Here is a 144,179-nt window from a genome sequence, read left to right as displayed (position 1 = left end):
GTAACTGACTTGGCTTCCTGCCCTTCCAGAGAGAAGAGAAAACCAATGACACTTTGGAAACTCAGTGGAGGAGGGTTTTTCTTCAAACTTCTCTCAGCTGCTAGTGCCTCAATTCTAGCTGGCTTCTTTCCTGACAAAAATATGCATATGCAAAACATTCTTCATTTTCCAAGTAGCAACAGGGGTATATGCCACATGTTTCGATCATCATGTTTTGAGATTGTGAGCCGCTCTGAGTCTCTGAGATTTGGAGTGGGTGGGATATAAATCCAATACTGTTCTTGTTGTCATCGTCGTCGTCATCTTCTCCTCATCCTAAGTGCTCAGATGCACTCTCTTGAGAGTTAAGAAAACCACATGGTTCTCTCTTGATCCAGGCCACCCACTTCGTATGTCCAAAGTCCCAAGGTCAGTCCCCACTCTCTCTACTGCTAAAAGCCTTTCTTTGCCTGATATCCCAGACCACCCTGGGGTAGGTGGAGCGGTGACCTCAATAGCTGGAAACTTCAGATTCTCTAAAGCATCCTGATGTCTAATCTGCAGGAAGAATAATGGCACATGTATATTTCCTATATGGTAGGGAAATGGTCTCAAAGCCCACCTAAAGTGAGGTGGAGAACATATCTGAGACTCAGGAAGAAGCTGCACTCTCCCCACACTTGTGGAAATGACATGAAGAGAGTTTGAGCCAGGCTGGCTTCTTTGTGTTCCTATACACACTAGTCTCACTTTGCTTATTGTTGTCATGTGTTATCATGTGCATTAGTATAGTTAGCAGTGCTTTTTTTGTAGCAGGAACTCCTTTGCATATTAGGCCACACACCCCTGATGTAGCCAGTCCTCCAAGAGCTTACAGGGTTCTTAGTACAATAGATGTGTGCTAGTGTGAATGTGGTCCGCTTTTCATTTTGGCCTGCAACCACTCTTAAATGTCCAGGATAGAAGGAAGAAAACTCTTCTCCAGCTACCCTGTCATCATTACAGTGGAGGAGGTGTGGGCTGAGGTTCCACCACTACCTTAAATGAATACCCCCTCCCTCTCAGCAGCAACCTAATGCAACATCTTAAGACGCCTCTCCAGACACTGAAGAACTACTGCCAAGTTGGGTAGAGTGAAATCAGAAGCAAAGTTTATTGTGGAGCCCAATACAAATTGCTGGAGGAACTGGCAGACTCAAGCTGCCAAAGGGATACCAAATGTACCTCTCGCAGTAGAAGGCCCCCTCCACAGAGTCAGATATTTCAAAGCACTCACACGTTGTGCAATATATTCTGCTCAAGAAGGGGAAGTGAGAAGCCAAAGAGGGCAGAGCAGGCTATATCTACACAGGTTCAGAGCTTTCCAGGTATCAGTGAATCCAAAGGGGAAGGAATGGAGAGACACGTTTTGTGGGTCCAGAAAACAAAGCACCTGTCACAGCCCAGTAAAGGAGATAGGACTGGGTATGGCAAAGCATCACACCGCAGGTTACGTGGCAAGATATGCCATGAGCAGGACTGAAGACAAGTGCTGGCTGAATTATAGGAAACATGGCTTGATTCTTGCCAGGCTTAGAAAGGAGGAGATAAGCAGGTTGGTCTGTCAGTTGAATGAGACCGGGTTTGGTTGGTAGAGTGGAACACTACGATAGAGGTCAGGTTGGGAGAACATGATGGGCTCACAGTTACAAGCAAGTTTTCAGACAGAATAGCATTTGAACCTGGGTTTCCCAGATCGTAGCCCTACACCCTAAGGACTTGACTACACCAACTTTCGCTACAACTTTTGCTACAAATCATTTGTTTTTTGCCACATCCCTGCATGTATTTTTGGTTGGGACACTTGTAGAGAGCTCCCAGCTTCTTTCTAAGACATTTCTGGGTAAATATCAATATGGGACACTAACAACTTCTGGGAAGGCAGTCCTCCATGTTCTCTTCCTTTGAGAGCTTCACACTCACCCCTTTCACTCAATTAGTTTGCTAATCTCCCAATGTTGAACAGCACAGAAGCCACAATGATGAAAACTGGGTTGCACTTAATGGGTGTTCACCGAGTGGTCTTCTGTGCAGACACACATTCCTCCCTTCTGCCTTCTGTACAGTCTGTGGAACCCACATTTCTTGGGGTCTCCAGTAGCGGCATAGAGAGAACTGAGGGAGTGGACAATTGCCTTGTCACTGTCTTGCCAAGTGAACAATTGCCTTGCCAAGAGATTTATAAGTTAATATTTCCTTTTCTGTTGTATACCTTCAGGGAGAATATTAAGGATGGCTATCCTAGGATCACAAGTATCTTACAACCTAATATTTTATTCATCACCCCAATGTTACCTCTCCAGAATCTACACTTTCAAGCCCTATCGCTTTGTAGGCAATTTCTCCTTGTCACCTTTGTGTATGTCCACACTGCTTTTTTTTCTACCAGGGAATGGCCCTGAATCTCCTCAAGTTCTGACTGCTGCTTTTGGGAGACAGCTCTTACTTCAGTTCTGGGTTCAGACTGTATATGGAGTCCCTCTGATCTGACACTATTGGTAGCAAAAACCACTGTGGTTGACTGGTTAGGGTGTGGGGCTAGGATATGGGAGATCCAGGTTCAAATGCCATTCTGTCTGACAACGTGCTTGGGACCTTGGGCCCATCCCATTCTCTGAACCCAATCTATCTTGCAGGGTTCTGGCAAGAATGCGAATGGAAAAGTATCAAATGTTATAAGCCACAAGATGGGGTACAGATAAAAGATGTCCTCTTTTTAAAGGACATCTTATGCTTCTGCTCAAAAGCTGCCCTGTGGGTCAAGGACTTCAATGTGCAACTCTGATTATTGGCTGATGGTTCGGCTTCCACTACAGTCCTTGAGCAAACACATGCTTGATTCCACTGGTCATCTCTATTGTGTCAATCATCCTTAAAGGTCCCCACCTCTCCTCCAGGGCGCTGAAGCAATGTGATGTAGGCTTCATGCAAAGCCAAGTGCTTGTGAGCCCATCAGAGCCCAGGAAACTCCACTGAGTGAGAGGGAGGTGAACCAACCACTTCTTAAGAAGGGTGAAGAAAACTCCCCCCCACCCTTGAGACAGAGTGTATAGCTCCAGAAAAGAGCATCACTTTAGCAAGACCTTTTATTTGGCTTTGTTTTAGGGTTTGGTGGTCAGTATAGGGAAGAAAACTTCATTTGATGTGACAAACAGGCACCCTGTTAAGGGCTTGTTGCTCCTAACTTGTATACAGGTTCTGTGGAAAGGTGCTCAGTGTGGAAAAAGAGCAGCCTTGAATCTCCTGAGGTAACCCGTCCAGAGAAAGGGAAATCAAAACTTCCTTAAGTATTTATTTACATCAATGGAGAGTGAATTTTACTTTATGGCTTTTCTACATTTTCATTTTCCTCACTTGTGTGTTCCTGTTGCTTCAGAGTGAAGGTTGGGGTTTTGCTCCCTTTAGTGGTTGATTCAATATCACATCACTTTCTGTCCAGCATTAAAACCTGCAATTTAAATCTAAAGGGAGATATGCCAGACATAACATGATGTAACATTGATTGAATCAACCACTAGAGGACTGAAGACATGCAGAAGGGGGGGATGAAAAGCAACAGGAACACATAAGCCAAGAAAAGCCCTTTTATATTGAAGTCATCCACACATAATATTTAACCTTACTTAATACTTTATTTTCTGTTAAATAAATCTTTGTTGTTTATCTCTATCTGTGTCTGTCTGTCAAGTCCAATGTCTTTAGAAATTATCTCTACCTGTCATTCTTACATTAACTGAGATCTTACTCCTACATTGAAAAAGGTAAAGGTAGTCCCCTGTGCAAGCACCAGTCGTTTCTGATTCCGGGGTGACGTCGCATCACAATGTTTTCTTGGCAGACTTTTTATGGAGTGGTTTACAATTGCCTTTCCCAGTCATCTACACTTTATCCCCAGCAAGCTGGGTACTCATTTTACCGACCACAGAAAGATGGAAGGCTGAGTCAACCTTGAGCCGGCTACCTGAACCCAGCATCTGCCAGGATCGAACTCAGGTCATTAGCAGAGCTTGGACTGCCATACTGCAGTTTACCACTCTTCGCCACAGGGCTCCTATTCCTACATTAACTGAGAGCTTTTTCTCAATTCTCTTATTTCTTCATTAACTGAGAATTTTGTAATAATTTTATGTTGCTTGAACCAGCAGTCTTCCAGGATACATTGATAGATTCCTCTCCCGTTTTCTTTTATCAGTTGTAACTCTGTTTTCTGTAGCTATTATCAATCCAACAATTGCAGCTAATCGTCTTTTTTGTCTTGCCGACTGATATAAATGTGCTGAAACCCACTGAGTAGCTGAAAAACATCCCACAGACTGTTTGGCACTCTACATCCAAGGGAGAGAGAGATAGAATAAAGTGAGGGAGGAGGCCGGATTTTGGGGAGGTAAAAGCAGCTCAGCAGCTATATGATGCCATGGGCTTTTTTTGTAGCAGGAACTCCTTTGCATATTAGTCCACATACCCCTGATGTAGCCAATCCTCCTGGAGCTTACAGTAGACCCTGTAAGAAGAGTCCTGTAAACTCTTGTAGGATTGGCTACATCAGAGGTGTGTGGCCTAATATTCAAATGAGTTCCTGCTACAAAAAAAGCCATGGATGCCACACAGTCCACCTTCAATGCTGCTGCTTTCTCTGGGGGAGCTGATCTCTGTAGTCTGGACATCAATTGTAATTCCAGGAGAACACCATGCCCCACCTGGAAACTGACACTCTAGGCCAGGGTTTCCCAAACTTTTCTTTCCCATGGCCCGGTTATTTTTACACTTCTCCTTCGTGGCCCACTAAAATTTGGGGGTGGAGCCAGGAGACTTTGGGGGTGGAGCTTGGAGACAGGAATTATGTCATTTCCTGTGGTGTCAAGGACCAAGTGGTGTCACTTCCGGAGCACACTGAACCAAAACTCCACCTTTTCCTGTAATGTCACTTCCAGGGCATTCCCCCAAGCCTGCCTCTTCTTCGGAAGTAAATTCATTTTCAGAAAAATCTCTCTGAAACGCATGCTGAGCCAAAATGGGGGTAGAAAGTGGGCGGTCCTCTCTTTTCATCCCCATATCTGCATGCACCTATCTATTTGTGTATTCTTCTCCAGCTTGCAAGCACTCCTAATGCCCATGTTCAATTGCCTGCATTACCTACACATCCCTTTCTCAACAGCACTGGCCAGTGTATGCAATTTGGAGTGCTGTTTTGCCATTGCCACCAGGAATGGCAGCACTGTGTACCACGCACACTGAGCCTTGGCAGCTGCTCTACCTCAAAATATGCTGACACATTTAGTAGGCCCTTCCTTCAGCTGCTGCTACTGGAACCCTGCCTCAAGCTACAACCAAGCTTGCTTTTTAGGGTTTGTAGAATCTTTCGGGATCAAGTGCCGTGTTCTACTGGAGAAAGTTTTCCTTCCAGACGTTTCGTTCTCAGCTGCGGAGAACATCCTCAGTGGCATTGCAGCCGGAGCAGGCGCTCAGACCTTCTTGGCTGCTGTGCATTGAGTGGGGCCAGGGCTGCTGGAGAGCTGCTATTTGTAGGCTGGAGGGGGTGTGATTTTATTTATTTATTTATTTATTTATTTATTTATTTATTTATATTTCAACTATATCCCGCCCTTCCCACCGAAGCGGCTCAGGGCTTCCAGGAAGCCCCACTAAACAATGGGCACATCCACAAAACAATTGCCCTTTCATCACACCCCCTCCAGCCTACAAATAGCAGCTCTCCAGCAGCCCTGGCCCCACTCAATGCACAGCAGCCAAGAAGGTCTGAGCGCCTGCTCCGGCTGCAATGCCACTGAGGATGTTCTCCGCAGCTGAGAATGAGACGTCTGGAAGGAAAACTTTCTCCAGTAGAACACGGCACTTGATCCCGAAAGATTCTACAAACCCTAATGATGTTACCAGCTGTGAAAACCTGAATTCTTTGATAACAAGCTTGCTTAGTTTCTAGAAAATCTTTCGGCAGCTATTTTTCATACTTTTCTTTGGTTGAAACATAGGGAAATTGCTGTGAAAGGTAGCAAAGAATTGTATTGCAATTAATGAATTAATTTCAAGTTATATGAAGGTCATACAAGTTTTTCTGCATTTATCCCCAAAAGGATATTTATGAGGGGCTTGCAGCTTTTTACAGGCTGTGTTTCTCATGCTTTTAAAAGCAACCTGTTGTGCAGATACTTAGCCAGTGAATTACTTTCATCCTTTTTAATATCTACAGGACCAATAAAATGGTGCCAAGTTCATAGTACCATCTCTTCCAGTGCTGTTGAGATATATCGCAGTAATCGCCAATAATCTCTTTCTGCCCCACATTCTCACTCACTCACCAGGAATCTCATAGCTACAACTGGAGTGCCAACTTTTCATTGGCAGAGCTCCTGTGTCTGCAACAACAGTGTGATGAACAGAACAGTTTCATCCAGTAAAAATGGAAGGAAAGAAAGAAAGAGAAAGAGAGAAGAAGAAGAAGAAAATATTGGATTTATATCCCGCCCTCCACTCCAAAGAGTCTCAGAGCGGTTCACAATCTCCTTTACCTTCCTCCCCCATAACAGACACCCTGTGAGGTGGGTGGGGCTGGAGAGGGCTCTCACAGCAGCTGTCCTTTCAAGGACAACTTCTGCCAGAGCTATGGCTGACCCAAGGCCATGCTAGCAGGTGCAAATGGAGGAGTGGGGAATCAAACCTGGCTCTCCCATATAAGAGTCCGCACACTTAACCACTACACCAAGAGAAAGAAAGAAAGAAAGAAAGAAAGAAAGAAAGAAAGAAAGAAAGAAAGAAAGAAAGAAAGAAAGAAAGAAAGAAAGAAAGAAAGAAAGAAAGAAAGAAAAAACAAACATAAGAGGAGCCATGTTGGATCAGGCCAGTGGACAATTCAGTCCAAAATTCTCTCATACAATGCCCAAAACACACCAGAATGTCCACCAGTGGGGCCAGGGCACTAGAAGCCCACTGTTGCTCCCCCCCCCCCCCCCAGCACCAAGAATACAGACAGAGCATCACTTGCAGAGAAAGAAAGAAAGAAAGAAAGAAAGAAAGAAAGAAAGAAAGAAAGAAAGAAAGAAAGAAAGAAAGAAAGAAAGAAAGAAAGAAAGAAAGAAAGAAAGAAAGGGGGGGACAAAGAAAAAAAACCCTTCCTCACCATCAGATGACCCCAGCCAGCAAAAATTCTGCCCATGGGTCATTTGGTAAAAAAAAAAAAATAGCTACTGGAATGCCCACTCCCCACCCCTCCCAGCTGAACAGGGATTTTGGGTTTTTTTTATCTCATTACAGATGCTAAACCCACTCTCACTGAGTAAAGTTATAAATCCACAGTATTCCAATGCATTTCTCTTTCAGAATAGTGTATCAGAATAATTTTTGGAACTGACATACTCAAAATAGGGATATTGACTGTTTATCTCATTACATATACTTAACCCATTTTCACTATATTTTATTTTATTTTATTCTTTTTTTTTTTTTCTAATGGCAAAGAATGACGTTTACATGTTAAATAGTAAATTAGGTGGACAAGAACATCACTAGCCAATGTATTTCTCTTTTAGCTGTACTGACATACTCAAATAGGGATATTGGCTGTTTATCTCATTACGTATATTAAACCCATCTTCCACTATATTTTAGTGCATTTTTCTTCTAATGGCAAACTATATGTATGTTACATGTTAAAAGGTAAATTAGTTGGATGGAAAAACTTCAGAGAAAGTAATGCCCTCTTTTTGACCCAGGCTTATATAATAGGTTTAGGTTTATTAAATTTATAATAGAGTGATTGACAGTCATTCTCACATTTTGACATATTACTGTTTTATTGCTTCCTCATACTCATGCTACCCAGATCAAAGGTTTGCTCAATTTGTTAATTTTACTATTCTGTCACTGGATCTTAAATTTGTACCATTTTGCATTCTAAACTGTGGGAAAAATTAATTAGAATGGGGCTTTGGGAAATAAAAGATGGCTGTAGTCAGTATTAAGATTCCAGAATTCCTTATACCTGTTTCTTGACCTTTTCATTGTTCACTGACAGTTATGAGTGGCACCTCAAGAAATTCTTGATCTTGTGCTTGTATGTCTGCTTATTTCAGGGTTTGTTTCTTTTCTGTGTTATTGGGGAACTTAGATAAAGTATTAAGTGAAGTTATTGTTTTACTTAGGACCAGCGCCAGCCCTGGCTGCTGGTCCAAATTGTATTAGCTGATATTATAGAAGGTTATAGTTAGGAATAAACTGTTACTTTGTTAAGATAGTCTTGAGTCTTTTCTTTAAGTTCAGCCAGCACCATCCTTGAAATAGCCTTTGGTGAGTAGGGCTAAAACAGACAGTATGAACCCCTTATATACTGCACCATCCCCTTTCCTGGTTGGAAAGCACCTACCAGAGCAATAAAAGATTCGTTCAACATAAACCACTGTCTACCAGCTGTATGTAGCTCTGCCCACTGTACCTGACTCTTCGTCTGATGTAGTGTGCTTGGAGCACACGAAAGCGTACATTCTGAATAAAACTTTATTGGTCTTAAAGATGCACTTGACTCCTGCTTTGTTCTACTGCTTCAGAGCAACACGGCTGCCAACTTGGATAAATCTGAAATAGTCATGTCTCATTCAGACATACCAGAATTTTAAAGCCAGTATGAAACTAGCTTACCTGCCCTTGTATCCTGCAATGGAGCATGGGGGCTGTAGTTTCAGGGAAGTGCTGAGAATTCTTTTTGTTATAACTAATCAGCACTCTTCACAGAACTATGTTTGTATGTTCTTTTGATGATATCCACCTCCATTTAGCACATTTGAAATTTAGTTTCCATTTAGGTATGCCCTAAAAATGAATAACAGAAAGACATTAAAAATAATCATCCTACAGACAACAGGACATCTTTTCCTACACACAAAAGTTTATGGAGAAATGCAGTAATTCTGCTTTTAGATCAGCACGGTCTCAGAGTCATTGGGGATTGCATTCCTCTAAAACCTTCTCAGAATCCACTTGAGACATGTCAAAATCCACAAGAATGAATTCACCAGAGCACTCTCTCTGTTTTCAATGCCACATTTATTTTTTATTGCTATTTTATCATAGATGCATTCCACCTATCCGCAAAGGACTATATATATGTAAAAAGGGGGGGTTGGGTCTGGGACTGACTGCAGAATTTAGGGTTGCCAGTCAACAGGTCCTGGCAGGGGTTCCCCTAGTTTTCTGGGGCTTTGGGAAACCCCACCCCCAAAACAGCAATGTCACTGTGTGTCACTGGAAGTGATGCAGTGATGTCACTGGAAGTGACGTTATCACATCTGAGATGTCGCGTGGTGACCTCTAGTTTGAAGGCAAAACTCTATGATTTGAAGCCGATTTCACCATAGAGTTTTGCCAAAAAGCCAGAGTGTTGCTGGATGTCATTGCATTGGGGATGTCCTGGAACACGCCCCCCCCCCCCAAACCTTCACACACACATTGGAATGACAAGGGGACCTGGTAACCCTGCTGCAAATACTTAGACCTTAGGCCAGACTGGACTAGCAGATAGTTGATGAATAGATAGGCTTATGCTAATCTGCATGTTTAGAAAAGGTCATGGAGCATGCTTTTGAATGCGCCACCATGACCCTAGAGGTGGTATAAAGCAGGACTGAGCCAGCTGAAAGGAGAAGAAGGGAGATTGATAGTGTTCTTTGAGGGGCAAAGCTTGATATCTTTAGGAATGGTTTTGACAGTTGCTTTCTGTTGTGTTTAAATAAACTGGATTTATATTTTGAGTTTATGAACATTACCCTAATCTTTAAACCTTGCCCTTGGGACTCAAGGGGTTACATAAGCTTATTCCCTCCTCTATTTTATCTTCATAGCAACTCTGTGAGGTAGATGAGAAAGAGAGATTATAACAGGTCCAAAATCACCTAGTGAGTTTAATGACTAAATAGAACCCAGGAATCTCTTAACCACATTCGGACTTAGTCCTGGACTACATGAATTTGTAATAAAAACAACAGCTCTTTGCAGCATGCACTAGAATTAACAACACAAACACAACATTCTTGGAAAATATGAAGCAAAAGAAAAAAGAAATCTCATTTGGAGCATGTGTTGAAATTACTTTCCCACTGGATAATTTATCCCCCCACAGCCCTGTGCTGATGCTTACCCTGAAAAACACATTTAACTCCAAAGCTCCAAAGGGCAATTTGCAGGTCTTTGTCACAAGTTATGGACTAGGAAACATGTTGTAGCAATCGGAAGGTGATGGTAATGGGTTCACCTACAGGCTTAGAGCTGTTTTTGTTAAAACCGTTGTCAGAGCAACTGGATAAAAAAGTAGTTTTCACTTAAACAAAAACAATCTAGGATTACAAAGGGATTATAGAGATGCTGGGTAAACTATGCTGGTACATAATCAAAATCCAAAGTGACACTGGCATAATACCTTTTTTTTAAATTTCATTGTCAAGTTGCAGCTGACTTGTGGAGGTTTTCAAGCCAAGAAACATTCAGAGGTGGTATGCCATTGCCTGCCTCCACACCTTGATCCTGGAATTCCTTGGTGGTCTCCCTTCCAAATATCACACAGGGTAGGGTTGTCAGCCTCCAGGTGGGACCTGGAGATCTCCAGCTTTTTAACCTAATCTCCAGCAGGCAGAGATCAGCTCTCCTGGAGAAAATGGCTGCTTTGAAGGGTGGACTCTATGGCATTGTATTATGCTGAGACCCCTCCCCTCCTCAAACCCCGCCCTCTCCTGGATCAACCCCTGAAGTCTCCAGGTATCTTCCAGCACAGATTTGGCAAACCTAGCTCAGGGCCAACCATGCTTAGCTTCTGAGAGCTGATGAAATCAGTCTAGCCTGTTTTATCCACATCAGGGCATACATTTTATTGAGATCATATAAAAGATCAGAACAGAATACTTTATCTGTCATCTTTTCTACAATGTGTAAGTAAATGGGCAAAAATCCTTCCAAAACATTTGTTTTCAGATGACTGGGATGAGATATGGTGGTTCCCCATATAACTGATCTTCGATCTTTGGTATCAAAACCCATTTTTTAAAAACTTATAGCAAATTGGTATATGACACCTAACCATCTTCATAGGATTGATACTAACTACTATACTCCATATTGTTGAGGGAAATGTAGCCAGTTGCGAACATACTTTCATTTATGGCGGGGCTGTCAGGAGGCGGCATCCTTTTAGTCAAAAGTCAGGAATCAGATTGTAGAGTGGTTGGGAATGAATATCCCTCTTAGTCCTGAATTTTTTACTTTTGGACTGCTGGCCAGATATTCAAGTACAAAAAAGCAAGAGAGTTTTTATTTCTCTACCGGTTGCTGTAGCCAGACATACGATGCAGCTAAACTCACATTAGAAGCATGGTAAGAATTTGTGAAACACTCACCATGTCTCAAATTACTCAAAAGGTTTTCTTTTTAGGAGATTCTCAATCAACTATAACTAATGATGTGCATAATTCCTGGGATAAAGTTATTGCTTATTTTAAGTCCAACGATGTTATACTGAATTGATTTGACTATAAGATATGGATGTTTACATAAATGTGTCTATTCTGTTTCTTATAGGTATTGACTCAGCATTTTAAATGCTGATACTAGAAGTTTATCCCACACTCTGTTTGTAATGTTTGAATTGAAATTTGTTATGTTTGTCAAAGTTTTAAAAAATTAATAAAAGTAAATTGGTAAAAAGAACAGTATTGACTAAATTTTCCCCTAATGAAAGAGGGGATGCAATTTCCATCAATTCCTTTCCCTACAGCTATTGAGTTCTCATTTGCCTCTAATGCTATTTTTGATGATCTCCAGTCTCCCAGAAGCAGCAGTCTCGGGAAACCAGTGGGTTGCTGCGCGGGGTGGGGGGGGGGCAAGAAGGCCCTGTTCTGATGGAAGTGTTTTCTGCTGGTGAAAAATTCATCTGGATCCAACCTGCAGGTTTCGATTTCTTCTATATCTGCCTGTCCCCTCTGTTAAATATTGGGTTCGATGCATGAGGAGTCTCGTTGCATAGTGATCAAAGCTCTTTATTAGTGATGCAGCACGTTACTGGTTAAACTAAGACTGGAGAACTGGGCCAACGGGGCCAACTATGTGCAGAACTTGTTCCCGCGCTAGAACATACTTGGCTCATTTGAACCAGCAGGAGGCTGACAGTTGGTCCAGGGAAGCAGGGATTTGGATCCTGCTTCCCATTGTTTCAGTGTCCCCAAGTTCCATTCTAAAGCTTCAATGAGTCAGGCAGGAACTAACAACCCTGAAGCCTAGCATGGCTTCACATACACAACACCCTCATAGATAATAAAAGTATATGAGGCCACCTGAAGATAAGGGGGGGGCAAGATGTGCAGGGGGGATGAGTTTTTAAATTAAGGAAATAAAAAAGGAGAACACTCTCCCCCCCCCCCAAGAAAAACCAGTCCAATGAACATATGAAGCTGCCTTATACGGAATCAGACCCTTGATCCATCAAAGTCAGTATTGTCTAGAGGTCTATAAATGCTCCAGAGAGGATGGAATGTGAAGAACAACTGAGTCTGTTAAGTCCCTTTGACTGTCATTCAGAAATAAATAGGGTTCCCTGGAATTCCTGAATGAACCTGTTTACTTTGGGTTGCCAACCTCCAGGTGCAGCCTGGAGTTCTTCCCAAATCACTATTGATTTCCAGATAACACAGATCAGTTCCCCTGCAGAAAATGGCTGCTTTGGGAGGTGGACTGTATACAGTATTATACCTCGCTGAAGACCCTCCCCTCTCCAAATCCTGGCCTTTCTAGGCTCCACCCCACCCCAAATCTCCCATGAGATGTAGCGACTGCATGAGACCAAATCCTCACTAGCAGTTGCTCTGCCCTCAGGCTTCTGCTTTTCCCGCTCAAGTGATCAATTCTCCACCAGTTGCTGTGCGGGTGCATATTGATTCATGGCTCCCTACAATTTCCCTCATGGTTTCTTGCTCTTGATTTTTGGAGATCAAGAAACTGTGAGGGAAATTGGAGGGAGCCATGGATTAGAATGCACCCACACAGCAACTGGAGGGAAATTGATCACTTGAGCCTGGGAAAGAAGCCCAAGGGCGGAGCAACTGCTAGTGAGGAATTGGTCACTGTTTCTTGTTCTGAAACTTGTTCACATATCTGTATCTTCCTACTAGTAAACGGTTGTTGTGTGGAGCCCACCCATTTCTGCTATATGAAAGTAACTTATACAGTTGCATATAGAAACCCAAGTGAGTACCCTAATCTTGACCTACAAATTAAAAGAAACATTATGGTTACTCAGTGGCTCCTGTCTCCTGGGAGCAGCATTTTGTGAACAGATGGCAGTGGGATGCAGGAGGCTGGAAAGATCTAACCCTCTGGTGGAAAATTTAGTTCAGAGAGCCAGTTTGGTGTAGTGGTTAAGTGTACAAACTCTTATCTGGGAGAACCGGGTTTGATTCCCCACTCCTCCACCTGCAGCCGCTGGAATGGCCTTAGGTCAGCCCCAGCTCTCACAGAGTTGTCCTTGAAAGGGCAACTTCTACCCTCTCAGCCCCACCCACCTCACAGGGTGTCTGTTGTGGGGGGAGAAGATATAGGGGATTGTAAGCCGCTCTGAGTCTCTGATTCAGAGAGAAGGGCGGGGTATAAATCTGCAGTCTTCTTCTTCTTCCAAACCCTTGATATATTTTCTACAGTCTTCTATTGTGGCTAAGCCACATTGAACATGGTGAAATTCTGACTAGTTATGTGCAGAACCAACTGTCACAATTGTCTCCATTGTTCCACCATTTCAAGAATCACAGAATTGGGAGGGAGGAGATGGGGCAGAAATAGCCTACCCTATATACCTTGTGTGGGTGCTCTTGGAAGGTGGGAGTATTGTGAGGGGGGCACAGCACATATGGCTTCCACAGGCAACATGCTGATTGAGAAAGCCTTCAGTGGAGAAGTACAATTGACAACAGGATTTTGAGGTAACAGGGCATGAGAGCAATTGTGCATTGTTCCTTACATTACTCCCTTGTCCCTAGTCCCTTGTCTCTCAGTCCACAAATATGAATGAAGGGACATTATCTATTCCTTTCTATAGAATTATGGGGGAAGAGCAGCAGTTGGAAAACTCCTGAGGATGGGAAAGACACAGTTCTTGCATCACAGTAAATACACTATCCCCCTGAGGAAATATTTCTCGAGTCCTAACTACCATGCTGGCCAGCTCTGTGCTGGTGGGTCGGGGGCCTCAAAACCAGGGGAACCCTCACCCTCAGTGGGAAGCTGGGAACTCTAATTCCAGATCTCTCTTGGAGGCTGGGAACCCTGGCTGGACCTGTACAGTATTCCTGTTCGGACATAGATGAGGGAGTTTCAGAAACGGTGAAAGAAAAAACGGCATTTATCTCTTTCCCAGCTCTTCAGGCAGCTTCTCCCCCAACTAGTACTCTATTCATTGGTAGCCTGGCTGTTCTTCCTCTACTAGATTATCTTTGGCATTGTTATTTGAAAAAACAGCCCGCAAGTCTCCAGGGTTCCTTTTCACACTTGGTGCCCCACATAGCTGAATGTATTCCTAATCAATTCCTTCCGAGGAGTGGGAGAAACAGGGACTGGAGGCTTTAATGAGCACATTTTCTTGGTTGGAAATTCTGCTCATTTGTTTTTAAAATGCTTCATGATACACATATAAAGTAAAGTTTAATGATCCGTCACATTGGATGGAAAGGGGGAAAGGAGCAATTACTACTGCCTTGCAGGGCTGTCAGCTCCAAGTAGTCTGGAGATCAGGTGTAAACCCAGGAGATCTTCAGGCTCCACCTTGATAGTTGGGATAGGGTTTCCAGATCTGTGTAGGAAAATACCTGGAGACTCTGGGGGTGGATCCAGGAAAGGGCAGGGTCTGGGGAGGGGCCTTAGCATGGTCCAATGCCATAGAGTCCACCCTTCAAAGCAGCCATTTTCTCCAGGGGAGCTGATCTCTGCCAGCTAGAGATCAGTTGTAAAAGCAGGAGATCTCCAGGGCCCATCTGGAGGCTGGCAACTCTAGTTGGGAACCCTACCTAAAAACAGAATTAAGCAGTGTCTCTATGCAGTGAGACCAAACAAGAAAATAAGCGAAGCAGACTTTCCCACTGTAATGTATACACAATAAATACACCACAGAAACAACATGAAACGAGAAGATGGAATCGGTAGAAATTGTCAAGGGGAAAAGCAGCACAGTTCCTTGAAACTTTCAGCTGTGTAAGAGAGCCAGTATCTGAAACAATAAGAAGAAAACAAGGAACAGTTATATGGCCCATGAATTCTCAATGTAATCTTAAAGAGGGCATAAAAGCAGCAATGCTATCGGCAAGAGCAAAGTTCTTTTCCATTTTCCCTAGACACTTCTTTTTACCCTGCCTCCATTGCAATTCTCCTCTTCTTCCCCAACAACTGATGAGTATCTAAGGAAAAGCATATAACTTTATACTACTACTTATTTTCAACATCACCCATGGGCACCATGGCTTCTGCTGATGTGCTTTCCTGGTAACCATTTCTCCCCCCCCCCCCCCGCAAAGTATCTCTTCTTTTCTCTCCTTTATTGGAGAAGAGTACTTCAGAAGAGGCAGAAAGCACCACTTTTGCATCTGCAGGAAGCACCTGTTTGAAAACAGCTGCCTCACTCCATTGTAAAATGATGACCGGCTTGAAACCTCCCAAGATTCTGTGGTTGGTTTTAGCCCTACGGCAGCCATTTTTTTACAGCAGCTACTACCTGATCTCAACATTAAAAAACTGTCCATAGACTTAAGAAGATCGGGGACTGCTACTTTAAACCCACTGGACAAAAATGCGCCATGATTGGAAACTTTTTCAACTCATTAAAAAAATTATTTAGGTACAGTTTTATCCCACCCTTCCACCAAGGCACACATTATTTTCCTCTCCTCCATTTTATCCTTACAACAGCCCTGTGAGGTGAGGCTGAGAAAGTGATTGGTCCAAGGTCAAAGCTTCATGACAGCACAGGAATTTGAACCTGGTCTCCCCAGTTCTGGTCCAACATTCTAACCACTGCTTCACACGGCTGTAAACATGCTCAATTTTAGTGAATAAGGTTGGAAAACACTAGGGTTTTTTATAGTTCTCATTTATGTATTATGTATTTTTCACAAACAGAGATACCAGTTGTATTTATTTAGTAGCTCCCCTATTAGCCTTTCTCTCACATCAAGGAAGACCACAGTCTGGCCTAGCCATTTACCAGAGAATAAGGGCCTCAGTTTGTTTCTCTCCTGAGGACCATAGCCAGCTTTCCACACTAGGTGGAGCTGCAACATTTCCAAGGTGTGAGCAGACTCCTGGACAATCTTTGCCAATGTGGATTTAGACCCAAGGTTAAAGAGATTGATCACATTGGTTCTTCAAGTTACTCCTTCCTCTTAAGCATTTTGCCTTGCTCATATTCATCATAGCTAAAAGGGAAGATTTTTAAAACTATTCTAAAAAGAAATTTCCATTTTTAATAGAAGCCACTATGTCACAAAGTGAAACCTTCAGTTTACGAAGTTCCAATGATCTAGTTTTCAAGAATTAAAACAAAAGCAGGAAAACTGCAACTATGATGAGCCCGAATTGTTCCTTTCTTGGCACTGTTGGAAGGCCAGGGACCAAAAAGATGACTAAACCCTTATCTAAGCCCTCCTGTTGTCAACACATTGATTGATGTGGTGTATGAACAGTGGTCACAATCTGAGACACTTCAGTGATTAACAGGGGACTATTTAGGTACAAAACCTATCTGGAAGTATCCAAGAAGAAACTGGCACATTCAGCAACAAAAAGACCTCTTTCCTGCTTGTTGTGGTGCTGACAAGAGCCCCTTGAGTTTATCTTAGAGGCTGGCAAAAGTGCTGTATAGCATAGCAGCCTTCAGCCTGCTTCGGCGGGGAGGGCGGGATATAAATCAAATCAAACAAAAATAAAATAAATAGCACGTAAATCAAAATTGCACTAAGACTCAGCAGCAGTTGTCATATTTCTCCCCTCTTGCCCTGTTCTCCCTTCCTTTGTTTCCAAACAGGTAGCAAAGAGATGAGGAAAAAAGAGGAGAAGCAACTCCAGTTTCCAGGTGGGGCCTGGAGATCTTCTGGAATTACAACTGATCTCCAAACAATAGAGATCAGTTCCCCTAAGTAAAATGGCTATGTTGGAGGGCGGACTCTATGGCATTATATTCTGCTGAGGTCCCTCCCCTCCCCAAACCTTTCTCTCTCCAGGCTCTATCCTCAAATCTCCAGGCATTTCTCAACATGAGTTAGCAACCCTACCTGTGGGTTTCCCTAGTGGGCCAAATAGCACATCCCCAGGATTGTTGCTGGTCAGAAAAACAACACACAAAGGAATGGTTAAGTCGCCTTCTCCACATGTCACAGTCATGATCCAAACTGGGCAATGTGTTGTGTATCGCAAGCTTCAAGCGAGCTCCCATCGTTTTGAGATGCTCCTTGCAGCTGCTTTCAGATTGGCCACCCTTACACTTCCAGGATCAGGGACATCACTAACAGGATTTTGCCAGAACTGATGCTGCTGCATCTGCAATGCCTGTTCCCTCAATCCCCACACCCTGTCAGGTTGAGCCTGACAACTACCAGGAGGGTTGGGGGCAGGAATATAAAGCGAACAAGCAACATTCCCTACATCACAACATCACTTCCAGGGAAAACCTGGAAGCGGCATAGGATGGCTCAATGAATGTCTGAAAAGTTCCCAGCAATTCATATGAACATATGATGCTGCCTTCTACTGAATCAGACCCTGGGTCTATCAAAGTCGGTATTGTCTACTCAGACTGGCAGCAGTTCTCCAGGGTCTCAAGCTGAGGTTTTTCACACCTATTTGCCTGGACCCTTTTTAGTTGGAGATGCCGGGGATTGAACCTGGGACCTTCTGCTTCCCAAGCAGATGCTCTACCACTGAGCCATCGTCCCTCCCATTCCTATGTCATGTCCAGGTTTCCTATGTCATGTCCAGGTTTCCCCTAGAAATGTTATCATGACTTAGACAACGTGAGCAAATGGGAATTCCGGGGGGCGGGAACCTCCCACAATAGCAGGAAGTGTGGCATCCCTCCCCACTCCCCAAAATTTCCTGAGTGTTTCAGTCATGTGCCTAGGATAGCCAGTTCCAGGTTGGGAAATACTTGGAGATGGGGATGAGGAGAGACTTCAGTGCGGTAGAATGCCATCACCCTCCAAAGCAGCCATTTTCTCCAGGGAAACTGATTTCTGCTGCCTGGAGGTTAGTTCTAATAGTGAGAGGTCTCTAGTCATTACCTGGAGGTTGGTAACCCTACGTGGGTCTGGCTTCTCTAAGAAGCAAGGACCATTGGAAGTTTGGTCTTTATGGCAATCTGTGTTAACAGATTAAGATTTTTTTTCCATGCAGATTCTCTACTAAACATTTCACATGCTTGCAGAAATTAAACTTCTATAAACAAGGGCTGGCTGCCATCCAAAAGAGGCTTGCCATGTTGATTTACTTTGCAGTGGTGAGCATTTACTGGATCAAAAGCCACTGTTATATTTTTTTGCTCAAAACATCAAGCTGTCCTCTGACAAAGAGAACTAATAAACCATCAGGATGCCTCCCTCTGCATTTCTGAATCACTGTGGGTATGTTTGAAGGGGTGAGAGGTTAACAAGACCCATGTCCAATACAATGCCTCATTATCTCTATGCTTGGATCAGATTTTTAAAAGCAAGGCTTTCATTTCTGAAGGGATTTGAATGGTGCATGAACTTGGGAAGTATTATGGGACCAGTAGGGTAGCAAGCCTCCTTCATCACACCAGGATCACCATGGAGACACATCTCGGAAGATGTCACAAGGGCAGGTTTCTCAGTCTGGGCAGAGTTCACTTTTTGCTTCTCTGCCCCATCAGGGCTGGTGAGGATCTGAGAGGGGGTTGGTTCTACTGAGAAAAATTCTGTGACAAACCAAGGAAGGTTTTCTGTGTTTTTCTTAGATAACGATTCTTCCCATTAGAGTGCTTCCTTCTCCCTCCTTGATCATCCCACTTAATTTTCATTCTACAATCTGTCATATGGTTTACCACCTTTCTTTAATAGTCAGCACATTAGAACATTGTTGGTTCTTAATTGTTAGCATCTTCCTGGCGATCAGCAAATCCAAAATAATTGGCAAACAAAAGAGCACAAGCACCCCTTTAGCAGGCAGAGAGCATTTTGTGAAGCCCAATCAACACTGTACTGTGTCCCCTACCACATTTCAGCTAACTCCAGCTAAGAATTCTTTAAAAGATCCCTTAGTGCTCCGCCCCTCTGTCTCTCAAACAGCTTTCATGCGCATGCACACACACATGTGCACATAAACACATACCAAGGTTGCCAGTCACCCAGACTGGGTCAGGACAACTTTCCAGTTTGGGGCCAGTTGCCACAAGAAACCTCCATTTCATAACCCAAGAACTGAAGGCAGTCCAAGGAAACTGTTCTGTGTTCCCTAAACCCAGGGTTGTGTTAGACCCGTGTCTGAATCCCCACTATGCTGCAGAAACTTATTGGGAGACCTTGGGCCAGTCACTAGCCTACCTCACAGTGTTGTTGTTTTTAGGATAAAATGGAGCAGAGGAGACCTGGTAAGTCTACCCTGGATGTTCTCAGTGGCCAAGTTGGAAGAAAGCTCCTTAGGCTTCAAAACAGTTTCAACGTTTACTCAATGGAGTAGTAGGACAGATAATAGTAATAATAACAATAACGATGATGATGCACACTGCACATTGCTAAAGGCTGTTCTGCTGCACGTTGCCTCCATTTACTCTTGAACAGTCTGTCCTTTTGGTTAAAATATATTCTCAACGAACATAATTGTCCTACACAATACGTAATCAGCCATTCAAAATACACTGTAGCAACTGCCTTTGTATTGCAGCCTTTGTACTCCCCATTGTGTGAGAGTGTTAGAAATCATCAAACTAAGAATTTACAGAGCACATTGCAAGGGTATAAAAAATCAGGATAGTTACCAACTCCAGCTTGGGAAGTTCCTGGAGATCTTGGGGTGATATTTGGGGAAGACAGAGTTTAAAGAGGAGGGATCTCAGTAGGGATGTGATGTCATTCTGGAGCTTCTGTTTCTCCAAACTATATCATCCTCCTTCAGATGCTGCCATTTCCTCTATGTGAACTAGGGTTGCCAGGTCTGACTCAAGAAATATCTGGGGACTTCGGGGATGGAGCCGGGAGACTTTGGGAGTGGAGTCAGGAGCAAGGATGTGATAAGCACGATTGAAATCCAAAGGGAGTTCTGGCCATCATCATATTTAAAGGGACCACATTTCTTTTAAATGCCTACCCTCCATTTGGAAATAATGGATAGGGGCACCTTTTGGGGGGGCTCATAGAAGTGGACCTCCTGGTCCAATCTTTTTGAAACTTGGGAGATGTTTTGAGGAGAGGCAACAGATGCTATGCTGAAAATTTGGTGCCTCTATCTCAAACAACAGGGGCTCCCAGAGCCCCAGATACCCCAGATCAATTCTCCATTATACACCCTGGTCGTTTTCGCACTCACCTTAATCAGCAGCGACGACCCTCTTCACTGTGCAGGATCCGCACGGATTTCGCACTAATTGCTGCGGAGCACCCAGAAGAGCCGGAAAGTCCCGGCGCTTTTGCGGCGCAAACGGAAACTGGTTTTTGGCAGTTTCCGTTTGAGCTGCAAAAGCGCCGGGACTTTCCGACTCTTCTGGGTGCTCCGCGGCAATTAGTGCGAAATCCGTGCGGATCCTGCGCGGTGAAGAGGGTCGTCGCTGCTGATTAAAGTGAGTGCGGAAACGACCCCTGTGGAAATCGGTCTCTCTGAGTACAATGAGTGTCCAGCAGACATTTCTCTTCCCTCCATTTCTGATGACCCTGAAACAGGGGAGGACCTCCAAACCAGAGGATCCCCTGCTCCCAACTGTAGACTGGTAACCCTAATTGTGAACTGATCTCTGTAGTTTGGAGAGCAGTTGTAACCCCAAGGGAATTCCAAGCTCTACCTTGAAACTGGTAGCTCTACATTTCACAAAGTACAATGATCCTTACAACAGCCCTGTAGGGCAGACTAGCGTCATTATCCATATTGCACATGAAGCTGGATTTCAGTGTGAGGCTGTCTGAGGAAACAACACCGACCTGAGGGATTTTGCACTCACTTATTATTTGGGCTACTTCTCATGCAAAGCAGCTAGACAACACAGCCAGCCAATATGGAACAGCAGCTACAGTGTCGGACTAGTATTTGAAAAATTCAGGTCTGAATCACTACTCTGCCACAGAGACTTGCTGGGTGACTTTGTGGCACAAATAATAAATGGGAGTGACGGTTTAAAACAGTTTCTGAGACACTTAGGCAAAAAAATATTCTAATATTAATTATATTATGAAATAATTGAGTCCAACACAGTGATCTTATAGCCCAGATCCAAATGAAGGTCATAGGTATTTTTTTTACTCTGTTTCAATTTTTTCTTCCACAGTGGTTAGGGCTCTTTAATCAATTTACATCCAGGACATCAATTTTATGACCTTGTGCCACTCACATACTTTCAACCTAACCTACCTCACAGGATTGTTGTGAGGATAAAACAGAGGACATGGGATAATGTAAGCAACTTTCAATCCCCACATAGGGTTTCCAGCCTCCAGGTGAGGCCTGGAGATCCCCAGAATAACAACAACGTGGGTTGCCAAATCTGAGTTTGGAGATAACTGGAGATTGGAGGGTGGAGGCTGGGAGAGTGGGATTGGGGGGTGGGGACCTTGACAGGGTACAATGCCGTTCAGTCTGTTTTTTCCATGCAATTCGTTCCAGAAGTGGATTAAATGTTTGAAATTAATAATAAACAAGCAATGTATATAGTCCGGAGATCAATTGTAATTCTGGGCGATCTCCAGTCCCCACCTGGAAGTTGGCAACTCTAATAACAACTGATCTCCAGACAACACAGATCAGTTCTCCTGACGAAAATGGCTGCTTTAGAGGCTGGACTGTATGACATCATCATACCTTTATTGAGCTTTCTTCCTTCCCCAAACCTTGCCCCCCTCCATAAGCCACCCCAAAGTCTCTAGGAATTTCCCAGTTGACACGTGTAGAAGAAAGGTGAGGGTGAACTTGAAATAAATAAAATAAATATGGCCAAGGGACAGGGAATGAGAAAACATTGTCTTCTTGCTTCAGGCTATTGATTGATTTTGGGGGGTGGTAGAACCATTATGTTCCTCCAGTGCAGAAGGTTTTAATGTAACACAGTGTTTATTTTAAGCAAACAATTCCGAGTGATTGCCTGTAGCACCAACAGAATTCCAGTAGTTTATGTTCTCTTCTGAAGAACAACCAGGCCAACTCAGGTTAAGCAACTGCAGTTAAGTCCTTTGTCAGACTAACAGCAGTTTAATGGCTGGGACAATATTTATGAAATGCAAAAGCTAAACTGGTCCCCTGCAGAAGTAATATCACAAATCCTTTGGCAAATAAAACATGGTACTAGGAAGTATCAATACAGTAAATAAGAAAAACCTTAAAAAGGCTTAGCTCCATGGCTACTTGTATAGATAGAGATGCCAGCCTCCAGGTGGGACCTGGGGATCCCCCGGAATTACAGCTCATCTCCAGACTACAGAGATCAGTTTCCCTAGAGAAGATGGATGTTCAGGAGCTGGGGTGGCCAAACTGTAGCTTGGAAGCCACATGTGACTCTTTCACACATATCGTGTGGCTCTCAAAGCCCCTGCCACCCCATTGGCCAGCATGGGGAAGACATTTCTCTCTTTAAATCACTTCTCTAAGCTAAGCCAATGCTGTTAAAGTTGCTTTCTTTCCACCTTTCTCCTCCCTCCCTATCTATTTTCGTTCCTTCCTTCCTGTCCTCAAACATCTGACATTTCTTCTGTGTGGCTCTTACATTAAGCAAATTTGGCCACCCCTGCTCTGGAGAATGGGCTCTATGGCATTGTACCCCATGGAGGTTCATGTCCTCTCTGACCTCCATGCCCACACCCCAGTCTCAAGGGGTTTCTCAACCTGGACCTGGCAATCCTAGCACCCCCCCCCCACACAAATCCATGCTGGTGGCCATGGGGGACCTGGTAATCCTGCAACTCATCAACATAACTGGACTTAAAAGAGTAGAAAAGAGCAAGAGTCCAGTAGCATCTTAAAGACCAACAAAATTTGTATGAGCATTCACAAGCAGGACTTTTTTTGAGCAGGAATGCAGTTCTGGCTGGCTTGGTGTCAGGGTTGTGGCCTAATATGCAAATAAGTTCCTGCTAGGCCTTTTCTATTAAAAAGCCCTGTGCAAAACAAATGGTGACACCAGGGTGTGTGGCCTAATATGCAAATGAGTTCCTGCTGGGCGTTTTGTGCCAAAAAAGCCCTATTCACAAGTCACTGCTCATGAAAGTTCACACCGTGCCACAAATTCCGTTAGTCTTTAAGGTGTTACCAGACTCTTGCTCTTTTTTTTACTACTACAGGCAAACATGGCTACCCATCGTGGACTTACACCAGTGTTAATGGCCACGTAATCCTGAGCTTTATGTGATCTCATTTCATAAACAGTTTATTTTTAGACATAATGTCACCCGTAAGTAAAGTCATGTGATATCTTTCTAATGCAACACAGCTGATTTGGAAATGCCCTCACTTGAGGTCAATCCAAATGTTCTTTAGGGTCTTAAGCACAGGTTGTTTACTCCACATTGTGCTTTACGCAATTGGATCTCCATCAAGCCTTGGCTGGAGGAAGCCCAGGAACAGGAAGAGGGTCTTCTGGAAATGACTTGAGCTAAGTAGAAAGCCTGGCTGATTCGACTAGTTTGCACGGCTAGTATGCTTCTCTACTGCTTTATGAGTCATCAGCAAACCAGACCTGGTCCCCATCTATAATGCTATCCTTGCTCTTGAGGAATCCAGTTCTTCAAGTCCATACTGTAGAAGCCTGAACAGCAATTAGTTTCTAGCCCATTTGTTGTGAAGTTATAAGGGAAAATGTGTAGCTGTGCCCTTTCCCTTATGATGGAAGGAATCCATAGCTCAGGGATAGAACCCACGCTCTGCATGTAGAAGGTCTGGGGTTGCATCTTCAAGAAGTAAGTGGTGCTGGCAAGGGCTTCTGTTTGAGACCTGGAGATGATGCCAATCAGAAGGGCCTGTATTGGGTTAGTTGAAATCAATAGACAGCAGCTTCATATGTTCCTTAGTGCAGGGTTTAAATCTCTCCACTTTTGTTTTGTTCCCCTTTATGCTTTGATACTTTTTCCTGGTATTTGGGATATCTTCCCTCCTGTTTTTCTAAGGTTTGAATCAGGCCAGAATCTCAAGATAGGTGATCAAATACTTTGGAAATTAATGAATGTATTAATTGTATAACATTTTAAATAAATGCTTGCTAATTTTTCAGTTATCCTGCTGCCCCTGCAGTCATGGGACAGAACACTCTGAACAGGGGAGGTTTTTACTGACTAAGGCCTATTGCACACAAATGTTTTCCCTTGCTTTCACTGTGCATGTCCATCGGGTTTTCTTTTTTGTTCTGCATTGATTTTCCTTCTTTCAGCACTCAATTTGCTGTCTGCTTGCTGTCTTCCTGGGTTTTTTGAGAGTGCTTTTGTGTATGTTTTCCTTATATCTCCACAAATAAAAAAGCTTGAGAATTATACTTTACTTAAAAAAATGACAGCTGATGATGCAGGAAAGGGCTGGAAATATTCCTGAACAGGCTGTCTTCTCCCTGGTACCCTTTTATCCAGCCATCACTCTGAACAGTTCAGAGTTTTCCATCCTCAGCTTTATCTTCACACTCACTCTGCACAGGTTTAGGTGTGGAAGTGATAAGCTAAAAATCACCCATTGAATTCAGGACTGAGTGGGAATTTGAACCTGGGTCTCCCTGTTCTGAATTTCAACACTTTAACAACTACACCCCAGTGGCAAAAGACCTATAAGTCATATTGGTATCACCCATTAGACTAATCAGATATATGTAGGCTTTATGCAGAAGAGGGTAGTAAAATTGCCAACAACCTGAAGAAGAAATGTCCTGTCCCTTTAACAGAGCCTTAAATGTGTAGAAATGGGCAGGTGTTAATTGCATAGAGATCAATAATAGCACCAGGTAAATAACATCCCATTAAGCCTCTTTGAAAGCGGCATTTTTTGAGGTTGTTGGTGACCCAATTATTCACCCATGTATAAACTCCACCTATATCTGGCGTGTCCAATAAATGATACCAATATGACTTCTAGATATTTTGCCAAAACAACAGTCCCCCTCCCCAAATTAAGGTTCCAAACAAAAGATCTATAGATGTCCAAAGGTTTGATCTATATTTCTTGTTACCTTTTCTTATCTTGATTCATCCTTAAAATGATCTGCAGGCATCACTTGAGCCTCCATATTATTTAACCTCCCTGGATGCTTTACAGCAAGCACTTACATCAAATGAAAGGAACAATGAACCAATATAAATATATATAAGAAAAGAAATATGAAAAATAATGGAGCTTTGGGGATGAGGAACAGAGAAACAACAACTCAGCTGCTTTTTCAGCCGGTGAAAGAGGTTCCACAGAAACCCCTGTTAATGGAAACTATTTATCTCATATTCTGTCCCAGGTTCTGCTATTATGGGTTCTGTCACCCTTGGAGAAGTCCACTTAACCATTGTCCCATCTCTGTAATAAGGGCACTTACTACATATTCCATTGAAGCACTATGGAGGGTCATATATGATTTCAAAGTGCTTTTGAAAAAGTCTGATGATGGAGTCTCAGCAGCATAGATAATCAAATCCACGTGGAGGGAAAAATAGAGGCTCTTCAGAAATCCAATTCTTCCTTGGTACTCAGATGAACAGCATCTAAAGCTCCCCACCCTCCCCCGGCCGCACTCTCTGCTATATAATCCTTTACCATTGCCACACACAGAAGGATTCGTTTTAGGCCTGGAAATGACTCCAGGCAATTTGGACGGCTCTCTTTCAAGGCCTGTCACGAGCCACTGTTCTCACCATGAAGAAAGAGTATATGCAGTGAAGGCTACTAGGTCAAGGCCCTCACTCCAATGGCTAGGCTATTTGGGATCTTGTTAAATCCTAAGCTTAAGCAGAATCAACCTTTGTGAATGTTTGGATGGGAGACCACCAAGGAAGTCAAAGGTTGCAACATGAAGGCAGTCAGCGCCAAACCACCATTGTTTGTTTCTTGCCTTGAAAACCCTATAGGGTTTCTGTAAGTCAGCTGCAATTTGGTGGCACTCTCTACCATTTTGCGGCAGGGCTAAAGCGCTACCATTTTGTTTCCAGCAGTATCCAGGTAGATGCCTTTGAGAGGGCAATAGTCTTCTGCTATTTTCTCCCTGCACTGGCAAACCATCTCTGAAGATGGAGATTCCATTTACTACTCATGATTAGTAACTATTGATACACATATGTCTAAGTTTATCCATCCAAAGTCATCTGAGGCTAGTAGCACCAAGACTTGTGGTAGTGACTTTCATGAATAATAAATTTGCCTCCCCTGAATTTCCTCATAACCCGCCTGACTGGCTGATTCCAGGGGCTCTTTCATAAAAATAGCCCGCTTTCAATCCACTTTCAATGCAATTTGCAACTGGATTTTACTGTGTGAAATGGCAAAGCTTGCAAATGGTCACTGAAGTGGATTGAAACTGTATTATTTAGCATGTGTGAAGGCACCCCAAGTGTCGGCATTGTGTATGTAAAGCCCTTCCCCAAACACCTTCTATATGTTTCTTACCATTCAGTTTTTAAAAGCCTCCTCCTAGATTAACTAAGGCCGTTTTCCCACTCACGTTTTACTGGCGCCACGACCATCCTGACGCCGGCGAATCTGCCTGGATTTCGCATCAGAAGCTCCGGCGCTCCCAGAAGCGCCGGCTACTTCCGTCGCTAAGCCAGCGCAAACGGAAATCGCAAAGATGCAGGAAAACGTTTGCGCTGGCTTAGCGACGGAAAGCGCCGGCGCTTCTGGGAGCGCCGGCGCTTCTGTTGCGAAATCCAGGCAGATTCGCCGGCGTCAGGATGGTCGTGGCGCCAGTAAAACGTGAGTGGGAAAACGGCCTAACACAAAACCCCCTAATAGCAAAGATGCTCTGATCCCTTGGTCATTTTGCCTTTTCCTAGCTCACTGACTTTTTTTTAAAAGAGGAGACAGAACTATGAAGTAATCGTTCTGAGCCCAGCAGTCTCTTTGGCAGAGGCTACCCATAGTTTACAGTGAAATTCTCAGAAGAGTTACACCCTTCTAAGTCTATTGAACTAAGTAAGGGTGTCATTCTGCTCAGAACTGCATGGTTACTCTCCATGCTACACAACATCCTTTTAATGAGATATATGCCAGAGATTAAACCTGGGATTTTATGAACCTCAAAACAGGATTCTTCTAATGAGCACTGTATCCTGTTTCTCTGCCTGTTCACTCAGAAGCTACTGGGCTCAGACTTATGCCCAGGTACAAACCCAGTCCCAGGTTTTGAGATGCCCCAGGCAGAGAGTTCCCAGAGCCCTCATTCCCATCACCAGGCCCTGCTCACACTCTGATTCCCTCCCACTCAACCTCATGCCTCCCACCTTCTTGCCTATGTGTCCTTCCCCTTCCTGCTTGCAAGACCTCTCACTGCCCCTGCTCACAGCTTCCTGCACCACCTGCAGCTCTTTCCCTGGTTGCACCAGGAAGTGCATGCAGCTGGAAGAATGGGTGGTGCAGCCATATTGGGGAGGAGGGTGGGAAGCAATGGGCCCCTAGGGTTGCCCGTCTCCAGGTGGGGCCTGGAGATCTGCTTTTGCCACTGATCTCCAGCTGGCACAGATCAGCTCCCTGGGAGAAAATGGCTGCTTTGAAGGGTGGACTTTATGGCTTTGGACCCTGCTGAAGCCCCTCCCCTTCCTAAACTCCACCCTCTCCCAGATCCACCCCCAAAGTCTCCAGGTATTTTCCAACACAGACCTGGCAACCCTAGCCCTCCTAGAAGCCTTGGCAGCTGCCCTGGGTGTCTGGATGCCAGCCCTGCCCAAGTAATATGCGCTCATTTTCAAGGATCGGGTCATCTGCCCTGGAAGGAAGAGCAACTCTCTGATGATTCTTGTTGGCTTCCCTTAAACTTTCTCAAGTCTCCTCAGCACGAGTGCCTAGTGCCAGTGCAGAAGACACCGTCTGCTGGCTTTTAAAAATCTGTAGCAACAAGCATGTGTGATTCAAGATCCAAATGATGTCAACATTTCAGAGCCAGAAACCATCAAAAAGCCAGTGTACAAAAGGCAATTTGCATAAATTAAACTGCACAGCATTGCTGATAATTGACATGTTGATTAATAATGCATAACGTTTCTGCTGTTGTTGCAAGCCCTTTATTAGGAAGTGGCACACAACCCAATTCTCTGTATAGATCAGACAAGGAAGGCCCTGCACAATTATTTATATGTGCTTGCAGAAATCGGTATGTGGTTCACTCTCAAATTCATCCCCCCCCCCCCCCCCCGACAATTCTGTAGGGTTTTCAGGGCAAGAGATGTTCAGAGGTGGTTTGTCATTGCCTGCCTTTGCATTGTGACCCTGGATTTCCTTGGTGGGCTCCCAGACAAGTACGAACCCGGGCTGACACTGCTGAGATTCTCAAGATCTAAGAAGAATGAGCTAGCCTGGTCTATCACCTCCATCTTTTTCTTTTCTGTGAAGCATATCTAAGAAACTGTAGTCCTCCAAAATCTTCACCTGCCATTCCTTTCATTTCCTGGATATACCAGTATCCCACATACACCTCCAATACATCTGAACTGAAGCATTTGATTAACTTTGGTAAAGAACCATACTCAAGCAGGTTTACCAACCTCCAGGGGGTGACTGGAGATCTCCCGAAATTACAACTGATCTCCAGACATCAGTTCCCTTGGAGACAATGAGTTTGCATTACGCAGGTAGAGTGTTGGGCTTGAAACTCGTTGTTGTTTCAGCCCAGTTAACAACTAACAAGCACCAGACCCCAACTTGTGATTCTTTTAATCTGCTAAAAAACCCAGCCATTTCCATGACTCTGCATACTAACTCACTGCTCACTTTCTCTATATTTAGGACTGTTGGCCATTCCATACTATTGCCTGATGAAGAGTGCTTAGAGCACACGAAAGCTTACATTCTGAATAAAACTTCCTTGGTCTTAAAGGTGCTACTTGACTCTTTTTTTGTTCTACTTCTTCAGACCAACACGGCTGGCCACCTGGATCTAGTCGGGGGACTGTTTTCATTTAACTCCGCCCGGTTCTACAAAGAAAATCCTGCCGTCTCCAAAGAGCTGCCGTTTGCGCAAGGCATAGTGCGATCATTAAGACGCTGGAGGGAGCAAAGATGTCAGACATCTTTTTTTAGGACGCAGACACGCGGAGCCTTCCCGCTGCCCCCTCCCGGTACAAACAGCGAGAAGCACGCTGTTTGCGCTGGGAGGAGCAGGCAGACACAGCGGGAAGCAGCAGCAGCAACTCCTGTTTCGTCATTGGGCGCAGAGTGTTAAAGCTGCAGTACTGCAGTCCTAAGCTCTGCTCAGGACGCGAGTTCGATCCCAGTGAAAGTTGGTTCAGGTAGCCGGCTCGAGGTTCACGTAGCCGGCTCAGTTTTCCATCCTTCTGAGGTCGGTAAACGAATACCCATCTTGCTGGGGGGAAAGTGTAGATGACTGGGGAAGACAATGGCAATCCACCCTGTAAAAAGTCTGCCGTGAAAACGTTGTGAAAGCAACGTCACCCCGGAGTCGGAAACAACTGGTGCTTGCACAGGGGATCTTTCCTTTCCTTTCCTTTCCCCCTCCTTCCAGCGCCAACATCACGAAATCTGCGAGCTTGCCCGGAAAGGAGGATCCAGCTCCAGAGAGCAAGGTAGTGGCGCTGGCGGTTGCATGTTTTGAGCTCCGGCTCGACATCACCTCCCCTCCTTCCAGAGCAAACAACTCCAGGCTTCCTGCCGCTTGGGGCTTGAACCGCCTTGGCTGTGCCCTCCTCCAACCTAAGCGGGATGCTCCGCCCTTTGGGCTTGGGTTGCCAGTTCACCGGACAGTAAAATATTTTTGTTGACTGTTTGGGAAAAGCACTGGGCATTTAATCCCCCAGACAATCAGGCTGTGATCACATGCAATAAATAATGCACTTTCAATCCACTGTGTTCACACTACACTAAATGAGTTTTGCAAGTGGATTTTTACCGTGTAAGAATAGCAAAAATCCAGTAGCAAAACGCATCGTTTAGTGTAGTGTGAATGTGCCCTTTCACTTTCAATCCACATTCAGTGTGCTTTTCAGCTGGATGTTGCCAGTTCACACAGTAATGTCCAGTTGGAAGTGCACAGAAAGTGGATTGAAAGTGGATTGTTGTATGGGTGCATTCTTTTTTGCTGGATTTTTGCTATTCTTACACAGTAAAAATCCAGATGTAAAATGCATTAGTGTAGTGTGAATACACCCTATGTGTGATCGCAACCACAGTGAAAATACCAAACTGGCCACGTCGATATTGGACATCTGCCAACGTCCAGGTGGTGGCTGGAGATCTCCTGCTATTACAACTGTTCTCCAGATGTGACAGAAGTCAATTCACCTGGAGAAAATGGTTGCTTTTGGAGAGGGCTTTTTTTTTTTTTTGCAGCTGCTGGAATGGCCTTGGGTCAGCCATAGCTCTTGCAGACAGGGCCAGCCCTGCCACTAGGCAAACCAGGCAATTGCCTAGGGTGCTAGCCTTCTGGGGGCATATTAGGCCACACCTCTGATGCCAGGTCAGCTGGAACTATGTTCCTGTGTGTTCCTGCTCAAAAAAGCCCTGCTTTTGGAAGTTGGATTCTATGGCATTAGGTCCAAATACTATGCTAGCATAGTGTTGCCAGCCTCCAAGTGAAGTCTACAGAGCTCCTAGAATCAGGGCTTTTTTTTTTGGTAGAAAAAGCCCAGCAGGGACTCATTTGCATATTAGGCCACACCCTCTGACACCACACCTGCTGGAACTGTGTTCCTGTATGTTCCTGCTAAAAAACCCCACCTTGCCCAGAATTATAACTGATCATCAGACAACAGAGATCAGTTGTCTTGGAAGAAATGGCTGCTTTGGAAGGCGAACTCCATGGCTGTATAATCCACTGAGGTCCCTCCCCTCTTCAGACTCTCCAGGCTCCACCCCTAAATCTCGAGGAATTTCCCAATCCAGTGTTGGCAAACCTATTAAGCACAATACCTTTTTATTAGCTTCATATAATATGAATAAATGAACTGGCTTTAGAATTCCCCACAACTCTTTATTGGCCTGGATGTTCCATACCAAAATAAGGGGGAAGAGGAGAGAGGAAAGCATCTCAGGGAATGAGGAAGAAGTCCTTGAATCTGCAGTTTTTAAAATCTTAAAATGGAGGGCAGGACTCAGTTGAATTAGATAGGGACAAAACAAGTTTAAAGATGCATCAAAGGCTACTGGAACACAGAAAAAAAAAGGATTGTCCGTGTCCTTTGAGACCATAAAACAGCAGTAGACAAGTGCATCTGGTGAATTCTAAATTAAAACATTTCAGATAAGCTGATCTTCACGTCTCCAAAATACTTTTTTGCCCCACAGCAATGGGGGTGGGGGGAATAACCAGATCTCATAGTTTAAATCAGTAACAAAATGGTTCTTAGCTGCAATGAAAATGGCAGAATGTTGTCCTATCCTGGATAGCCCAGGCAAACCCGATCTCATCAGTGCTCAGAAGCTAAGCAGAGCCAACCCTGTGGTAACCATGGATGGGAGACTTCCAGAGAATAGCAGGGTCAGGAGGCAGAGGCAGGCTATGAAGCTACTTCTCTGAACTTCCTCTATTCCCCAGTAGGAGTCGCCAGAGATTGGCATGTCTTCCAGGCATGGGTAAACACGTGCGCGTACACACACAGTGCAAAAAATAAATAAATAAAACTGCAGAATGTCATAGCATAATAAACTGCATTAACCACAATTGTAAAAAGCTACACTTCTAACAAGGTCATCTACTAACTCTGCCAGAAGAAGTGTTCCTACTTCCTACTTGTTTGCATCTCCCACTTTCAATTTTCAAGGGCAGTTTTCAACAATGAAGAGAGAGTACTGGAGATTTACAGTGCAATCCTAAAACAGTCCTAGCTTAGAATCCCACTCAAGTCTGTTAAATGGCGTTTACTCCCAGGAAAGTATTTTTAGGGTTATAATTTAAATCATTTAATGTCTTTGTTCTCAGAGCCAAAACATTATGGGGTATTGTAATGTTAGAGTACCCAAAGCAAAGTTATCTCAAAGCAAAGTTATCTCAAAATAAAAACTATCAGTCATTAACACCAACCAATAGCAATAAAACAACAAAAAAGCAGCAGCGGCTTTGTTTTGAAATGCAGTAAAGCAGATATCATAGCTGATGTGCAGATGTTGGCAGCAAATTTAAGATTAACCAGTCTAAACATATTGTAAAAAGATAGACAGGTGTGTTAGCCTTTAAAGCAGCATTCCAAAAGCGACAGGTTGTCCCAGCTCAAAAACTGGTTCCAGCATTTCAAACATTACTCCGCAGTCTAGGATTGCTATGCTCCTGCTGTGGGTGGGGAGATCTCCTGTCTCCAACAATCATTGCCCACCAACACTCCAGTAGCTGGCAGAAGAAAACAAAATTTAAAAATAGCTGTCAGCGATGCCACAATGTCACTTCTGGGTTCTCTACAGTCCTCTCTTAAGAATCTCTGAAAACACTGTGATAAATCCATAGCATTTCCAACACTGTCCCCACCCCACCCTGGACTTCAGCTGTTTTCCAGGCATGGTTTGGCAACCCTACTTCAGCCCATTCTGTGTTTTGCAGATGTATGCACTATCCATGATAGATGCCACTGATGGCAATCTCGCCCTCCTCCCTCCTTTCGTTTCTTCTTTCTTTCTTGCTGAGCAGCACCTATATCTATTTTCTTCTTATTTGTTGGTCTATGGCTGCCCCGATCTGGCACATTATTATATATTTTGATGCTGACTCAGCCCAAGGACTTGCAGGAAGAGACAAAATCACCTGCTAATATTTTGTACTGGAAGGAAAGGAAAGGTACCCTGTGCAAGCACCAGTTGTTTCCGGGGTGACGTTGCTTTCACAACGTTTTCATGGCAGACTTTTTACGGGGTGGTTTGCCATTGCCTTCCCCAGTCATCTACGCTTTCCCCCCAGCAAGCTGGGTACTCATTTTATCGACTTTGGAAGGATGGAAGGCTGAGTCAACCTTGAGCTGGCTACCTGAAAACCCAGCTTCCACTGGGGATTAAACTCAGGTTGTGAGCAGAGTTTAGGATGGCAGTATTGCAGCTTTAACACTCTGTGCCACGGGGCTCTTTAAAGCAGCATTCCAAAAGCAACAGGTTGTCCCAGCTCAAAAACTGGTTCCAGCATTTCAAACATTTCTCTGCAGTCCAGGATTGCTGGCACATGTTCAAAAATAAAATATTTTAAATAACTTGGAGGGCAAAAGGTCAGGTAGGGGTAGGGTGTATGAGGTAAACCAATAATAAAAACCTTATAACTACACTAAACCCAGCTAACATGTTGCCAACAAGTAAGTGTTTTTGATTTTCAACAAGGTCTTTGAAACTTTGAGATGAGAGGTGTTCCTTTCAGTTTCTGCTTTAACTCACAAACATAGGTTTCTGAGTTCCACTGATACTTCATGTTTAGAAGGCAGGAACATACAACCAAGTTCCCAAAATCCTTCTCTGTATATAGATAACTCCTCTTTTAAGAGTCATCTCCCTTTTTACTGGGCAGGGATTAGTTCTCTTGACTAGAAGCTCTGTCCCTCTTCAGTTTGAATGAGGATCTTCTGTGATCCTCTCACTCCTCTTGCCTCCTTCCACTGTCAGGCTAAACTATCACTTTTTCAACTGTCAGTTCACAACTGTCATTTCTTAATTGACTTTCTCCACAGAATTCCATTTGAACAGCCTGTCACTCAAAGGTTCTCAGACTCCGTGAGGCATTAACCCTTGACAGTTTGTCACACATCCATTAATATGTTTCCAGGCAACCACTTCCCTCTTCCCCAAAGCATCTTCCTCAAAACAAAGAATTTGTCTTAGCTCTTCTCCCTCTCATCAGAGCTGAAGGTGCTTCAGAAGAGCCGTGAGAACTCCGAGTCTGTAGAGAGTGGCCATTCAAAAACAGCTTTCTCCATTATAGGAAGGAAGAAAGTTTACTCCTAACTTCCCAACATTTTATCATTGGCCCCAGTACCATGCAGTTGCCATGCTGGTACCTTCTATTGAAATTAATATATGTATTCTGTTTTAATATATGTATTCTGTTTTAATGCTGTACATCACCCAGAGCCTGGCATTAGCTGGGATGGGGCGATTCATCAAGTTTAATAAATAATAATAGTAATACCGCATGGCAACCATTTTATGACTGCCCTTGATGGCAGGGACAACCATTTTGTGGTGGCACTCATTGCTTGTCCTCAAAAATCCCCAAAGGCTCAACAAGACTGAGGACCTTGGTTAGCTAGTAGCCGTAGCTATCAAAAGGAAAGGAAACGAAAGGTCCCCTGTGCAAGCACCAGTCGTTTCTGACTCTGGGGTGACGTTGCTTTCACGTTTTCACGGCAGACTTTTTACGGAGTGGTTTGCCATTGCCTTCCCCAGTAGCAACTAAGCAAATGCTTCCAGCTAGCAACCATTACAAAAGTCTTGGGAGAAAGTGTTTTCCCATATAACCCCAGGATACCAGCAAAACTTGATTAGTCTGTGTTATCTTGATTAGTCTTGATTAACTTCTGTTGATTAGTCTCTGTTGTCAAGACTTAAGTTCTAACCATGGGCATGCTTAAAATTCCATCTCTATCTTCTTGTTTAATCTAAATGCTTCCGTTCAGATTATTCTTTCCAAGAAATCAACTGCCTCGAAAAAGAAAGGTAACAAACCTTCAGTGTGCACAGATCTCTCTCCCCCCCGCCCCACCACCTGTGAAAGAAAGAGAAAAGTGATCACTTTTAAACTGCATCTCTTTCCTGCCCTTCCTTCCCAGAAAATTGTGGAAGCATTAGATTCTTGAGGATAGAGACTTGCCAAACCCACACAAAGAGTTTCACGATCACCTCAATGTTTCCCTCTTCCCCGTTCCAGGCTCGCATTTCTTTAAGTTCCCAGGCACAGCCTCCCCTCCTTGTGATCTACAGCACTGCTACACGTAGTGCTTAAAAGATTTATTTTTTAGCCTTTTGTGTCTTAAGCACAGGTATATGCTGTGAGAAAGCCCAGGAGAGTCATTTAAAAAATGCCAGTGAGAAAGCCAAGGCGAGCCATTTAACCCATGGTCATTATACAGTTGCAATGTAAGAGGGTTAAAATGAGGTGGGATGGGAGGAAGAGAACAGGCTGGTGTGTGAAAACACCCCTTCGTGTCTCATCTACACCAGGCGGAGAGTGCTTTCCCCGCCCTCTGGCTACAGAACGGGAGAAGGAGGGGCTGGAAACAGCTACGGCTGCTGCCTGCTTCAGTCAAGCTTGCAAGCTTTATCAGCGGCTCCTCTGAAGCAGACTTAAACCAACAGCCTCTCTAGCATCAGGGGTTGTTTAGACCACCGTCTTGCTGCCAGCCTTTGGATTCCAGGGACAGAGACTGGCAGAGAGCAACTCCAGACAACAGCACCAAGCTGCCTGGACATACATGCTTTGGAGGGAACACCTACATTGACCACCACACTGGAGAAGGTATTTGAAGAGACAGTTTCCGGAATCCAACAGGTCTCCAACCTGGAGGAAGAGCAGTCCTTGGCACCAGGACCCAGAACTCCAAAACCTCCGGACAAACTCTACAGGCTTGTCATTGACTGGGAGAGTCCAGGGAGAAATAAGACCGTCTCCACCCAGGAGGTCCCATGAAGTGACCCACCTCCATGGAAAAGGCATCGTTGTCCCTCATGACCAACACCACTAGTTCCAACATTGACCTCAAGGTTAAACAGACCAATGCTTCATCTTGTCAGCCTAACTCATCTGGAGGTGGTCCAGAGACAGTTATCGTACCAGTGCTGTTTGGGTTGATCTTTCTCCTGGGCATGGTGGGGAACACGTTAGTGTTGGTGGTCCTAGGGCGCCTTCGCCCAGGAGGGCGGCCCTCGCGCAGTGCCACCAACATCTTCATCCTCAACCTGAGCATTGCTGACTTCTCCTTCCTGATCTTCTGCGTCCCCTTCCAGGCGACCATCTACTCCCTGCCAGAGTGGGTCTTTGGTGCTTTCTTCTGCAAGTGGGTGCACTACCTGGCTATGGCCACCATGCTAGTCAGCATATTCACCCTGGTGGCCATGTCAGTGGACAGATACATTGCTGTGGTGCACGCCAAGCGCTCGCTGTGCATCCGCAGCAAACGCAATGCCACCATGGGCGTGGCTGTCATCTGGGTCCTCTCCTTGCTCTTTGCCATCCCTGTGGCTCAGCACCAGGTCCTTGTGAGCGGGCACTACCAGGCACCAAACAGCTCCTTCTGCTGGGAACAGTGGGCTGGCAACTCGGCGGCCAAGCAGATCTACAAGGTTACCATCCTGGTTGTGGGCTACCTACTGCCCTTGATGCTCATCACTTGTTGTTATGCCAAGGTGGGTGATGGAGCGAGAGAGGGTGGAGGCAGGTGGAGGATAGGACCTGAGGACTCTCGTCAGGACTAACTTTAAGCCAGTGGTTCTCACACTGCAGGTCAGGACCAAAAAGTGAGCCACAACTTTCACAGGGAGGAGCTGCATTCCATGCTTTAGTTCCCAGGTTCAGTCCTCATCATCTCTGGTTTAAAGGATCACATAGCAGGTGATGTGAAGGGCCTTGACTTGAGACCCTGGAGAGGTCCTGCCAGTCCTTGGCTGCTTTCACTCATGTTGGAAAATGCACTTTCAATGCACTTTAGCAACTGTTCGCAACTGGATTTTCCTGTGTAAAACACGAAAACCCACTTGCAAATGATTACTAAGGTGCATCGAAAGTATATTATCCAACATATGTAAAAGCAGCGCTTGATAGACAAAAGGTCTGACTTAGTATAAGCTTCGTGCATTTAAGACTTTTGGGTAAAGGGCTGTAGCTCAGTAACGGAGTACTGGCTTTGCATGCAGGAGACCTCTAGTTTAAGTCCCCGGCATCTTCAGTTAAAAGGCTCAGGTGGTAAGGTAGCTGATGTGAAAGACTTCTGCCTGAGACCCTGGAGAACAAGGATTGTCTGAGAAAACACTGCTGACCTTGATAGGTTGATGGTCTCACTGAGCAAAAGGCAGTTTCATGTGTTCACGAGGCCAAGAGGGAAGCTGGTGGAACAGGGAGAGAAGGCTTTGCAAGGCTGGGTGGAAATGTTGAGTCTGCTTCTGCATAATTTGCAAAACAGTCATGAAATTACCCTGTTGTTCAGTAACGCTACATGGTGAAACAAACATAGTGAAATAGTAAACTTGTTCAGTATGCGCTGGTACGAGATTCTTGCATTTTATTTTTTATTTTTTTGGGGGGGGGGACTTTATTTCAACTTATACAACACACACTACTGAGACAATACAAATAACAAAGTAATGTCAGGGCATTGAATTAAGATACAAAATGACGATAAAGAACCAAAGTTAATGATGGAACACAAAATGCATATCTGATACCAATTAGGAGTAACATATATTAGAAAAATAGCAAATCACTGTAGACTGCATTGTTGTTGGTATTGTAGCATGGAGCCACTTTGCAGGAGGGTTCTGAGAATTAACACAAGCATAGAAGCGGAGTCCCTTCGAAAGTTTGAGGATCGATGGTTTAGGCCAAAGAGATGGACCAGTTCAGGATGCCGAGGTTCAGCCTTAGAATACGTGATGATAACAAGCAAGAGAATGCTCCCAAACTTGCACAGAGCATCTCTCCCACACCATAAAGTCACCACTGCACCCTGAACTATGTATCCTTCATTGTGGAATGCTGAGAGTAATTAACTGAGACCCTGCCAATCATCCCACTTCAAAGAAGAAGATGCTGTAAGGTCACCTCCACATTTGAGAGGAGATGGATGGAGCATAACGGCAGGGTCTCAGTTATTCATGGCAAGGCACCTTGAACTATGGAGGGAGATCACTGCCTGAAGTGAGATGGGGCAGAGACATTCTTATACCAACAGAGATTGAACTTCCAAACCCCTTGTAATGCAACAATGCACCCTCTGTAGCCCTGCAGGCAACCCTGATGTTCTTCCCCTCCCTCTGCCCAGTAGCAAATGCCTGATCTACCCTTTGGGTTAAGACAGCACTGGTGTAACTACAGCCTGACAACAAATGAAGGGGTGTGTGGTTTCCGAGTTGAGCCCCTGACAAAAATTAACATGTTTCTTTGATTCCTAGTAGATGGTACCCATTCATTGCAGATGTTTCTCCTTATGTATACCAGTCACTAGGAAAAGTGACACTAGTCCACTCCCTAAGAGCGGAGTAAGAAACAGAATTAGATATAGCTGGAAATCTAGAAGATGCACAAATATTATGGGTAAATAATGGTTTTGATAGTGTGTGTGTGTGCGTTCATGGACACACCCCTCCAGGTATACAAAGCGGCCTTTCTGATTTAGGGGGATTTGAGACAAACATAGTAAATTTTCCTTGGCTGTCAAGTCACAATCAATTTATGGTGATCCCATAAGGCAAGCAATGTTGAGATGTGGTTTGCCATTGCCTGCCTCTGCATAGTGATCCTGCCATTCCTTGCTGGTCTCCCATCCAAATACTAACCAGGACTGATTCTCCTTAGCTTTCAAGTTCTGACAATATCAGACTATCCTGAGCTATCCAGGTTTAGGGCAGTAAAGTAATAAGCTTGATAAAATCTGAAATACTTTTTTAAAACAGTTCTACAGGAGTTTTTTTTTCCTTCACACCCTCCACCCTGTACAAATTTTATGAGTAAATCACTGTTTTGATATAGGGCGTGTGTGTGTTTACACACAGGCACACATCATTTTACACACAGGCACACTGTCATTTTGATATTTGAGACCATTTCTTGATATTTGAGACCATTCAACATGGTAAGGTAATACAGTTTTATAAAAATGGAAATACTTCCTCAGGCTGTTACTTTAAACAATTCTACATGAGTTTTCTTTCTTTCCACCCTCTGTTTGTCCAACTTCCTTTAACTAAATAATTTTGTTAATAATGCTCAAACTTTTAAGCAGAAGCCTGAGTTACTATCCATAGATACAACAAAGTTTGAGCCTGGGGCACCTTTAAGACCAACAATGTTTTATTCAAGGTCTAAGCTTTTGTGTGCAGGTACACTTCTCCAGATATCATGAAATGGAAACATATACATATAGGTAGAGGGTGAGCAGTAATCTAGCATACAGCGTAATGAAGATTCAAGGACCAAACAAGAATAACAGGCTTAGCTCATATAGTTATCATTTGTCCGGGTTTAATTCCTGAGACCCTGCCATGAATAACTGAGACCCTGCCATTACAGGGTCCATCTCCTCTCAAACATGGAGGTGACCTTACAGCATCTTCTTCTTTGAAGTGGGATGATTGGCAGGGTCTCAGTTAATTACTCTCAGCATTTCACAATGAAAAATACATCTGCCCATCAATTTCCAATTTTGACCTATTTATTTCCTTCACTATGACCGTTTTCGCACATAGCTTACCTCGCAGTCACAATCCTGTTCCCTCTGCAGCGTCTGTCGGATTTCCCACCATCTGCGCCGGAGTTACAGGAAGTGCCGCGGCTTTTGCGTAGCAAACGTAAACTGGGTTTTAGCAGTTTACGTTTGCTACGCAGAAGCCGCGGCACTTCCTGTAACTTCGGCGCAGATGGTGGGAAATCCGACCGGACGCTGCGGAGGGAACAGGATTGTGACTGCGAGGTAAGCTGTGTGCGAAAACGGTGTATGTTTTCCTCTGGAATTAAACCCAGACAAATGGTAACCATATAAACTCAACTGGTTATTCCTGCTTGGTCCTTGAATATGTTTAAACATCTTCATTATATTGTATGCTAATTTACTGCTCACCCTGTACCTATGTGTCTGTATTTCCATTTCACTGTATCTGAAGAAGTGTGCGTGCACACAGCAGCTTATACTGTGACTAAAACTTGGTTGGTCTTAAAGGTGCCACTGGACTCCAACTTTATTCTGATGCTTCAGACCAACGCTGTTACCCATCTGGATCTATATCCACAGATAGAAAAGCTGTTAAATTTCTCACAGTTGCAATTGTCCATGGATACAATTTTTTAAGAGACAGAGAAAGGGGCTTTATTGCTCTATCTCTTTCTTTTACAATGCTCGCTCCCTGCAAAAGAATATGCCAACTCAGGAACTTGCCTGCAGTCAAGGGGAGTCTTGAATCTTTTCATGTAATGGGTAGGACTGTGAGAGTATACAGAGCAACAGAAACATAGATAGCAAGACACTGGGTAGAAACTAGTATCCTAAACTGCTTGAAGGGCAGAAAGTGGTAGGCAGAGACAAAAAGTGAGATTTCTGAAAGTCTGGGGCATCCTATTCATTTGATCTTAAGACACAGAAATAATAATACTATGATTTGGCTTGTACCCAATTACCAGCAACTCTCCAGGACATCAAACTGCCGGGAATTTTCCCAGTAAGTGTACCCTTAATTGAGCCTACGCATTATTCAGATCTATTCTTTTGTCCCAATCTTATTTTGCTCCCCAATATGCTCCTAATACATTAAACCAACTGGGTCTCCACATATTGCCTTTTCACTCACCCCTTCCTCTCAGGAATTCTGTGACAGAGATGGTTCTCCCCTCTGTTTTATCTTCACAACAGCCCTGCTAGGTAGCACAAGGTGAAGAGAGAGAGCGATTGGTCCAAGGTCATGGCAGAGTGGGGATTTGAATGCAGGTCTCCTTGTTCCTAGCCCAACATTCTGTAAAATAACAGCATGCTGGATGGGAATTCTCGTCCCTGTCACTGCAGGGCCTCGAGGATTGTCTGCCACAGCTCCCCATTTGTAACTCTGGAATAAAACTGACTTAATTCGGCTAGCCGGGTCATCCAGGCCGGCCCAATCATGTCAGTGCTTGGGAGCTAAGCAGGGCCAACCTGGGTGTTTGGAAGGGTGGCCTCCTAGAAAGGCCAGGGTTGCTACACAGAGGCGGGCAACGGCAAACCACGTCTCAATGACTCTTGCCTTGATAGGGTTGCCTAGACCAATTCAAGAAATATCAGGGGACTTTGGGGGCGGAGCCAGGATCAAGGTTGTGACAAGCATAATTGAACTCCAAAGGGAGTCCTGGCAATCACATTTCCCTCCATTGGAAATAATGAAGGATAGGGGCACCTTCTTTTGGGGTCCAATCCTTTTTGAAACTTGAAGGGTGGTTTGAGGAGAAGCATCAAATGCTTTGCTGAAAATTTGGTTCTTCTATCTCAACCCCCGCCCCCCCCCCCGAGCCCCAGATAACTGCAGATCAATTCTCCATTATACCCTATGGGAATCAGTCTCCATAGGGAATAATGGAGTGCCCAGCAGACATTTCTTCCCTCCCCCCCCCCTTCGCTTTCTGATGACCCTGAAGTGGGGGAGGGCCTCCAAACTGGGGGATCCCTTGCCCCCACCTGGGCATTGGCAATCCTGCGCCTTGGAAACTCGAATAGGGCCGCTGTAAACGGCTGTTTATCTGACAGCACTTTCTGCCGCCATCAGCTTCCGGGACCTTTGTAAAGGGTAAAGTTTTCAGAGTACTTGGCACATTTGAAAAAGAATGCTGAGTCATCGTTAGGGATGTCAGCTTTCATGTATCAATCTATTGAAGCTCTAGGGTTCGACCCAGACTACCTTTTCTGCTGACAGACAGCACTTCCAGGACTTTCTTGCCTCCTTCCCCCCTCCCACCGCAGCCTATTCCTCTCCCCAAAGGACTGCTCCTGGAGGGCGGGGGAGTCTCAGGAATGGCAAGGGGGGAGAGGGTTGAATCAGGAAGGTAGAATTGACGGAAATGATACCTCTCCTTCTGTTGGTGGAAAAAGTATTCTGTATCCAACTGTTAATCTCTCCTCAGCCTCCTCTCTTCCTAGGGTTGCCAAGTCCAATTCAAAAAATATCTGGGGACCTTGGGGGTGGAGCCAGGAGCAAGGTTGTGGCAAGCATAATTGAACTCCAAAGGGAGTTCTGGCCATCACCTTTAAAGGGACTGCAAACCTTTTAAATGTCTTCCCTCCATTGGAAATAAAGAAGGATAGTGGCACCTTCTTCGGGAACTCACAGAATTGGACTGTCTGGTTCAATCCGTTTGAAACTTGGAGGGTTTTTTAAAGAGAGGCATTGGATGCTATGCTGAAAATTTGGTGCTTCTATCTCAAAAAACAGCCCCCTAGAGCCCCAGATAACCGCAGATCAATTATCCATTATATCCTAAGGGAGTGCCCAGCAGGCATCCCCCTCCCCACCACTTTCTGAAGATCCTGAAGCAGGGGTATGGCCTCCAAGCTGGGGATCCCCTGCCCCCACCTGGGGATTGGCAACCCTATCTCTTTTTTGTGAATGCTTTGGTATAATTCTTGAGATACCATCCATTTTTGAAGTTAAGCATAAATCCATGTATCTGAAATGAATGCCTCCATCACTCCTACTGTTGTATTTTAAATTATAAGCTCTTTGGGGCAGTGCCTTATCTTCTTATCCACTTTATTTCATTTGGCTTCGTGATGATAAGCGTACCATCATAAAGTGTATCATGATATACTTGCCAAGTGTATCATCCGTGACAGTACTCTATGTAAGCGATAATAACATACGAGTCTGACTTTGCTCCAGCTTCGTCCCTCATTTCTGCGAACAGCTATGATTATCCTTGATTGGGGGGGGGGGGGAGGGGAGGTAATATTGCAGGTACTTGGCAGTTAGGTTTATAACACAGAAAAATCAAAATTGTTTTCTGCCATTTGGAACAATCATTGCCCCAGACCACTATGGCGTCTCATACATTAGTCCGGGCTTTTGATGCAGAAGAATGAAGCAGCCCTGCTGACTTGAGAGTGTAGCCACTCTTCTTGGGAAGTCGATACTGCTCCCGGAGGGTATAATGGTGCCATCCTGAGCAGAATTACACCCTTTTAAGTGCAATGACTTCAATAGACCAAGGCAGGTATAACTGTTTAGGATGGCACTGTCAGTCTGGGAAGCTCAAAAATGTGAATTTTTACATTCTTAAAATGATTCCTTGGCATAATTTGGATACTAATATTTAGACAATAACTTGTCTTCCCTGACTGGTGCCATGGGAGTGGGTGCATCCTGGCACACCTACAGGGTGGATGGCCACAACAGGCTGGGCAGGGCTCACCCATGCATGCATGCATCCATCCATCTCCTTAACATCAAGCTCCAGCCCTCTCAGGTAGGTCTCAAACAGTTCTATTCACCAGCTCAATGACACAGTTCACTCATCCTGGCTGCAGGGTATCCAGCCCTTACTCCTCCGGCAGCCACCCCAAGGCATGCCTGATCATTGTCTTTAAAGCCCTCCTCACTGCAATGCTCCCTCTAAGCTGTGGAGTCCTGTGATCAAAAATTCTACTTCACGGGCTACTGCCATTAAAGTTGTGAGCTACTGCATACGTTCGTTTGTTCTGGGGCCATTTGTCCTGATACTGACAAAAATGTGTGAGGAGGAGGCTAAAAAATTCTGAGCTAGTTCACACTAACTCAGCTTAGAGGGGACACTGCTCCCCAGTAATTGGCCTCTCCTCTGGAGCCTTGGGCCTTCTTTTCCATGAGCCCACTCAAGCCCACATGTACCCGAGAGGCCATAATCCACCCCCACTGACTGTGCACCTGCCAGGCCATGCCTGACCTACTGGCTGATACCTGCCCACACCTCCCTTGTGCCTGCTGATTGCTGTCCAGGCTATCACCCCCTGGGTCTTTGCCTCTGCCCTGCTCTCTTTTCATGCCCCTCAGTGGCCTGCGCATCACAGACAGCTTGCCAATACGGAAATATTAAATAGGGGCAGATTGCCCTCTCAGAGCAGTTATTTGAACCAGGGGAGAAAATAAAAACCCCTTTCAGTTGTTATTTTTTTGGAGGGGGTACTGATGTCTTACCTATTGAGAAAGCATGCTCCGTGTGATTCTTTCCATACATGCAATCACCATTCTGTATGATGTGGAGTTTCCCAGTTTTAATATGCACCATGGGAAACCCAGATTTGTCGCAGAGCTGCATTTGCACAAGACAAAACTTGAAATTACACACCTTGGTAATTAAACCTATTGAGAGGTTTGTAAATAATAGCACGCTTTCCACCTACGTTAGATCGGAGCACCACAAACCTAATCACTGAAAAGGGCTGTAGTGGAATCTTTATATCAGGTATCCAGATAGCAGGTCTCTTCTAGACTGGCCCTAGCAGCGAAAGCTGAATATTACAAATCCAAACTAAAGAGGTTAGGAATTAAAAACAAAAAATACCAAGCAAGATGGTGGAGCATCAACCAACTAAAGGTGGTGATGGGAGAAATAAAGGTTCCAGGCACACTTGGAGCAAACTGAACACCATTGGCATTGTCAACATGCCTTGGACTTGACTGGAGATCATGCACATCCAGGAAAGAGAGGAAGGGCATAAACTATGCCCATCATCTTCTCCTGTGCCATCAGTACCAGTGGCTCTTCCTGTCAGTTTCAAGTGTTCTGGTGGAAAACCAGCCAGATGTGCCAAGTGAAATGGTTTGGTGTATTACTATGTAGTTTTGCATGCTAGGGGTTGCCTAACTCTGATCCAGATTATCTACAGTGCTTGGCAATAGGTAGAGAGATTATTCTTTTCTTCATTTATATATGCCACAATGGTTTATTACATTTTCCCCACTTCTGTTTTATCCTCAGAACAATGCTGTGAAATAAATTAGGCTAAGAGTGTGTGTGACTTGTCCACTGAGGTTATCCAGAAACCTTCAGAGGCAGAACAGGGATTCAAACCTGGATTTCCCAAATGCTGTACTGACACTTTAAACATGACTGTCACCCCATTACCTGAGATTCTTAGCTGGAAGTCCCAGACATAAAATTAGGGTTGCCAAGTCTAACTCAGAAAATACCTGGGGACTTTGGGGTTAAGGCTGAGAGACTATGAGGGTGGAGCCAGGGGACTTTACTGTTCCCTAAAATAAACCAATAAAAATACAGCAGTGTAGTTCCCCTGAATACAGTCTTCATTTCCTCATTCCCCCAGCAGCTGGCTGCACTTCCACTCCCCCCCTCACACACACACACACACACACACACACAAAGCAGCCAAAATAAACAGTTTGGAATCACACACTTGGTGGTCTCACTGGGGCAATTTACTCACCATGGGAGTTGTTGAATGCTGTATACTCGACAAAGTTCTTCAGACTAACACAGGGAAACCAGAGATTCTGCTTTACTATTTACTCTGAATTTTTCTGTTCTGGAGGGACTGTAAAACAAACAGAGTAACATGGCTGCTTCCCTTTCCTCACAACAGCCACATTGTTCTGCAGGCTCACCCTGCCCCCATTCAGCCTGGTTCGAAATTTAAAGGCACACACACCCTTCTAAAAGCAGATTGTTCCCAAGTGTCTTCTTACGTTTTCTGAGGTGGAAAGGTACCTGGTGGTTAAGGGGGTGGGGCTTCCCCCACCAGCCAACTGAGAGGGGGCAGAGAAGAGCTTGCAAAACCAGGAGATTCTCTGCTGGGACCTGGGAATTGGCAAGCCTACATAGAATCTAGAACCTTCCACCTGGAAAGCCAGAGCTCTGCCACCGAATAAGGGGCTCCTTTATTAGTCTTAACTGGTGATTAAAAAAAAAAAAGCAACCTTTCCAGTCAGAACAGAGATGAGGGGCTGAAAATCAGGCAACACGACAATTGCCCCAGGGCTGGTGCGTGGGAGTAGGCAAAGTAGGCAGTCACCTGGCCTAGGGGGCACCACCAGGGCGCCACCTGGCCTAGGGGGCACCACTGGGTGCCCCCTCCCAGACACATGACTCTGGTTCCTGACCACTGTCACCTTGTCTTCTCCCATCACCAAACTGCCCTCAGCAAAGCCAAGCCACCCCCCTCTCCCCGATGTGCGACTTGGTCTCCCACCTCATCCTATCCTGCTACCCCCCTTCCTGGCTTGGCCGGCAAGCACTTATTCTCACAATTTTTAAATAACATCACATTTTAAAAAAAAATTAAAATTAAAAATAAGTAAATTAAAAATATGAAAAGTTTCAAGTTTTGTGCTCTTCATTTTTCCTATATTTTTATTAATGGGGGGGCACTAGTGGGTGAATCGCCTAGGGCGCCAGAAAGGCTAGCTCTGGCCCTAGTTGCCCCTCCCCAGCCAGAATCACAGGCAGTGTGGGGGATTGTCAGTGGCTTCAGGGCAGCAGTTGGGGCAGCTAGATACAGGATAGTGGGGGCTCCCAGCTTGTCCCCCCCCAGCACGTGGCCTGAAGCAACTTTCTTAAATGCTCCATAACTTAAGAACTGCCCTCCCCCAGGAATATTTTTTTAAATCATCTGTTCTGAAATTTATCTGTATACTATAACAACAAATTGCTATTTAGTTTAGAAAAATATTCTGAAAGACCAGAGGAAGAAATTAGGCTGAAACGAATAAAATAAATTTTAACAGGAATAAATGTAAAGATCTGCGTTTAGGTAGGAAAAATCCAATGCATGATAGGATGGGGAAGACTTGTCTTAGCAGTAGTATGTGCGAGAAGGATCTAGGGGATCATATGCTGAACATGAGTCAACAGTATGATGCAGTGGCTAAAAAGGCAAACGCAATTTTGGGCTGTATCAACAGAAGTATAGTGTCCAGATCATGTGAAGTGATGGTATCACTTTGCTCTGCTCTGGTAAGACCTCACCTGGAGTATTATGTTCAGTTTTGGGCACCATATTTTAAGAAGGATATAGACAAGCTGGAGCGGGTTCAGAGGAGGGCAACGAAGATGGTGAGGGATCTGGAGACTGTCCTATGAAGAAAGGTTGAATGAGCTGGGCATGTTTAGCCTGGAGAGAAGTCAGCTGAGAGGTGATATGATCACCAAGTACTTGAAGGGCTGTCATATAGAGGATGGTGCAGAATTGTTTTCTGTGGCCCCATAAGGTAGGACCAGAACCAATGGGTTGAAATTAAATCAAAAGAGTTTCCGGTGCAACATTAGGAAGAATTTCCTGACCGTTAGAGCAGTTCCTCAGTGGAACAGGCTTCCTCGAAAGGCGGTGGGCTCTCCTTCCTTGGAGGTTTTTAAACAGAGGCTAGATGGCCATTTGACAGCAATAAGGATCCTGTTAATTTAGGGGGAGGTATTTGTGAATTTTCTGCATTATGCAGAGGGTTGGACTAGATGATCCTGGAGGTCCCAACTCTATGGTTCTATGATATAAAAGGGCTGGATCCAACCCGTTTCTATGCTAGTGAAAAAGGATGACTGCCCTAAACGACTATGTTGAGGATCATGGAACTTGCAAGGCCAAAAGCCATATGGGTTGCTTGGGGGTGGGGTGGTAAGAAGAGAAATTGAGTGAGATGGAGTGGAAAAGCAGGCGGGCTCCAACCCAACATTTTATTATCTATTTGAGGAATGAACTTGCGTGACCTACTCACATTTTAAAGTTTTCTCAGAGCCACGTGTCCTATCAGAGATCATTTGCTCAGTTTCGAGAGAGTACGTCAGTTCACAAACACACACGTCAGCTGGATACACTCAGACCTCGTAAATAAGCAAACTGTCAGTTGGTGCCTGACAGCAGTTATGGGCTTACACTGGACTAAAATTGAACTTACTTCCCTGTGGGTATGCTTAAAATTTGCTCCCGAAACTAAGAATGCCAGCCCCTTGGTGGTGGGACCAGCCCCTTGGTGGTGGGACCTCAGGATTTCTCAAAATTACAGCTCATCTGCAGTCTATATATATATCTGTTATCCTGGAGAAAATAGATGTTTTGAAGGGTGGACTCTATGGCATTGCGCCCCACTGAAGTCCTTATCATCCTCAGGCTCCCTCCTCACATCCCTAGGATTTTCCTAGTCTGGACCTGGCAACCCTACCCCACATCTCCATCTGGGGGGACCTGACAACCCTACAACTGTGAACCAGTGTCCTGAAGGTCAAACATGAAAGTGCCATTTTGTATGTCCACTTACCTCAGGCAATGTGAACCTGATAGGAATGCCAGTCTCCAAGTGGGGCAGGGGATCCCCCAATTTTGAGGTTTCCTGCTTGCCCCCAACCAGCTGGCTAGCAGGGAAAGCCCTGCCCCAAGCCCCACCCCCAAGGCTGACCACTGGTGGCCACCCATATCCCTCCCCTCCAGTGAGATTTAAAGGCCCCTCTAGCTCAGTGGTTCCTAACCTTTTTTGACACCAAGGACTGGTTTTGTGGAAGACAATTTTTCCACAGACTGGTGGTAGGGTGGGGGTGGCACTGGGGGTTTTGCCACTCCAAGCCACCCTGCAGCACCCCTGTCCCTGCTCCCTATGGAGGTCTTTAAACAGGGAGGGAAAGACTGGGGCTACTTCTGCCATGTCCCCACTAGGCAGCGAGGTGGCAGAAGCAGCCGATCTGCCTCCCCCTCCATTTAAAGACCCCCCCCCCACCAATCAGCTAAGGTGGCTGGGAAGCCATACTTGGAGGAGAGCACATACCAACGCACCATCCCACCCCTCTCAGCTTCCAGGATCTGTGACCTGGGAAGCTGAGAGAACCATGCCTGCGTGGCCCGGTTGCTAATAGCCCATGACTGGGACCGGTCTGCAGCCTGGGGGTTGGGGACCACTGTTCTAGCTTATTGGCAGCAGCATGTGGCCTACCAACCAACTGGAGCGCCCTTTAAATCTTGCAGGAGGGAGGGAGGGAGAGGGGCAGCCGCCAACCACACGCCTAAACTCATCACTGGAGTTCAGGCACATGCAGCCTCACCTTCTTCCAAACAGGGACCCTTTAAATATTTGTGAGAAAGGGTGGGGGAGGGCAGAGAGGTACAGTAGCCTCAGGAACAGGGTAGCCTTTACAGTCTGGCCCAGGGAAGCTCAAAGGGTGTGGCGACAATGAGCAAGCCTAGGCGGAAGAACAATGACTCTTTGGGTCCAGGTGTTTTGAGGCAAGGCAGAGAACAGAAGAAAAGAGAGCAGAGCTTATCTCAAAGGCCAGGTGTGAAGCCAGGGCTATAAAAAAGGAGGAAGGGAAAACAGGAGGAGGCTGGTAGGAGAAGGAGGTAGGCTGCAGCATCATGGCTCTTCTTCTGTAATGCAGCATAATCTTGAGGTGGGTAAAATGAACCACACCTTCAGGTGTCTCTGGGTTAATAAACAAAGGAACCTGCATAAGGAAATAGTGACTGGACTAATGATAAGACCCCATGGACTCCAAGTATGATGTCCCTACCCCGCCCCCTGGTAGGGAGAACATCATCTTGGAGGCAGGGCTTTTTTGTAGCAGGAACTCCTTTGCATATTAGGCCACTCCCCCTGATGGAGCCAATCCTCCAAGAGTTTACAGGGGTCTTAATACAGGGCCTACTGTAAGCTCCAGAAGAATTGGCTACATTAGGGGTGTGTGGCCTAATATACAAAGAAGTTCCTGCTATTAAAAAGGCCCAGCAGGAACTTGTTTGCATATTAGGCCACACCCCTGACACCAAGCCAGCCAGAACTATGTTCCTGTGCATTCCTGCTCAAAAAAAAGCCCTGCTTGGAGGAAAGCCAATCAGTTCTACTTGGGGAACAGCTAACAGATTAAGCCATGTTTGCCTGTTACCTTCCAACCAAATAATTCTGCACTATGGTAATTTGGAATTAGCTTGGTCTCCTTCTGACTCATTTGCTTTGGCTGAGCAGTCCAATAAGAGGCATGAGTGCTACATTTAATGGATGGATTTTCTTTTCATTAGTACGCCAAAGTACTTTGGTCTCCTAGCTCTAATGGTTAAACAACTTAATTGCTTGGTTACAATGTTGCTGCAGCTGTGTTTTGCAAAAGGTTAATCTGCATTTAATTAATTAATCTCCCACTCACCCTAAATTAGTTAATCTCCTCCTTGCCTCCCAACATTATATGGTTTCTAGTGCAATCCTAAACAGAATCACATCTTTGTTCATCCACTAACTTCAATGGATTTAGAAGGGCATTAACTCTGTTTGGGATCATGCTGTTAAAACCGTTTTTTGTTGGATATTGGAGTACAATGCTTCAAGAAATGAAGCGCCAGAGGTGTGGGGGAAAGAGAGAGAGTTTCTTCTACCCAGTATACACTCACAACTGACCCCCTTCCTTTAGCTTGAAGGGGGCACTTAGTACAAGCTCTTCTGTGTCATTGAACAACAGAGCTGTTTGGAGATCATTCCTTACAAATTTGCTTCCACTGAAGAAAGAGTTGTCAAATTCCACGTGGGGCCTGGACATCTAGAATAGATTTGATGGCATTATGTCCCTTGGAGGTCCCTCCTCTTCCACCCCAACCCTTAAATGTCCAGAGATGGAACTCTCAGAAAGGTTCAGGAGCTGCACTCCTGTGAGCTCCCACTGAATCCGAGAACTGCTAAGATCACTTGTAGCTATCATCCAGATTTTTCCCAGTTTACTTGGTGTGTTGTACTGAAAGCTGGCCATCAGCTTTCTCAAAATTCTCTTCCAAATCAGCTTAATGATCCAGAAAATGTTTGATTGTTACCTTAGCTGTTCAGAAAGTTAGAGAATGCTTGTGCCAGCAATAGTTCTATCCACTTCAGGTTCACCTTAAACTCCTTGAGACTGTCCACTTCCTTTGATCCCTCTTCTTTAAATGGAAGTGGGAAGAGACTGCTGATGGAGCGGTCATTCTTTCCTTTATTGTAATAGTGTTCTGATGCTTTTGTTCTGTTGTGACTATCTCCAGTGACTTCCACATGGGCTTTTTGCTCTGGTTTTGACTGCACTGGATTATTTAGAAAATGCAGGGCTTTTTGGCACCAGATTTTGGCTCTCCGATGGCTTCTTAACTTCATCGTGTTTCCCCTTCCCTTCCACACAAGATCATTTGCCAGTGTCGTTGCTCTCTCAGTTTTCTTTCAAGTTTTCCCTTTGTGTTTTTCACAGTGCTTTGCGATGGTCTGGAAAAAAAGGGGAAAGCTTTGAGAAAAATGAATCACAGAGACAACCTGTAAATAATACCCTGTATAAAAAGAGACAAGAGATTGGTGCCATAAAGAAGTCGTTGGAGCAAAAAGCCCAAAAAAACCCACAGAGAAAGGGTGGGAAAACTGCAACAGGCAAATGGATATGCAGCACAGCTGTGTGGAAACTTGGAAATAATCTGCAGCATAGGAGTCCAAACAGGAGCATTAATCCTGCATGCAAATCAAATCTGAGCCCTGTCTGTTCCCTCCTTGCGTGCCTGTGGCTTCTTCCTTGTCTCAGCTATGGCACCATCAGTAGGCTGGTTCCTAGAGGGCTGCACGTTTCACGACTGGCTGGCTGGAAGCAGGGCTGCCCTTGCATTAGGCCAACTGAACTCACCATCTGAGGGGCAAATTCAGTAAAACTTTGGAAGACCTATGCTAGATCTCCAGAGAGCTCCCCTCACCACCTCCACCTTTTGCCATTCTGTTTCTGGAATTCTGTACTGTTTGTATCTTTATACACGTACATTTTTATATATATAGTTTGGGAGGGTCAATTTGGGAGAACCATCCACAGATCTACTAGCATCTCATCAATGTGGCATCTCAGATGGCGGAATCAACCTCACAAGGGGCTGTTGTGAGGATAAAACTTAGCAGAGGGGAATGGTGGTGTAAGGAGAATAGTGTAAATATCTTAATAAATAATTCAGACTCTCTTGAAGGGCAACAGATTGCCTATAATTTAATTTCTGTCTGTAAGATTTACATGTTTACTATGGGGAATGGGGGTTTTCTGCCTCCATTATTGAGGGGGCCGGAGCTGGGTGTGCTTCACAGTTATTTGGCATGGTTAATAAGAGGCATTTGCCAAAAAAACAGACAGATGTGTCCAAGTTTACCTTGCCAAATTTTTCCACTTAGGGCTTAATTAAGAGTTGCATTTGCAACTTGACAAAAAGCTGGTGGGAAAATCAGTTATCTCGATTCCCTTGTGAGTCAAACACCTGCCTCTGCTGGAGTTTGTGGGAAACAGAAATCACTCAATAAAAGTGCGTCTTCTTCTTTCCTTGTCATAGGTTCTGTATCATCTTCATAAAAAGGTGAAGAATATCTCAAGGACATCGGTGAGATCAAAAAGAAAGGTAAACAAACCATGTCAGCGGATGCAGCTCTCTTATGCCGCCGTGTGCACTCATGCTCCTCAAAAGGGCTTTTTTTTCTTGTATAAAAAGCCCTGCAGGAACTCATTTGCATATTAGGCCAAACCCCCAATGCCAAGCCAGCCAGAGTTCCGTTCCTGTGCGTTCCTACTCAAAAAACCCCCTGCTCCTCTCTATTGCTGCAGCTTTTCCCAAGCCCCTGGAAAGATTGTTCCTGGGGTTGCTCACAGGATCCAGGCGGACAAACAGCCTTGAAGACTGATGGGCTGGAGTGAGGAGGAACAAGAAGATGAGTTCATCCCCGTGCCCCCTTTCCTCAGCAAGGTAGTGCTAGTGGAAGAGGAAAAAAGAATGATTTCAGCTCCTTGTCCATTCCCTTTCCTCTGTACAAATCCTGAGACCCCAGGAATGGTATTTTCTAGGGGCTGAAAAGAGCTGCATCAGCAGAGAGGTGCCCAGGAAAATTACACTTTCTGCTCATGGAGTGGGAGGATACTGAGTCAGAGTATTCATCCACTTCAGCCTCCCATTTATCCACCTTGAGTTGGGAATTACCAGCCTCCAGCCTCCCAGAGAAAACATGCCTTCCACATAGAGACACTCTAGGAACTTTCCCTAATCTCTGTTGTAAAGATCAGAGAGACTAGCAGAAGCAGCCTAAACAGTCATTTAGAAGTGGCAGCACATCCACCCAAAATTCTACCCTCCCCAACACTGCGTCCCTGAATCTCTCAGCATTTGCTGAGGTAGTGTTGAGAAACCTAATCTATCCTAGCTCAGCATTGTCTGTTCTTTGGCATCTTATGGCTTAAACAAAAATTCAGTTAATAGGCTGGGGGGGGGGGGCTCATTTTAGATGAGGACCTAAGCATGAGGGGAGGAATGTTTTAAACCTTTTGTTCCGTTCACCTGATCTGAGCCATATACCTGGAGAGCTACTACTTGCTCCATTGGGGAAAGCATACAGTGGGGTGGCCAAACTTGCTTAAAGTAAAAGTCATATAGAATAAGCATCAGATGTTTGAGAGCCACAAGACATGAATCTCAAAGGAAGGAAGGAAGGAAGGGGGAGGGAGAGGTGGTAAGAAAGCAACTTTAACTTAAAATGCATTCTCCAAGCTTTAGCTGGCTTGGCGAAGTGATTTAAAGAGAGAAATACCTTGACGAGGCGTTGGGGGCTTTAAGACCCACATAATATGTGTGAAAGAGCCACATGTGGCTCCTGAGCCACAGTTTGGCCACCCTTGCAGTACCCTTTGCACTAAGGCAGATGAAGGTTTTTCTGTATACTTGTTGTGGCTCAGTGGTAGAGCATCTGCTCTGGCCAGATTCAGTTCCTGGAATCTTCACTTAAAAGGATCAGGCAATAGGCGATGGGAGACCTCCAGTTGAGACCCTGGACAGCAGTAGATGAGGCTGGCCTTGATAGAGCAAAGGTCTGACTCAGTTCAAGGCAACTTTGTGCAGGCAGATGAGCTACCGGAGATCCTTTGAACTGGGAACGTGCACACACAAAGCATGAACATAACCGCAGCGCTGCTTTTACTGCTCCGAACCCTGAGGCTACTCAATCAGAAACAGGATGTGTAGCAGAGTCAAAGTGTAATTGGTACAATTGCACTTTGAAGTGATTCTATCATGCCTCACTGAAAGTCTGAGGAAATCAATACCTGGCTGGACCATCATCTTGACAGCTACCTATTTTCTTCTGGTGTTTCCTTTGAGATAGAGTTTAGACTTCTAGCCAATGTTTGCACATTTAACATTTTTTGTAAGTTTTAATTTTTGAATCATTTTTTTTAAAAAAAAATGCAATGTACAGATCAAATGGAGGGAAGGCAGCATGGGACTATAGTCTGATCTTAGAAGCTAAGCAGGGTCAGTACTTGGATGGGAAACCACCAAGGAGGACTCTGTAGAGGAAGGCCATGGCAAAAGAAATCTCTGCTTTTCATTTGCATTAAAAGCCCCATACTGGGGTGGCCATAAGTTGGTTGCGACTTGATGGCACTTGTGTACGTACATACAGATCTGATCATGTAACCATACTAAGCCAAGGGGGGAAATCTACATGCAGGTATACATTTTCTCTCAGTGCCATCCCATGTCTCAAGACCCATGAGTAGTTTACAGAGGGTTGCATGCCTCTATAGAGCTGCCAGTGTATGGGAGCTCTATGCAGTTAGTGGGTATGTGTGAAGAATAAGGGTTCCTCACCTCCTGCTTCTCTTTTTACACACGCAGGATGATGAGGCAAGGCAAGGAATTATTTCCTGGCTTTCTGACTTTTAGCTTGTTCCTTTCTGTAATACATCTTCCAGAATACTACTTGTGTTTCCTGTCCCCAACTCTTTTGGTCTCACCATCCTAGCCCTGACCCCAATGAAGTCAAAATTCTGTCTGTTCACTTCCTGTCACTGCAGTTGGCAACCCCTGGGAAAAAACTGGGTATGGAACTTAGCATGCAGGCAGCCAGCAGGCTTCTGTTACTTCTAGTAAAAATGCCTATGGGCATTCTAGCCCTTACAAAAACTTCCATAGCTTTACCATAGAGCTTTTATAAAATGCTAGTGTCCATTTGACACCTCCTGTTTCTACTGGAAGTGATGTAAATACTCTGGCAGTGACTTTTATGTGACTTTGATGGCACATGACGTCCTGCCATGATTGTGCAGTTCAGTGGGTTCTGTGCTCAGTGATGCCAAGTCTGGAAAGACTGGGGGCCATCTGTACCACTGAAAAAAGTTCCCTTGTGGTCCTGATGCAAGTAGAATGGTGGGGTATAAATTCTGTAAGTAAAGACATAAATAAGAAATAGACACATGCATTTTAGTACTGAACTGCTGTGATTTTTATCTATATACCAAAAGACTGTTTGGATAAGAGATAGTAGTTTCTTGAGGCAAGGATTTTAGCCCAACCTTCTGAATTCTTTAGGGTTGACAGGTTGGAAAGATTGCATGCCCTCTTTTTCTAGATAATCCCAGGGCAGTGTCTTCAGACAGCAATCACAGCTCTCAAAGCAGGTACAGACAGAGCTGTGCACAGTCTGTGATTACCTTCAACACTGGAAAAGCATGAAATTTTCTATTACTCAGACATCTTTCTTAAAAAAAAAACAAAAACCACCAACCGCCCCCCCCCCCCCAAGTCATTGCCCTATATATGCATTGGATTTCAACTCTCCCAAGAGGTAGGAGCAATTTCCATGAATTCCTTCTTCCACTGTCAAACTCCATGCCACACTTCACACCACTTCTGAGGTTTCCCTGACCCTGAAGAATTGCTGGAGGGAGGTGCTGTGGTTCTTTGGATCCTACCCTGTGCAATCCTAAAAACGCTTTCCCAAGAGTTGGCCAATTGGATTTGTAACTGGCTGCTGTTTGCTCCCCTCCCACCATGCCACCGCAGTAGAATCATGCACATTTAGAACATATGCAAACATACCCATTTTGCATAAGTAATCAAGCTTGCCAAATATAGCCAGTGTGTATTTATTTCTAATGCAGATCCACCTTAGATGATGGCATAAAACCTTTATTAGATTGCATCTGAAATGTCATTGCATCAGAAGAAATTTGCTGGAACACAGACAGTGGGGTGCAGCATTGGAACCCCTTATGGGATGCCCAGTTCTCTGGGTACTGAAGAGCTCAGAAGGGCTTTTATAGACCCTTGTGGGCACCAAGTCCATAAAATCCTCTCAGCGCTCCTGTACCAGCTGCGATTTCATTTTACTGATGGTTGCTCTGGAACATCAGCATCAAAGTCCGTGTAATTGAGTTTCTGAGTTACAGCTTAATTACGGCTGTTCGTATTGATGAGTCAAAGCGTTGCCATGCATTTGATGTCCCTTAAAGGTACAGACGTGCTTAGGAAGCCAAGGTGGATATAATACAAAGGCTCTTGAACTTTTTAATTTTCATATTTTATTGTGCATTGCTCCAAAAGGGTTTCTTGTTTTTTAAGCAATTAAACCCAGAATGCATTTGGCTGTAGGTGCTTTTTGAAAAAGCTGCTGTACTTCTATACTTACCCAAAGGCCTGTTATTTCCCAAATCCAACCATATATTTTATTTTATTTTAAAAGCCTCAGAGAAGGGGATAAGCAAGAATGCCATTTAGTGCTCCTGCCCTCTTGTTCTTGTAAATCGAGATAGTTTTGAGGTTTTAAGAGTTGAGTTACATGTTATCCTATTGAACAGGACAACATGGGTCTCAAAGCAGTTTGCAGCCTTTCCAAATGCAAGTTTCAACTTTGGTTAACCCCCCCCTTCCCATCTCATTCATTTGTTGGAGATCACGACTCTGCTGCGGCTCATTCATTCCCAGCATCTTATAGCTGACTCCCAGTCTCGCCATTTTTGTGAAAGATTGAAAAAGATCAACCCTGACCTAGATGGCTCAAGCTAGCTTGATCGTAACTGGTCTCTGAAGCTAATCAGGGTCAGCCCTGTTTGGATCATGGGAGACTACCAAGGAGTTCCAGGGTTGCTGTGCAAAGTCAAGCAATGGCAAACCATCTCTGTTTGTCTCTCACCTTAGAAATCCCAGGGAGTCACCATAAGTTTGCTAGGACTTGATGGTATTTTCCGACACCATGTAAATTCCCATTTACAAGTGGCTTTCTGAGATATTCAAGCCAAACATTAATAACATTACAACCGAACCATTTTTAGAAGACTCTTTGCTATCTGGACTTTTATTACAGGCTTTGAGCTGGAAGGCCCAGGCTAGCCCCTGATCTCATCAGATCTCAGAAGATGAGCATGGTCAGCCTTGGTTAGTACTTGGATGAGAGTACTTGGTTAATATTAAGCAAATCCAGGGTTGCTATGCAGAGGCAGGCAATGGCAAACCACCTCGGTTTGTCTCTTGCCTTGGAAATCTGATGAGGAGTCCCCATAAATCCGCTGTGACTCGATGATACTTTCCACCACCAAAGAACATCCACACAGTAATCTTCTCTTGTAACCCCAAACCATTGAGTTTGATCCCATTCCCCTAGTAAAGGCACTTTCCTTAAGTGGAAGGAGCCTTCTGATGATTCAACAGACTTGGAGTCTCTTGTACCAGTATCTTGCGCTAGAGCAGGGGCGGCCAACGGTAGCTCTCCAGAGGTTTTTTGCATACAACTCTCATCAGCCCCAGCCATTGGCCATGCTGGCTGGGGCTGATGGGAATTGTAGGGAAAAAACATCTGGAAAGCTACTGTTGGCCACCCCTGTGCTAGAGGAATGAATCTCCTCAAGTACAGGGGTCCGCCTGTTTTCCATGGCCCGGGCAACCTCGTTGCCCCCCCTCCCCCCGCGGGCCTCCTTCTCCCCCGGTTTCCTCCTTCGCCCCCCAGACAGCCTCCCCGCCTCTTCCCCCCTCCCACCGATCAGCTGATCGACGGGAAAGCCGCTGCAGCAGCTTCGAGCGAGGCTGCCCATGCCTCCTCCTCAAGTTGGAAGGAGGCAAGGGCAGTATCACCCGCCGCTGCTGCCCGCCGCCAGCAGCCCTTCCTTTCCTTTCCTTTCCCTTCCCGTCCCTTTGTCCCCCGCCCGCCTGGGCCCTGCAGCCGCGGCATGCCTGCCTCCTCCTCCGTCAACTCTTTCGCTTCGCTTCCCTTCCTGCTGTCTCCCCCACCCCCCGCCGGTCACGACGTGTCTGCTTCCTCCTCCGAGCCCACCACCGCCACCGCCCCCTCCTTCCCTTTCCTTCCTGTCCCGTTGCCTCCCCCCCCCCCCCGGCAGCAGTGGCATGCTGTGATTGCGGGCGGGGGAGGGAAGGCGACGGACGGGAAGGAGGGGTGAGTGCCGCGGGCCCGGGGGGGGGGGATTTGAAGCGCTTTGGGGGGTGCGACGTGCCCTCAGCTGCCACTGGCTGCAGCGGCTTCCCTCTCCCCCCCGCAGCTGTTTGGCCGGGCGGCCGGCCTGGGAGGACTTCACCACCCCTTCCCCAGAAAACGGTGGGGGGGGGGAGAGAAGAGGTGACGAGGCTGCACGGGAGGGGGCGAGGGAAGAAAATGTGGGCGGGAGGAGGAGGATAGATCCAGGTGGGCAGCCGTGTTGGTCTGAAGCAGTAGAACCAAGAAGGAGTCAAGTTGCACCTCTAAGAGATGGCGAGGCTGCACGGGGGAGGGAGGAGAGAGGAGGAAAATGGGGGGAGGAGGAAGCGGTGAGGCTGTGGGGGGCGTGGCGAGGAAGGGAGGAGGAAAATGGGGGAGGAGGCGTCGCAGGGGGAGGCCGAATTGGGTCCCCCCACCCTGCCTGCTCTGGGGCGGTCAGCGGGCTGACCCTGGAGTCAGTCCCTGGGACCAAAAAGGTTGGGGACCACTGCTCTAGTAGAATGGATCTACCCATTATGCCTGGAGTCAAAACCCCTGAGGAATCCAGTACTGATCTTTTTGATGGGTTTTGATTGGTAGTTGCTTAGACAGTGTGCTTTCTAGCTTTTTCGTCCTTGGATCAGAGATCTTTTACTCTTCCAGGAGTGAAGGATGTTAGAACCAGGTGTTCTGCCTCAGGTGTGGTTCATTGTTGTTAAAAGAAAATAAAGATACTCGTTGGTGTCAATTCTAACCACAAAGATCACTTCCTGCACTCAAACATTGCTAAAGGGTCATCCTCCTCTATCTGCTGTACATTAAACAGACTTTTATGTGACCCTCCCCCCAGCAAACCTCCCTCCAAAAAACTTCAAATATATTAAACACAATAGTTGTTCTTATAAAACCTCTTTGGACATTGTGCGCACGCAAACATGAGAGCCTGCCAGCCATGCCTATCAGGAGCGCACAATCCTCAGAACTGAGCCGATACACATGGTTGCCACTTGGTGTGATCTGGGCAACATGTAGATAAGTTGATTCAGTTACCAATTAAAACATATTTCAATCCCCCTTTCCCATTCAACAGCAGCCAAAGCAGCCCAGCTTTCCCTGAGATTGTCAGAGCTTGACAGCTAAGCAAAGCAATGTTGGCTATACTTAGTATTGGGATGGGAGACTACCAAGGAAGACTGGCAATGCCACATGGAGGAAGGCAACGGCAAACCACCTCTGCTTATCTCTTACCTGGAAAGCCCTGTGGATGGAGCTGCCATGAGATTTGAACCTGGGTCTTCCAGCTCCTAGCCTGACACTGGCAGAAATTTTTAAAAATGTAAATATAAAACGAAGATTAGGAATCAATGCTCTGTTGAACAGGCCCCATCTCAGGCATAACAGCAGAAATTGTTGTGCTATGGGGGGGACAAAGAAATCATTTATCATCCTTTTTGTTAGTCCCAGAACAATGAAGTCTGAGTTAATGAGCCTGAAAATAGAAATACATCATAGGCAATAAGGTTGGCATCCAGTTCTTTTAAAAAAAAAAAAAACAGTTAATCCTTTTATTTTTCCTCCCTGAAAGCTGTTTAAATGTTTCGCACAATTGATTGCATAGGCCAGCAAGTGAAAGAACCTGGCATTAAGGATGTGGAGGGCGGGCAGTCCTGAAGTTGTTCTAAGGATGAGAAATTACGTGTACAAGGCCTCACAAAAGACTGGCTCAGCCTCACAGGCTATCATTATTGTGTACCTTTAGACAGCAAAGAGCTGGGGTTTTCATGGCAAGAGATGTTCAGAAGTGGTCTGCGGCTGCCTGCTTCTGTGTAGCAACCCTGGGTTTCCTGGGTGGTCTCCCATCCAAGAACTTACCACAGCAGACCCTGCTTAAACTTACGAGATTGGACAAGGTTGGTCTAGCTTGGGCCATCCAGGGCAGGCTAAATGCTGTATTGGTAGTGGAAAATGCGTTTGAACATATGAACATATGAAGCTGCCTTATACTGAATCAGACCCTCGGTCCATCAAAGTCAGTATTGTCTTCTCAGACTGGCAGTGGCTCTCCAGGGTCTCAAACTGAGGTTTTTCATGCCTATTTTGCCTGGACCCTTTTTAGTTGGAGATGCCAGGGATTGAACCTGGGACCTTCTGCTTACCAAGTAGATGCTCTATCAGTGAGCCACTGTCCCTCCCCCATTAAGTTGCTGCTGACTTTTGGTGACCACACAGGGTGGGGGTGGCCAAACTTGCTGAATAAATGTCAGATGTTTGAGTGCTGCAAGACATGAACATCGGAGGAAGGAAGGAAGGAAGGAAGGAAGGAAGGAAGGAAGGAAGGAAGGAAGGAAGGAAGGAAGGAAGGAAGGAAGGAAGGAAGGAAGGAAGGAAGGAAGGAAGGAAGGAGGGGGAGGATGGGAGAGGTGGAAAGAAAACAACTTTAACTTTAAATGCATTCTCCAAGCTGCTGGCTGGCTTGGCTTGGAGAAGTGATTCAAAGAGACAGTTTGCCCATCCTTGCCATAGGGTTTTCAAGGCAAGAGACATTCAGAGATAGTTTGCCATTGCCTACATCTGTATAGCAACCCTACACTTCCTTGGAGATATCCTATCTAAGTACAATCTGATGAGATTAGGTTAGTCTGGACCATTCCGGTTAGGGTGCAATAAAGTTTAGCCTCTGGGTAATCGTTGGATATTCCAGATGGGGCATGAAATGGCCCAGTATGGAATCAGGAGACACAGCAGGGTTGGGGCTGGGTGTGGAGGGGATTATCCCTGAACCACTTGCTATTTGTCCAGCCCTTCTCCCTTGCAGTTCATCATATTAGACCAGAAGTGCCAAGATGACAGCGATCCCTTCTTCCCTCATCTCACCTGAGCCACAGTTGAAGAGATGCTGCAGCTCAGCTGTGAACAACAAACAAAACAAAGTGGTCATTAAAGGGCCGAAGAGCGGGAGAAGAACAGAGTTTACCTCTGTGCCCTTCTTGGCTGTGGACAGGGCTTCCACATGGAGACTGTGCACACAGCCACCCCGACCACTTCTTCTCAGAGCAAAGGGAGCTTTCTGTTTGTTCTGTCTTTAAAGAGCAAAGCCCCAGGAGCTCCACACAAAGAGCACAATGCTGTGTAAAGGCGATCTCCATGTGGGGCCTTGCTGTGTCTAAGCCAGATTAGGGGAGAAAAGGAGAGATAAATCAGCTTCAGCCTAGGGGTGTAGATGCTGCTCCCTATTTAAAACATCAGTCCTCCATGCCCTGGCTTGTCCAACTGGGAGCCCACTGTTCTTATTCCCATATTGTTCTTATTTCATATCGGAAGAGACGACTGTAGTTCTGCCCTCCCAAAGTTCTGCCCTCCCACTGTGTATCGGTTTCTCAGGGGCAAGGATTAGGGAGGCATTCTTTCCTGGAAGATTCAAAAAGTGGAACTCAAAACAATCAATTCTAATCCATTTCTTATTCCTCTGGCTTGCTTTCAATTAACCACGGGCTTGCACGGGCAAGGCAATCTGCAACCTCTGTTTAGTTACGACCCGGCAGGTATTTTGAGCCATTCCTCTTTTCAGAAATCATTGTTTTTTAATTATTATTATTATTTTATGTCCCACTTTTCTCCCTGATTGGAGGCCCACTTAATTCTCACAACAGCCTTGTGAGGGTAGATTGGGCTGAGAGATTTAACAGGCGCAAGACAGGCTTGCGCAAGGATTTGAACCTTAGGTTGCCAATCCACAGTTGGGGGCAGGGGATCCCCCGGTTTGGAGGCCCTCCTCCGCTTCAGGGTTATCAGAAAGCAGGTGGGGGATGTCTGCTGGGTACTCCATTATTCCCTATGGAGACCAATTCCCATCAGGTATAATAGAGAATTAATCCATGAGTATCTGGGGCTCTCACAGGGCCTGTGCTTCCCAGTAGGCCAGGAAGGTGGCTGCCTAGGGTGCCACCTGGCCACAGGGGCAGGTGGCAGGCGCTCCCTCTCTGCATGCGCATTGCCATCCTGGTGCCCCTTCCCTGCTGCTGCCACACTCGCCCTTGCTGCTGCCCGCTTCTCCACTGCCCTCCTCTGCCTCACTGCTTACCTGGAGTGCTGTGGGTGGGGGCAGGGAAGGAGCTGGAAGTGAAGACCCGGGAAGGCTGAGCAGGGGCAGTGGGGCAGCTCGTGCCCTTGGAGGCGCTCGAAGCCTGCCCTCTCTTGCCGTGCGGCCCTGCTGGCCCTCTCCGCGGCCTGCCTCTCCACCACCCAGCCTAGCCAGGAGTGCTGCATGCAGTTGGTGGCAGGGAAGGGACTGAGTGGGGGCAGTGGGGTAGGCACGAGGGCAGGGGAGGCTAGTGTGCCAAAAACCCTGGCACCTGCCCTGGTCTCTCAGGGGCCTGTTTTTTGAAGTAGAGGCACCAAATTTTCAGCATAGCATCCAGTGCCTCTCCTCAAAACACCCCCCAAATTTCAGAAAGATTGGACCAGGGGGTCCAATTCTATGATCCTCAAAGAAGGTGCCCCTATCCTTCATTGTTTCGAGTAGAGGGAAGGCATTTTAAAGTTGTGCCGTCGCTTTAAATATGATTGCCAGAACACTCTTCAGAGTTCAGTCACGCTTGTCATACTCTTGGTTCTGGCTCCACCCCAAAGTCTCCTGGCTTCTCCTGCAAAGTTCCCAAATATTTCTTGAGTTCAGATCTGGCAACTCTATTGGAACCCAGTCATTCCAAGCCCTGAGCCTACCCTCTGTAATTGCTGTGCTGCAGAGCCTGTACTCATACCCCGTGTAAAGAAGGCATTAAAAAAAAAGTTGCCCATTTGGCATACCTAACCCACTAAATAGCTGCTGAGCAACTCAGGCACCCATTGTCCTCCTCTGGCCATTTTCCTTTTAGCTGTTGTGCGTGGGTTATTGTATCCAGCCATGTAATTGTGGACTTGCTCACCTGTCATTCTGGGATGGATGCAAGAAGGTACATTCAGTACAGCAGTCTCCACACCTTCAGAGAAATAACACCATTTTTTTTTTAACACGGGGAAGGAAGTATGAGATGAACTTGTAGCTTATTGGACAAGAGCTATTATTCCAGGCTAAACACCATCTGGAACTCCAGATGTGTCATTTGGCCTGGAAATGCAACAATGAGGGGGTGGAATATGGATTAGGGCTGTGGTGCTGTGGGAGTCTAATTCTACTGCTTTCCTATGTGGTGCTTCTTCTGTGGAAAATACCTCACTTTTGGCTGCTTTAACTCTTAGCAGGGAAGAGATGCAATCAGAGCCAGTGTGGTGCAGTGGATTTTTAGGGTATTAAACTGGGACCTGGGAGACCCTAGTTCAAAACTCCGTTCTGCCATGGAAGCTTGCTGAATGACCTTGGGCCAGTCACAAACTCTTAGCCTAACCTATGTCACAGGGTTGTTGTGAGAATAAAATGGAGGCGAGGAGAATGATGTACTGGAAATGTGGGGCATGAATGAATAAAACAATACCTTTTCTGTCAGAAACCCAAACCTGGGTCCCCTTACCCCTGGGTTGCTCCTTGTCCCTTCAACACTGTGGATCTTCAAGACTAAATTTCAAAAACATTGAGGAGTTTCTCTAGGGCCTTGAAAGAGGTAAGGATGGCATCTGTAGGAAGGCCCAAATCACAAACACTTGTGAGCTGGGCCTTGAATAATCACATTAACCAGGGCTTTTTTGCAGCAGCAGCAGGAACTCATTTGCATATTAGGCCACACCCCCTGATATAGCCAGTTCTCCTGGAGCTTACAGTAGGCCCTGTACTAAGAGCCTGTAAGCTCTTGGAGGATTGGCTAAATCAGGGGTGTTTGGCCTAATATGCAAAGGAGTTTCTGCTACAAAAAAAGCCCTGAATTAATCCTTAAAGAAAATATGAGGAAATTTGCCTCATATTTTCTCTCCTGGGGAGAAAAGCTCATCACCACAATCAGGGCCTTTTTGGAGCCAGTTCCAGCTGGCTTGGCATCAAGGGGTGTGGCCTAATATGCAGAGCTCATGCTGGGCTTTTTCTACAAATCATGACACTCCACTGTCATGCAAAATTGCCTGCTCTGAGTTTGGAAATTCCTGGAGATTTTGGAGTAGAACTTGGGGGGGGGGAGGATCTGGGGAGGGGAGAAATCTCAGCAGGTAGGTCTGCCTGCCAACTTCCAGACGGGACAGGAGGAAAAAGCCACGCGGGCATTCACGTTAAATAAACCTCAAATTCTTAGAAATTCAATTATTTGTATACAATTGTTCATAGAAAATACAATGTAACACAAAGTGCAAAAGAAAAACTACTCCCGAAACAATAAGTTCAATATTAATGTCGGACAATTTGTTTCTAGAAATTGGAGTTGGGAAGTAGTGTGTAATGCCATGAAGACAGAGTCCAATGCTCCAACTCTTCTCTGTTAGCCAATACGTAGTTGGAATGCAGCAAGGCAGTAGGACGCAGCAGGGATGCACTAATTGCCCTGTTTCACAGGAGGCTTCAACGAGCTGCATAAATAAAGAGTTAAAAATCACTAATACACAAACATTACAATATCAAACGATGCAATATAAATACCTTCAATCATGACTAAAACCATTCATATTGGAGACCAATGCTCCTACATTCAAGAGACAATAACGACAATAGAAAATTGACCATGATGCACTTATAAACAACAGGTGTTTTGAATTTCTTAAAGGCACAAACACAGAGTTTACAGTGGTATACTTAATACATAGTGAACTACAATAGTCCTACAAAACACATAATGAACTATAATATAATCATAGAAAGCACGATAAGTCCAAGTCACTGCTAAGACCACTGGGTATCAGGGAATTCATTTTAAAAATCTACTGCATTTCCTGCTTCAACAACCATTTGTTCATATCAACTTTTCCCTGAAGCCAAATGGGAAACCTTTCCAGGACAAAGAATTTTAAATCATTGGGATCATATTTTAATAAGCAGAAATGCTCTACAAGAGGGGCTTCAGCAATGAAATTTTTAACCCAAGATTTATGTTCCAAAATATTAGTGCGGAACTGCACGTCTCGTGCTGCCGCAATAAATTTTTAAACAAGGAGATAAAATAATATACACACAACTTTTAGCGAAACAGGTTGTAGTATCTGTTAATTTTATTTTAAAACCTGTTGAAATTCCTTTAAGTCTAAGGATAAAGGGCAAGCGGAACAAGTCCCTCCTTTATGGTGCCCCCCCCCCCCATGGTGCAGTTTTGTTAAAGTCTGCCAACTTCCAGATGGGGCCTGACATTCTCTCGGAATTACAACTGACCTCCAGACCACAGTGATCAATTTCCCTGGAGAAAATGGCAACTTCAGAGGGCAAACTCTATATACCAAAGATTGTAGGTGGAGTCCCTCCCCAAATTCCCCCCTATACAGTCACCACCCCCAAACCTCTAGCAATTTCACAGGCAATTTCACAGGCCAGAGGTAGCAACCCTATCAGCCATAGGGGATAATGCCATAGAGTCTTTTCCCCCCTCCAATTTTTTCCCCAGGAGAACAATTCTTTGTATTCAGGAGATCAGTTATAATAATTTGGGGAGATCTCTAGCCAGGCATGGATGCTGGTACATTTGCCTGCAGGAGAATTGATCTCTGAAATCCAGAGATCACCTGCAGTTGTAGGAGTATCAGGGCTGGCCCTAGCCTGTCTGGTACCCTGGGCAAGGCTAAGGTCTGGCACCCTCCCCTGCACTGATAACATCATCAATTCGGTGCCCCCAGAAGGCCAGCGCCCTAGGTGATTGCCTAGTTTGCCTAGTGGCAGAGCCAACCCCAAGGAGAATTACAGCTCTCGCCCCTTGAAGTTGTTGATCTTGTATATCTTTATTAGCCTAGAACAGTGAACTCTGTTGCAATGTGAAGGTGTCCCTTTTAATCTCTTATTGTATCTCCATCAAAAGCATTTAATGACAGAGGGTGCAATAACCTGAAGGACTCATGGGGGGGGGGGAATCCCATTCCCTTACTAATATCTGCTCCGTCCTTGTTTCTAAATTCTCTTTCTTTTCCCTTCAGTTGGTTCCTCCCCCCACATTTGTTTCCCTCACCCCTTCCGTCCTCGTCCCGCAGGTGCCATCTCACCCAAATGCCAGTGAGTTTTAAACATCTTCACATGTATAGACATCAATCTTATCTTTGGGGGCATGCTCAATTTTAAAAAAATACTTCCATGCCAACCCAGAGGAGAGCTCCGTGTATTTGCAGAACCTTAAATGGTAGCATAGCTATTGTGCAGGATGTTTTGATCTACACAGTGGCCAGCCCTCGGTGATTAGATATAAGGGTATATATAAGATACTACTGGACTCGAATCTAAGGGTGTTATGTAGGAATCACAGGTGCTATAAGTGTTGTAAAGCAGGTCTCTTAAGAATCCAATTACTGTCTTTAGGAGCAGCTTTGCTCCTTACTCAAATGAGCTAATAAAATGTCAAGGCACTTATTACCAATCTGGTGTATCATCTTCTTTTAATTTAAAATAATCTTGTTTTTCACATACACTCCCCCACTTGGCTGCATGTTTGAAAGCCTGATTTAAATGTGACAGATCCTTTAATGGTAAAGAATAGTTTTCATGATCACAGTGCGAAAAGCCTAATTACTTTGATTTATTCAAGATGCAATTAGCCTGCATTCTCCAGTTAAGGAACACCTAAGAAAGCTATGCATGTTTAAATATCAGTGCCAGAAGACAGAAAGCAATTATCTTTTACATTTTTTAGCCCAACCATTTCATTGTTTAAGCAAAGACTAAAACAAAATAAGGTTTTTATTTTGAAGTTTCCATTAGAAGGGGGGGGGGGTGGTTCTGCTTGTAGCCCTGACCATTGGAAAAGCAAGTCACTCTAGTCTCTCCCCTCCCCCTTGCTTGCTTGCTTGTAGGGACAGAGGATTAATGAGTAATATCCAGGGATGTGTAATCCATATGGCATGCTGTGGTGAAATCCCTTCCATCTATGGGTGCCTGGCATAGCCTGGCAACCAGCAGGGAAATGGGAGGGGGAGCAGGACAGGAAAGGCAGCCAGGGCTTTTTCTGTAGCAGGAACTCCTTTGCCTATTAGGCCACACACCCCTGATGTAGCCAATCCTCTTGGAGCTTATAGGGCTCTTAGTACAGGGCCTACTGTAAGCTCCAGGAGGACTGGCTACATCAGGGGTGAGTGGCCTAAAATGCAAAGGAGTTCCTGCTACCAAAAAAGCCCTGGGAGCAGCTGTCCGTGACAGCATCCCATAGCCTGTCCCGAAGCCAGGCTGAGAAGGGTCTAGAGCAGATGAGTTATTCCAGTTCCAGTAACCTTTAATGGTATAACAAGGAAAACAGTGGAATACGGCTTGACAATGTAAAGACAATATGAACACAACTTTTTGTGGCGCTACATACTAAGAGGAATAAAAGGAATAATTTAAAAAACACAATCTCAGACAATACAAAAATTACAATACAATAAGAACTTTACAATCGGAGGAGCACAATTAAATAATATATGGACCTAGCTAGCAAGATTCAGTAGCTCTATTAGGCTGGACTTTAAAAAGTTGGAAGAGAGGACTGATCAAACGTACATGCAACTGAGTGAAGAAGATGTGTTATTCAAGAATACTTATAGTTGGTCTGCTACTGTTCTCAGTAACTTTGCCTGGAAAGGGTGGATTACAGGATGGTAATTGGCTGCATAATTTTTCTGTAGGGATGGTTGTTTAAAATTAGTGGAGGGATAGTTTTTAAGTAGCAAGGGAAGGTGCCCTGAGTTAGTGACTGATTTGTAGTTGATGCTAAGGATTTGTTGATGTGGTCCTTATATGATTTTAGCAGCCAGGATGGGCAAGGGTCTAGGGCAGAAAGAGTGGCCTTCATGCATCCCAGGATATTGTCAACAACATCCCTCTTAGGAGATAAGTCTGTGCTGGGTAGAGGATATGTGGTTATCCCCAGTGGAAGCTGGGTTTTCAGGTAGCCGGCTCAAGGTTGACTCAGCCTCCCATCCTTCAGAGGTCGGTAAAATGAGTACCCAGCTTGCTGGTGGGGGGGGGGGAGTGTAGATGACTGGGGAAGGCAATGGCAAACCACCTTGTAAAAAAGTCTGCCATGACAACGTTGTGAAAGCAACGTCACCCCAGATTCGGAAACGACTGGTGCTTGCACAGGGGACCTTTCCTTTGTTCATTTTTAATGTGATCTATCTGATCTCTGTGAACCATATTAAGCCCCTTTCAGTCCATACTTCTCAGGATCAGGAAAGGAAAGAGACCCACAAAGTGATGCTCTGGTCTTTCAGAGACCAAAAAGAGAGGAACCTCTGAATTATGGTTGCCGTGCAGCGGGAGGGTTGTGGGTGGGGAAACTGAGAGGGGGAATGATGCTGGCTGTTACTTTTAGTCAGGGGTCATTTCATAGAAAAAGAGGTGCCAGAGCTCATTAGCTAACTCATTTGCATAATATTTGCATATGCCAGACACCCCTGACATCACCGCAAGGTGTACCAAATTATATCAGCTCAGCATCTACCTTAAAATGTTTATTGAATTATAATTGTGTCATCATAAAACCTTACTCCCATCATACTTTTAAAATTACTTTCTCCTATGTAGCCACAGTGGCAAGATGATTTCCATCTGGCTGCTTTATATATTTTGGTTAGAAATTTTGTCAAATCTTAGAGTTCATCAAAATTCTCACAGGGTGTTTGAACAATGGAGCCCAGAAGCAAGTGGGGTTTTTTTGCAGGGGGGGGGGGTGGGGAGTTAAGAAAGAAAGAACTCAAATTTTAAAGGTTCCAGAGCTCTGCTCCTGTGAGCTCCTGCCCAAAATAAGGCCTGCTTTTAGTTTTGTTTTTTTTTTAAATCTGGAAGTGACAAAAGGGTTGCTCTATGGCTGGGGTGTCGAACTCATTTGTTATGAGGGCCAGATCTGACATAAATGAGACCTTGTTGGGCCAGGCCATGTCGGGTTGGGCCGAGCCATGTCAGGCCAAGCCATCTGTGTACTTATTTAAGATTAGGTAGCAGAGATGTAAAGTTTATAAAGAACACAGATAAACACAAATATATGTTTTGAAAAACTTTAAACGTGCTTAAAATGTTAGCACTGTGGTCTTAAAGATGCTTTCTTTGTATTTCTCCCATGGGAACCAGGGAACAGGGCAAAGGAAGCTCTGGCTCCTTTCTTCCTTTCCCGGGGGACTGGGGGGAGCCTCAGCCAATAGAAGGAAGAGCGGCCTGGCTCAGTAGCTCTGCTGTGCAATTGAGAGAGCCTGGCAAAGCAAGCTATTCCTCCCCAAGGAAGAAGGCTCAGTCAATGGAGAAAATAGAGGTTTTGCTATGTAGCTGCTGTGTGATTGAGCAAGCCTTGCAAAGCAAGCTGTGATGCAGAAGGAAGCAAGAGAGAGGGAGAAGGAAGCAGATGACAGCCAATTGCTCGGGGGCCTGGTAAGAGCTTTCCGGGGCCTGATTCGGCCTCCAAACTGCATGTTTGACACCCCTGCAGGAGTGGGCCAGTGGAATAAAGCTAGGTGTTGCTGCACTTCTCACCGGCTGCATTGCTGCTCTCCTCCTTATTGGCTGCATTGCAGGTGTCTGAGATGAGCATTCTTCTCCTGGTATGGTAAATGACCATTCTCCCTAGAAGGGTGGTATTAGAAAAAGATACCTCTGAGAATCATCACAGACAAATTGAGGGGGGCATTTGTGGGGGAGAACCAACAGGTTCAGGAGAGGTTAAGGACCCCTCTCCTCCCCTTGAATCTCCCTGATAAACATCCCTTCCACACCTGCATTAGTGTTACATTGGCAAATGCTAGCTTAGAATCACATATTTGCCAAACTAATGTGTAATTTTGCTCTCTGGGACTTTTGAGCTTTCAAATGCTAGTAGCAGCAGATGCCTTTTGTCCATTTGTGGCTCATCCCCCTGCCTATTTTTGTTTCTGCGAAAGCAGTTTTAAGCAATTATTTTTCAGAATGACTGCAACAATTCTCAGATGTGTACTGTAGGCCATCTTCTCAAACCCAAATGACATGTTCTCAGAGCCACACAGTGTGCATTCAGGACACGATGCCTGGATTTGCAGGAAGTAACCAAAGCAACGTAATTAGGGTGTTTTTCCAACTACAGCACTTTACCAATGTGAGGTCCCACACGTCTGCAGTGCTGTCTAAATGATGGATCGAATTTAGACCCAGTTTGTAATTGTGGGCATTCAAGAGCAGCCAGTGAGAAGAGAGGCCAATGCAAATGATAGCCAGTTGCTCAGCAGGAGAGCGCAATAGGATGGATTGCCCAACAGATACTCAGGGGCCAGGATGATGAGTTTTTTTCCACCAAAAAAAATCCAGTTCCACTTGAATCCACCACTATCACCAGGGCAAAGCACTGTACTCCTCTATCTATACTCAACACACAGCAGCTTTCTAATTTAGATTAGGGATGCTCGAACACCCACCGCTCTGGCACACTTTGCATCCAGCAGTTGCGAACATGGAGCCAATTTTTTGAGGGATTATTCGTCTGTTGTTAACTTGTCTAGCTGCAGGTTACTTTACCCTCTTCCTCCCTAACAGTGCAACATTTAGGACTGTATTTATACAGCTCAAAGGTAGAATTTCCTAAGCACCAAATGCCACATCCTGACAAACTTTCCCTTCATTTTTTTTGTTAAAGTGGCTCTACTCTAAGGGCTATGAAACACAGCTGCCAACTTTTTTTCTGACATGGCTCCTGTGCCATGAAATGTTGCATGATGAACAGGAATTCAGCATATGAACGTAATGTGAGGGAAACTTTGCCTGTTGAATTTCCAAGAGATGATGATAATAAAGACCCAGATGATAAAGACCCAGGAGCCTCAACAAAAAATCAGTTGGCAACCCAGCTGTGAAGATAAATTTGAAAGTGTTTTACCAGTTCTTGGTAGACATCTTGGGTTCTTGGGAGGGACAGTGGCTCAGTGGTAGAGCATCTGCTTAGGAAGCAGAAGGTCCCAGGTTCAATCCCCGGCATCTCCAAAAAAGGGTCCAGGCAAACAGGTGTGAAAAACCTCAGCTTGAGACCCTGGAGAGCCGCTGCCAGTCTGAGAAGACAATACTGACTTTGATGGACCAAAGGTCTGATTCGGTATAAGGCAGCTTCATATGTTCATATGTTCATATCTGAGGAAATGAACTCTGACTCACGAACACTCATATTGAAATAAATGTTGTTAGTCTTTAAGGTCCCACTGGACTTTTATTTTGCCAGAATAGAAGAAGAAGACTGCAGATTTATACCCTGCCTTCTCTCTGAATCAGAGATTTAGAGCGGCTTAGAATCTCCTATATCTTCTCCCCCCACAACAGACTCCTCCCGGACGTCATTCCTCATGGTCCTCTATGCCCAGGAACATCATTCTGTGGAGATCACTGAGCCACAGTGGGAAAGCAGAGGCAGGAAAGTTTTGTTCCTCGGGTGGAACATTTAGCCTTGAGCCAACACTAAAGTTTGTGGGGAGTTAGATCTTCTTCCTCCAGCTCCCCAAAACTTAATCTTGTGAAAAGGGGGTGAAGATGCCATATTTCCTCTACTGAGCTTAGTTTAAATGCACATGCACAAACACTGAGGCATCATGCCATGCACAGTCTGCTATTTTCTGTGGCGCAGCTTGAGAAGTTCATTTTGAACTGCTGATTACATATTATGGGAGAATTATGGTTCCCCCCGCTGATGTGCCTTTCTCCACGCTGTTTGCTTTTAAATTGTTGCAGGACAGGCACAGTAAATGAATAAGTGCTTGCAGCATGCGGCAGAGAGCATTCAGTAATGCGTCATACTGGGAAGGCATTGATCCATCATGGCAACATAGGAGTATCCAAAGCAGTGGTCTTGTTTTCCTCTGCAAAATGTTGGATGGTAGGATATCCCATGAGCACCTTTTCTGGCTTTTTCCCCTGTCTGTAGTGCTGGAGATGTATGGTACTGTTGTCATATCTGTTCAGTTACCAAGTGAGAATGTATGTGGAGTAGTGGTTAAAGTGCTGGTCTATGATCTGGGAGACCCAGGTCCAGATCTCCGACTCTGCTAGGGTTGCCAAGTCAGTGTTAGAAAATACCTGGAGACTTTGGGGGTGGAGCTGGGAGAGGGTGAGGTTTGGGGAGGGGAGGGGCCTCGGCATGGTGCAATGTCATAGATCCCACCCTTCAAAGTAGCCATTTTCTCCAGGAGAGCTGATCTCTGCCAACTGGAGGTCAGTTGTAAAAGCAGATCTCCAGGCCCCACCTGGAGGCTTGGCAACAAAACAAGAAACAATGGTGTAAGTTTGAGCAGTTACAGAAATATAAGCCATGTACAACTCACTTATATTGGTGTATTATATTATTATTCTCACAATACACACTAATATAAGTAAGTTGTACACTGTGTTTATTTCTGTGGTTACCCACCTGGAGGCTGGCAACCATACATGACTCTGCCATTGAAGCTTGCTAGGTGACCATGGACCAACCTCTCTCTCTAATTCTTTTTAAAAATGGAACACTGCAAAATGTTGTCCATTCAAGCCTATGCAAGGGCAGCGCTGGCACTGGGGAGTTGGTGCAAGGCTGGCGACCCAGGCCAGGCGCCCCTTGCCCGCCCTCGCTTCCTTGGCAAGGGTGAGCTTGGTGGCAGTGGGGCTTCTGCCATCAGCGTGCATGCACACACGCATGCCTTCACTCTGCTCCTCACACCTGTGCTTGGAAGCACAGACACAAGGGACAGAGCTACAGTGAGTGAGTGGCGTGCATGCATGCTGAGGCCGGAAGCCCCGTGGTAGCCACTGAGCTTGCTGCGTCCCTTGCTGAGGATGTGGAGGTGGGTGGGAGCACCGAAACTGGCGCCCTCCCCCCAAAGCCACACTCCAGGCAGCCACCTCATGCTGCCTAATGGACGCGTTGGCTCTGTACAAGGGAAGTGTGACATCTGTTCCAATACCACGGACTAGTCCAATCCCATACATCTGGTGACCTACTAAATTCAACTGTCTGCTTGTATCTTCTGTTGGGGCTTGCTAGGTCACCATCTCCAGTGTAGCACCCTCTGCTAGGTTTCCTGGAATCCACTTCCTTCTTCCCTACAGCAAACAGCCAGTCCTCCACTGGAGTAGGTTCTTCAGAAACAGCCCAGGAGGTATCACCTTTGGGCCTGCAGGGAGTACGCACCTGTCTCCAGCAGAGGGTTAGCATTTCCCAGGTGGGGGCAGGGGATCCCTTGCTTTCACAGGCTTCTGCCTACCAGCAGCCAACTGGTGGGTGGAAGGAAATTCTGCCACCCCAAAACAGTGATGTCATACATTACATGCTGATGTCATCTGGCAGTAATGTAAGGCGGTTGGTGACACTGGGGAGTGATGCTCTGTTTTGGGGGCAAAACTCTATGGTATGAAGGTGATTTTAACATTCAATTTTGCCCTGAAACTAAAGCATTAACCCTGGTATCATTGAGTGCCCATATCACTTCTGGGTGACATGTGTATAGTGCATGATGTCCCCACCCACTCCAGGAATGCCCCCCAATCCCCCTTTTGGCATAATGTTTGGACCTGGCAACACTGCCTCCTAGAATTTTGTGACTGGTCCCAGCCCCCAAACAGTCAATGCAACCACCCCCACCCCCCATGGCAGCCATTTTGTGGCTCCTTTCACCCCAGCTAGGTCATACTGCCTCATGGCAACAACAGTTGCCATCCAGCCTCTTCATTTCTGCAGCAGCAAAAATGGGGGGTGTAGCAATGTAGTGCGACATCACGATGACATTTCTGGTTGTACCTGGAAGTGACATTGCAATGCTCTAGGAATTCTCTGATCTCTGTGACAAAAGCCATTGAGATTTGGGGAATTCCTAGGGTATCGTGATGTCACTTTCAAGTAAAACTGGACATGGTGTCATAGTGTTACACAATGTAGTCCCTCACCCTTTTTGCTCCCACTGAAGCAAAGAGCAGTGGGAGGGACTGAGAGCTAGGGCCAGGAGATTGCCTGCCATATTGAGCAACTGGTAAGCCTGTTTTGTGTTACACATATCCTGTTCTCAACTAGGCTTCCCAACCCCCCCGCCCTGGCGAGCGACCCCTGGAATTGCAGCCCCCTCCCCTGCTCTCCAAAAATCCGGAAGCAGGGGGAAGGGGGAAGAACATGCGTGTAGGCATCATGTAGTTGTAGAGCTCCTGATCCGTTTGTAAAATGTGTGCCCCTTTAAGGCTGCGTAGGAAACAGGAAGGGCTTCATTGGAAAGTGTCAGTAACAGTTTCCATGGAGAACGGCCCCTCCCTTTCTTTTGCTTTCGTTTTCACAGCAAGCAAAGTTCTGCAGGAAGATCTAGTAAGTATTTGTGTGTGAGAGAGAGGGAGGGGCAGGGGATTCCCTGGTTTGGAGGCCCTCCCCCCCTCACTTTAGAAAGCATGGGGGGAAGGGAAATGTCTACTGGGCACTCTATTATTCCCTATGGAGAACGATTCCCATAGGGAATAATAGGGAATTGATCCGTGGGTATTGAGGGCTCTGGGGGGGCTATTTTTTGAGGTAGAGGCACCAAATTTTTAGTATAGCATCTAGTGCCTCTCCCCAAAATACCCCCCAAGTTTCAAAACGATTGGACCAGAGGGTCCAATTCTATGAACCCCAAAAGATGGTGCCCCTATCCTTAATTATTTCCTATGGAAGAAAGGCATTTAAAATGGTGTGCTGTCCCTTTAAATGTGATGGCCAGAACTCCCTTGGAGTTTGATTATGCTTGTCACACCCTTGTTCCTGGCTCCACCCCCAAAGTCTCCCAGCTCCGCCCCCAAAGTCTCCTGGCTCCGCCCCCAAAGTCCCCAGATTTTTCTTTAATTGGACTTGGCAACCCTATTCTCAACATTTCAGAAATGCCCACAATCTCAACAAGGTTGGTGCTTGTTTACTCTACTCCTGTTTTGGCAGTCCTAAGAAGGCACTAAAAATAAGGGATTTATTCACCCCCTCGCGGTGTGTTGATTTCATTTAACACAGCATTCAACTGAGTAAGACACAAACAGGGCAGGCTTAGAGCAGTTATTGGCCATCAAAGATCCAATAAATGCCAGATTAGTAAAGCAAAGAGCCCTTGAGAGAGGAAAGTATTTTGTATAATCAAGCTGTATGTTTACTGTATTGTGACTCAGCACTGCCCCTGGGATGGTGGGTCTTGCAAGCCAACTACCTACACAATAGAGTTCGTACTCCTCCTCCAGCAATTTACAGCTGCCCAGAAATTATGGAAAAAAAGATAAAGCTAATTTTATTTTAATGGCATTGTTAGCCAGTATTTATGCCGGCACTGAAAACAGCTTACTTGCTGGCAGGAGTAGGGTTGCCAGGTCCAACTCAGAACATATCTGGGGACTTTGGGGGTGGAGCCAGATTTTCCTATTCCCTAAAATAAAATAAAAAATACAGCAGTGAGTTCCCCCGAATACAGTCTTCATTCCCTCATCCCCCAGCAGCTGGCTGCACTTCCACTAAATGAAAATGAACATGCACCCAGCAGCCAAAATAAACACAGTTACCAAGCACACACTTTTGTGATCTCACTGGGCCAATTTACTCATAGGATTTGCTGAATGTTATCATCTGCTGTATTTTAACCAGCTTCTTCAGACTAACAGGAAAATGGAGAGCAGCCAGGGGGTGGAGTTTTCCTCCAGAGGACTGTGCTGGCTTCTCTTCCTTTTTCACACGCTTCACACACTCACCCAGTAGAGCCACCATGGGACTGCCTGCTCACCCTGCTTGCACAGCTTCCTTTTGCTGAGATTTAAAGGCACACACACCTTCAAAAAAGCAAGCAGTTTCCAAGCTTCTTCTAAGCCTTCCAATATTTCAAGGCACATGGTGGCTGTTGGGGTAGGGCTTCCCCCTGCCAGCCACCTGGCTGGCAGGAGGAGGAGACTGAAAAACTAAGGGATCCCTGCTGGGACTCGGGGGCTGACAAGCCTAGGTAGGAGAGAATTTAGTACACATTTCACTTTTGCTGAGGCCTACATCCAGAATATCAGGGCTGGCCTATCCACTAGGTAATCCTGGTTATCACCTAGGGCACCAGAGTTGAGGGAGCACCAAAAGAGTTAAAGAGACATAGGCAGCCCCAGGGTGCAGGGCAGAGAGAAAGACAATCCTGATTGAGACCAGTTTGCATGAGTGGAGTTGGAGGGGCAAATATGCCTCCCATTGCAGTTTTGACAGAAAAATGGCTCAGGCTGGGGCAGGATCCAGAACGGGGCCCTGCAGCAAAGTTAAGAGGAGTTCACAAGTGAGAATTTACTGCTTTAAAATGGTGGGTTGTCCCTGGGAATGTCCGTATTGTCTAGTTTTACCCCTAGAGGAACAAAATAATTGGATCCAAGGTGAAGGAAGGAAGGCATTAAATCCAACCCATTTTGTATAGAGTGTTTATTATATGCAGCTTAGGTGTTTGTTGAATTAATAAATCAAAGGAGAGAAATGAAGTATACATTTAAGCAAGACTAGTGATTGCTTACAAAGTGCTTGGAACACAGACAATCCAAATAATTACATACTTAAGAGACTATATACATATTTGCTGCAGCCTGGCAACCAGCAGAAGGCAGGGGGCGGGGATATGGGGAGGGGCATTAGTCACAGTGTCAGGAAAATTCAGAAATTACATCATGCCTTATTAGGAATTTCTGGCTATTCTGAGAAAGGACTGGTAAAACTGAAGAGTTTTTGGCAATTCCTAGAGAGCTGTGATGTAACTTCCGGGATTTCCTAACAGCCATTTGTTAAAAATTCCTTGCTTCTGTTGTGAGATGGGCTGGCAATCCTTTGCTAAAAAATTATCATTACAGTACAGATAGTGATAAGCAGGGCTTTTTTTTGTAGAAAAAGCCCAGCAGGAACACATTTGCATATTAAGCCACACCCTCTGTCACCATCATTCCACAAAGGGCTTTTTGTAGAAAAATCCCAGCAGGAACTCATTTGCATATTAAGCCACACACCCTGATGCCAAGCTAGCCAGAGCTATGTTCCTGTGCGTTCCTGCTCAAAAAAAGCCCTGGTGATAAGGGATTGAGTCAATTCATGTTAGTGGCACTGCTATAGCACTTCAATACTATACTGGCTTAGTGCTATAGCATTCACTTTAGAATTTTTTTTAAAGTCAAAGGAAGACTGTATGCCAAAAAACAGTGCACGGGGAAAGCAGCACTGTTTAAATTGACCATAGTGCTTCAGAGGCAGTTCATTTACAGGAGGAAATTCATTGTATGAAACCCCCATCTCTGTATCACTTTACTCAAAATTAGGCTAATAATAAATAACATCTGGTTTAGAACTAATATGAAAAGAGCTTCCATTTCAGATTAAATTTAGAGCCAACCTTATGTAATAGTCAATGGGGCCACATTTTGGACAAACCATTTTAACATCTTTGTGTGTGTATTTCTCTCCAGACTGCACAAACTGTGCTACTTGTGGTTGCTGTATTCCTGATCTCCTGGCTACCACACCACATCATCACCATGTGGGCAGAATTTGGAGATTTCCCATTGAACAATATCTCCTTCACCTTTCGAATAATCTCCCACTGCTTAGCCTACGGGAACTCTTGCATCAACCCTATCATCTATGCTTTCTTGTCTGAGAATTTCCGCAAAGCCTGCCGGCAAGTCTTTTCATGCAAGCTCCTCCTTCAGCCAGCCCCTGCAAAGAAGCTGGTAAGGATTCGCATGGAGAACTTTTCTACCACTCACTCAACAACTAATGTGTGAACAAGAACTGGAATGAGAAAGGTTTATCAGGAGGAACAAATGGAGAAAGGCCACACACAGAAACCAAATTGTATAGGAAAAGTGGACTTACCAGGACAGCTCTTTGTGTTGATTGTGGTCATGTAAGCCATCCATTCACCATCATTAGTCCTGGTAAAGAAGCTGTGCACATCTGTCCCAGAAGTAGCTTAAAAGCATTCTGATGGAGCATGTAAGAGAAGTCACCTGAGAAGCTACATTAGGAAACTAAGACGTAAATGTTTACAGACAACTGTGAAGGGTATGACTAATGAAAAACTGTCTCCAAATATTGAAATGGGTCAGTTTGTAGAGATAAGCAAAAGGGAAGGTTGGGGGTGAGTGGGAAAGGATACCTCTGAAATCTGAGCAATGTTTCTTCAAATTGCTGCCAAGGGCCTTCTGAAGTTGGTCTGCCTTCAGTGCTGAAACCCCTGTTATGTTGTTTGTTAAATTGTTGATTCACAGCACCAACAGCTGTGTGCCACATGTCTTGAAAACAAAATGAACTTTTGTTGTTTGGAAAGCCTGGCCTGGCATCCTTCATCTACAAATCAAGCATTTTTCTGTTTACCCCAGAAGATGACTCTGGTTCTAAACAACGTTGGTCTTAGCAACAGTGTATCTGGAGCTGCTGCCCTGGGCCCCCACTGGGACTTGTAGGGTTGCCAATCCACAGGAAGGGGCAGGGGATCCCCCAATTTGGAGGCCCTCCCCCTGCTTCAGGGTCATCAGAAAGTGTGTGTGGGGGGGTGATGTCTGCTGAGCACTCCATTATTCCCTTTGAAAACCGATTCCTATGTAGGATATAATGGATTATTGAACTTTGGGTATCTGGGACTTGGGGACGGTATTTTTTGAAGTAGAGGCACCAAATTAGCAGCATAGCATCCAGTGCCTCCACCCAAAATACTCTCCAAGTTTCAAAAAGATTGGACCGGAGGTCCAATTCTATGAGCCCCAAAAGAAGGTGCCCCTATCCTTCGTTATTTCCATTGGAGGGAAGGCATTTAAAAGGTGCGCGGTCCCTTTCAATGTGATGTCCAGAACTCATTTTGGAGTTCAGTTATGCTTGTCACAGCCTTGGTCCTGGTTCCACCCCCAATGTCTCCTGGCTCCACCCCCAAAGTTCCCAGATATGTCTTGAATTGGACCTGGCAACCCTGGGGACTTGGGAGATCCTACTTCCCCCCCCCCCCCACACACACACACAACTGATCCCTCACTCTGCTGGAGAGTCAGGTGGCATGGGATGGGGGGAGTGATTAGCTGAGCAGTTGGGGGCTTTCCAGCTGCCAGCTGATTGCTCTACCCTGCTGCCTGAGTGGTTCTGGGGCCCTGGCATCACAAAGACTGCTGTAATTTATTTATTTAGATTTATATCTTGCCCTCCCCTGCAAGCAGGCTCAGGGTGGGCCACAGCATAAATATAACAATAAAGCAACATTCTAAAATAATAGTTGTAAGAGTCCAGATGAAAAAACAGATGGCGAGCCAATCTGTAAGATGACTCCCCTCCCCTAAAAAAAAAAAATTGTGTACAAAAGGTTTATATTGGTGTACAGAAGTGTAAGTTGTATGTGAATGACAGATGACCCACTTTTTTCTTAATGGCACAACTGGAAAAAGAAAATAGATTTCCTTTGAGGTAAATGCAGTATTTGCAAAGTTCACTCCTTTTGCATAATTTACTCATTTTAGGACAATCTAGTTTTGGTAGTTCTGAGCACTGAAAATCTCTTTACACCCATTTCTGTAGCTTTTGCTCTTTCAAGAAGCATCGGTTCTCAGTATATAGAAGAATTTTTTCATAGCCTGACGCTGACAGCATGTCTGAATTACAGCTTGCATGTTTACATGGAAACTCTCTAAGTGAAGGATTAATAACTTTGCAATGAAGCACATCACTGTAAAATACTTTGGGTCACTATTGGGGAGAAAGGCAGGGTATAAACAAAACAAACAAATGAACCAATAAAGATTTTTAAAGAACTAATAATTAAAAAGTGGTCACTTTTCTTTGGGCTATTCATTTGCCCAGTCAAAAAAGATTTGGTTAGTTTATTAGTCACTTATGGATCATGAATTATTAAAGCATTGATTTTATTAGATCCAACCTGCCCCCCAAAGATACTTTGATAATCAAAAGATCTGAAATGTATGCAAATTACAAAAACGAACTACTTAATTGTTATTCTTCTTAAAAATTGTAACAAATGATTAATTGTTAACAATGGGTTGGATTAAGAGTTCCCAGGTTCCCACTGAGGTCAGGGGATCCCACACCACCAGCTTCTCTTTCCTACTGCCACTTGAGCAGCTGACTGGAGGCGCAAAATCAGTATCTGGCAATGGTGTGATGTGATGTCACTTCCATAGAAAACCTGGAAGTGATGTCAGACAGCTCTAGGAATCACCAGAATTTTACCATCCAGTTCCTTGTGATTTCTATAGCAGACAGATGTCCAGGGGTCATTTTGTAGAAAAATAGGTGGTGGAGCTCATCCAGGGATTGTTATGCAGCTGCACCTACTATTTAAAGGAGGTGGAACTCTCAGAAAGTTCAGCTGTGCTCCTGTGAGCTCCCACTGAATCCGAGGCCTGCCGATGTCACTTTTGGTTCTCCCCTGGAAATGTCACCCCTTTACCTGATGGCACCTCCCCATGTGCCTGCCCCCCTCCCGACTCCAGCCAGTTGCCAGGCAACCAGGGCCAGATCTAGGGGGGAGCAGAGGGGGCTCTTGCCCTGGGCGCCACTGGAGGGGGGGCAAATTGGATATGGAGTCCATTCTATTCTCTGGGCCCATAAAATAGAATGGGTCCATAAGGGGGCATTATTTTTTAATGTTGCTCCCCCTTCAAAAAAAAGTGTAGATCTGGTCCTTCAGGCAACCCTAGTTGGACCCTGTGATCTGTCAGCAAAAGGTGTTGAGTGTTTCCCAGGTTTTCACCTTTCTCCAGCAGTCCAACTAGCCCTGGGAAAGTTCATTGCTGTGATAATAGTAGGACATGTATTGAGTAATAGCCATGCAAGTAGATACACTGCAGTAGGGAGAGGGAAGAGGGTGAAATTGGGCCCTTCTTCCCATTCTGTCAGCAGAGCACTGTTCACACAAGAAGCAGGAGGGAGATATTTCACTCCTTTCCCTCCAGCCCCTCCCCATAAACTGGAGGGGAGTGGAGGAATTTACTGGGTGGTAGAGCTCTCACCAGCATTATACTGGCATCACCAACACTTCAGCGTCACTTCCTGTGTGCCCTGGAAGTGACGTTGACATGATTCTAGTGATGCTGTAGCATATGGACAAATATACTATGGTTAAACCCAAATACTAGAGTGTTCCTGGTGCCACCCAGTGATGTATGTCAATTCTTGGTGTTCATGGATTGTGTTCTCCCATTTTGGTACTATTTTCTCCCTGCTGGCCAGCTGAGCAGTGACAGGGAGTGACTGCTGGGAGCAGAGATCACCAATCCTCAGAACTGGCCTTGCAGTCTTAAGTAACCATTCCTTGCAGGTCCTGCAGCTCTAGCATTGCAATCTTAAGCCTGATTCTGAAGAGGTAGAATGGCCTGTAGGCCTCAAAACAGCCTTTACCTCACCCAGACCTCAGACAGATCTGCATTTCCAGTCACCCTCCAAGCCTCAGCACTGGACTTTGGAAAATGGAGACAAAAACAGGTGTCAATTGCTGTTCAGTGCTCTGTCAGAGACCATATAAGACCCTGCACCGGGAAGGAGGGTTTTCATTCCTCAAAGGCATAGTGAGGCTGCTGTTGGAGGGAGCTGATCCCAGCTCATCCCAAGGTGGGGATGAGTCTGACCTGAATCAGATCAGTTACATCACAAAACCTTTATTGGCATAACAATCGGATCAGTTTTGGGTTCCCATTTCTAAGGTGGGGACTGAACTACTTCCATCTCTTGTCACTGACCCATGCTTTGGTGGGAAGCAGGGGGGCGGGGTTGCAGGTTCCAAAATGGGTGTTTGTGTCAGCAACATGATGATGTCATTCTTGCTGTGTAACAGAAAATGATGTCACAGTAGCATTCACTAGAAACTCAATGATTTATCACAGAGTCTCAGTGAATGTTAGAACACCTAGCGACATGGTGACATCATTTCCAGTTGTGCAGATGGCAATGACATCATCACATCACCAAAAACCTTTCTGTGAGTTTCTGTCCTGAAAGACTCCCAGGATTTGCCAGCCAATGGCAACCTGGATCAGGTACTGGTATAGAGTTAAGAATCAAGTAAGAGAACTATGTTAAGAAACTTTTATTGTTTTCCAGCCAGCTTCTTTTCCATGTGAGTTCTGCCATGTGTTGTAGTGTACCCTGTATTCATTCTGCTCCACTTTTTAAAATAACTGTTCTCTTACTTGTTATAGTGTTTGGTAAATAAATACTATTTTTCTGTGCTCTCCACCTAGGTCCTTCATGCCTCACTTTCAGCTATATACCAGGTCTCGGCCTGAACAATGAGGGGGTAGCTGCGTTGAGGCAGGGCACTCCCAAGTCAAGCCCCAAAATCAAAGTTGTGGCATCCCATTAAGGCCCTTCCCTACTCTAGGGTTGAAGAAGGAAGGATAGTGTCTGTGGGGCTGGAAGGATCCTTGTAAGGGACTAACCCACAGCAAACCCCTCCCCAAGTTCCCACCTCTTCCTGTGACAGCAAAGAATAAAGTTTCCCAGGGTTGAAAAGGACTGCTAAGGGGTGGGGTGGGGGGAGTAAAATGTTAAGAAAAAATCAGCAGTCCTTGTGAGGTCCTCACATCCAGTCCTTGCACTGAATCTAACCCACTGTTAAGTATCTTTTCTGTTAATGTGGAACAATTCACAATACGTTTTGCCCCTTTGGCTTTTTAACTTTTAATTTTAAAGCAGAGAAATTTTTAAAATTACAGATTTAAAGGTGTACATTAAAGCTTAAATTAAAACACAAATAAAACAAAGTCAACAACAAAAACAAAAGTGAGCCAAGACTGGTCAGTCCTTCCTGTCTGGAGATGTCAGGGCACTAAAGGAGGTGGCTCAGAGGTGGGCTTCTCTGTTGCAAGGTCAGCCCTCGACAAAAAATTACACTGTCATTAAAGAGAGAGATATAAGTTGCCAACTACCTAGCGGCATTCAGGGCTTTGTAGAATAGTTAGTATTGGTAACATAACAGGTGATCAATTCACAGTATTTGAGTAGGCCAGGCCTCATTTTGGGCAGGAGTTCACAGGAGTGGAGCTTCGGAACTTCTAATTTTTGTGTGTTCTTTCTTTCTTACCCCCCCCCCACCAAAAAAGGGGGGGATAACCAAAACATATAAAGCAGCCAGATGGAAATCTTCATCATGCCACTGTGACCACAAAGGAGAAAGTAATTTAAAAGGTGTGATGGGAGTAGGGTTTTATTATGGCAATTATAATTCAAGAAGCATTTTAGGGTAGATGCTAGGTTGATATAATTTAGTACACCTTCTGGTGATGTCAGGGGTGTGTGGCATATGCAAATGAATTACACTAATGAGCTCTGGCACCTTTTTCTACAAAATTACCCCTGGATCAGGCAACTGACAAAAGGACCAACCCTATCTTTCCCAGAGTGCCACATTTCCCCAAACTTGGAACTATATATGTGAAAAGTGCTTTCTATTGTTGGGAGGAGCTGAAGAAAATGAGTTGGACTAAACCATACAAGGGTCCTCTTTGACCAGCAAAAAGGATTACCCTGGGCATCATATGACCTGCATAGACAAAAGCCATGGAGGGTGAGGGCTATAGTGTGGACGCAAACTGGGTGAAAAAGTTGGCTGGATCCAACTCATTTCTAGTTTTGAATGCACTCTAACATTTCTAAGAGTGCTGTGTTAGAAGATTCTTACACAATTGGGACACTCTTGTCTTTGCAGTCTTTGTTCCCCCTCCACCCTGCCCTGTGGGCCATGACTCATTGCTGAAAGTGCTTATCTGCATCCTATATAAGGTAAGTTGTCTTGACCTGGAAAGCCCAGGCTAGCCTGATCTCATCAGATCTAGGAAGCTAAGCAGGTCAGCCCTGGCTAGTATTTGGATGGAAGACCTCCAAGGAATACCATGGTTGTGATATGGAGGCAGGCAGTGACAAACCACCTCTGAACACCTCTTGCCTTAAAAAAAAATGATGGTTGCATAAGTCAGCTGTGACTTGATGGTACTTTCCACCACCACCTATAATAATAATAATAATAAAATTTTATTTATATCCCGCCCTCCCCGCCTAGGCTGCCTCAGGGCGGCTAACAACATTTCATAAACATACAATATAGTGAATATAAAACTTTAAAATTAACATTATTTAAAAACCAGTCAATATAATTAAAATTTATAACTTAATCTGACAGTGACGATGGCATTTTCGACGCTAGTTTCTGTCAGTTTACATAATGACACAGGTCCTTAGACAGGACCGTATTGGCGGATCCTTTTGTTAACAACCGTATTCAGCAGTCCGTATATGCTAACTTGAAGAGGGTGGTCTTGCAGGCCCTGCGGAACTGATCAAGGTTCCGCAGGGCCCACACCTCCTCAGGGAGCTGATTCCATATGGCAGGGGCCGCGATTGAAAAGGCCCGTGCTCGGGTGTTCTGAAGTTTAATCTCTTTCGGCCCAGGGATAGTCATTTTATTTTTCCCGGCTGACCTCAGTGCTCTCTGGGGTTCATATGGGGAAAGACCTAAGGTATTTATTGACTGTGGAACAGCCTCTCTCAGAATGAAGGTGTTTGATGTCCCTTTAGGTGATTTTTTTTAAAAAAAAAACAGAAGCATGGCTGTCTTATAAAAGTTTCTCAAGTGCTCCACAGCAGCAACAAGTGGCAAGTTGTCTTGCTATCATTTTTGTACATGCACTCAAGATATTCATCTGTGCAAGTGGCAAGATGTCACTTTGCCAAGTCAGAGTTAGCTTTTAGAGAAGGAAGATGGAAACTTGAAGACTGGCAACTTAGATTTGTTTAAAAGAAGGATCAGTCTCCAATATCTCCCCCTTGAAGGTTATGATTCATGGAAAACAGGTACCTAGGGATAGCAGGACCAAGTTTGCTATGCTAGTGTCTTGAAACCAGGACTCTGATTAATACAAAAAATTATGAAAGGTAAAGACAGCAGTGGAAGGGAGAGAAAGGAATACCAAGAGAAAGAGAATGAAGAACAGAGGATGAATCTGAGAGAAAGCAAGCCGTTCCACCCACTTAGGCTTTGTTTTAATTCAGGATTAAGGTTGAGATTTATAGTCAATGTTTTCCAAGTGCTGATCAGCCTCTTTGTTTAAAGACACTGGTTATGCAGTACACTGTTATTTAATTTTTATCTGACCACCAGTTCCAACTGGATGTTTTCTCCTCCATGCCAAAAAGCTATGATTGTGCATAAACGGAACTGAGGCTGAATACTTCTGCTGTGTCACAGTATTGTTGTAAGTTGCCCTGAGCCCGCTTTGCAGGATAGTGCGGGGTATAAATCAAAAATTAAGTTAAATTATTGCAAACATAGAAAGTGCCACCATATTTGTGTGCTGAGTGACAGAAATGTCTTTTGTTCAACTCTGTAAATTAGAAATCGCTGAGTCTCACTGCCACTGATTAAAATCCATTTGTCTAATTCAACCATACCACAAGCAAGCTGTTGAGTGATACAGAGTTGTTTTGAAGGCTTAAGTATTAAAAAGAAAAAAGCCTGTTGGTATTTGAAATACAGTGAGAAGGGTGTTCACCTGGCTGCATCAGGAGATGATTGGAACAAAGGAACTCGAACAGAACAATTTGCAAAAGGGAAGTATTAATTTAGAGACCTTCCCTACTGTCAATATGTTGGATTTTCATTAGATTCCATTGTGAACATAGGTTTTTTTTTAAAAAGTTCTTTAAATTTGTTTCCATTGAGATTGTTATAGAATGCCTGGATGAAACACTGAAGGGTCTTTTCAACTGAAAAACAATTAAAATTATATATACAAGCCCTGACCTGGATAGCCTAGGCAAGCCCAATCTCAGAAGTCAAGCAGTGTCAACTCTAACAAGTACTTGTATGGGGGACCTCCTTGTAATACCCAGTCAGGAGGCTGCAGCAGGCTGTATTCAGCCACCTCTCTGAATATCCTCCAGTAGGGGTCAGAGGTTGACATGGCTTCCAGGTGAAAACACACACAAAATACCAAAATAAATAAATAATGTATACAAAAGCAGTAATAACATCAAATAGAAACAACGTGTGTGTGTGTGTGCAACTTAAGTGCCGTCAAGTCACTTCTGATTCATAGTGGCCCTATGAATTAATGACCTCCAGAACAACTTGTCATTAACAGCCTTGTTCTGGTCTTGTAAACACAGAAAATGTTATTTAACTCAATCTATCAATTTGGCTCTTGCATATAAATGAACTTGCTCTGAAAATACATCTTTGGACTGCAGTTTTAAATTAGAGATTACATCTTGTTCTTATTCTGTAAGATAAAGGCTGTTCTGATCTAGACGGAATGGCATCCAGTGCTGAAAGACAATGCCCTGCAAATGCAACTGACCTTTGAAGAGACCCACTGCCACAGGAGGTGGTGGCGACTACAAGCATAGACAGCTTCAAGAGGGGGTTAGATAAAAATATGGAGCAGAGGTCCATCAGTGGCTATTAGCCACAGTGTGTACATATGTGTGTATATATATAATTTTTTTGGCCACTGTGTGACACAGAGTGTTGGACTGGATGGGCCATTGGCCTGATCCAACATGGCTTATCTTATGTTCTTATGACCCTTTTCTTCACAATGCATAAAAGCCCTTTTTCACATTTAAGAGTCATGAAGATGCACAGAACTAAAACAATGCAGTTTCCAGAATTTCAACATTGAAATACTACCATATTGGAAGATCAAGTCATCCAAAACAACCAGTAAAATACTTGGTGGGGAAAAAAATCCAGGTTTGGAATACATATCTGGGAGGGTTTTTTTTTAAAAAAAAATCCTGCTTTTTCTCTAAAGAGCTTAAGGCAATGTACATAGCTCCTTTGCCCCAACCCCACACTTAATCCCCCAAACAACCCAATGAAACAGGAACAAAAGCAACTGACCCAAGGACAGCAATGATGCTCAGGTTGACTCAGCCTTCCATCCTTCCGAGGTTAGTAAAATGAGTACTCAGCTTGCTGGGGGTAAAGTGTAGATGACTGGGGAAGGCAATGGCAAACCACCCCATAAAAAGTCTGCCATAAAAACGGTGTAATGCAATGTCACTCCAGAGTTAGAAATGACTGGTGCTCGCACCTTCAGGTTGGGGGAGGTGGACTTTGCACAGGAATTGCCTCCTTTCTGGGAGAGATGGACTTTACATGGGAATTGCCTCCTTTCCTACAGCCCAATACCCCTCAAACTGAGCTACTCCACAGCACATTTCACAACTTTTGATTCTGCCTTTCTACATTAATATAAACATTTACACTAATGAGAAGGGGGAGGAAGAGCTAAAAGTCTGACTCCTGTACCAAAATTCCCTAGCTGCCCTGGACAATTGTTTAACTCAATAGGCTAGGTTGCTATGTCTCCCTGAGATGCCATGGACCACCTATCTGCTAAAACACCAGCTTCTAACCTAGTTCACAAACAGCCAGCACACACAAGCATCAACCCATGCAAGTCAAGCAATTCCATGGAAGCAGATATTTATGCTTGAAACTTTATTTATCACAAGTTTCTTAGGTTGAATTACCATTTCTTTGGCTGTTTATATGCTCACGTTAAATATACAAAATATTATGCTGCACCATTGATCAGAACCGTGAGGTTACAGGTTTCAAATGCTATCTTAGGCTTCAGTTGGGCTCAAACCTCATTAAGGCTGTGGCTTCTTAACTGGAGGCTCCATGCCCGGCAGTGGAGCCTTTTTGCGAGCAGCAGTTTCTATTTTCTTGACCAGGTCTACATCCCACTTGTGGGTGACAAAGCTGACCACAGTCCCTGGAAACTTGCTGCCTACGCGGCCCACTCGCCCCACCCGATGCAAGTAGTCATGCAATGTCTGTGGGAAGTCATAGTTGACCACTAGCTCCACCTGCGTGGTGTCCAGTCCCCTAGAGGCTATGTCTGTACATACCAAGATGTCAAACTGCCTTTTCTGGAAGCGAGTGAAGAGATTGGCTCTCATAGTTGCTGGCATCTGTCCCTGCAGGCGAAGGTGTTTTATCTTGTGGTCATCTAAGATGTAACCAAGCCAATTGACCGTGTTGGCACTGCCGCAGAAAATCAGAACAGCTCCAGAGGTGGGGCCTCGATCTTTGAGGAGCTGCAGCAGCTCAGTCACTTTCTCACTGCCCTTCAGGCGTATGAATTTTTGTTCAACATGAGGCTGAAGACGGTGCAGATAATAGCTGGTCAGGATGCTGAAGGTGCTCACATCAGTGACTTTGCTCAACAGATCACCCACCCCCTTTGGCAGGGAGGCTCCCATAGCCACCAGCTGGGTTTTTGGATCCCAGTCATCACTTGCTTTTGTATGGCTGGTGGGGAGGGGAGTCTGCTGAAGCAGGTCTTCCACCAGGTCCACAAAGGAGGGATCCAATAAGGTGTCCACTTCATCCAGCACCAGGAAGCATAATTTCTCCAACGACAGCACCCGTCTTTGCAAAGCCTTGCACAGAGCACCCGGTGTGGCCACCAGGAGATCAGTGGGTCCACCACGCAGATTCCGACGGACAGCGCCCAATCCCCGGCCTCCGCCGATCTCCCTCACTTGCAAGCCCAACCTCACACACAAGTAAGAAGCAACGCTGCGTACTTGTCCTGCCAATTCCCGCGAAGGCAGCACTACCAAACCGCGGGGAGAGATGAGGGAAGCATGGCTTGCAAATAAACTCTGTCCTTGAAGGAGCCGCTGGATTAACGGCAGCAGATAGGCCAGGGTCTTGCCACTGCCGGTCTCTGCAGCACACAAGGCGCTGCGCCCGCCCAGCAGGACGGGAATGGCGCGCTTCTGCACGGCGGTGGGTTTAGAGATAGCCAAAGCATCTTGCAAGGCGGAGGCTACCCGCGGCTCCACTCCAAGTTCCTGGAAAGAGGAAGAATCGCCTTCGTCTCGTTCCTGGGGCGGATCTTGCCTCGTCCGCTCCAGCTGGAAAAAATCCCCCCGGGACAAGCGATGTTTCCAGCCGTCCGAGACCAAGCGCGGCCGCTCCCAGCGCCCTACAATGAGCCCCGAGCTTTGGCTCAGTTCCTGTCTCCGGCTCCGCAGCAGCAGCTTCCCAGACCGGGTGTCTGGAGAGGCGGCAGCAGCGGCGGCCTCCAGGCGGGCTCTTCGCTTCGCATTGGACTCGGCCTTTTGCAATTCCAACTGCCGCTGCCAAGCGCGGGGGATCCGAATCACGTTCTCCTTTTGCGGAGATTCATCGGAGCACAGCCGCGGCCAGCTGAGGAGAGACCGGCGGGGGACACGTGGAAAGGCGGCCTGGCGCAGCCCGCTGCAGGAGAGCGCCATTGAGGGGAGTCTCGTGGCGGTCTCTGGAGGCGCAGTCTGATGACGCAATAAGCCCGCGCTCGCCCCCGAGAGGTTAGAACGTTACTTCTCTACTTAACGAATCAGTGACAGCCTGATGTCGACGGTGTGTGCGTGTGAGGAAATTTAAGAATAAATGTCTTAGTGTATGCACAAAATGCTGGTGTCTTACCATCTTTATATGGCAGCTTTTTCACAGAGTTGGGGGGAGGGATTCCCGCATCCTTTCTGATAACCGAAGTCGCAGTATGATGACGACATATGCTGTTTCTCTCAGGCAGAGGTCTGTCACATCACCAAGTGTCTTGTCTTTTTAACTGGGGATTCCGGGGATTGAAACTGGGACCTACTGAATGTAAAGCAGATGCTATACCACAGAGCCACAGCCCCTCCCATGACAAATTTTATTTTAAACAAACTTTATGGCGAAATATACACCAGTTGTCGCGGAATAGTAACGTCACGGCATTGCTCGAGGAGAAGGGAAGCAGGGCGCATGCGCAGGAGACTTGCTGTGGCGGGCGAGAGCCGTAGAGTGGCCGGTGGGCTGACAGCGGAGGTGAGGCTGAGGGTAGCGCGGCGGCGGGTGAGTCTGGGCTCTGCTGGCTCCTCCTCAGGTGCTTCCTTTCGCTTCAACATCCATTATGTGTGTATTGCTGTATCTCTCGTGAAGTTCACCTTCCTCTGTTACCCCCCTACAAACTTCTCTGCTTGACACGTGTTTATTGGCGTGTTTTTATACGAGGAACCCAATTAACGTGCGGCTTTCACGCTCCGGACGAGTATAAGGGAGGATCTGAACCACTAATAGCGAATAGTGGCCAATTTCCAGGTAGAAGTTGCATCTAAGAATGCCTTTTAATTTCCCCCTCGTCTCCTCCATTCACGTTTGTGTGTTATGTGCTATCAAATATTCTCTGACTCATGGCGACCGTAGGAATTAATAATTTCACGTATTAATGCATTATTGAGCATAGTTTTATTCTCTTCTCTTCTTCTGAGGAGCTGAGAGTGATGTACGCCTTCTTCTCCCATCTCCTTTTCATCCATACAACAAGCAACATCCAGGGGCTGAGAATGTGATTACTGACTGGCACTGATGTGACTCAGTGTGACATATGTATGTTTAGGGTTTTCAGGGCTTGATTAGAACATGCTGAGTCTAAGCCATGCCCAGTTTAAGAGGCCCTATAACATTTCCCCCGAATGGTACAGTAATGTTTCAGTTTTTAATTATTATTTAGAAGACTCTTATACAGCCCTAAGCTGTACCTTACTTATGCATATAAATCCAGCTCTGATTATTTGTATTTCATTGTGGGAGTTTAGTACTCCTAACAACAACAAAATAAGACTTGAGGTAGAGTGCTATGGCATAATCGGGATTTGAACATTGGTGTCCCCGGTCCTAGTCTGAGCTCTGACAGCTACAGTGCAATGCAGGAAATAGTTCTTGTCCAATGGTGGGCTACTGGACAATTTCCAGCAAACTGTTGTTTTGTCAGTTTTTGACTGAAGATGTTTCCTAAATGCGTGTGTGTTTTAAATACCTGGCTGTTTATAATGCAACCAGCCTAAGTCAATATGATAGTTTGTTTAAATAAGGTTCTTCATTTCAGCTGTGGAGATGGAGAGAGAATGTCTGAGAGAAATCTTTTCTTGTTCATCACACTGCTTATTTAGATTGACTTTTCTTGTTTCTTTGCTGATCTAAAGCTCTGAGAAACCCTGAAAACTTCAGAAGGACAATTAGAAAGTGTTAAATCATTACTGTGTATTATTAATAACATATTTTACATAGTTTATATGTTTTAAAAAGACTAATTAAATAGTAAATGATTACTTCTAGTGCAAGTCTATTGTACATTTTTAAAATCTACAGGAATTTTAAATAAATTGAAAAAAAGACAACCGATGTGCTGAGAAGAAGAAGAAGAAGAAGAAGAAGATATTGGATTTATATCCCGCCCTTCACTCCGAAGAGTCTCAGAGCGGCTCACAATCTCCTTTACCTTCCTCCCCCACAACAGACACCCTGTGAGGTGGGTGGGGCTAAGAGAGCTCTTACAGCAGCTGCCCTTTCAAGGACAACCTCTGCCAGGGCTATGGCTAACCCAAGGCCATTCCAGCAGGTGCAAGTGGAAGAGTGGGGAATCAAACCCGGTTCTCCCAGATAAGAGTCCACACACTTAACCACTACACCAAACTGGCTCTCTGAGGGGTTATGCCACATCTAATCTCTGTGATGTACATTGCTACAATTTGAGCATCTGGAAGAGATGAATGGATTTATATGTGTATGGAGTGGTTCATAACTTTGAGTGCATTCATACAGGATATCTTGAAGAACTGTTAAAACATTACCAGTTGCAATTTAGGAAAGGCATTTTAGTGATTGTTGAGAGTCACAGCTGATGGAAATGATAAACATATGTCAATACTTTGTTTCTGATTTTCTTTCACTTGTTTCAGGTTACAGCAGAAAGGTCATGACAGTGAATGCTGCATCACTCTGTTTCAGAAATAAGGTCATCTTGGCCCCTATGGTACGAGTTGGAACTCTCCCGATGCGACTGCTGGCTTTGGATTATGGTGCTGATATTGTGTACTGTGAGGTATGATGGACAAATCGCTGGGACGAGAGATGGTTTCACTTTTCCCAAAATGCTTTTCAGTGCCCCCCCCCCCCCCCAAATCCCGGTTGTTTGCAATGTGCAGTCCTGCGCAGTTGCTCCAGTCTTAAGCCCATTGAAATAATTTGCCTTAGACTGGAGAACTTTGTATAGGGTTGCACAGTTGTGCACCTATATTTTCCAGTTAATGTCTAGGACTTCAGTTTCTTGAAGCGGAGAATGCATTCAGTATGGCCAGCTAGTTGCATATACATATTGTTTTGGAGAAGTTAAACTTTTCTGCTTTCATAATAGGGTAGCACATGTACTGAAGAATCATGAACTTTGCAGAGAATAACAATGCTCTTATCTGTTGCCTGTTTTGTATGGTTTTAGAACCCTTCACCTGTTCATCTGGATAGAAGGAGGAGACGGACATTTTGAATGCTTTGCTGTGAATTATATGTATCGTGTTTGCTTGATAGTGTTTTTGAAATTTCTGTGTGGATTAAATAAGGCTGTTTTGATTTGCACACAGAGGGAGTAAGGCGTTCTAATTCGAAATAAGTCCCATTCTGTTCAGTGGGATTTACTCCCAGGAAACTGTTCTTATAATTGGAGACAATGGAGAGGAGGTGAACTAGGTGCTGGAATAGTATGTTTGTAGTTACGCAATCACATAATGATTTGTGAAGTCCTGGGAAGTGATTCCCCCAACCCCATATTGTTATGTGGCTTTGCTAAAGAATCAGTTGGTTCAGAGATGAGGTTCTGTGGGAATCCACCACCACATGGTCTGGATATACTGTCAACTGAGGTGTAATGCCACCTCTCTCTTAACCAGTTAGGAGATTGGAGTTCAATTCCAAGTCTGCACAGATTCCCCTTCCACTCTCTGGAGCAAGTTTTCCTTTTCCTGCTTTAAATGTCCTAGAGGGAAATAAGGCATTCATCCTAATGGCCATTAGTGCCGCCAGAGTTTCCCTTTGACAGGATTTCCTTTACAGACATCACTTCAAGTGATTTTCACATCCTGGTAAAACAAGGCACCTTGGTCAGCATTTAGTGTGGTTAAGTTTGGTGCTGATGTTTTCTTAGTTACAATTAAAGTAAGAGAGGTGAGATTATGCCTGTATCTTTCCTTCTGCTGCTTGATTGGCATGTCTATGTAGATGAAGGCATAGAATTTTACTGTTTGGTCTACTATATTTTAGTAATTTTTGCCTTTATTCCTTAGGAGCTGATTGACCTAAAGATGCTAAAGTGCAAGAGAGTTGTAAATGGCAAGTAGTTCCTTTATGTCAGAGAAAAATAAAGTGAAATTATAGCAGAGGAAATAAGAGGCAGGGATTTCTCAGGAATCATGTAAGATGACTCCAGAATCTGGAGTCCAGATATTTTGCTGCTGGCTTTGCATTACTGCTTTTGTTGAATGAAATATTTTTAAATGCAGTAAGAGAATTTGTCTTAAAAACTAAAGGGATTGCAAATATTTTGAAAGGGTTGGCAACTGAGAATATGTGAATGCTGTAGTGAAATTTTGTTAAAATACTCCAAATTGAAAAATTACTTTCCGGTGCAAGTATATTGGATTGTGGGCTTCCAGAGTTCTTTTTTAAAAATCTATTTTATTAATACAGTCTAAAAGAAAAATTAACTCCAGAGTTGCTACACAGATGCAATCGATGGCAAACCACCCCTGTCTCTTGCCTTGGAAACCCTATGGGGTTGGCATAAGTTGGCTGAGACTTGGTGTCAAAAAATCACAAACGTTTTCACCTTTAAGATCTCAGTATGTAAACACAGATGTTCTTTGTGTGATGTTTGCCTTCAAGCAGTTCTGCTTTCCTTCTCGGTTTTGCAGAGGTGCTTGGAACAGTAGACTTTGTGGCTCCAAATGAGCGAGTCGTGTTCAGGACCTGTGAAAGAGAAAAAGACTCTGTTGTCTTTCAGATGGTAAGAGATGACCAGCAGTTGCTGTTCTGCTAAATGAAATACAATCTGAGGCATTAATATTTTTGTAAATATATTGCCAACAAATTCAATGATGCAGGAGATGAGAGTGATGAAAGGGCATATTTTTGTGTGTGCGTATGACGTCTGTATGTTTTAACTAGGTTGTCAGATTTGTATTCTGTGTTTTGAATTAAATTCCCAGAGTGGCCCACATCATTTGCAAAATGCACCAGACTCTTCTTAAAAAGAAATATTAATAATTAAATTCATAAAATATATTAGAAGAAGTGTGGATGAGGAGAGAACAGACTAAAAAAGCAGAATTTAAAAATAACGAATTCAGAATCAAAGCAGAAAAAGGGATATAAAAGGACAAACACTTCTTGCTTATTTTTTATTTATATTCTGCTTTTTTCCCCAGTCAGGGACCCAAAGCAACTTTATACATTATTCCCCACTCCACAGTCTTCACAATAGTAACCTTGTGAGGGTAGGTTAGGCTGGTTGTGACAGACCCAGGGTCCTTTGGCTGAATGGGAGATTCAGAACCAGTCATTCCAGGGTCTAGTCCAACATTCTAACCACTGTACCATGCTAACTTCTAATCTATGTCACACCTTTGGTGATTCTGTTGCTACAGAGTCTCCCATTTGGTGGCATGTGATGTGATTCACATTTAAAACCCTGACAACAGTTCAGTGTTCTTGTGTAGATGATATACTGTGTGCAGTTGCCTGCCCTAGCTACCTCTTGTTTTCAGGTTTGGGTTCTTACCTCAAATGTCCCTGAGCCAAATGTGGACATTGGAAGGAGCCACATGGGCAGCTCCTTTCATGGGATGATGGATTCATGATATTACTGATGCAGTCCAGGAAGCACATGAGGTTCAGTGGCTTCCAGGCCACGGAAGTATTATCAGAAGGGGCCTGAACACTATGAGTGGACATTTTGCATACCATGATTATGCCCACATAGGAGTCTGTGGGGTAACCTTGACGTGACGTACCTAATTTCCCCAAGATCTGGGACAGAGGGTGGCACTAGGAGAGAGGTTGTCAACTGGGCACCCTCTAGTGTATGGGGCTCCCCAGGAGGCAGTCTTCTCCCCAGTGTTATTTAACATCTACTTGCAGCCCCTCGCCCAATCAGTGTGGAGTTTCAGGCTGGGTTGTCACCAGTGCGCTGATGACACTCAACTAAATCTGTTGATGGGCAGCTGGTCAGATTTCACCCTAGCAAATTTGACTGAGGGCCTGGAGGCTGTGGTGGAATCGTTGAAACAAAGCTGGCTGGGACTGAATCTGATGAAGACAGAGGTTTTGTGGCTGGGGAGGGGAGACTCAGGGTTGGCGTGCCACCTCCTGGATCCTGACAGTGTGGCCTTGATACTGGCCCCAATTGTTAAGAGCTTGGATGTGATTCTGGATGTCTCTTTATCAATGAAGACCCAGATTGCAAATGTTGCCGGACTGGCATTCTTCCATCTATGCCAGGTCAGGCAATTGGCCCCCTGCTTGTTTTGCCGTGATTTAGCTACTGTAATCCATGCAGCAATCACCTCCAGATTGGACTACTCGGTCTACGTGGGGTTACCCCTGAATCTGACCCGGAAACTCCAGCTGATCCAGAATGCAGCAGCTTGAGTCTATATGGGGTCCCTGTGCATCACAGCCATCCATCCCATGCTACATGAGCAGCACTGGCTCTCAGTGGTGTACCAGATCAGGTTCAAGGTTATGGTTCTAACCGTTAAGGCTCTATGTGGTCAGGAACCCACATATCTTTGGGATCACCTCTCTGCTTATAAGAACTTGCTGGAGGTCCCCAGCCTGAGAGTCATCCAGCTGTCCTTGACCACGGTGACCCAACCTGCCGAGTAACATCTGCACCCTGCGGGACTTACTGCTTTCCACAGGGCTTGCAAGGCAGAGATGTTCCATTTAGTTGAGGACAGTGACAGTTTTCTATCTGGCTGGTACTCCTCTCCTGCCTCTTCCCCCTGCTCTGCGAGGCAGTGACTTATCTGATTGGTATTATTATTATTATTATTATTATTATTATTATTATTATTATTATTATTATTATTATTATTATTATTATTATTATTATTATTATTATTATTATTATTATTATGTGATTTTAACCTTTAATTGCATTTCTATTAATATTTTGATGTACACTGCCCTGAGCCCCATCCTATGGGGAAGGATGGTTAGAAAATATAAATAAATAAATGTGATTATGTATTACGCTTTTTTTTTTTAAAAAGCCCTTTTATCTTTCAACTTAATTAGTCCCAAGTTCTTGATATAGTCTTATTTCAGTAAATGCAGCTGGTGAGGTATCCAGCAGCTGGCAAGGAAAGCACATGTTTGTTCTACTAATAATTTATTTTTGGTACATTTGACAAATTGTCTTTAGCTTTAGGAGCCAGTCTAAAAATCTGGTAGGTAGCCAGAACCATTTTTCAGCCTTCAACGTTTTGTGTTTAATGACTTCATTTTTAAATTTTTGTTACAATAAAACCTATTTCAAATTGTTCAAAATTTCAACAAAACCACAAGTGTTGTTATGTGTGTGTGCATGTATGTATGTGTGTATAGATAGATATAGAGTAACTCAGGTTGTTACCACCACAATAAAAACCTAACTTCTTCCCAAATTCCCATAATTTCATTACTACTGTGAAAAACTCCATTCAGTTGAATATTGAAACGAGTACAGAAAGCAACTGGTGAAGAAATGCATTCATCCACAATCATGGAAAAAGTATAAAGTTTAACATACAAACAAGCCGTGATAAGAACTTAATGAAGTGAAATGATTTTAAAAGGTTCATATTTCTCAGAATTGCTGGGAGAAACTGCAATAAAATTATTCCTGAAAATAGTGGGTGCCACAATGAAATTCTTTGGCGCTAGGGAAGCCTGCTTTCTGCAGCTTGTTGAACCCCACTTTAGTTGGGAGAAACTTGCATACCCAGTGGTCTTCCATCCAAGTGCTGACCAAGACTGGCTTCATTTTAATCATTCTGTAGCCTTTGTTTCTCCCCAGCTCTTCAGTGGACCACGGTACAGCTAGGTTAAGTCATAACAGCAAACCATGAGTTGGTGTTACATGAACTTGCCTCCAAGGATCTTCAGGCTTACTCTCGTGATTGTCTCCCTTATACTTTACAAATTAGTTAAACTTGTTTTCACTGCACACTGAAATTTGCCATTACCTCTGCACTGGCAAATTATAGGTTTGTGCTTGCCCTACAAACCAGGATAACAGACAGTGGCTTGTTCCCAGTTTGCAGAATCAGATGGAAACTGCTGCTTGGAGATAATGGCAAGCTCAGGTTTTGCCACAAATGAGGGAGGAATTAAGTGGGGATTATGAATGTGAGTCCTGAAGCTCATCGTAGGCTCATTCCCATAGGTCAAAATATGGTTTGGTGTTATGTGTGAACCAGTGCTTTGTATACCCCTAATGTTTTTGTTTCAGGTGGAACAGTTATGCTATAATAGTGTTGGAATGCATAATTGCTACAGAACTTTCCACCTGTTTTTGACTTTGAGTTGTTTGGCTTGTGTCAAGGGGATATTCCATGTATTCACAAAATATAAAGTTATATCTATAGCTTAGGCAAGACAGTTAATATTAAATGCATCTCATATCCTGTTCCAAAGCTCCATAAAGTGAATTGGAGTGCAGTCCTTACCAGAGTTAGACTCTTGTAAATCTTAAGTCTGTTGAAGTGGACACTCTTCTAAGCCCATTGACTTCAGTTTATGATTGCACTCTTTGTGTTGGAAGGATGGAGCACTCAGCAACCGCTCTCTCTGAAGCATTGCCTTAAAAGGGCTAAGCCAACCAAATGTCATTCCAGTTCTTCCACTGAAGGTTATATTCCAACAGCTTGCATACAAAGTATATTGACAATAATTTGACTTCTCTGCATTCTACAGGGAACAGCAGATGCTGAGAGAGCACTGAGAGTAGCCCAGCTTGTGTAAGTATCTGCCAAATGTTTATGTTTGTGATAGTATTTTGACATTTGGTGTTTGCTGACAATCTCCCCTATAATATAATTCTCCAGATGTACTGGCCACAAATCTCCAGCTCTCCCATTGGCTGAGCCACCGATTCTCCCCATTGCCTGAGCTGCTGCCGGGTCCCTCCTGACTTTCCACGCATGCTCACATGCTTCAGAGACTTTGGTTGGGATGGAGAGGGCTGATATGGTAGTGGCAGGGCTGCAGCTCTTGCAGCACGAGGGTGCTCCTCCACTGGCGCCCTGTGGTCGTCATCCAGCTTGGACAAGGTGGCTGTGCTGGCACTCTATGGTGGCCCTTGTCATCACCCATATGGCCTCTGCCGCCAGGACAAGGCATACACCCCACAGAGGTGCTGCTGCACCAGCTGCCTGATGCTCCTTGACCCTGACAGCGGGTAGGATGTGGCAGCCAGCAGAGAGGCACAAGGAAGAGGAGAGGGGCTGGCAGAGGACAAGAAAGCAGAGGAGGAGGCTGCCAAAGCCTCCTTTTCTGGCATCCTGTGGGTCTCCTCTGGAGGAAAAGAAGCCAGAAGGCTCACCCAGGTGGGGGCCATTGCCACCACTGCTTTCCCCAGGCCAGGCTATGGAGCGGCCCATGTGGCCCACAAGCACAACCACCCTTGGGCTGCCACCATGTGATACAGCCCTCACCTCGCCCTCCACCATTCCCAGCACTCCAGGAGGCTGGTCAGGTGGAGGGAGGATCGGCAGGAGGTTCATGGCCAGGGAGGCATCTCAGCCAGCCTTGCCCTGCCCTCCTTGCCCAGAGCAGTGCCCTAGTCACTCCCAGCCCTACCTATCTGTGTTGCTCTGTCTGACTGTCTATTTATCTGTGTCTGTCCATTTGTATGTTTCGTCTGTTTTTCCCTTCCTGTCTCTTCCCTTCCTGTCCCATCCTGTGTTCGTCTGTCTTTCCCTTCCTGTCCCACCAAGGCTGAGGCACCCACCCACAACCTCTTTCTAGAGCCCATTGTGTCTTCCCACAATGGGCCTTATTTCTAATCTTTACCTAATTTGTGAATCTGCCACAAATCTTGGTTCATATAATCTTTGCCAGCCATCTCTGTCTTGGAAGTAAGTCTGGCAAAATTGCAAGCTCATGGATCTTCACTCCATGTAAGCTTTCATTTGTAAGGAACGTTAATTATAAGCCTCAGACCAGCAGAAGAATCTGATTGGGTTTTTGCAGTATTACTGTTTCTCACAGAACAGATGCACAGGATCCAAAATATGGTGGAAATACAGACTTTATGGTAATGGGTTTGCTTCTTTGTTCTCTTTGTCTTTTCAGAGAGAATGACGTGGCAGGCATTGATGTCAACATGGGATGTCCCAAAGAATATTCCACTAAGGTAGGTTGAAACTTGTCCGCTAAACCTTTTGTTTTCTTTAATGACCATTCACCTTATGTATTTGTTCTTAATCAGTCTGCTTAATAGTCTTCTAACATCAGTGGTTTGCAGAATTAAAATAAGATAAAATCAGTAAGTAAAAACACCAAATCCCCACTAGAATAAGGTGGCCAGAAGTATGTGTATGAGGGAGAGGATAATAAACCTCCTCAGGCAGGGGGTTTAACAACTGAAAAGCCCCTGTCTACCACACTCTTCAACCTAATCTCTGCCATGACAGAATCACAGAGCAGAGCACCAGTAGATGATTGCGAATCACAGACAGGCTCACAGGGGCAGAGGCTACTGTGTCCTTAAACCACTGACAGTTGTTAAGTTCAGTGTTGGCACTATGTGGATTATTACTAAGGGTCCACCCCTGCTCTCATCATTCACCAACCCTGTAGCTCACTGCACTCATAGTATTATTTTATAGGGGCATTCTGCCCATGCACTGTCTGTGGGCTAACCCCCTAAAATGTCATTTGGCCATATTTTGGCCACCACAAGTATCTTCTGTGTGACTGAAAGTAAACTGCAGCAACCATTTTAATGCCCCCTTTTGTGGCTGTGCCATCACACTGTGCCAGAATTCCAAAGGGCCTGCAGGCTCAGAAAGATTGAGGCTTCTGCTCTAGAGCAAGACAGCCAAACTGTTGCTTGGGAGCCACATGTGGCTCTTTCAGACATAATATGTGGCTCTTGAAGCCCCAGTGCCCTGTCAGCTGGCTTGGAGAAGGCATTTGTCTCTTTAAATCACTTCTCAAAGCCAAGCCAACGGGTGGTTTCGAGAATGCATTTAATGTTGCTTTCTTTCCCCCTTCCCTATTTATCTATCCCTCCTTCCCTTCCTTTCTTCCTCTCAAACATCTGACATTTATTCTATGTGGCTCTTCTATGTGGCTCTTACATTATGCTCTAGAGAAGATGATGATGATATTGGATTTATATCCCGCCTTATACTCTGAATCTCAAGATCTCAGAGTAGTCACAGTCTCCTTTACCCTCTCCCCCACCCCACAGCAGATATTCTGTGAGGTAGGTGGGGTTGAGAGAGCCCTTACACCAGATGCCCTTTCAAGGACAACTATGAGAGCTATGGCTGACCCAAGGCTATTCCAGCTTATGCAAGTGGAGGAGTAGGGAATTAAACCCGGTTCTTCCAGAGGGGGTTAGATAAAAATATGGAGCAGAGGTCCATCAGTGGCTATTAGCCACAGTGTGTATGTGTGTGTATATATATATATATATTTGGCCGCTGTGTGACACAGAATGTTGGACTGGATGGGCCATTGGCCTGATCTAACATGGCTTCTCTTATGTTCTTATGTTCTTATGTTCAGATAGGAGTCCACGCACTTAACCACTACACCAAGCTGGAGTATTATGTCAATTAGCATCATCTTCCAAAAGACCTCTTAACTGGCCAAACTTGTTTCAAGGCTTGTTTTGTAAAGGAGAAGGAGTCATATTCCACTCACCTTTCTGAGCTGCCTCCTTCTGGCTTTTGGCAAGTAAACTGTCACTTCCATTGAAATAGCAGAGGGATGTTCCAGTCCCCTGTACTTCCAGCACTGCAACGCCCCATGGTCATCAACTTTGGAAACTCCCAGTTTTATTTGCTGATGTGTTAATACCTGCCACAGACAGACAACCATTGCTTCCTTTGCAAATTACAGAGATATGTCCTTCAGATGACCTCAGCCGTGTTGTTGCAGTTCCTCTTCTTTTTGGCACTGCAGTTCAAATGATCATCTTGAAACTCGTTAGTTAGAGCTCATTTCCTTGGCTGCATGGAAGCGTATGCCCATACGGTCGATGCTGTTACTTTCACGACTGACAGAAGTGACTCAGCAGGGAGATGTCATGTTTGTGGAATCATTAACTTTTCTCTGAACTGAGGTGAGCAGTCAGGTGCAATGTGTTATGTTACATTTATTCGATATACATCCCACCCTCTCCGCCGAAGCAGGCTCAGGACGGCTCACAATACATAATGAACAACAGTATAAAAACATTAAGTTACAATATCAATCGAGTTCTAATTCCAATACAGTGAACAATATTAAATAAATACATAGGTGGCGTTCAGTGGTTATAAAAACATCCATCCAATACAAAAGCCACAGGCCTGCTCCTGATCTCAACTGGTTCATATCGTGACAGCCAAATAGTAATTAAAGAAGCTCCCTTCTCAAAGGAACAAAGCTGCTTGTTGTTGAAAGGATTCTCTATTCTTAGTGCATTTTAGTGAAACTCCAAAACCCATGAGTCGCAGTATATCAATTCTGATTCGATTGCCTGCTGGAATTGAAGGCTTAACTGCTTTGTTTTGTCTCTGTGCAAACCATGCCAGAATTCTGTGCTTTTGTTCCAGAAGGCGAAAAATCCCAGACTCAGGAGTCCTTGAATGTTTGGTGTCAGTAACAGACTTGGAACACAGTGTCAGTTGTTGCCTCCTTTACGATAATGTTATAGAAGACCAACCAAAACTTCTTGCCTTGGAGACGTTTATTGTGAGCTGATGATACTAGTAATAGCATATTTGTTGTGCTCAGTTGAAAATGAATCTTTCTCTGAAGCTTTTGCTTTCTTGCCTTGGGTGCATCTTCGACCATTGTCAAAAGAAATCTTACATATATGGAGCAAACTGTCACCAAGTTGTTATGTTATTGGAAGCTGGATTGCTTCCATCTGGACCTGAATGGCGTCTTGTCTTCTCGATGAGAGGGTGCTGAACCTTTCCAAGCAGGCCATGAGACAGATGCTTGTGCCACAGCTTCAGCTTTTTGTCCATCTTATTTGACTTCCTGGTTGCCTGCCAAGAAATCTTTTGAGTGCCCTGGATCAAATGCATGTGGCGTCCTTTCAGGCTGCTCACTGTGTGGCTAGAGTTAGGTAGCAATGAAGTCTCTCTGTGTTCGAGTCAGTGCTCTGCTTCCATATACCTGACTGCATTATTGAGCATTTGGTCAAAGCTTGAGTTGTGTGGGGACTGCCTTGTGTCTGGGTGGGAGATCTTTGCGTAAGCCACTCTGAACTTTCCAAATAACAACATTGTTACGATGAGAATGCCTCTGGGGAACAAACAAGGCTGCCTTCCAGCACTCACAGTGACTTGTACACAAGAAGCCACCAGAATAATGGGCACATGTCTTTGCCAGGCATCATGGCAAGAGTTAGTGCTGCGGCTGGGGTAGTATGTGTTGCATGGAAGCAAAGATGCCTCCAATAAAACCTGGGGTGCTTTGAGATTTCCTATGAGGATGCTGCAGCACTTTTCTGGATAGCAGTTCTCACTCTAAGCTGAGTTAGTGTGAGCTAGCTCACAGTTTTTTAGCCTCCAACTCACACGTTTTTGTCTTAGCTCAGGAAAAATGGCCCCAGAGCAAGCTAATTTATGCAGTTGCTCACAGCTTCAGTGCCAGTAGCTCACGAAGCAGAATTTTTGCTCACAAGACTCCACAGCTTAGAGGGAGCATTGCAGATAGTGGCATTCTGCAGTGTGTTTAGCACTGGTGAATTAATGTAGGGTGTTTTTTTCCTCCCTGTCCTTTTTGTTTGTTTGTTTTTTTGGATTTTCTTAGGGAGGTATGGGAGCAGCACTGCTGTCTGATCCTGACAAAATAGAGTCCGTAAGTATTCCCTGTGTTAATATTTACTTAGCCTTGTGCCATTATTCATGGAGAATAAGCTGCTGGGGATGGAAGGCCCCCACCTTGTGGAATGGCCCACCTGTGGTGGTCCAGAAGGCCCCCATACTTCTCTCTTTCCGCAGACTGTGCAAAACAGAAATGTTCAGGTGGGCATTTTTATCAAGGAAGCAGAACGGTAATATAATGGAGGAGCGCACAGGAAGTAACTTTGCATAACATAGGCTTGTAGTCCATCACAGTGCTTGTATGTATCACCTTCCCTTTAAGGCATTGTCTTCTGACTTAGGTACCCACTCTCTGAAAGTGTTTCTGAATCATATTTAAATAAAGACATATTTAAATAGTGTTAGCAAAATTTCAGTAATGTTAACAAAAGTAGGCAAATGCATTGTGTAGAAACCTGGACCCAGGACAAGCACTGGGGTTTGGAACTGTTTCACTTTGAGCCCCTCTAGCATGGCTGATTTGCAACACAACAGCCTCAGAAATTGTAGATAGACTGTATTTACATGTGCTGGGCAGAAAAATTTCCACATAATATATAGCGTTGGCAAATTTTCCAGGTTTGTTTGTTGTTTGCATTGTCATTCAGTTCTGTAGATCCAGGTGGGCAGCTGTGTTGGTCTGAAGCCGTAGAACAAAGTTTGAGTCCAGTGGCACCTTTAAGACCAACAAAGTTTAATTCAAGGGTATGAACTTTTGTGTGCAAGCACACTTCTTCACTTTTCTTGCTGCGACTCTGGGACTCAAGCATATCAAACCATGAGACGGCAGAAATCTCCAGTTAACAGGGAAGTAAGACCATGACTACAGAACTGGACAAGGTTTGAGGGTGGGCAGACAATTTAAAAACACCTTCATTACTCTATACTCTAATTGACCATCCACCTTCTATAGGTGTGATCATTATTCTATTTTCATTCCATTGTATCTGAAGTGTGCTTGCACGTGAAAGCTCATACCTTGAATAAAACTTGGTTGGGCTTATAGGTGCCAGCGGACTCAAACTTTGTCCAGTTCTGTAGTCGTAGTCATGGCCTTATTTCACTGTTAACTGGAGATTTCTGCTGTCTTATGGTTTGATATGCTTGAGTCCTCAATGAGTCTCAGCAAGAAAGGCAGGCAAATAATAACAAATAGGGAAGGTGTCCTATGAAGAATGCAGGCTGGAGTTGTCCTGCAGGTGTGTGATTTAACTTCACATGAACATGACCTGTCGTGCTTCTCTCAGGAGGTACAGGTATCCAGCTTGTCCAGGTGGTGACTCTCTGAATGCTCAATTTAGTATAGCAGCTTCCAAGTAGATGGTAAACCAGATACCTTGACAGCTCAAGGCTTCCAAACATGAGTTGTCCAGGAGTCTCAATAGACAGTAACAGTATTCATAAGACTAGGGTCCCATTTACAAGGACTGTTCTTTAACAGAAGAGCCTTAGTGCTCTTCATGACTTGCAGAGTTCTTGCTGAGAAAGGAACTGAAGTGGGGAGGGAGCAGAGAGGCTGAACTGACCAGACAATTCAAGATGAAAAATGTTGCATACCGTTTTTGCTTGAACAGTACTCTTCCCTCCACTTCTCACTTTCCGTAGATTCTCACTGCCCTTGTCGAAGGAGTCTGTAAGCCAGTGACCTGCAAAATCCGGATCTTGCCATCAGTAAGAACATATTAAGATTTCTGAAATGTCTGAACTTGAAAAGCAAAATCATTGTGGTGTTCCTTACAAGAACATACAAATTGCTAGCTGTTTAAAAATAATTGAGTCGGAAGTGACTGAAGGAAAGCTTCCATCCTTGACAGTCTGTGTTAAAATCTCAGCAATTAAGGTTATCAAAGATAGTACATTACAATTACATGACAGTATTCACAATTCAATAGTCTTTGCCAGAAGTCATATTTGCTGCATGTGTGTTCTGTAGGCCTCCCATTTGCCTGCCTATGGCGGGGGATTACTTGCCTCCACCTCTGAGGAATTGAGGAGAGAGAGAAGAAATAGCTTCCACGTAACAGTGCTCTAGGGATTTCCCCCAGTCTCTGTGGCAAAGACCACAGAGATTAGGGGAGGAAGCCTAGAGGGTCACCTAGAAGTGCTATCACAATCTTCCCAGACTTCACCCTCCCCAGGCACTGCCTTCAGAGTCTTCCAGCATTTGCTGAAGCAATATTGGAAGCCCTATTTTAATATTAACACAGTGTACCATGCCTCTTGTTGCGGGGCAATAGCCAGCAGGGGAAGCACAGGAGTGGAACCGCCTATGGAATCTGCACCACCCCCCACCCAGTGTTCCCCAGTCTTCAGTGAAAAATGGGGTGGGGGTGCTGCAGATTCTGTAGAGGGCACCACCCCTGTGCCCCCCTTGCTGGCTACAGCCCTGCCTTGGTGTGGTTCTAGAGGTCATCTACTCAGCTGGGAAGCATGCAGAAACATAGCTACAGAGATGGGAGCAATGGCTTGACACCTTATACAGCCATCGTTGTGGGTCCTGCTGATCTTGTCCTGGTGTGCTGTGCAAAATCCTACGCTCTGTGTTGCATTTGTAAGCCTCCTATTTGCCCACCTGTGGTGCAGAATTACCTGCCTCCACCCCCCCCCCCCCCCAGTGAAGTTTCCAATATAAAATAAACAGAACTTGGAAACCAGCATTTGTAGAGTTTGAGATTGAGCAGCAGTGTAGATGTCCCAGAGGGTTGTGGAGTTTTTAAAGCTGTTTTAATTGTTTTTTGCAACCAGCTCTTCCAATTAGCATTGAACACTGCTTGCTCACAAGAGCGCAGGGCAGATGTGGCTCTCTCCAGGTGATGAGGTATGATCAGGGTTGTCCTGCTGTAGCTTGCTTGCTGCCCGTGTGCTGGACGACCTGTTGAAAAGGGACCTGGCCCACAGAACTCACTGAGCAGAGCTTGAATCCACATCCCTCAAAAGTGAAGAGTGATGATGGCTCATGTAGGGCATTGCTTTGTGACATCTGCGGCAGTGGAAGAAGCCGGCACTCCTGTGCTTCCCCACCTCCCACCACTATAACACTAACTGAAATGAAATAGAAAACTTTCCTTTTGTGCTCTCAATCCCCTAGATAGAAGAAACAATAAGTTTAGTGAAGAAGATAGAAAAGACTGGAGTTGCTGCCATTGCTGTTCATGGAAGGTAAATCACCCACCTCTGGGGAAGGGCGGAGTGAGGGAAAGGAATTTTCTCAGCCCATCTCAGCTGTTGTTCCATATCACGAGTACCCGGCTGGCTGGAATTGCCTCTGCCTTGGAGAAGAACACTCTGTGCCAGTAATCTTTTGATCTGTTTGTTTACTCTCTCCTTTGCAAAGGAAGAAAGAAGAGAGGCCTCAGCATCGTGTCCACTGCGACGTGATTAAAGCCATCTCAGAAGCCGTCTCTGTTCCGGTAATAGCCAAGTAAGTGGAAGAAAGCGTGAGCTTCTTATTTTAAGACAACCGTAGGTGGATAATGGAAAATCTGTTTGAGGGGGTGGGGAGCAAACAAAAAACTAACGGGAAGCAGTCAGCCGAATGGTTCATCCGGGAAGAACACTGTTGTGATGGAAGCTGGGGGTGGATGGGTGCTTTGTAGTCGGTACGTGAAAAAGAAAAGAGAAATCCAGATGTTGCACCAAGAAGCTGGATTCTGGGGCATCCATAAATTATGTATATTTGAAGAATTTTCTCATATTTCATGTAATTCTCCAAAATTTTACTGCTTTGCCCAAAACAAGTTTTCTTAGTTCTGGGGATGACCCAAGGAGTCCGTGTAGGGCACAGGAAACCTCCTTCTGAAGGTCATGTTAAGCCCCCTTTCTGGCTTTTGAAGTTTCAATGGTTATTTCCTGCACATATTAAAAGAATATCTGTTCTGCTCTAAGAGGCAGCAAACCTCTGAATGCCAGTGTTAGGAGGCAGCGTCAGGGGAAGGCTCGGCCTCTGTGCCCTGTTTGTTGGTCCTCCAGGGCAGCTGGAGTGCATACTGTGTGGAAAAAGGATTCTGGACTCGATGGACCATTGGTCTGAGCCAGCAAGGCTCTTATGTTCTTGAGCATGGAAGTGTAGTTTAAAAACAAAACTAGGAAGCTGAATTCTGAACCAGAGAGTCCTTTTTTAAAAAAAGTTGCTACAGATGCAGAGCCCTGGTAATGCCTAATGCCAGGTCCTTGACTGGGGGTGGGGGGTGGGAATCAAGATGTTGGTACCAGATTTAAAATACTCGCATGCTTTATTTTGTTGTTGTTTTTTGCTTGGACTCACAACTGCATATTAGAAGTGTTTGCATAAACCTGTTGGCAGCAATGAAAACACCCAGTTTGAGCAGTTTGCAGGGAAGAACACTCTGTGTTCTATTGGAGCAGCATGTTCTGGAAGTTTATGGAAGCACCAGGGGTGCATGCATTGTTAGCAAAATGCTTTTAATTAACAGCTTTTGATTTGCAAGGATTGCCCATTACTGAATTATGCTGTGGGTTGGCCTTGTCAGTCTGTTGTAGCAAAATAAAACTGAAGTCCAGTGGTACTTTAAAGGTTAATAATGTTCATTTCAGCATGAGTCCAAATGAGTGAGGTCTGACTCATGAAAGCTCATGCTAGAACAAGCGTCTTTAGTCTCTATGGTGATGCCAGATTTCTGTTAGCAGCCTGTTCAGAAGTATATTTGAAACCTAGAAGCAACTTCTTTATTTTACAAACTGTAGCACAGAGTAGCAAAATAGAGGTTTATTTAATTAGATGGCTGGGGAAGGCAATGGCAAACCACCCCGTAAAAAGTCTGCCATGAAAACGTGATGCAACATCGCCCCAGAGTCGGAAACGACTGGTGTTCGCACAGAGAACTACCTTTACCTTTTTAAAATTATGCATAGGGTAGAGAGAGTTGACAAACATAATTTTTTCTCCCAAAATACTAGAACTCAAGGGCATCCAGTGAAGCTGATGAGCAGTAGATTGAGGACGGACAAAAAGAAACACTACTTTACACAGAGTGTGATTAAAAAGTAGAATTCACTGCCATATGATGCCATGAGGGCCACAGGAATAAACAGTTTTAAAGGGACATTGGATTCATGGAGGATAAGTCTGTCAATGACTACTAGCCATAGTGGCTGAGGGGAACCTCTGCATTCAGACTAGTTGGCTGCTGCGTGAGACAGGATGCTGGACTATTGGTCTGATCCAATAGGGCTCTTCTTAATGCTCTTGTGACCAAGCATTTAAAAAGAATACCCTGCATAAAAATTTGAAGACACTTTATTTACATTTATTTACAATTTAGATTTATATACCACCCTTCTCTGCATGAATAGAACTCAGGGCGGTTAACAACAGAACTGTACAATTTAAAATCCAAAAGTTAAAAATAGGCTTTAAGAGGCTGCCTAGTCTAACCCTCTCCTGAGTGCAGGGAATGCAAAGCTAGAAAAGTTCCTACTGATAGCTGGCCAGTCTGTGATTGAATACCTCCAGAAAGAGTGTGTGGTACTCTCCCTCAGCAGTTGGCTCCATTGCAGAGCTGCTGTCTCCAGCAGGAAGGTTCTTCTAATATTCAGTTGAAACCTACCCTTCTGTAACTTAAGGCCCACTGTATCTGGTCCTGCCTTTTGGAGCATCTCTTCTGTGAGAAAGCCCTTCAGGTAACAGAGGAGGACCTTCATGTCCTTGCTTTAGTCTCCTGTCCTCCAGGCTGAACATTCCTAGCTTTTTTGGCCTTGACTTGCAGAGCTTGTTTTCTGAGTCCCCAGCCACCACCTCTGGCCTTGCAAGTCTAGGTTTCTCATCTCTGGATCTCTGCAGTGAACTTTCCCTCTTTGCATTGTTTATATGTGCCTCCTCAATTTTCACTGCTTTAGGAGATTTATTCAGTCAGGTTTGTTTATTTGGATCCTTTCCCCCCCCCCCCTCTGCTGTTAGTAATGTTTACGATTGGGCATTCAGTAGTATTCCTTTCTGGTAGCCACCCCCCCCCCCAGTCTTGTTTTCCTTTCTCTGACAGCTTAACTAGCCGTGGATTCCTGCTTAGAATTTCTCTAAAGTCTTTTGAAATAAGCCTTCCTGAAGTTCAGGGTATTCGGATCATTCTCACTTTTAGCTTTCTCTGGGATTTATAATTCCAGCATTATGTGATTGCTTTCTCCAAAGTTCTGGTTACTTCCATCTTTCACCTACTTTCACCCAGCCTTCCTTAATGGTTAGGGTAAAGTCAAGGGTAACAGAGTCCCTTGTTCCATCCTCCACCTTCTGAAGGAGGAAGCAGTCAGCAAGGAACATCGGGAATTCATTGGACATTTTGTGCTTAGTTCCATGCTTGTCTCCCAACCGGTAGTTGAAACTGGGTTGACTCAAGCAGTACAGCAAGCCTAGCTGTCATCCTGCTGTGCTGCCCCCGCAGGGTCTAAGGCAGGCTGCCAATTCAGTGCCTCCGTGGCCCACCCTGGGCCTCCTGGTTGATGGTGTGAATTGGGGCCGCTGCTTTCTTTGCCACTCCAGCAAAGTTCAGGATGAACTGAAGGTACAGTGCTTGCCTCTGCAGGCCACCGTAGCGGAGTGGAAGAACAACTCCTCCTCTGGTGAGGAGAGGTTGCTTGGCTCACTGTGCATGGTGGACTGTCCTTGAATTGGTCTTGATTAGTACTTGGATAGGAGATCACCAAGGAACATTGGGTTTGCTAGGCAGAGGAAGCCAATGGCAAACCACCTCTGCTCAGCTCTTGCCCTGAAAGCCTGATTAACTGGAACTTCATGGAGTTTCTGTAAACTGGTTATGACTCGATGGCACACAGTTTTTGTTTTTATTATTGCTAACTCTTCTTCCTTGTAATTCTTCCTTTGACACAGTTGTACTTTGTGTCAAGAAAGTATTGTCCACATTCTTTGCTTGGTATGGCTGTCTGAAGCAGACTCCCAACCACAATATTCTTTTTCTTTCTTTTTTATTATCCACATGCTCTCAGCAGGGCCGCCATGTTCCACCATCATGGACATCTGTGTAGGTGTATGCACGTTCGACCTATAATATTTAAATCCCCCTCCTTTGCTCTTCCATCTCTTGTTTTCTAATATTATCCTTCAGTTACTTCGTTCAAACTATGGGATCTTCCAGCCAAATTTCAGTAGCACTTTATGATTTACTTTTTATCTTTTCCCTTGCTCTGGTTTGCAACAGGTTAGCAATTTCATAATCAGTACTGTTCATCAAGCACCAATTGCCCGAGAGAATGGGTATTGTTGGTATTGCAACAAATATTGGGGTTGGGTGAGTTAATGAACCTTCACACTACGTTCCTTTGATCCAAATTGGGTGGGGGGGGGAGACACGCAGTATACGATAACATTGCCAGGATTTCCAAAGGACAGAACAATCTGTTGGCTTTTTTTACTCTTATGCTATTAAGATACATTTGATCTGTTGTGGCATTTAAACTGTTTATCTTTCCCTTCATTTTGTTTGTCAGTGATGTGCCATTCATTCATCTTTTCTTGTTCTCCACTGACACGAGTCCCCTTCTTCCTCCTCTACACACTGTCATGAGACAACTGAAATAGCAAGGCATAGTTGGTAGCACTTTTGAAAGCTGTTATTACATGACAGCTCTCTTCCGAATGCTGCAATAGTAGGGATAAGTAGAGTGGACTTGTGCATGTCGATAAACACTGAACTGAGTGCTCGGTGACATGCCTAGTGAATAGAAGCTCTGCTCCAACAATTTGTTTTCTCATGTCACTATATAATTATAGACACTGGCTCCCAAACGCTTTGAAAGGACAGTAAAAAAGTTAAAAGCAAGTAGCAGAATAATTCAAACAAAGTCCCTTTGCCACATCTGTGGAAGTATGTATGTAAAGTTCTTGGTGTTTCACCTCCCCAAAAAAGTGATCAAACCACTGTGCATTTTTCTCTTTGTTCTGTTGTGGTCTTATTTGCTTTAGACTTTTTTTGTTCTCTTCTCTCCTTTCTTGTATTTCCCTGGCATCCCACCAGATTGTGGAAACAGGCTAGGCTCTCTTCCCACTGTGGTCTGCATTTTCATCATACTATGTTGTCCTAAGCAGAGTTATAGCCTTCTAAGTCAGTTAGAGCCAGTGGTCTTAGAAGGGGGTCAGTCCACTTAGGATAGTACTGTCTTTAGCACTTGTCTTTGCATTTATCAGTTCCTCTGGCCTGATTCCCAGAAGACCTGAACTGTTATCACCCATTTAGTTTGCTTTCTTTTTTGGGTAAATTATATTTTCTCTTTTTATTTTATAAGCTTTAGGGAGTGGGTTGAATCTGAGGTCATTTTAGGGAACGAGCAAATCGGATTCAGGAGAGGTTGATAAACCTTTAGATCACTCTCTGTTTTTGACGCAACTAGCCAATAAATACACAGCTAACATGTAATACTGTGGACAGATAGGTGCTGTTGTTTAACACAACTGAATGAGTCACACATTTTAATGGCAAGCAGCGCTCACTGTTGTCCTCTGCGTGACTTTTGCTTATGCACAAAACACTCAGCAATCCTTTTGCATGTCCGGTGCATAAATGCACATGCATCCCCTATGTGTTTTGAGTGCAGCTGCTGGTTTTGTGCCTTGCCCATGCTGAGGACAACGATTCTGGTGCTCTTTTCAGTGGAGGCTCCCATGACTTCATCAAAGACTATTCCGATCTGGGGACCTTCCAACAAGCAACAGCAGCATCTTCTGTGATGGTGGCTCGCGCAGCAATGTGGAACCCCTCCATCTTCCAGAAGGAAGGATCCCAGCCCCTGAACGAAGTTGTACAGGAATACATCAAATACGTATGCTTTGAGATTCTCTGTTTTTTCAAGTCTTTCACAGTTGCAGTGACCTGAAATCCACAGAAGGTGTTATATTCACCCTTGATTCCAAACTTAATAGGAACAGACTTGGGATAATCCTACAAATAAGACCTCTCTGCCTGAGTTGCTGCCAGTTGTAGTGCCAGGCAAGAGGGACCAAGTGTCTGGCTTCTTAGGGTGGAGGGGAGGCTGTGACAGAGCATCTCCTTTGCATGCATACAGTCCCAGGTTCAGTCTCTGGTGTTTCCTGTTAAGTACTGGGAGAGATGTTTCTCTCTTTGAGACTCTGGAGAGTTGCTGCCAGATAATTACTTCTGGGCAAGAGGGCCAGGTGGTCTGACTTGGTATAAGGCAACTTCATATCTTCATTTCTTCAGACTCTTGTCTAGCACTTGGAGGAATAAGAACATAAGAGAAGCCACGTTGAATCAGGCCACTGGCCCATCCAGGCCAACCATCTGCATCACAACACTGGCCAAAACCCAGGTGCCATCAGGAAGTCCACCAGTGGGGCCAGAACTCTAGAAGTCTTCCCACTGTTGCCCCCCAAGCACCAAGAATACAGAGCATCACTGCCCCAGACAGAGAGTTCCAACAATACCCTGTGGCTAATAGCCACTTGTGGACCTCTGCTCCATATGTTTATCTAATCCCCTCTTCAAGCTTTCTATGCTTGTAGCCACCACCATTTCCTGCAGCAGTGAATTCCACATCTTAATTATTCTTTGAATGGAGTAGAATTCAATCTTTTTCTTTTTTTCTTAAAAATCAAAATGGGTTTGTGTCAGGGATTTAGAAATGAACATCTGAACAAGCCCTATGTTAGTTGGCTTACATGCCTTTTACATATTAGATCAAAGTGGGCAGCCGTGTTCATCTGAAGCAATAGAACAAAGTTAGAGTCCATTGGCACCTTTAAGACCAACAAAGTTTTATTCATGGTATAGCTTTTATGGACTCTTAACTTTGTTCTTTTACATATTAGGTTACGCAGAGAGAGAGTACTAGTGATCCCATTGTATAAATCAGTGGGACTCATTGCATCTTGTGGAGAACCACGTTCCCAATTACCACCTACCAAAAGAACCACATGACTACTGTATGCCCTGTGCACCATTCTGCCAAACATACACATACAATAGATATAACTATTAATGTTAAATATGTCATTGGAACCTTTGAAATTATCAGAGTACCTCCAAGCATATATGGTTTTTCTCTCTTCACCACTGCTGAACCTTACCCAGCCCTCATGTGAGTGTCCTTGGTGTAAATGAACAAGATTGAGTGGTATGGGCAAATCCTCACAATACTTCAGTACTTTCTTCCTTAAATTGTTGTTTCTTGTTTGTTTCCCATCAGGCAGTGCGGTATGATAACCACTACACCAACACAAAGTACTGCTTGTGCCAAATGTTAAGGGAGCAGCTAGAAAATGCACAAGGAAAGAAGTTGCATGCAGCACAGTCCATGCAGGAAATATGGTAGGGATTGTTCCATTCAAGAGAAATGTCTAAATTCTGCCAATGTAATGTATCCAAGGAAAGGGGCCGGGGTCCTTCTGGAAGTTCAAGGGGTAAAGGTGGTTCTTTGAAATGCAGTGGTTGTGTTTCCTATAAAAATAGCTATTTCATTTTCTGTTTTGGAAGACTCTTAGATGATTAAGAAACCAACTATTTACATTTAATCAAAGTTTTAAATTAGTTACATTTATCATATTGCAGAACTTAAAAAACATTTTTTCATGTTCCTGAAGGAAAGGGAGAGTTGCTATGTTTGAAGTTTATATGCTTGCCTCTTCATCTAGAAAAAGTCCTCCAAGAGGGGTTATTGTGCACATACAAAGATGCATTTTGATCTTCATCGTGGTCTCTGTGCAGTCCCACATATGGGTTTATCCGCAGGATCGAGCCCATCTCGGAGAATTCAAAGCAGTCCTAAAGCGTTATTTTTGGCGCGTCTTTCCCCTCGTCCCGGGGAGGGGGCAGCGACTGCGCATGCCCAGACGAGGGGGAGGCGGCCAACCCACTCAGTTTCTTCTTTACCGCCGTCCGGAAAACACCTATCTCGCTGATCTCCCGCTTCATTGCAGTCCTCTCTGATCTACCCGTTCCTGATCTACGTTCTTCTTCTTCGATTCCTCTTCTCTTCATTCTGGTATCGTTAAAAAAAAAAAAACTTTCTCTTTACTTCTTTTCGGCCCCTCTTCCCCCCCCCCTCTCTTTCCGGGCGGATGGAAGGGAAGGGAAGAGAAAAAATTACCTTTAAGAAGTGCGCTCGCTGTTCGGCAAAACTTCCATCTACCGACGGGCATTCTCTCTGCCTTTTCTGCCTCGGGGAGGCTCACCGTACTGACTCGTGTGCGCACTGCAGCCAGTTCGGCAAGCAGGCGAGAAAAAACCGCGCGGCAAGACTCAGAAGCCATCTGCTAGAGTCTTCCCTACACCCCAATATGGCGCAGGCCGCGACCTCGCAATCATCGCCGTCTTCCCTACTCCTACAGGGAACGACTCAGCCGGTTGCTTCCGTGGCTCAGATTCCCAGCAAGCATAAATCCGGTAAACACCACAAGAAGTCTGACGACTCCAAGAAACGGCATCGCACCGAGTCGATCCCGAGGGACCCTTCGACTTCGACTCCGAAGGACTCCTCGAATTCGAAGTCGCCCAAGAAGCAAAAATTGGCTCATAAGACTCTCGAACCTGACGGCGCGATTCGACCACCTCTCGAATCCGTCGTCATAATTAGGCCTCCTATATTTAGGCCACCTACGCCTCGACCCTCCATGACGGCTGGCGCCTCGGCTTCGACGGCTGTCGCCTCGGCTTCGACATCCTCCTCGACTCCGGCCATCACGCCACTGGAAATTGTACGCATAGATTCTAGATCACCATCGGTGCACGAGTCACCTCCAGACCAAATCCTAGGTACCGAGTCCCTGACTTCGACCAAGAGCCAGCATCCAATTCCTCTCCTTCTGCTGTCTCACGGACTCTTTCTCCGCCTCCCGCAGACTCAGGACCTCCTCTCTCAACAGAGGGGCAGGGTTCTTCATCACAACCCTACTCTCCTCCGTCTTACAGCATGGAGAATCAATTTCTAACTTTCTCACCGGAGGTTCGTCATATCATCCTCAATGCTAGGAAACCAGCCACTAGAAAGGCCTATAACCTCAAGTGGAAGCGTTTCTCTAAGTATGCAGCATTACATTCCTTTCTACCTGAGGCGGCAAATATTAATCAAATTCTAACCTACACCCTGACGCTCTCCAAAGCTGGTCTCTCTCACTCCTCTCTGAAAGTGCACTTGGCAGCTATTTCGGCATTCCATCCTCGCATCGACGGCTCCACTGTATTCTTGCACTCCGCTACTAAGGCTTTCCTGAAGGGAATTTTCCACCTTCACCCTCCAATTCGCAAAATACAACCTGCTTGGAGCCTATCCTTGGTCCTCAGTCAGCTAATGAAGCCACCATTTGAGCCAATGGGTTCCATCTCCTTAAGCCTTTTGACATGGAAGACTGCCCTTTTAGTTGCCGTAACCACTGGCAAACGAGCTAGCGACATTTGCGCTTTCAGGTCAGACCCCCCGTACACTATTTTTCACTATGACAAGGTGGTGCTGCGCCCTGATCCTGCCTTCTTACCTAAGGTCGTTTCGCCTTTCCACCTTGGGAAACCGTCCGTCTTGCCTGCGTTCTTCCAGAACCCTACAGACACGGCCCAACGCACTCTGCATCATTTGGACGTACGCAGAGCTCTGGCCTTCTACATTGACAGGACTAAACAGTTCCGACAGGACAATAGACTCTTTGTCTCTTATGCTACCCATAATCAGGGTACCAAAATTTCAACTCAAAGATTCTCCAAGTGGATTACCTCCACGATATCTTTATGCTATGAACTGGCTAAACAGCCCGTACCTGAGCACTTGCGAGCTCACTCTACCAGAGCTGTCGCAACCTCAACAGCCTTCTGTAAGGGCGTTCCGATGGAGGACATCTGCGCTGCCGCGGTCTGGTCGTCCCCATCCACCTTCGCCTCGCACTACGCTCTTGACGTTCGTGCCCGGCGTGACACATCCTTTGGGCAGGCTGTGCTGAGGTCAATCTTCGACTAAGTCATCTGCGGACTTGTGAGGACAAATTCATTTTACCTATTCTACTCTAACTTACAGATCTCTTTTTTACAGATCCAGCACCCGCCTCCTGCAAGGTAGCTTGCCAGTCACCCATATGTGGGACTGCACAGAGACCACGATGAAGATGGACAGGTTTCTTACCTGTAACTGATGATCTTCGAGTGGTCATCTGTGCAGTCACACATACCCACCCAGCCTTCCCCGCTGCTGGACTATCACATCATTTTATCTTGTACACCTACCCGGCGGCGGGAAGAAACTGAGTGGGTTGGCCGCCTCCCCCTCGTCTGGGCATGCGCAGTCGCTGCCCCCTCCCCGGGACGAGGGGAAAGACGCGCCAAAAATAACGCTTTAGGATTGCTTTGAATTCTCCGAGATGGGCTCGATCCTGCGGATAAACCCATATGTGTGACTGCACAGATGACCACTCGAAGATCATCAGTTACAGGTAAGAAACCTGTCCTTTTGTTAAATGTACTAGTTACCTCTCATTGCTTGAAAGCAATGGAATTTGGAAATGCTCTAATACCAGAGTACCTTGAAATTCCACAAGGCCATTATGAAAATCAGAATGTTAAAAGCACTGTGATTAATTTCAGAAGTGTTTTTCTTTTTTTTTGCCTGGTTGTATCCTGAATGGCAAACTACTAGCCAGCTTTGAAAATAAGATTTTGACAGGAAGTCTGTTGCAGTCGGGGTGGGGGCTGCTCTCTGTATGGCCTGCCCAGTTGCAAGGCCTTCCTGAGCCCTGGTGTCTTTGCTAGTTCAGTCTCAACTGTTTTGGAGCAGTAGATAGTAATCTGCAGTTACAAGTGAAAAGGTTGAATCTGCAGTTTAGATACGTTTATGAGCATGTGCAAGCATTTCAGCCTCTGCATCAGGGTTTCTTCCCAGCCTTTCTTTCCCCACCACAGTTTTAGAAACTCTCTCTGGAGGTGTCCTGGGATGGGGGTGGGAGGGCGGGAGTGGCTTCTTTGTTTGTGTTTACTATAATGTTACAGTTCTGATGGTAGTCATTTTGACATCCTGTATTCTGTAGATCTCAAAAGCTGGCAGATTGTATGGGTTTTTGAGAGGGGCAGAATTACCTTGATTTGTGGGAGGTTTGGTTTGTGGGCCAGGCTGGTACACCAGAAAATGCTTTATTTTATCCCAGAGAAGCATGTCTGTCTCATTCAGCAAATGAGATGCAACTGCTATCTAGTGGTCAGCAACAGCATAGCATCTTGCAGAGAGTTTGTCCTGGCTTGTTCGTCAGCATGGTTCAAAGGTTGGGGAAATTTTGGGGGAAGAGATGAAGAGTGGGAGGGGAGTTTCAGTTAACACAATCTTTAATATCACTGTTACCTGGTATAATTTTCCCGTCTGTGATTGAACCTTAATTGAATTTTTTTGGGGGGGGGTGTTGTCTTTAATTAGTGAAGTATTTGAAATGAGCAGTTTTTACAAAGAAACATCAGCTCTCCTAGAGGCCAAGAAAGTTTCATTAGAAACAAAGGACCAAGATGAAGATGACCAGATAGAAGACACAGATGTCATAAAGATGGCAGTCAAATTTCACAAGTAAGAGAAAAAGATCCTGTTCCCTGTGCTGCTTTTGTGTTTTCAGAGAGACACTCTGATGTCAAGCCGAGGGTCCGGAGGTCCAGAGTGAATTCCCCTTTCATGAATGCTGGAGATCCATAGTGAAGTTAATGCCTATATATATATATATATATTCACTTTCTATATATAGGGTTGAACCCAGCCAGTTTTCTCACTTAATCTCTCTTGATTCCTCTCCTTATTATAGCCTCCATTTCACTACCCCATAGCCTTTTAGGATGGTCACAGCATATTTGTGACATCATTTTTCACCAGTGGAAAGTTGGTTGGGTGCAATTTATATACTTAAAAACCCCAGCAAGAGAAATGTAGCATCATAGTGAAACTAATTTTGTTTGTATGATACAGAGATAGTGGCTATTGTATAAACACAGTTTCCAGGAGTCTGCAAAAGCTGGTCAGGGGGAGGTGGATGTGCTTCCAGTTGACCATCTATATTTTTATATACTTTCAAAATATGTGCCTATATCTTCTTTCCTTTTTTTTTTTGTATTCGTTTGTGTTTTCCGTGTGACTGTATGAGCATGTGTGCACCTGGAAGTCATGGTGACCTCTGGTGATTAATCCCTACTGGGGGCATGGATGATATTCAGAGAGGTGGCTGAATAAATCCTGCTCCTGCCTCCCAGCTCTTGTATTCCAAGGAGGCGTCCCATCCAAGTACTTGCCAGGGTCAGCCCTTCTTAGCTTCCAAGGTCTGACAAGATCAGGCTTGTCTGAGCTATCCAGATCAGGGCCTTCTTGTGTCTTGATTCATAAAAGGCTGGATGGGATGACACAAAAAGGTTTCCATGTATGAAGCTGCCTTTTATCAAGTAGGGCTTTGGCCTGTCTCACTCATTATAGTCCACTTAGGCTGTCAGCAGCTTTCTGGGGTCAGTAAGTCATGCAGGGGAACCACCCTTTCTGTTTCATCTTGGAGCATCTAAAAGATTTCTGTTCTGCTTTTCCATGTGATCATATGTCTAAGGCTGAACCAGGACCTTAACATGCAGAATGTCACATCTGCTCTCTAGAGTCAGGTAAAGACTAGGGATATGTTTCTACAAATACAGGAGAACACCCAGGCTTGTGAAAAAATCCCAAAACAAAGAAGAAGAAAAAAAAATCTTTTAGGAAAAAAATCTCAAGAGTGCTAGTTCGTAAGATCTCAGGTGCCGTTCTGGGGAAAGGAGGAGCAGCTTCCTGTCGTCGTACAAGCTAGGCGGCTGCAGGCTAATGGAACCACCATCCACCATGCATGAGCCGGGCAGGTTGAGGTGGTGGCATTGAAGGCAGGCAGGGGGATCAGTGGACTGGGGAGTGGGGGGAGGAAAAGATGGAATCTCTCTGTGAGTCTTGTAGTACGTCTGCCTGTAAATATCTGGATTTTGGATTTATGATTTGGACTATTTGCACACTGTTGTATATAAGTGCATATTTATGCACATATATACAACAGTGTGCAAATAATCCAAATGCGGTATGTAAAATGCAGTATGTAAAATGATGAGGTTGCTGAAATGCACTTTTTTCCTTGTTTGAATTACATTTTGTAATATTGTTCACAGAGTGGTTTTGATTTATTTGATTGTAAATAAATCTCAGAGTGGTTTTGATTTATTTGGTTGTAAATAAATCTGAAAGGCAGCTCACAACAGAATAACAGCATAACATATTTATGCTGCAGGATATTCATCCAGATGGCTCTAGGTTCTATTCCTGGGCTCCTCAGTTTGAAACTCTCAGGAACAACCTTCCTCTGCTGGAGACCCTGAAGACCTGCTACTAGTCAGAGGAGACAGTACTGAGCCAGAGGGACCAAAATAGTCCGACTCATTAGAAAGAAGCGTCATATTTTCTTAAGGGATTCCTGGCAGTGCTGTGGCTTACTTGTAGGGTACCAACTTGGCATGCCAAAGGGCCCCTGCTCCATCCCTGGTGTCTCCAATTTTAGGTTGTCACGTGCTTAGGGCTGGGGAAGATCTTTCTCTTCCTGAGACCAGGGAGTAGCCAGACTGAGCTGGAAGGGCCAATGGCCTGACTTGGTGAAAGGCAGCACAAAGCTTGAGTCCAGTGGTACCTTTAAGACCAATGAAGTTTTATTCAAGGTATAAGCTTTCATGTGCATGCACACTTCTAGAGATACAAAAGGCAATTTCATTTGTTTACTGCAGTACTTGTTTTGCCGTAAATGCAGTTATTTGTTTTCCATTTTCTCTCAGGCGAGAATATCCCCCACAGATCACACCCAAAATGTGTCTTTTAGAATGGTGCAGGAATGAAAAACACCTTCCGCCTGTGTATGAAACGGTGAGTCTTTGCGTTCTGCAGGCAGGAACATTAGCCGTGTCAGACAAACCAGAAAAATGAAGACTCAAAGGTAAAATTAGATTTTTATTTTCCTTGTGGGAAAAATGAGAAATATGGGGAAGTGCTGAAAAAAACCACCTTTGAAATATTTTCTTTTTCAGAATGCATGATGGCACTTTTAGGGTTCCTTAGGATTCTTCTCCATTCATTTAGAGGCACAGATTTAAAGTATATTATCTAAATTATTAGATATATTATTAATAGATGGAACCTCAGTTATTACCAAGTTAACAGCTAGATTTTATCCTCAGGCAATCAAAGTGCACAATAAATTTCAGTCCTGCCCTTTTGAGCCTTGATTCAGGTTTTTCAGGAGGTTTATTATATAGTTCCTGTTTTTTTAGATTTCTAGCTTCAAATTTTAAAGTAGTTATCTGTGCTGTTACTGATGTATTTTTTATATTTCTCTCAGCAATGTCATTTTATCTAGTTTTAATACATTTCATTATTAGGTTTTAACTGGAACTCTTAATTTGTGTACTAATATACCTGATAATGTTTTGTTTTGTCAGTTGGATTTGGTTGTGGACTGCAATAAAACTGAATCTGAATCTGAGGCACAGATCTGGTGGTGTGCTTGTTTTTGATGAAGTGCTACAAAGAGGGATGTGCCAGTGCAGAATGAGGGAAGAGAAGGGCTGGGGGGAGATAGTACAAGGGGAAAAGAAATTCCTTTTGCTCAAAGATCCCAACACATATTGCACACACCTTCATCAGATACAAAATGCGCTGCGAATCTTCAAGTGGAATAAATACCTTTTCCCGCTGCACCATTGTTTTTTCCCTTCTCTTCCTTGCGTGTGTGCTACAAAACACATGCATGAATCTCCTTTGCATCATTCTTAAGCAATGTGTAGAAAGCTGTTCCTGTTAGAGGAGAAATGACTCAATTTGGGGCAGTTTCCCATTAGACGTATTGATTGGTTTGCTGTAGCCCATCCGGTTCACCATTCAAAACCCAGGCTGGCGGGTCAGTGCTTATCCCTTCACTGCTAAAACTAGTCTGAGCAAAGCAGAGGTCAGGCTGGCAGCAGTATTGGTCAGGTCCAGCCCTCCAATGAGGAAGTAAACTGACAAGTGACCTCAGCAGCCTGGAAGGCAGCTCCTTGCTGCAATGGCTGTTCCCGGAGCAGCTGTGCAACAGCTTCCTTCCTTTAACGTTAGGACCCCATGAAAAGCATCCTGTAGGCCAGGATCCTAGGCTCTGTCCTGAAGGTCATCTTTGGGCCATGCCCAGAGGCTTGCACATAACCAGGGTGGGGGAGGATTTGTATTCTTTGCATAGCAAGCTCAACTACTCTGGATCATAAATTGCTTCAGAAATGCTGTCTTATTTTCAATTGCTGTCTGTTAATCAAGGCTTTTGTTCAAGAAAGCAGAGTCCACATCAGGACCTGTTTATGTCATTTGCTGGATCCTGGGGTTTGAATGCTGTCAGCAGGCTTTTGCTTCCATCAGAATAAAAAATTATTGGCTTTGGGTGGGTTTGGGTTGCTGTTTTTGCCCTGCAGTACCCTGGACGCACATACATGTTAGATCAATGAGGAGGGGGTGTATTGCATGAGAGTCAAGCTGTTGCTCCATCCTCCTGTTACAGTTCTCCATTGTTTAAGCTGGAGGCTTTTCCAAGCTGGGAGGCAAGCGAAGCATGCATCACTTTATAGCCAGAGCCAGCTCCAAATACTCTGCTTCCACACATGATCCAAAAAGGCACACCCTGTTGCACATGGCAGTAAGATTCTGGGGAGCAGCACTCAGGGCACTGAAGCATGTTTCAGTTTTACCAAAGCAGCATTTTGCCTTTTTTTTTTTAGACTGAAAGACCTCTGGATAGACTCTTCTGTTCAGTTGTCACTGTAGCCAATCAGAAGTACAGATCGACCTTCTGGTAAGCCATTTTTGGAGAAGGGTGGTGGTGGTGGCAGTTTGCAAGTGGATGTTGAGGGGAAATACATGTATGTTTTGACGCAGCGTATATACCCCTTGAAAGAACAGAACATTTATTTAAAATATGAGCTAGCCTGGTGAAATGGTTACGTTGTTAACAACCAGGTTCTGGGAGACCCAGCTGCTAACGAGAGCAGCATTCATGGCCAGAATTTCCAGGCACAGTTCAAAGTTCTGGCCTTCTCCTGAGCCCAGATTGTGCAGGTCATCTGAAAGACCTCCCCTAGTTACCTGCTTGTCCTTTAAGGTTTTCTGCAGAGCCCTGACCTGGATAGCCCAGGCAAGCCCAGTCTCATCAGATCTCAGGGATGACTCTGGCAAGTACTTGAATAAGAGACCTCTTTGGAATACCAGGGCTGGGATTCAGAGGCAGGCTGTATGAAGCCACTTCTCTGAATGTCCTGCATGCTCTAGTAAGGGCCGCCAGATGTCACCATGACTTCCAGGGAGGCATGCACGCACCCACTTACCCATACATGCACAAATACAAAAAAAAGAATTCCGTTGAGGCCTTTCTTCTGGTGCTTCTGTCTTCTGAGATGAGGTGCTGATGAAAAGCTTGAGCACCTTCTCAGTGGTGATCCCAGATCCATGGAACTCTTTCTCCTCCAAGATGTTCTTGGTGCCTTCTCTGTATGTGGCCTGGTGAATATTTTTGTTTCTATCTGCATTTGCTTGATTTTGTTTTGGGTTTTTCCCCCTCTACCCTGGGATCATGTGTCACCCTTTAGATTGTTCGATTCTCTCTTTTTTTGTAAAACCCTTCCCCCAAACCCTTTATTTATTAAGATTGAAATTGCTGAACTTCAGTTTTGCACACAATCCTATAACTGAGGCTTAAGAGAGCTTAATAATTTCTTCCCTCCATCCTCTCCCCCACCGTCTATCCATCCCCATTCTCTTCTACAGATAAATTATTCTTTAAGTAGCAATCTAGGTAAATTCCAAGCAGTCTCATCTTTCTTGTCTGTTTGTCAGCATGATGTAGTAGTGGATTAAGAATCAAATCCAGATCCACTCTGGAGAATTGGGTTTGATTCTCCACTCCTCCTCTACACGAAGCCTGTTGGGTGACCTTGCATAAGGGGTGGGTGGGTTCCGTTCAGAATTCCCTGAACACTGTGCATGTGAGCGGCTGCTCATTAACACAGGAAGCCCCCCCTAGTTTCTGTGCTGCTCCCTTAGCCATTTCACCCTTCTCTTTTTCAGGGAGAAGTCAAAAAAACTGGCTGAACAAGCAGCTGCTATTGCCTGCTTAAGGACCCTTGGTCTGCCAGAAGGCAAGTGGAGCGAGGAAACCAGTCACCTTGTGAACAAACGCAAGAGGCCCGATCAGGAACCTTTGCGCAATGGAGAACACACAGATCAGCTTGCTGCAGAGGCTGCTTGTAAGAAGCCTCACTTTATTCCTGAGGTTTCAGACTCCAGCGTTTCCTAGGTGCTGCTGTGGCATGAACACAGACGTCGCCCAGCTCTGCAGCTGTGGATTCCTTCCTTCCTTCCCCACCCCCATCCCCTTTAACAATCTTCCTCGTATTTCTCCTGGATGCTGTTGATCAGAACAGATAAGTATGGATTTCAAAACCACCCATCCACATACGATACCATTGGCATCCTACGACTCACTTCTGGTGCCTTTGAATGGGGACAAATGAGCAGCTCTGTTTTGTGGGGGGTAATCTTAAAATTCTTTTAATGGCAGAAGACAAATTTGGATGAGCATAGACAATTGTGCAAACCTGTTTAATGTCCACAGTTCAGTTGCAGACTGTAGTGATAATCCGAATACTGATTTGTGGCCAAGGAAGGAGGGGGCAGCATAGAACACAAATTGCTATACCTGAGCTGTTTGTGGTTTTTTTTTTGTTTTAATTTTATGGAATGTATGTTTTAAAAAAACACTATGGACAACACAGACACTATTTGCCTTCTCTTTATGGTCTTCGTTCTGTGGCTACCATTTTATATATATAGAGAGAGAGAGTGTCTCCTAAAAGGATTGTTCTAGGTTTTAATAGCATGTACATTTCTTTCATTCTGCTGGGGCAAAATAAGATAGACAGGAGAAGTGGAAAACAAAAACTCTCCTCCTGACTTCTACTTGCACTTGCCACCAAGCGTGGCCTTATTGACTCAACACCATCCTGAAATCCTGCAGATTGCTTTGATGAGCTCTAACCTGAACCACACTGATGGAATCCTGGGCAGATGGATTCATTTTTATTTACTTCATTTATACCCTGCTTTTCTTTCCAGCAGAGACCCAAAACAGCTTACATTGTTCCCTTCTTTTTCGTTTTATTTTCACAACATGCTAGTTAGGTAGATGAGGCTGAGAAAAAGAGAAGGGCTGGCCCCATAAAAACTGAATGTCCAATGGCGCCTGAAAGATGAACAATATTTATTTCCATAAGAGTTTTTGTGAGTCTTGGGTCACTTTAGGTAGGTGAAAATCAGTTTATGGGGAAGATTATGGAAATATAAGACATTAGTCTTTAAGGTGCTAAAGACTTAGAGAGATTTGACTCTGCAGCTTATATCTTGAAAATCTTATGGTATCTCAGGTGTCGAATGGATTGAATCCAGCTCCTGGAGTTCTGTTTTATTGTACTACAACATACTTAACATTACCCCTTTGCAATGACCCAAAGTTCCCCAGGAAGCTTTTGTGGCATACTGCGGATTTGAACCTTGGTCTTTCAGATCATGGTTGGATACTCTAACCACTATACCACAGTGCCTTGCATCTTGAGCAGTCAAGCCCTCTTTGGAATATTGCAGCAAATGTCCAGATTGGAACAGTTAGTTCTCCTCTCTAACCAAAATTCAACTATGTGAGGTGACCAGCTCCTCTTTCAGCTGAACAGGAAGACGTTCCTTAACTTACAAAGATGCCAGCAGTGTTAGGGTGGCATTGGCAGGAGAGGAGGAGGCTGTTGCCCACTGCAGCCTGAGGTTATCAGTTTTACCTTGGCTCATAGAGCTTCCCCAAAGACAACTGCTTTCTTCCTGACATAAGCAAACAGCTTCCCTTTTTGTGTCACTTCCCACTCTAATACAGTACTTACTTACATCTTTTGGATTTTTACCCTGGGTAACCAAAGCTGCTCACAATGCCAAAAAATACAAAGCAGACAAACAAGAATGGGGAGGGACTGGAAGGGTTGCCTGGGCTGTCTAGGTGGAATTGGTGTGAAACCGTATTTAAAGTCTCCTGTTAAGGGAAGCATTTTTATTGGTTAGGGCTGCACTTCTGGATGGTTGATCTGAGAGAGAGAGATCCTAAAATAAAGAGGAGCACTCAGTGAAGTGCAAATTACATCATTTTCAAGGGGTGTGGGTTTTCTGGGGTGATTATAAGATCTATTTTACCTCCACCCCTGGACAGCCTATGTTGCAAACTCAGTAGGGCAATTGGGAATTTCTTCTGCTGTTTCCTTTGGCACCCAGTAGATGGGGATAGCATAACACATACTTCCGTAGCTGTTTGAAGGAATCATGCTCACAGAGAGAGGTGCAAAAACATCCCAAACTAAAAGTTCTTTAATACCATTTATTAAGAACACTCATAATAACACAAAATAAGCTTTCAGTTCTCCAGAACATTCATCAGGCTAATTTTTTTTTTTTAAGGCAGGGAGCATTGAGGAAAAAGGCTTTTCAGACCTTATCACAAACCCCCTCCTGCCCTGTCTAGGATGCCAGACAGATTTGAATAGGTAGTGGGTGTGGCAGGTATCAGGTTGCACCTTTGCTCTCTCTTTTTTTTGGGGGGGGAGGAGGATCTGATTAACCACTGGCTTTTATATTTGCATTTTGAGGCTGTGACTGTTCTCTCTCCCCTTTCTCCCGGAAGATCAAAAGTAGGACATAAATACCAGCTCTACCCAGCACTGTTTTCTCTATTCAAATATACCTACCTTTTTGCACAGGCTACAGATCAGGGCCTGAAACTTTTCTTTACCGTCACCCCTTTTTGTATATTTAACAGGATAAATCTCATTAAGAGTTCCAGAGAACGCAAAAGCTTGTATATAGTTAGTTTTAAGAAAAGCTATTACATGGCTTTTCTTTTGTGTATGTGTAGGGGGGTGGTTGCTTTGGATCAGCGTGGCTCTCTGCAATCTTCTGATTTTTTTTTTTTAAAACACCTTTCCCCTATTAATTTGGTAACCCATCACTCTTAAGTAACTGCATACAAATTATTTTTGAAAGGCTGTGTGATTTTTAATAGAAAAATTGGAAATGAAAATATTTCAAGAGGAACCAGTGCGGTGTAGTGGTTAGAGCATAGGACTAGGATCTAGGAGACCCAGGTTCAAATTCCCACTTTGTCATGGAAGTTTGCTGGGTGACCAGGGACCGCTCACCTACTCTCAGCCTGTCCTCACTCTCCCCTACCTCACATGTTTGTTTTGAGGATACAGTGGAAGAATAGAGAGGTAAGCTGCTATGGGCCTCCATACAAGAAAAAGGCAGTGAAGTTTATTAAGGGGTTCCAATGGGGGCTCAGGTCAAAGAAAACGGGTTCCCAGAATAATTGCCATTGGGTCACAACTGACTCATGGTTACCCCAGGCTCATGGGATTTTGAAGGCAAGGGGGTTTGCCATTGCCTGCCTCTGCGTAGCAAGACCAATTGTCCTTGGTGGTCTCCCATCCAAGTCCGAGTTGTAGCCGACCCTGCTTAATTCCAGGTTTTGATGAGACAGGGATATTCAGGCACAAGCTATAGGAAAAAGCTAAATTTCCTAGACAAAAAGATGCCATTGATTCTGGAAACTCTCAACAGAGGAGTTCCACTCTTAGCAGCAGAACGCAGGTTGCTGGATAAGACCAGCAGGAGAGTTCCTGATATATTGCTTATAAAAAATATTTTCCAAACTGATATATCCAGAAGAACAGGCATGAGAATTGGGAGGCAGCGCAGGATTAAACAGATGCAGCTTAATTTCTTTAAAAACCCTAACTTCTCTGCATAGAGTTACAGCTTTGAATTGCTCCTAGAACTTCCCTTTTTGAATCACAGTTCATTTTGGATTAGGAAATTGGTTCTCCAGCACAGAGGGATGCGGTTCAAGCACATCAGCAGAGCATTCGGGTCAAAGATGAGTCTGGTCATTGTGTAGCTCATCAACAGTTTGTCTTGCAACCCAATCCCACTTCAGGTGATACACTACAGGTGATCCTGGCAAAAAATGTGAAAGGAAGGATATGTCAGAATTCTGTCAGCTTATTCTGCGTTATATGAAGAATGGCTTTCATGGTTGTTGGTGAACTTTGCTCCAAGCTGGAATAAAAAGAGGAACATCCACGATGGCCGAGTGTGGTTCCACAGGAGCAGCAGCTGCCTCTTAGCTGGTTTTCTGGTTTCCTTAAAGGGATTGGCAAAACCTGCTTTTGTCAAGTGTCGCCAAGCAAGACAGATGGTTTATGTTCTGTCCTGGCTGTGAAAACAGCTACAACATAAGCATCTGGGCGCCATGGTGGCGGGGCTTTTGTTTGAGAAACATAAGAGATGCTAATTCTGTCACAATTCTTGGAAATCTGGCTTTGTTACATGGATATAGGCTGGCAATAATATATTTTTTAAAAATGCTGTGAAGGTCCTTAGAAACCACATATGTTTATTTACTCCAAAGATGTCTGAATCTAAAACAACCCTCTGTTTTTCTGGACAGCACACCTGGAAAGAAACCAAGTCTTCCTTTTGGTTGAATATGGTATGTTGTCTCCTCAGTCATGAACATATGAACATATGAAGCTGCCTTATACTGAATCAGACCCTCGGTCCATCAAAGTCAGTATTGTCTTCTCAGGCTGGCAGCGGCTCTCCAGGGTCTCAAGCTGAGGTTTTTCATACCTATTTGCCTGGACCCTTTTTTGGAGATGCCAGGGATTGAACCTGGGACCTTCTGCTTCCCAAGCAGATGCTCTACCACTGAGCCACCGTCCCTCCCCGTCCTCTAATTCCCACTGCTCTTTAAAAAAAAAAAATTCCACAGTGGCTTTGACAGAATTGCCTTTGCCCACCCAAAGGGTGCCTACCCGCCAAACAGAGACAGACAGCACCAGATATTTGGGGGCAAGCTTGTCATCATAGCAAATGGAGAATCTTTCACTTATAGTTCTTCCCAGCACCAGTGACATAACTAATTCTAGTTCACTTGAGATTAGGGTTGCCCGGCCTGGCAACCAGTGGGAGGCCCAGTAGGGAAAGGGGGCGGGTTGGCTGTTTGCAGCCACAGAAGCAATGTCAGAATCACTCAGAAGATTATTATGATATTGGATTTATATCCTGCCCTGTACTCTGAATCACAGAGTCTCAGAGCAGCTCACAATCTCCTTTATCTTTCTTCCCCACAACAGACAACCTGTGAGGTAGGTGGTGCTGAGAGAGCTCTCACAGAAGCTGCCCTTTCAAGGACACCTCTGCAAGAGCTATGGCTGACCCAAGGCCATTCCAGCAGGTGCAAGTGGAGGAATGGGGAATCAAACCCGGTTCTCCCAGATAAGAGTCCATGCCCTTAACCACTTTGCCAAACTGGCTCAGAGGGAGACACAGGGAGGTCAAGCTACTGAGAGAAACTTGGGAGTCAGAAGAAGTTGGCTTTTGCCCTCCCCTTTCCCATGTTGGATCTCTGTATTAAATTCCTCAAGGAGTGCTGGCATGACCAGGTCTCCCCAGTCACAGGTGGTGGATAGGAGATATAGAGGTCAGCTCAAATTTGGGTAATTCCTGGAGATTTGGGGGTGGAGCCTGGGGAGGACACGGATCTCAGTGGGGTACAATACTATGGAGTCTGCCTCTGAAGCATCCATTTTCTCCAGGGGAACCAATCTCTGTAATCCGGAGATGAGCTATAGTTCTAGGAGATTCCCTGGCCCCATCTGGAAGCTGGAATCCCTACTGGTGTGCTATCTGATCTTTCACTGGCCCAGTTCCAACAACATGCAAAACCAGGGGTTACTATCACTCTGGCCAGGTGTCATCAGGAAACAAGTTTGGATGGCCCATGAAACCATAGTTAAAACTGGTTAATAACTGGTTAGTTACCAACTCTGTAGTTAGTGAAGGGACCTGCATTCAGATAACCACACTAACCAAAGGAAGTTTACAATTTCACATTATGTCCTAAACGAGCCAGTATCTTATATGGCACCCTTTCTGTTTCATGCATTTTAGCCCTGTTATAAGCAGGTTCTACAAATAAGCCACAGGTAAAAGTTTTCCTCTGGCCTTCTGCTTGGTCTAGAATCCCCACCACTTTGCCCCTTAAACTGTGAACAGGTGTCTGATAGAAAGGTCCTGGCAGAGTCAATGGATCCAGATGACTCAAGCAAAAGAGCTAAGCCTCATCCTGCAGAGAATGCAAAAACTCCTCCAAGATTCTAGGCAGAAAGCTGTTCTTCCTGGCCCTGAATAAGTGAGTAATGGTAAATAAAAGCAACGGTGACATTTGCAAAGCAGTTAGGTTGATCTGAAGCAGCCTCAGCATGCTGGTTATGCTGCATATTCCTTTACTACACCAGGAGTCAGCGTGGGGGGGGGGGAGGCATCAGAAGGGGACCAGTTCTTTCTATCCATCTGTCTGAATAGGATGTACTCCAATTTTCTGAAGTTTGGCAATCATTTTAGAAATGTTTCTTCTTTTTTCCCGCAAGGCAAAGGGCAAATAAGAAAGCACTAGTCGAGGCAATTCCCAGAGCTACCCAATGTCACTTCTGGATTTTCCCTGGAAGTGACATCACAACAGAGTCAACAGCTCTTCCCCCACACCAACCTTCCCACCAGTTGCCAGGCCAAGCCTAGTTTTTGGTAACATTTTCTTGTGGTGTTCTCCTGGAAGCCCAACATTCCCAAAATGTCTCCATCTGACACTGAGGCGTCAAATCAAATGCTAGTACATTACTGTAGTGGTTAGAATGTTGGATGGGGAACTGGGGAGATCCAGGTACAAATCCCTACTGGGCCCATGGATGGGTGACCTTAGGCCAGTCATACACTCTGGCTAACCTACTGCTCTGTTTTTTTGCAAGGATAAAATGGAGAAGAAGAGAATGATGCAAGCCACTTTGGGTCCTCATTGCAGACAGAAGTAGGATATAAATGAAATAAATACATAATTAGGTTATCTAGAGTATTTTGGCACTTTAAAAAAACTGACAGATTTGGTGACAGCTTTCTGAGGCAGCAGTTGTCAACTCTGGGTTGGGAAATACCTTGTAATTTGGGGGTAAAGTTTAGGGAGGGTGAAGTTTGAGGAGGAGGAGTTCAGTACAGATGTGTTTCCACAGAAACTACCCTCCAAATCTGCCATTTCCTCCAGAGGAACTGATCTCTGTGGTCTGGAGATCAGTTGTAATTCTGGGAGCTCTCCAGGCCCCACCTGAATGTTGGCACCCCGACACAGCTTAGCCACTCCCCACTTTGTCAGATCTGGACTTTGGCAGGTCACTGTCATTCTTGTTTCTTACATAATTCACTCCTTTTGCTGGAAATTCAAGTTCCTTGAAACTTGAAGGCCAGTGGAAGGTGACAGAGGGGATCACCAACATGACTTGAGGAGATTAATATAATCCCAAAGGGAAAAGATAAACAGGTTGGCAGGAGAATTGAAGAGAAACTAGCCTGTTCACACCAACTAAGGGTGTATCAGGTGAAAGCCTACTGAAATACATCCTTTAGTTGAACAAGCAAACTTCCTCACTGCTACTGCTGTTGTACAAATCAAGGCTGCCAAAGAGGTAGTTAGTGAGCTACCAATATCTTCAGAGTATCTCCTGCATATTCTGCAGGACCCAAGAAATGATCATGAAATGATCTGTTCTAGTCTTTTTGCTTTTAAATCACATGCATATCTGAAATTGTTACAGTTCCACCCATTTTTTCTCCACCTTAATAAAAATCTATTTCACTTTACATTTTCTGCATATAGATCGAGAAAGCACCGATACATACATGGCCATTCAAATCATTCTCGTGAAAATTGCCCCATACATAAATGTTGTTATGAAACCAGAAATTATGAAATCAGAAACATATCAGAAAAACAGTGCAAACAAGACAAACTGTTCCTTCCAAAACCCTTGCTGTGAAACCGTAGGGCTGGAAGCAATGCTTTCTCCACACAACCAGCTACTGATTGCCAGTGACTTGACTGTGTGATATAAATGGGTAAATGTGTTAGGAAAGATCCTAACCTTTGCCATACACAAGACTGGCAAAAGCAGCTTACGGTTTGAGGAAACAAGAAACCCTGCAATTTAAAATATATAAATTAATGAACACCTACTATGTGCTAAACTGGTTGTCTGTAATGACCCATAGAGAAAGTGAGAATGGGAAGCTAATATATACATTGTTTGGATACACAGGTAAGTCTTAAGGCATCTCCGCATTTAACACCTTGACAGGCTGAAGGTGTCAGTGGGCTTCAGAATACTGCTGGCTGCCTGCTAAAAAGCCAGATGTTCACACCATCTCCTTAAAAGTACTAGACTATATTGTAAACTGTGAGGTGATGTTTTTTTTAAAAAACTTTGGGAATTGTGTCCTCAGAAAACTGCATCTCTTTGATGGTTTTATAGGGCCACTCCTAAGTAGCGGATTCTGTGAATGGCTGCATTTGTGTGAGCCCCCTCCCCACATTTGGCATTGTTTCCAAGAATGGTGCTAATTTCCTTGTGGAGTTTCTCACAAAAGGATCAGTTAACATACCTCAGCAGATTTTGCTGGCATTATGTGAGGAGATCATATTCCTCTTAAATTCTCCCTTTTTCTTTATCACAGATTCCAAACAATTTACCTGTGAACAGTACAGAACAAACCAACTCTCTTAAAAGCCATGAACAAATCAAAGTTTTACGTCTATAAAGTCAGGTGATCCTTTGACAACCAGCCTTGTGCTTAACTACCCATTAATTTTGCTCTGCTGAATGGGAAGTCCAGGCACAATGGACTTACTCCTATACAGTTTAACCCAGCTGTGTCATTCTTGGGATCTTTAACTATAGGACAACCTTACCTGCATGGGACACCATCTCCTCTCCCAGTTTCAACAGTCTTCCCCAGAATGGCTCAGTATCTTTACCTTAATATCTGTAAGTACATCAAGAACATAAGAGAAGCCATGTTGGATCAGGGCAATGGCTCATCCAGCCCAAACACCAGGTGTCATCAGGAGGTCCACCAGTGGGGCCAGAATTCCAGAAGCCTTCCAACCATGACCTCCCAAGTACCAAGGATACAGAGTATCACTGCCCAAAACATAGTGTTCCATCTATACCTTGTGGCAAATAGCTACTGATGGACCTCTGCTCCATATGTTTAACCAATCCCCTCTTGAAGCTTTCTATGCTTGTAGCTGCTACCATTTCCTGCAGCAGCGAATTCCACATGTTAATTACTCTTTGGGTGAAGAAGTGTCTCCTTTTATCTGTTCCAAACCTACTGCTCATCACTTTCATTGAGAGCCCATGAATTCTTGTATTGTGAGAAAGAGAGAAAGTCCTTCTTTCGCTAACTTCTCTGTCCCATGCATAATTTTGTAAATCTCTATCAAATCATCTCTCAGTCACTGTTTCTCCAAGCTAAACAGCCCTAACATCTTTTACCTTTCTTCATAGTGAAAGTGTTCCATTCTCTTAATCATTTTAGTTGCCCTTTCTGCACCTTTTCCAATGCTGTTATATCTTTTTTGAGGTGCAGTGACCAGAACTGTATACAGTATTCCAAATGAGGCCATACCATCAATTTATAGAGGGGCATTATGATACTGGCTGATTTATTTTCAGCTCCCTTCCTAATAAGCCCCAACATAGCATTTGCCTTTTTTTTTTCAATTGCAGTTGCACAGTGAGTCAACATTTTCAGTGAGTTAGCTACCATGACTCCTAGATCTGTCTCCTGGTAATAATAATAATGAGGAGGAGGAGGAGATTGGGTTTATAGACCATCCTTCACTTGGAGTCTCAGAGCGGTTTACAATCTCTTCCCTTCCCCTCCCCACAACAGACATCCTGTGAGGTAGGTGGAGTTGAGAAAGCTCCCCAAGAACAGCTCTTGAGCGGAACAGCTCTGAGACTGACCCATAGTCACTCCAGCACTAGCATGCGGAGGAGTGAGGAATCAAATCCGATTCTCCCCGACAAGAGTTCACTGCTCTTAACCACTAAATCAAGCTGACTCTCCAACACCAGGCTGGCTGTCATCAAGAAGCAAGAAGACAATGAGGAAGGTTGAAAGCAGGCCTAACGTTAATGGAATAGCTAGCTTGATCCAACCCATTGATTTCAATAAACTTACAAGGGTGTAACTGCTTAGGGCTGCATTGTTACCAGTTCCAAGGAAAGACTGATCTTTGTTTAAAAATGGGCAAAGAGTAGGCCAGGCAAGTAATATTAAGTGTGCATTAAAAGTGTGACATAGTCCTCTTGAATATATGGTTCTGGGCAGCTTGCTAAATTGGGTCTAGGGCTACCAGACATATGTGGGAGATTTTGTGGAAGGAATGTGAGGGAAAGACATTGCCCATGCACAACATCACTTCTGGGTAAAAACCACACGGTTTTTGCCACAGAGACTGCTGGAATTCCTAGAGTATCATTCAACTCAGTTCTGTTGCATGATGTCTTTCCTCACCCCCATTCCCCCTCACTCCATGGTGGAGAGGGGGAGGTACAGAGAACACAGTCAGGAGGTTGCCCATGATAAGTGGGTAATAATAGCATGCCTATTTAGGTCACAATTTGAGACCATGGAACTCTGGTTGCAAGCTCTGAATCTCCTGACTTTATCAGTGCAAGAAAGTCTTGGGTGACTTCCTTCTTTCTTATGGAGTAACTTCCTTATTTGGCAGGCTGACCATCTTCTGAAAACTTCACCTTAACCTCCTAGCCACCAACAGGAACTATCAAAGGAGGAACATTTTACTGAGACCGTTTTCGCACAAAGCTTACTTCGCAGTCACAATCCTGTTCCCTCCGCAGCGTCTGGTCGGATTTCCCACCATCTGCGCCGAAGTTACAGGAAGCGCCGCAGCTTTTGCGTAGCAAACATAAACCGCTAAAACCCAGTTTATGTTTGCTACGCAAAAGCCGCGGCACTTCCTGTAACTCCGGCGTAGGTGGTGGGAAATCCGACCAGACGCTGTGGAGGGAACAGGATTGTGACTGCGAGGTAAGCTGTGTGCGAAATCGGTCTGAGTCTCAGAAATTGTCAGTCTTTTCTGGTTCATCCAATCTGGCCTCTGATATTTAATGCCTACAAAGGGGATTACAGTGAAGGGTCAAAATGCACCTCCAAGCCAGATGTTGCAACCAGCTGAAAAATTTGACACTGCAGCTATTAGTTAGCCCCTATTCCACACATTACAATCTAGTAGGGTTTCTCATCCATAGGTTACACCAATTTGAAGGGTTGCGTCATCTAGCAGGGAACAGAATTTGCAACCTTTTGCCCTGTAGGTTCTCCTAGACTGGAATCTGTAAGAGGTTGGTCAAGTTCTGGTAAAAACTAATAGCAAATTCCTGCATGAAGCCTGAAGGAAAAAGAGGTGGTGTTGCACATTGTAGCAGAAACTTCTTAATTGATGAACTGTTATAATTAAGCAGTTTGCTTCAGGCCTTGGAATCCGGATAAGAAGCTGACAAAACATTTGGGCTCCTCTCCACTGACCCCCTATTTTCCCCCTTCATAGCAACATTTTGGGTACACATTCCCCATTTTGAATTTTAATAATGGGTAAAGAGATCCAGCCAGCTTTTTCACTCAGTCTCACCCACTTCCAGTCCTGACAACAGCACTTGCGCCCAGTGTTCCCTCTAAGCTGAGTTGGTGTGAGCTAGCTCATAGATTTTTAGCCTCTAGCTCACACATTTTTGTCTTAGCTCAGGAAGGATGATCCCAGAGCACAATAATTGATGCAGCAGCTCACAATGTTAATGCCAGTTCACAAAGTAGAATTTTTGTTCAAAAGACTCTGCAGGTTAGAGGGAACATTGCTTGCGCCACATAGTTTTAGTCCATGCAGGTCCTGTGATCCCCCAACCCGGCTGGATAAGACCCAATAACTACAGCAAAGTCTTCCTCCTCAGGAACAGCATTTTAGATTGCTGTGTGATCCAACCTTACTTTCTGCCAATGTGTCCACCAAAGGCTGAGTTGATCTGTGGCGCATCAGATGGAGCATGTTACCAAAACACAATGCTGACAAGTCATTGTATGATGGGATTGGCCTCCTGCAGCTAAGGAATTATGCCCTTTCTAAAACTTCCAGCCTCGCAACAATGTCAACATCTCTCGGTTTGGCTTGTTTTCACTTGCCCCGAAGAAAAGCTGTTCTGACAGTCCCACCCGTGACATAGTTGAAGAATGCCCTGATCATGTTGTGGTTATAGAATCTGAATGAAAGCCAGGCTTGGAACAAAAAGAGTTGATGTTTACTCCCTATCAAAGCAAGTACAATAAAATGAAAAGCCATGTCCTGAGCATTCCCTTACTGATGAAGGAGGGGTTAGGTGTTGGCAGAAACAGAAACAAAGAGGGATCTGAAGGAAGTCATAGCCCCACTGAATGTCACTGGAGTAAGTGAAATACCAAGAGCTTTTGCATGAGATCAAATATCATTTATTTAAGAACAGGCTCAAACAAAAGCCCTTTCAGACGATATACCCACGGGTAGCGAGATCCTGCTAACAGACGCATATACTATCCACAGTATTTCCAACATATACACTTGATATCTTGTATGAAGAGGACAATGCACCTATGTGTGTTGATGTACTCGCATGAAGCCTGCTGGGTTACCTTGGGCCAGTCACAGTTCTCTCAGAACTCTCTCAGCCCCACCTAATTCACAAGGTGCCCGTTGAAGAAGAAGACTGCAGAATTATACCCCTCCCTTCTTTTTGAATCAGAGACTCAGAGTGGCTTACAAGCTCTTATACCTTCTCCCCCCACAACAGACACCCTGTGAGGTGGGTGGGGCTGAGAGGGCTCTCACAACAGCTGCCCTTTCAAGGACAATTCCTGCAAGTGCTATGGCTAACCGAAGGCCATTCCAGCAATTGTAAGTGGAGGAGTGGGGAATCAAACCCAGTTCTCCCAGATAAGAGTCCACACACTTAACCACTACAACAAATAGTCCACACACTTAACCACTACACCAAAGAAAAGAAGGAGACGCTAAGCTGTTTTGAGAGTCTTTAAGGTAGAGAAAAGCGGGGTATAAAATTCTTATTTTTCTTCTCTCATAGAAAATCTGTCCTCTTTACACAAAATGGCAACTGTGGGGAACGTTGTGGCTAGTGTGAGCTTCTGATACCAGGCTCCTTCTACACATGATTATTGTAGTCAGAAAAGGGCTAAAGTAAAAGTAGAATGTATTGACAAATCAAGTCATATATGAACATAAGAGAAGCCATGTTGGATCAGGTCAATGGCCTATCCAGACCAACACTCTGTGTCACACAGTGGCCAATATATGTGTTTGTGTGTGTATATATATACACTCACACACACACACGTATACATACATACATATACACACATACACCCACACCCACACATATATATACACACTGTGGCTAATAGCCACTGAATGACCTCTGCTCCATATTTTTATCCAATCCCCTCTTAAAGCTGGCTATGCTTGTAGCCACCACCACCTCCTGTGGCAGTGAATTCCACATGTTAATCACCCTTTGGGTGAAGAAGTACTTTTATCCATTTTAACCTGAGTGCTCAGCAATTTCATTGAATGCCCATGAGTTCTTGTATTGTGAGAAAGGGAGAAAAGGACTTCTTTCTCTACTTTCTCCATCCCATGCGTAATCTTGTAAACCTCTATCATGTCACCCCACAGTCGACGTTTCTCCAACGTCAGAGAGCACAGTCATTATATACACTGAAGAGCACAGTCAGTATATTTGGAACAGTCATAAGAACCAGGAATACACATCTTTCTATTAAAGAATTGTCATTTATATTACTTTGTTTGTTTTTCCAGTAGGATGAAAACTGTTGATAGCTTCCTTCAGACTTAATTTGCTTTCCTTCTTTCACTTTCTTTTAGCTCATCTATTTTGCTGATTATAGGTAGACCCCACAATTTTAATAACTATTTTTTTCAAGGTTGGTACTTTGCAGTGTTTCTCATAATACCTTTGTATCTTTTGATGCTGCTCCTTTCAGATATGTCAACAAAGATAAAGCAGGAGGGCAGCATGGACTTTAAAAGACCCATCTAAGTTCTACAAGAAAAACAAAACAAATTCAGGGGTAAGAATTACGAGGAGATGCCGATAAAATGGTGCCTGATGCAAAAAAATGAAAGAACGTCACTTCCAGGTTTTCCCGGAAGTGATGTCATGCCATCACTGATGGTTGTCGCCATATCTTTACTCATGCCTGGTTTTCTGTGGCTACCAGTTCCTTGGCAACCTTAATTGTGTGTGTATTCTGAAGCTTCCTTTAATATTCTTGTTGCCCTGACCTGGAAAGCCCAGGCTAGCCTGGTCTTGTCAAATGTGGGAAGCTAAGCAGGGCCAGCCCTGGTTAGTATTTAGATGGGAAACTACCAAGGGAAATCCAGGATTGCAATGCAGAGGAAGTCAATAGCAAACCACCTGTGTTAGTCTCTTGCCTTGACAACTCCATAGGGTTGTCATACTTCAACTGTGACTTGATGGCCAAAAACAAACAACACCTAGGTTTGGGTTGTTTGCTGACTTGGGACTCTTTTTTTTATTTTATTTTAAATATTTGTAAGATGGCTTACAAATATTTAAAATAACTAATAAAATAAAGCAAGCACAGAATAACATTCAGATCAGCAGCCTAAAATGAATTCATAAAGCAATCTTCAGGCTAGGAGCAGGCCATAAAAAACAGCTTAAAAATGAGACCCCTCAGCTAAAGGCCTGATTTTAAAAATCACTGTTTTGGACTGGTGCCTGAAGACCTGAAGGACATTAAGGAAAGTGCCACAAATCACAAAGCAAAGGGCATCCCAAAGGCAAAATGCCACCACTGAGAAAGCCTTTATTTCCCTCTGCATGTTTTGGTGGAGTAGGCCAGTCCCCAGATAAGATCTTGATCTATCAAGGTCAGTACTCTCTACTCAGACTGGCATCAACTGTCCAAGGTCTCAGCAGGTCTTTTCCATCACCTACTTCAAGATCCTTTTAGCTAGAGATGCTGGGGATTGAACCTGGGACCTTCTGTGTGCAAAGCAGGTGTACTTCCACTGAGCCACAGCCCCACATTCCTGAAAGATATAGGTTCCAAAAGAGCATGAGTTCTCCTCAAATCAGTCTTGCAAGCCTGGTCCAAGCAGGGTTGCCAACTCCATTTTGGGAGATTCCTGGAAATTGTAGGGAGGGTAGGCTTAAGGAGGGACCTCATCAGGGATATGATGCTATAGAGTCCACCTTCTGAAGCTGCCATTTTCTTTGGAAGAACCTATCTCTATAGCCTGGGGATAGTTGTAATTTCAGGAGAGCTCCAGACTCACCTTGAAGTTGGCAATCCTAGATCCAAGGCATCATACTTATTGTCCCTCTTGCTCAATTCAAAACTGTTACAATTCAAAGTTCTTGTTTTTTCTCCTCTTTGCCCATAAGTACACTCCATGACAGAACCGGGAACGCTCCTTTACTTAATGCTCTGTATGCAATGCAACTACATTCCTTCTCTTGGAAATGCACCCATACATGGTTTATGGTGCGGCCAGGAATTAAAGGAGGCCTTCATCCCATCACTACACAATGCAAGCAAAGGCTATTTTATGACTCTCAACAATGCAGTGTGGAGACAATCAGAATCCAGTGTGTCTTCTGGAGAATGTTTGTGTTGGAATGCATGGTGGCAGCCCCTAGATGGAAAGTCTATGAAACCAGAAGTCCACTTCAAGATGATACTCAGAAAGTCTAAACAAAACTCAACCAATTCACCCCATAGCCTGGGTAAACAAAGTATGTGCTGGCAGAGTAATTAACACAGCAATGGTGTACAACCTGATTAAAGAGTAGATACAGGTTTATTTAGGAATTAACATACTTGATAGGAAAGAAGAGAGACAAGAGATAGGTTCCTAACTACATCTCTAGCTGAAAGAAAGAGGGGCTGAGTTCACCACTTTCAAGAAGAAGGAATCGAGTGTACCACTTTTGAGTAGGAGCAATCAAGACAGACAAGGAAATGACACTTAACAGGAGAGAAGGTGCTGACCTCACTATCCTTTGTCACTATCCTTGCTGCCCCCTGCAGGGTCTTCTTCTCTTTTGTGTACACCAGACGTTGCTGTTTCCAACACAAGGGACTGTGCAGAATCAGACTATTTGCCTATCGAGGTCCATATTGTCTACTCTGATTCTCATCAGAGGTCTTTCGTATCACCTGCCATCTGATGCTTTTAGCTGGAGATGTGAAGATCGAACCTGGGAACTTCTGCATGGAAAGCAGGTGAATTATCACTGAACATGTCCCCTCGTTCCATGAAAATGCCTTATACTACATCCATCAAGGTCAGCATTGTCTATTCTGACTGGCAGTGTCTCCCCAGAGTCTTGGGTGGAGGTTTTTCACATCACCTGCTACCTGATCCCTTTAACTGAAAATGCTGGGGATTGAACCGGGGACAAACTCAGCATTGAGGGATGTTCACAGTAATGATTTTAAGGGAGGGCAAAGTCTTGCTGTCTAGTGGGAAATGTGTGCATGTCAGAGTACATTTAAAAATCAGTACATTTCCATGAGAGACAATATATCTTATTTACTTTATTCATATCATGCCTTTCTCCCGAATGGCAATCCAAAGCAGCTTCCATCCCTCTCCCCTCCATTGTTGTATCCTAATAACAACCCTGTGAGGCAGGTTAGGCTGAGAGTGTGTGACTGGCCCACAGTCACCAGGAAAGCTTCCATGGGAGAGTGAGGATTTGAACTGGAGTTTGCCAGATCCTAGTCCAGCTCTTTTAACTACTATACCACGCTGCTTCTCAAAAGCATCTTCTTGCTCCTTTCTATGGACACTCGTATCTTCCTGCAAAAAAGATGTTCTACCACTAAGCCACCCCCTCCTTCCCCAGGCTTTTTCTAGTGAGTTGCTTGCCTCAAATAAGTCTCTGGAGAGGCAGCATATGTGTTCTTTAAATAAATAAACAATAACTGTGGTTAATGATTCACTATCATATCTTGGAACTGATAAAACTAGTGTGCTGTAATGTTCAGAGTACTGGGCAAAGATCTGGAAGACCTGTATTCTAATCCCCACTCTGCCTTGGAAACTCGCTGAGTGACAAAGGATGTGCAAAAAAAAAAAAAATACTAGATAGTTCACTATATTCTATCTGTCAGGCTACAAGATTTATGAAAACAAATTATATGTAACAGCAAAAAATATAAGCCACAACTGGCTGTTGATAAGCTAATTACCATCAATTGATCTGATAAATCAGTTGAATATTCATTTATTTCTACATCTGATAATCTAAATCTACTCAATTAAAAAGTTGATTCAGATTATCAGATGTATAAATAAATGAATATTCAACTGCTTTATCAGACCAATTGACGGTAATTATGTAGCTAATGAATAAATTGTGAGCTGTTCTAGGAATAAAGTCAGAACCTGAAAACTGGCAGGAATCTTGGTTTTGAGAGAAGTGCACTAGTTAAAATTTCAGTCCTCCATAAAGTTCTTAGCTTTTCCTAATTCTGTCCCAGATAAGACATTGGAAAAGTGGCAGAACTGATTAAGCCAATTTATATGTGGGAAAAGAGACAAAGCTCCAGTTTTGAAACTTCACAGGCATTTAGAATAGGGCAACTTGCTCTAACACATCTCTGGATGTGTTGCAGAGCCATAATGTTATTAATTAGTTCCTGGGATCCCACATTATCTTTGGTTAATCTGACTACAATTAGAACAGAGTTCCCCACACACCCCAAAAAATTAGCTCTGAAGAAAAATCAAAGACCTCCTATGAAATATACACATGTTCTCTTTTCACCAGTTCTGTCAGCAACATGTCACTAAATATCTTCCCTTTGAATTCTCCCTTGGCTGAAAAATCACTGAGGTAACATTTGAGCGATAAATGAGAATTTTATTCCCTTTCTAGCATTAAATATATATACCGTATTTATATTGATGCTTCTTTTTCAACCTTTTGATCAAATTGTTGAGAAAATTGTATGATAGACTGCAACTTTTTCAGTATTTTCAATTTGATTTTTCCAAGCAGAACCATCTTAGAAAGAAAAGAAAGAAAACTGGATATATCACAGGATTGTAAAGGAGAATGAATTGTTTTCCACATTCTACCTATTGTTGATAGAATTTATCTAAGAAGAGTTAACACTTTTATATATATATATATATATATATATATATATATATATATATATATATATATATATATATATATATATATATATATATATATAAAGAGTTTTGGTACACAATTAGATCAGGGCTTTGGGAATTATTCTAGATGTCACATTATAAGAGATGAAAGATATCACTAAATCATATACCTTATATAGGAGTCTTATATGGTAGAGGCTTCCGTAGGCACAAGTATTTGACAAAGGATTTTGGACCATGTTAACCAAATTACAAGCATCACTATTCCCACCAACTTAGCTGTTTTCTGGAGTAATTGGGGGATAAAATAGAAAAAAAAGTTTTATTTGTTGGTTTTTGCTAAATTATCATTAGCGCTCCCCCCCCCCCTCAAAAAAAAAAAGGCTCCAAAAAGTAGTGGCTTGGCTTCCAAAAGTATAAGAAGCACTGAAGTTTAGGAAACATTGAGGAAGGGCATCTTCTCAGTAGAGCATCTTCTGGAACACAGAAGTTCAGTCCCCAGCATCTTCTACCAGGCAGAAGATGTGAAAGACCTCAACTTGAGACCCTGGAGAGCTGATGCCAGTCTGAATAGTCTGTACTGTCTGATGGACCAATGGACTGGTTTGGTATAAGACAGCTTCATGCATTCATTTATGTTCCAGTCATTTACATTTTTTTCTTCATGATTCACAGAACAGAATAAAGGGATGAGAGGCCTTGGCTCAGTGACAGAGAACCCACCAGTCCAATCCTCAGATCTCCTGTAAAAAGGACTAGGTAGTAGGTTGTGGGGCGGACCTTGCCCTGAGAACTTGAAGAGCCATTGCCAATCCAATCCAAACAATATCAGTCTTGATAGGTCAATGGTCTTGCTCTACAGCAGGGGTGGCCAGACTTTCTTAGCATAAGAGCCATATAGAATACATGTCATATGTTTGAGAGCTATAAGACATGAACCCAGCCAGACTTGCTCAGGCCTGCCACCTTCCATGCCCTTGACACCATGCCCCTGACACCAGCTTCCAAGACACCTGCCATGCCCCTGTCCAATTCACTGTGTAGTTATATATTATTACTCACATATATATAGAGAGAGAGCATCAGGCAAAAATAAAAGCAGCCTTGAGATGCTGGCACAACATCTTATTTCATTGCCTGGAGCTGGCAATGCTTCACCAAGCCCAGCCAGCCAGCCAGCCAGCGCAGCAATGGGGCAGGACTTGAAGAACACATTTAACTTTAGAGAGGAAGAGAGGGGAGAAAGAAAGAGAGAAAGAAATGTGGAAAGAAAAAGAAAATAAGGTGGGAAGAAAGCAAATAGATAGGGGAGCAAGGGAGAGAGAGACAGGTGGAAAGAAAGAAACTTTAGCTTTAAATGTGTTCTCCAAGCCACCAGCTGGCTTGGCTTGGAGATGGGATTTAAAGAGAGAAATGCCTTCTCCAAGCTGGCCAATGTGGTTGTGGGGGCTTCAAGAGCCACACAATATGTGTGAAAGAGCCGCATGCAGCTCCAGAGCCATAATTTGGCCACCCCCGCCCTTGTTCCTTGCTACTGCAATTCTCTATGATCTGTTACCTCCCCAGCAGCCGGTCTCATGCTGAGAGAACAGTGTGGATTTAGGGTTTCTGATTCCTCATAAGTAGATCAATCCATTCCAGACTCAATCTTCCACACTGTGTGTGGTTTATCCTTCATTTGCTATTAATTTGCAAGCCCTGAAGTAGTTTGTCAAGATTTCATTTAGGGATTGCATCTTGCAAACAGATGTCAGGGGCTTCACCAATTGCTTGTACATATGGAAGTGCATGGAATGACCTGGCATCTGTGTTGCATCTTGGGCCTTCCCCAGTAATGGAATCCTGCCTCCCACAGTCCACCACACTTGCTCTTTAAGAGAAAATTGAGTAAACAACTTTAGCACTGCTTCCACATTACAATAAACCAGTCTGAAGGGAGGGGGGGGGATGCAATATATACACTGTAAATTAGGGCAGTAGATAGGGTTGCCAACTCTGGGTTAGGACATTCCTGGGTATTTGGGGATAGAGAACCTGGAGATGGAAAGGTGAGGAGCCTCAGTGGGGTATAATGCCATAGAGTCCACCCTCCAAAGAAACTATTTTCTCCAAGGCAATTAATCTCTGCAGTCTAGGGGTCAGTTGTAATTGCAGGAGATCTATAGGTCTGACCTGGAAGTTGGCAGCTCTAGCAATAAAAGACTCATGTTCTTAAATGCCCCAACTGCTCTAGACTGTTTTGACATGTTTGATCTCACAACCACTGATGTCAGTCACTATTCTCCTATTTTGCAGATGGGGAAAACTAAGATTCAAGGAGACTGATTTGTTCAATGAAATCTAGTGAGTTCATGGCAGAGAGGATGACAACCTTTGACAGCCCCAGGGCCACCATTTCCATCTTTCTAGAATTCAGAACAACCCCATCTCTGGAGCCAATATGGCTGCCATAATAGAGATGCTTGAATGTTCTGTATTCTAGGATAGCCAGCTCCTGGTTGGGAAATACTTGGAGATTTGGGGTGTGGACCTTTTAAAGTGGCAGTTTTGTCCAGGTGAATTTATCTCTGTTGCCGGAAGATCAGTTGTCATCCCAAGAGATTTCTAGCCACCACACAGAGGTTGGCAACCCTATGTATTGTCTTTCTTTTCTTTTCTCATCCTCTTGTGGTTTGCCTGGTGCCTTCTCTTCTCTGTGTTTAAACACCTGGTTGTTTCATGCAGCTTTTGGTCAGATAATCATTAGCTTATTTTGACTGCAATTTAGGGATGCCTGTGGAGTTTGTACCACTTCACAATGTATCTTTTAAATTCTAGAAACTGCTGCTGGGTTTTTCTTG

General features: G+C 44.6%; 3 protein-coding genes across 3 annotated transcripts; 2 read left to right on the top strand and 1 right to left on the bottom strand.

The window, feature by feature from the left end:
* The first annotated feature begins 35,458 nt into the window (after positions 1–35,458).
* On the top strand, positions 35,459–78,491 carry LOC132582197 (galanin receptor type 1-like). Its single transcript, XM_060253707.1, has 3 exons — positions 35,459–36,684; positions 52,278–52,343; positions 77,630–78,491. Exons 1-3 carry the CDS (start codon positions 35,983–35,985, stop codon positions 77,945–77,947), a joined length of 1,086 nt encoding a protein of 361 aa, XP_060109690.1. The 5' UTR covers positions 35,459–35,982; the 3' UTR covers positions 77,948–78,491.
* A 9,157-nt stretch (positions 78,492–87,648) lies between these two features.
* DDX28 (DEAD-box helicase 28) lies at positions 87,649–89,717 on the bottom strand. The gene has a single exon (XM_060253706.1). The coding sequence runs from the start codon at positions 89,454–89,456 to the stop codon at positions 87,819–87,821; it is 1,638 nt and encodes a 545-aa protein (XP_060109689.1). The 5' UTR covers positions 89,457–89,717; the 3' UTR covers positions 87,649–87,818.
* A 2,226-nt stretch (positions 89,718–91,943) lies between these two features.
* DUS2 (dihydrouridine synthase 2) lies at positions 91,944–123,882 on the top strand. The gene is made up of 15 exons (XM_060253705.1): positions 91,944–92,089; positions 93,324–93,369; positions 93,951–94,042; positions 97,996–98,039; positions 99,376–99,436; positions 103,063–103,110; positions 104,721–104,786; positions 106,204–106,274; positions 106,450–106,536; positions 111,734–111,902; positions 113,286–113,407; positions 117,483–117,626; positions 119,873–119,960; positions 121,835–121,908; positions 123,177–123,882. The coding sequence occupies exons 1-15, from the start codon at positions 91,964–91,966 to the stop codon at positions 123,403–123,405; spliced, it is 1,467 nt and encodes a 488-aa protein (XP_060109688.1). The 5' UTR covers positions 91,944–91,963; the 3' UTR covers positions 123,406–123,882.
* Positions 123,883–144,179: the final 20,297 nt, after the last annotated feature.

This window comes from Heteronotia binoei, chromosome 14, assembly GCF_032191835.1.
Source record: "Heteronotia binoei isolate CCM8104 ecotype False Entrance Well chromosome 14, APGP_CSIRO_Hbin_v1, whole genome shotgun sequence".
In the NCBI taxonomy this organism is placed as follows: domain Eukaryota; kingdom Metazoa; phylum Chordata; class Lepidosauria; order Squamata; family Gekkonidae; genus Heteronotia; species Heteronotia binoei.
This window is presented reverse-complemented; position numbering and strand designations above follow the sequence as displayed.

What these genes read in the sequence shown, in the direction of transcription:
- LOC132582197 (XM_060253707.1), top strand. Translation starts at nt 35,983, where the DNA reads ATGGAAAAGGCATCGTTGTCCCTCATGACCAACACCACTAGTTCCAAC. An exon ending in TCACTTGTTGTTATGCCAAG is followed by an intron (nt 36,685 to 52,277) that starts GTGGGTGATGGA and finishes TCCTTGTCATAG; the next exon opens with GTTCTGTATCATCTTCATAA. An exon ending in CGGTGAGATCAAAAAGAAAG is followed by an intron (nt 52,344 to 77,629) that starts GTAAACAAACCA and finishes ATTTCTCTCCAG; the next exon opens with ACTGCACAAACTGTGCTACT.
- DDX28 (XM_060253706.1), bottom strand. Translation starts at nt 89,456, where the DNA reads ATGGCGCTCTCCTGCAGCGGGCTGCGCCAGGCCGCCTTTCCACGTGTC.
- DUS2 (XM_060253705.1), top strand. Translation starts at nt 91,964, where the DNA reads ATGACAGTGAATGCTGCATCACTCTGTTTCAGAAATAAGGTCATCTTG. An exon ending in CCAAAGAATATTCCACTAAG is followed by an intron (nt 99,437 to 103,062) that starts GTAGGTTGAAAC and finishes GGATTTTCTTAG; the next exon opens with GGAGGTATGGGAGCAGCACT. An exon ending in TCTGTTCCGGTAATAGCCAA is followed by an intron (nt 106,537 to 111,733) that starts GTAAGTGGAAGA and finishes TGCTCTTTTCAG; the next exon opens with TGGAGGCTCCCATGACTTCA.